Source organism: Stegostoma tigrinum, chromosome 4 (genome assembly GCF_030684315.1).
Source record: "Stegostoma tigrinum isolate sSteTig4 chromosome 4, sSteTig4.hap1, whole genome shotgun sequence".
Taxonomy (NCBI): domain Eukaryota; kingdom Metazoa; phylum Chordata; class Chondrichthyes; order Orectolobiformes; family Stegostomatidae; genus Stegostoma; species Stegostoma tigrinum.
In genome coordinates, this window is record NC_081357.1 from 83,999,365 (window position 1) to 84,114,364 (window position 115,000).

At 42.8% G+C, this 115,000-nt stretch overlaps 2 protein-coding genes across 2 annotated transcripts; both read left to right on the forward strand.

Moving 5' to 3' along the window:
* The first annotated feature begins 11,412 nt into the window (after nt 1-11,412).
* LOC132206018 (protein FAM135A-like) lies at nt 11,413-68,968 on the forward strand. The gene is made up of 8 exons (XM_059645704.1): nt 11,413-11,463; nt 32,866-32,938; nt 40,143-40,234; nt 48,884-48,981; nt 52,314-52,465; nt 63,306-63,416; nt 66,741-66,854; nt 67,177-68,968. The coding sequence occupies exons 1-8, from the start codon at nt 11,413-11,415 to the stop codon at nt 67,380-67,382; spliced, it is 897 nt and encodes a 298-aa protein (XP_059501687.1). The 3' UTR covers nt 67,383-68,968.
* Nucleotides 68,969-84,660: 15,692 nt separating this feature from the next.
* Nucleotides 84,661-101,592, forward strand: sdhaf4 (succinate dehydrogenase complex assembly factor 4). Its single transcript, XM_048530421.1, has 3 exons — nt 84,661-84,712; nt 92,195-92,344; nt 101,235-101,592. Exons 1-3 carry the CDS (start codon nt 84,691-84,693, stop codon nt 101,342-101,344), a joined length of 282 nt encoding a protein of 93 aa, XP_048386378.1. The 5' UTR covers nt 84,661-84,690; the 3' UTR covers nt 101,345-101,592.
* Nucleotides 101,593-115,000: the final 13,408 nt, after the last annotated feature.

Below are 115,000 nucleotides of genomic sequence, written 5' to 3' on the forward strand. Positions count from 1 at the left end.
CAACGAGAGAGAGAGAGAGAAAGCCAACGAGAGAGAGAGAGAGAAAGCCAACGAGAGAGAGAGAGAGAGAGAGACAGCCAACGAGAGAGAGAGAGAGAGAGACAGCCAACGAGAGAGAGAGAGACAGCCAACGAGAGAGAGAGAGAGAGACAGCCAACGAGAGAGAGAGACAGCCGAGAGAGAGAGAGAGAGAGAGAGACAGCCAACGAGAGAGACAGCCGAGAGAGAGAGAGAGAGAGAGAGAGACAGCCAACGAGAGATAGAGAGAGAGAGACAGCAAACGAGAGAGAGAGAGAGAGAGAGACAGCCAACGAGAGAGAGAGAGAGAGACAGCCAACGAGAGAGAGAGAGAGAGAGACAGCCAACGAGAGAGAGAGAGAGAGAGAGAGACAGCCAACGAGAGAGACAGCCAACGAGAGAGACAGCCAACGAGAGAGAGAGAGAGACAGCCAACGAGAGAGAGAGAGAGGGAGAGGGACAGCCAGCCAGAGAGAGAGAGATGGACAGCCACCCAGAGAGAGAGAGAGGGACAGCCAGCCAGAGAGAGAGTGAAAGACAGCCAGCCAGAGAGAGAGTGAGAGAGTCTCTCACAGCCAGCAAGAGAGAGAGAGACAGCCAGCCAGAGAGAGAGAGAGACAGCCAGCCAGCTGTGTCTGTCTCTCCCTCTCCCTCTCGCGCGCGCGCTCTCTCTCTCTCTCTCTCTTTCTCTCTTGCGCTCTCTCTCTTTCTCTCTTGCGCTCTCTCGCTCTCTCTCTTGCGCTCTCTCGCTCTCTCTCTTGCGCTCTCTCGCTCTCTCTCTCTTTCTCTCTCTCTGGAATCTAAGAGCTGATTGTGTAGAGACATGCAAGATGATCAGGAGAATAGATGGCGTGGACCAAGTGAATCTTTTTCCTCGGATGATGACGTCAGCTTGTATGAGGGCAAATAGCTGCAAATTGAGGCGTGATAGATTTTAGACAGATGTCAGAGGCAGGTTCTTTACTCTGAGAGTGGTAAGGGCGTGGAATGCCTTCCCTGCCAATGTAGCTAACTCAGCCAAATTGGGGGCATTTAAACAGTCCTTGGATAAGCATATGGATGATGATGGGATCGTGCAGAGGGAGGGTCTTAGATTAGTTCACAGGTTGGCTCAACATGGAGGGCAGAAGGGCTTGTTCTGCGCTATATTGTTCTATGTTCTATCTGTGTCTAGGAACAGTGCTGGGCACTCGTGGTTTCCCTTGGCATGACATTCAACACTGACAGCAATGCAAAAGATTTCCAGTGCTACAAATCTGAAGAGCAGAAAATGCTGAAAATAACCAGTTGGCCTGGCAGCATCTCTGTGTCTCTGGTCAATGTTCCTTCTTCTGAAATGGGGTTAACGTCCATTCCTAGGAATTTGTTTGTTTGTTCCTCATCATTGAGTCTTTCTTGGGCATCTGTTGTTTATTGAATTTGGTAAACCTTATTGAATCCTGTAAATCTTGCTTGTTAATGCTGTCAGTGAAGACGTAACAGACACACTAACCTAACATAAATCACCTGTTCAATAATTTCTCTTCCATTTTTGTCTAATACCTTCTTGTATCATGAAATACACTTTCTATTCCCTTGACTCCATTCTGGAGACATGTCAGCAGGATTGTCAGGTCTGAGAACTAACATACCAATTTATAAGCTGTGCTGGTGGAATAACATCACTGATTTGAAACAGAATCACCTCTATGGTGAGGGAAAATGTAATGAGAGGGAAGCACCCTATAAAGGCCTTATGGGTGGAACTGACGGACTGTAAAGGAACTGAAACCATTTATAGACCATCTGGGATGAGCTCAGAAGTGCTAGATTGTATAAATGCTGAAATTAGGCAATAACGTAGCAAAAGCAGGTGGTATTATTGGGGAATTTTATTCCTAATGTAAATTGGGAGAGACAGAAAAGGACCTGCCAGAAAGGTTGTGAATTTCTAGTGTCCAGGATAGTCTACTATGGCAATATGTTTTGGATGTAACAAGAAGACAAACAATATTGGATTTAATAATGAATAATGAGCCTGATTTAATTAGTGACCTAGTTTATGAACAATTGTGAAATAGTGATCTCAACATGAACAAGTGTTATATAGATTATTAGGAACTGCCGATGCTGGAGAATCTGAGATAACACACTGTGAAGCTGGATGAACACAGCCGGCCAAGCAGCATCAGAGGAGCAGGAAAGTTGACGTTTCGGTTTGAGACCCTTCTTCAGAAATGGGGGAGGGGAAGGGGATTCTGAAATAAATAGGGAGAGAGGGGGAGGCGGATAGAAGATGGATAAAGGAGAAGATAGGGTGAGAGGAGACAGATAGATCAAAGAGGTGAGGTTATAGCCAGTGAAGGTGAATGTAGGTGGGGAGTTAGGGAGGGGAAAGGTCGGTGGAGGGAGGACAGACAGGTCAAAGAAGCGGGATGAGGTTAGTGGGTAGGAGATTGGGATGGTGCTTGAGGTGGGAGGAATGGTTAGGGAGGCGGGGACTAGCTGGACTGGTTTTGAGATGTGGTCAGGGGAGGGGAGATTTTGAAGCTTGTGAAGTCCATATTGAAACCCTTGGGCTGCTGGGTTCCCAAGTGAAGTATGAGATGCTGTTCCTGCATCTTTCGGGTGGCATCATTGTGGCAATGCACGAGGCCCAGGAAGGACATGTTGTCCAAGGAGTTGTCGGGGGGATGGTGGCAGGGAGGGAGGGGGGGGGAGTTGAAATGGATTGCAACTGAGAGGTGTAGTTGTTTGTTGCGAACTGAGCATAGGTGTTCCACAAAGTGGTCCCCAAGCCTCCGCTTGATTTCCCCGATGTAGAGGAGGCCACAACAGGAACAGCGGATATACATCACATTAACAGATGTACAGGTGAACATCTGTTTGATGTGGAAGGTCTTAGGGCCTGGGATGGGGGTGAGGGGGGAGGTATAGGGGCAGGTGTAGCACTTGCTTCGGTTGCAGGGAAAAGTGCCCGGGGTGGTGGGGTTGGAGGGGAGTGTGGAGTGGACAAGGGAGTCATGGAGAGAGTGGTCCCTCCGGAAAGTGCACAAGGGTGGCGAGGGAAAAATGTCTTTGGTAGTGGGGTCAGATTGCAGATGGCAGAAATGTAGGAGTATCATGTGTTGGATTTGGAGGTTGGTGGGGTGGTACGTGAGGATGAGGGGGATTCTGTTTTGGCTATTATTGCAGGTAGGGGGTGTGAGGGATGAGTTGTGGGAGACATGGTCGAGGGCAATTTCGATCACTATGGAGGGGAAGTTGCGGCCCTTGAATAAAGAGGACATCTGGGATGTTCAGGAGTGGATATAGAGTTTGTAAAAGATAAGCACAAATCGTATACCAGAATTTTGGATTTAAGGAAGGCAGACTTTAATGGAATGAGGCAAAGACTATCCACAGTAAACTCTGAACCTCTGCTAATAAGTCTAATGTGGAACATTTAATGCGATTCAGATGCACTTTCTACCCATGAGAAAGAAGAGGCCCACCTCACAAAAAAACAACAGCCATGGACATCTAACAAGGTAACAGGCAGGAAAAAATTTTTAAAAAAAGCTTACAAAAATGTAAAGAACAGTACAGGTCCCTCAGAATGGACGAACACAAAGACCTTCCACAAAGCAACTTATAAGAATAGCTAAAAAGGAAAGGAAACTTGTAAGGAATGTAGAAAAGAATAAAAAGAATTATATCGTTATGTAAAGGTTAAGAATAGCTGGTTAAGAGTATTGTTGGCCCAATGCAAGTTGAGAATGGGGATATTGTTAATGACCATGGGGAAATGGTAGACCTGCTGAATGATTAATTTGCATTAATAATCACAGCAGAAAAAGAGGATATCTTGGTGGAATTCCCAAAGAAATCAACAGATGATTGGGGCAGGTCTAAATAAAATTAGCGAAGTAAATCATCAAAAATGAAATTAACGGAACTGATGAGTGACAAATACAGGATCTGATGGTGCCCATTCATGGGTATTAAAAGAGGTAGGAGAGCACATTGCCAATGCCCTAATCATCATTTTTCAGCGATGTCTGGTTTGGAAGTTAGCTCATGTCGTTTGGCTTTTAAGAAGGGTCGCTGAGGAAGGCAGGAGTTGCAGAACAGTTGGCCTAACATCTGTGACAAGGAAATTGTTGGAGTCTATAATCAAACATAGAGTAACTGATCAGCTCAAAACATTTCAGTTCTTCAGAGAGTGACAGATTAATTTGTGAAGGGTGGGTCATTGCCTGAAAAACATCATCGAGCTTTTTGAAGAGTTGACAAAGATGGTGGACAGAGGCAAGTCGATGGGTGGTGTTTATCTGGACTTCTAGAAGTCTTTTGATAAAATCACCTAAAAGAGACTGTTAGCTAAGTTAGTAGAAGCAAACCGAATTGAGGAAAATCATTGACATGACTCAAATTGGCAGGATGGGACGAGAGGTGTCTGACAGGAATCTGAGTCAGAGGCCAAAATTACTCACTGTTGACACTAATGATTTGGATATTGGCATAAAATATGAAATATTCATATTTGCTGACGATACAAATTTGGGCAGCATGGTAGACAATGTTGATGACAGCATGAAATTACAGCAGCATTTTGTTTAGGTGAATGGGCAAACTTGTAGCAATAAATTACAACATTAACAAGGGTGAGGTTGTGCATTTCGGACTGAAAAAGAATGAATCAGGGTATTCTTTTGAGAAAGCACAAATGTTAAACACAATAGATGTTCAATGAGATTTGGAGGGTTTAGGTACGTAGCTTTTTAAAATGCCGTGAACAGATGCAGAAAATAGTGAAGACACCTAATGGAATGCTGGCCTTCACACCTAAAGGATGCAGATAGTATGGAGCATTTGTGTAAAACCTTGGTTAGATGCTCTCCATGAGCAGATCTGGGCATCACATCTTTGGAAGCATGTTTTGGCCCTAGAGGGAGTTCAGTGCATGTTAATAAGGATGAAACCTAGACCTCAGACTTATGTAAAAAGGAAAAATTAGACAAATTAGGTCTTTTATTCTTTCAAATTTAGAAGGTTGAGGGAATGATCTAATTAATGTTTTCAGGATATTAACAAGGAAAGACAGAGTAGAAAAACTCTTTCTACATCGTATAAAAATCAGGACCAGACCATTCAGGAGAGATGCTCTACAAGCAAAGTGGAGGTTTGGAAGTTTCTTCTTCAAATAGTAGTTGATGTTAAATTTAAATCTGAGACAAATTTTTAGTAAGCATTCGCTCCAAGGTGAATTTGAGTCACATGTAAGTAGTTTGGTTTACTGTTTATCTTCATTTCATTGACCACAGATCAGCCATCTTATTGAATGGCACAGCAACTGTGAGGGACTGATGGCCTACTGCTGTTTCTGTGTTTCTAATCTACTGGTCAGTAACTTCCAAACTTAGTCCTATGTTATCTGAAATTATCTTTCTTTGTCTTTCCTCCATTGCTTATCTCTCAAATACTTGAACATTTCCCCATCCAGATTCATATATAGTACTCCACAACTGAATTGAATCCCTTCAGACAATCTTATGCCTGGGTATATTCTGATGCTTATTAGTAGTATACAGACATGGTGTGGTATGTTATTCTCCTACTCCTTCCTGTATCCTGCCCTACTTCACTTCCGACTCTCTACTGTCACCGCAGAACAGCCTACTTCCTTTCTCTTTCTACCCACTGCCCTTTTTCAGCATCATCACCTGAAGAAATGAGTTAAATTTGCATAAATCCATGCACAACGCACAGTCCCTTTTCTGCCTCTGGTGTGCTAAAGTAGTGAATATAATTACAGGAAAGAAATGTAATTGCACAGGAATTTAGTGTCCTCCACTGTACAGGAGTGCATTAAATCAAAGGCTACCAATCCCTGAATAATTACTGAGACTAGATAGAGAATTATGAATACAGATGCATATTTTCTGAGAGTGCATACATCCTGCTATGATATAAGTGGGTGTAATTTATATATATTTTAATATAATTTGTTTCTATATTTTAAATTTTGAACTTGTGGTTTGTGGTTTTGGTCTATGAAGGGCCTCAATTATTAACCTATAAGTATTTGTGTTGGTCTGGCAACTCTTTTGAAACACAGTAATGAAGAGACTTCCTGTAAAGTAATGGGCTTTTGTTTTCATTAGGAGTTTTGATGAAGAACAGAGTAAACAGTTGTCTAACTGGGATTTTAAACTTGACTGAAGCTAGATGAATAAAATAGTTGCTCTTGACAAAAGGAGATATTTTAGAACTATTTAAGAAAAAGTTACTCAATGTATGCAGTTCATGTTTGAAAGTTCAAACTAGAAATGTTTGGCTACAATCCTGAATGAGTTATTTAAAGCTGTGAAAATCTAAGGTAAGTCATATGATGAGGATATAATATTCTCAAAGTGGGGGGTATTAAAGCAATAGATAAATGAAGTCCTAGAGCTGTGAAAGCGAAGAGAATTCTCTGGTGCATACTAAAAAGGAGTGCTTCAGGGATTAATGGAATTGTATTTTACTCTATTGCTAAATTTATAAATTTGAGTCACATGTGAGTAGTTTGGTTTACTGCTTATCTTCATTTCTTCGGTGTGGTAACTTCTGTTCTATTGCTAAAATCAGTCTGCAGCATTGCGTATTTGTGTTTCAATGAAAAAACTTCTTTTTAAAGCCCAAAAAAAACTCCAAGCAGACTTTAGCCTAGTGTCTGGCCTGTCCAGTAATAACATCATCAGGGGACCGTAACATATGGGGCTTTCAATAGAATATGGAATTCACTGGATTTAAGAGGGGGTCTGTATCTTTTAAAAATAACAAGTGCATCGTAGTACTGGACATACAACAACTGTGCTGTGCAAGTTTTTGCATGGAATTTGCTAATGCCTTTGAACGTTGCTAAGAGTTTCCTGATAGTGGAAGATACAATGTGAATGATTTGAATCTTTGACTAAAGCAGAACTGAGGGAATTAGCAGATGAATTGAAGGTAGATGTAAAAGCAAGGATGGAAAAAGGATGAGATGTTTCAAGTGATTATCTAAAATTTAGAATTGGAAAGACAGAAACCTGAAATAGGAATGTATTAGCGCTAGAAATGAAAATAAAACTTGAGTTAGAGAAGAGACACAAATAGTGAGACATGGAATGAAAAAAAATCTTGAGCTCCAAGAAGTAATAGGGAAAATAGACAACTTGATTTATTAAAGAAAGCCGAGAAAAAGAAGGAAGAGAAATGTAGTAGCTTGGAGGATGATTCCAGTAAGGGATGTGATATAACTAATTCTACCGTTAATGTCTAAACTTATTGAGGAAAAAGTTAGAAGGTTTTTATCTAATTCGAGGTGGTGCTGGCCAGAGGAAGTGGCCAGAAGAAGCAACTTACCATTATAGAATGTTTTGACAGTTATAGCTATGAGCGTGCATCAGAGGAGCAGGAAAGCTGATGTTTCGGGCCTGGACCCATCTTCAGATAAGGAAAAGAAGGGTCTGGGCATGAAAGATCAGTTTTCCTGCTCCTCTGATGCTGCTTGACCTGCTGTGTTCATCCAGCTCTACACCTTGTTATCTTAGATTCTTTCCTAACTGTGTTGTAACTAGATCACAGGATCATAGAATTAGATAGGAAGAAAAGGAGTCTGTGAAACATTGTCTCAATGTGGAAATTCAATTATTGGATACAGTTTTTGAAAATTTGACTAAAAAGGCTGAAGGTAAAGAGGATGAAGCTGAGATACCTAGCCCATCTTCTTGAACAGAAATGCAACTGATTGGGAATTGAAAAAAAGATTTGCCAGAGGACTACTCGGAGAATGAATCAGAAACAATAGCTGAGTGTTATTATTTCTGAGGCAATGTATTAATAAGAAAATGGAGGCCACCTCAAATGCCAACCAATGAGGAATGGGCAGTGGCCCATCCAGTGGTAAACCTTGCCTGGAAAACACAGATATAGTCAAATTTTGCAAGATATGCCATAAATGTCAGGTAGTGTGGAAGCCCCATACCAACTGTTAAAATCTGTACCTTTGATGCAATTTCATTCTTTGGGGAAAGTTGTGATGTGATGTATGTGTACTTGATTTTATATGTACTGTATTTTGAGCTAGTGATATGCAGGTTTAGCCTGTCAGTGAAGGGGATTAATGATTAACTTGTAAGTATTTCTGCAGCCATGGTGAGTTTTCTTACAACATATGAGAGAGGGAGACTTCCCTCAGAGTAATAGGGTTTTATTTTACAGTAAACTCTGAAAAGTGAAGAGAAGTGTATAGGCTTTTAGTTTAGAATGTCAGAGATTGATTTGTTTATTCTATTGATCTTCATTTCTTTTATTCAATTTTGAAGTTTCTGTTTTATTGTTAAAATCAAATCTGCAGCACTCTGTTTAAATTTCAGTAAAATATCAATTTGCTAGGCAAAGTAAAATCTGCCAAGCAGTATTTCAGTCTGGGATCTTGACTGTCCAATGATAACATCAGCTGGTATCATAATGTTGCAAAAACATGAATTCTGGTGTGGCATTAGTTGTCTTCTCAAAGTGATTATTAACTGGAAATATAGCTCTGTAAAGAAATACATAAAAGGCCAACACTTCATGCTGGTATTTGCTTTCAGAATGTACACATGTTCTTACAGTAATTATGTTTTCTCAGCATGTTGTCAAACCTCTTAACACCCCTTTCCTTCGACCATCTCACAAATCTGACCTTGACAATTGATACCTTATCTGTCACGGCTGCTTATCCTGGAAGTGAATTCCAGGAGCCTCCCACGGTTTATCTTGCTATCTATTTTGAAAGTCTTGCACATGACCTTGTATCTTTGACTTCTTATTCTAGACTCCATAACACTGAGCAAGTCATTTAGTCTGGTCTGTTTTGGTATGATATATAATTTTAAATGCATGTATCATATTTCCCTGCAAACTATGCTCTACTAATGAGGAAAATCTCAATTTTACAAGTTCTTTTTCTATTATACGAGGCATTAACATTGCAAATCTGTATTGCACTTTCTGTAAAGTCTTCTTATACTCAAATATGCAATATAATCTGTGAATGTTGGGTACAGTAAATAATTGCAATTTTAAAATTTTGTGTAGGTCCACTCATTTTTTAATGTTTTTATTCTATGCTTCTGTTGGTAAAACCTCAGATTCCAGTTGTTCTTCTAGTGTCCAAATATAATGGGTTCTGAAGTTGGGATGTTACTTTTAAAATTCCTCTCAACTTAATAGTTTGTTTATAGATTTTTATATTCAGTATTCCTTTGTAAAGAATTCTAGTGGAAAGATAATATAGGGCGGTGTGGTTAGCACTGCTGCCTCACAGCGTCATGGACCCGGGTTCAGTTCCACCCTCGGGCGATTGTCCATGGCGACGCTAAATTGTCTGTCACGTTCACGGGGCTGTAGATTAGGTGGGTTATAGGGGATGGGTCTGGGTGGGATGCTGCAAGGATCGGTGTAGATTTGTTGGGCCAAAGGGCCTGTTTCCACACTGCAGGGATTCTGTGTTTAACGCAAATTAGTGCCCAGTGTGTTACATGTCACATTGACGTATGTAATCTTTCTGATGTCCTATTGTATTTCTGTACAGTTCTGTCAGTGTTGTGGTTGTTCATTCTCTTGTTTTTAGGAAACACGTTCTTTTAGTAAAACCATAAATAACTCATGTTTCTGCTAACAGTTCTCCATAGACTTTCCCTTAAAAATATTTATTTATTGGCCGTTTATTATCATCATCATCATCATCACAGAAGGAGGCATTTATCTGCGGAGGGGGACCTATCTTGTGCAGAGGTATTTTGCATTGATTATTCAATCTTCTGATCAGTTGTGCAGGCGTAAATCAAAACCCACAGTGCGCCTGTGTAGAAGACCCTCCAGCAAAACAGGAGTTACTGTGGTAATAAAATGTGAGGCTGGATGAACACAGCAGGCCAAGCAGCATCTCAGGAGCACAAAAGCTGACGTTTCGGGCCTAAACCCTTCATCAGAGAGGGGGATGGGGGGAGGGAACTGGAATAAATAGGGAGGGAGAGGCGGACCGAAGATGGAGAGAAAAGAAGATAGGTGGAGAGAGTATAGGTGGGGAGGTAGGGAGGGGATAGGTCAGTCCAGGGAAGACGGACAGGTCAAGGAGGTGGGATGAGGTTAGTAGGTAGCGGGGGGTGCGGCTTGGGGTGGGAGGAAGGGATGGGTGAGAGGAAGAACCGGTTAGGGAGGCAGAGACAGGTTGGACTGGTTTTGGGATGCAGTGGGTGGGGGGGGAAGAGCTGGGCTGGTTGTGTGGTGCAGTGGGGGGAGGGGACGAACTGGGCTGGTTGAGGGATGCAGTTGGGGAAGGGGAGATTTTGAAACTGGTGAAGTCCACATTGATACCATATGGCTTCAGGGTTCCCAGGCGGAATATGAGTTGCTGTTCCTGCAACCTTCGGGTGGCATCATTGTGGCAGTGCAGGAGGCCCATGACGGACATGTCATCAAGAGAATGGGAGGGGGAGTGGAAATGGTTTGCGACTGGGAGGTGCAGTTGTTTTTTGCGAACTGAGCGGAGGTGTTCTGCAAAGCGGTCCAGTTCCCTCCCCCCATCCCCCTCTCTGATGAAGGGTCTAGGCCCGAAACGTCAGCTTTTGTGCTCCTGAGATGCTGCTTGGCCTGCTGTGTTCATCCAGCCTCACATTTTATTATCTTGGAATCTCCAGCATCTGCAGTTCCCATTATCTCAGTTACTGTGGTAAGTAATGTTTCCTTCATAGGTGATTGCATGGCAGGATAGATATAATCTCAAATGGCACTGCTGCTGAGAAGGTAAAGGAGAAGAGGAGCAGAGCAGTAGTCATTGGGGTCTCCATAGTTAGGGGACAGATAGGAGGTTCTGTGGGGACAAGAGAGACTCACGGTTGGTGTATTGCCTCCCAGGTGCCAGGGTGCGTGATGTCTCTGCTCGTGTTTTTAGGATCCTTAAGGGGGAGGGGGAAGCAACCCCAAGTCGTGGTCCACATAGGCACCAATGACATAGGTAGGAAGAGAAATAGGGATTTAAGGCAGAAATTCAGGAAGCTGGGATGGAAGCTTAGAGCTAGGACGAACAGAGTCTTTGTCTCTGGTTTGCCCGTGCCACATGCTAGTGAGGCGAGGAATAGGGAGAGAGAGGAGTTGAACGCGTGGCGACAGGGATGGTGCAGGAGGGAGGGTTTTGGATTCTTGGATAATTGGGGTTCTTTCTGGGGTAGGTGGGACCTCAACAAGCAGGATGGTCTTCACCTGAACGAGTGGGGTACTGATATCCTGGGGGGGAGATTCGCTAAGGCTATTCGGGTGGGTTTAAACTAATTCAGCAGGGGGATGGGAGCCAAAATTGTAGTTCGAGTATAGAAAAGGTTGAGAGTAGGGAGGTCTGACATAAAGTTTCAGGGACGCAAGATGGCACCGGCAAGCAAGAAGTTGGTGACGCCCCTAGCAAGGAACGATGTGGTGAGTTTTGAGAAAATTTGTAGCTCAGGTTGTAGCTCAACTTCCGGGATGCCAACAAGAAAGATTTCTTAGCAGCATTAGAAACAACACTGAAAGACAACAAACTCACAAAAGAAACCCAGCAAACCATCAGACAGACAGTCGCACCAAAATTAAGCAGGAAAAGGGAAGAAAACACACTCAATACACGAGAAAGGAAAGCCCTAAAAGGACTCAAAAAAGATAAAAACATCGTTATCCTACCCGCAGACAAAGGACGCTTGACAGTCATTTTAAACCGAACAGACTACATTGAGAAAGCGAATGCACTGCTTGCACATACTGACACTTACCAACAGGTGGCGATAGACCCGACCCACAACGAGAGAACCGAATCACAGCCTTACTCAAAAAACTTCAAAAATCTGGAGAATCAAACAAGAGAGACTTCCAAAAATGAAGCCAGATGGATCCAACACACCACGCTTCTACGGACTACCAAAAATTCACAAATCAGGAGCCCCCGCTCAAACCCACAGTCTGGCTATCTGGAACACCAACCTACAGATTAGCCAAGGAACTACACCAAAGACTAAAACACCTAATAGAAGACTCATGCCACTCCATTCGCTCCACCCAAGAATTCCTGAACACCATCAAAGACACCAAGATAGAAGAGGATGAAATAATGATCTCCTTTGACGTAACAGCCCTGTCCACATCCATCAACATCAACCTGGCCAAAGAAACACTGACTACACTATTAGAAGAACCAAAGACACATACACCAGACACCACCAACCTCATCAGTTAGGACAACATCATCAAGCTAGTGGACCTATGCCTTACCACCCACTTCACTTTCAATAACAAAACCTACAGACAAACCAATGGTACACCCATAGGATCGCCGATATCAGGGTTCTTAGCAGAGGCAGTAATGCAGAGACTCGAACAAACAGCTCTGCCAATCATCCAACCCAAACTTTGGGTCCGCTATGTGGATGACACCTTTTGTCATCACTAAACAAAACAAATTAGAGGAAACCTTCAAGACCATCAATAATACCCTTACTGGCATAACATTCACAAAAGAGCAGGAAAACAACAACAAACTGCCATTCCTAGATGTCACAGTAGAGTGAACAGTCATTTGGGAAATTCAAACCAGCGTCTACAGGAAAACAACACATACAGACCAAATACTGAACTACAGGAGCAAGCATCCCAACACCCACAAACGAAGCTGCATTAGAACATTATTCCAACGAGCCACCACACACTGCATCACAGAGGAACTACGCAGAGCAGAAGACAATCACCTATACAGCATATTCAAAAAGAACGGGTACACAATAAACACAGTCCGCCGATTTCTCAGCAACAAACCCAAACAAACAGCCAAAACGGGCCCAGAAACCATAACCACTCACCTCTACATCAAAGACATTTCCGAAATGACTGCCAGACTACTTGTACCTCTTGGTATCATGGTAGCCCACAAACCCACCAACACACTAAACCAGCAGCTAATGAACTTAAATGACCCTATACAGACAACAAGCAAAACGAACGTCATCTACAAAATACCTTGCAAGAACTGTGACAAACACTACATTGGACAAACAGGCAGAAAGCTAGCCACTAGGATACATGAACATCAACTAGCCACAAAACGACATGACCCACTATCACTCGTATCCTTACATACAGATGAGGAAGGACACCACTTTAATTGGGACAACACATCCATCCTAGGACAAGCTAAACAGAGACACGCACAAGAATTCCTAGAAGCATGGCATTCCAACCGGAACTCCATCAACAAACACATTGATTTGGAGCCAATCTACCATCCTCTGAGAAAAAGAACAGGAAATGACATCACCAACCCAAGGAAACCTAAACAGTTAAATAGAAAGTGGGACATAACACCAGCGCTTCATCGGAGGCTTACTGATTATATTACCGAGAATGGTGACGAAAGGTCTGAAAACTAAGCTTCCAGCTCAGCGAGCAAACTCACATCCAGAAGGAGCTATGTACCTGTAACCCTAGATCTCTCTGTTTGGTAACACTCCCCATGGCCCTAAAATTAACTTTGTAACTCCTGTCCTGGTTTGTCTTAGGTGCAACACCTCACGTTTATCTGCACTAAACTCATTGGGCCATTCCTCAGGGCCAGTATGCTGTAGACCAAGATTCCATTGTATTCCTAGATAACCTTCTTCACTTGTCCACTATACCACCAATATTGGCATCATCAGCAAACGCAGTAACCATGGTTCCCATATTCTCATTCAAATTGTTCACCGAAATGACAAACAATAGTGGGCCAACACCTATCCTTGCAGCACACTTGGTCAGAGGCCTCCACTCTGAACAACAACCCTGTACCATCACCCTCAGTTTCTTACCATCAAGCCAGTTTTTTATCCAATTTACCAGCTGTCTGTAGATTCCATATGATGTAATCCTACTAACCAGTCTACCGAGCTAAAGTCCATGTCGATAGTGTGTACCATTGTGGTCTTCATCTATCTTCTTGGTCACCTCTTCAAAAAAATTCAGTCAAATTTGTGGGAAGATTTTCCACATTCAAAGCCATGCTGACTATCCCTTACCAGTCCTTGCCTTTCAAATGCATATAGGCCCCGTCTGTCAGAATCTCTTCCAGCAACTTACCCACCACTGACTTTAGACACACAAGTGTGAATTCCTTGACTTTTCCGTGTGGTCTTTCTTAAATAATGGCACAACAGTAGCCATGTTCCAGTCTTCTGATACCTCACCCATGTCTGTCAGTGATACAAATATCTCCGCGAGGGGCTCCATAATTTCTTCCATAGCTTCCCACAATGTCCTAGGATACACATGACCAGGTACACAGAATATCGAACAATACAGCGCAGAACAGGCCCTTCGGCCGTCTATGTTGTGCCGACCTGTGAACTAATCTAAGCCCCTCCCCTTACACCATCCCATCATTATCCATACGCTTATCCAAGGAATGTCTAAATGCCCTACATGTGGCTGAGTTAACTACTTTGGCAGGCAGGGCGTTCGACGCCCTTACCACTCTGAGTAAAGAACCTGCCTCTGACATCTGTCTTAAATCTATCACCCCTCAATTTGTAGCTATGCCCCCTCATACAAGGTGAAGTCATCATCCTCGGAAAAAGACTCTCACTGCCCACCCTATCTAATCCGCTGATCATCTTGTATGTGTCTGTTAAATCTCCCCACCCCCCTTGCCTCCTCCTCTCCAATGAGAACAGACACAAATCCCTCAGCCTTTCTTCATAGGGCCTTCACTCCAGACCAGGCAACATCCTGGTAAATCTCCTCTGCACCTTTTCCAATGCTTCCACATCCTTCCTTTAATGGGGCGACCAGAACTGCACACAATATTCCAAGTGAGGCTGCGCTAGCGTTTAGTACAATTCCTGCGTGACATCACGGCTCCGGAACTCAATCCCTCTACCAATAAAACCTAACACACCGTAAGCCTTCTTAACAGCACTATCAACCTGGGTGGCAACTTTCAGGAATCTATGAAAATGGACTCCAAGATCCCTCTGCACATCCACACTACCAAGAATCTTTCCATTGAACCGGTATTCTGCCTTCCTATTATTCTTCCCAAAGTGAATCACCTCACGTTTATCTGCATTGAACACCATTTGCCACCTTTCAGCCCAATTCTGCAGTTTATCTAAATCTCCCTACAACCGGCAACATTCTTCCACACTGTCCAAGACTCCACCGACTTTAGTGTCATCTGCAAACTTACTAACCCATCCACCTATGCCTGCGTCCAAGTCATTTATAAAAATGAAAAACAGCAGTGGTCCCAAAACAGATCCTTGAGGTACACCACTAATGACCTAACTCCAGGCTGAATATTTTCCATCAACCACCACTCGTTGCCTTCTTACAGAAAGCCAGTTTCTAACCCAAACTGCTAAATGTCCCTCATTCCCATGCCTCTGTATTTTCTCCAATAGCCTATCATGTGGAACTTTATCAAAGGCTTTACTGAAGCCCGTGTACACCACGTCAACTGCCCTTCCCTCATCCACATGCTTGGTCACCTTCTGAAAAAAACTCAGAGGTTTGTGAGACACGACCTGCCCTTGACAAATCCATGCTGACTATCTCCAATCAAATTGTTGCTTGCTAGATGATTATAAATCCTATCTCTTGTAATCCTTTCCAAAACATTTCCTACGAGAGACGTAAGGCTCACAGGTCTATAATTACCTGGGTCATCTCTACTACCCTTCTTGAACAAAGGCACAACATTTGCAATCCTCCAGTCCTCTGGTACTAAACCTGTAGACAATGAGGACTCAAAGATCAAAGCCAAAGGCTCCGCCACCTCCTCCCTAGCTTCCCAGATAATCCTCGGAAAAATCCCATCCAGCTCAGGGGATTTATCTACCTTCACACCTTCTAGAATTGATAACACCTCCTCCTTACTAACCTTAATCCTTTCAATTCTAGTAGCCCGTAACTCAGTCATCTCGTCTACAATATTCCCCTGTTCCTCAGTGAAAACAGATGAGAAATAATCATTTAGCACCTCTCCAATCTCCACAGGATACACACACAATTTCCCACTTCTGTCTTTGACTGGCCCTATTCCTACCCTAGTCATCCTCTTATTCCTCACATACCTATAGAAAGCTTTAGGGTTCTCCTTTATTCTACCAGCTAATGTCTGCTCATGTCCTCTTCTTAATTCTCTGTTTAAATCCTTCCTAGATAACCTGTAACACTCCATCGCCTCATCTCATCACCACAAAAGCCTCCCTCTTTTGCTTAACAAAAGATACAATTTCTTTAGTAAACACGGTTCCCTTACTTTATCGCTTCCTCCCTGCCTGACAGGGACATACCTATCAAAGACACGCAATATCTGTTCCTTAAACCAGCTCCACATTTTGATCGTCCCCATTCCTTGCATTTTGCTAACCCATTCTGTGCCTCCTAAGTCTTGCCTAATCACATTATAATTGCCCTTCCCCCATCTATAACTGTTGCCCTGTGGCATGTTCCTATCCCTTTCAATCGCTAAAGTAAACATAACCGAATTATGGTCACTCTCTCCAAAGTGCTCACCTACCACTAAATCAAACACCTGACCCGGTTCATTACCAAGTACCAGATCCAGTGTGGCCTCCCTGCTTGTCAGCCATCGACGTACTGAGTCAGGAAACCCTCTTGCACACATTTGACAAAAACTGAGCAATCCGACGTTATAGCAATTCCAGTCAATGTTAGGAAAGTTAAAGTCTCCCATAATGACCACCCTGTTCCTTTCACTCCTGTCCAGAATAATTTTGCCGATCCTCTCCTCCACATCCTTGAAACTTTGCGGAGGACTATAAAAAATTCCCAGCAGTGTTACCTCTCCTGTCCTGTTTCTGACCTCAGCCCATACCACTTTAGTAGAGGAATTCTCATCAAAAGTTCTTTCAGCCACCGTTGTACTGTCCTTGACTAACAGAGCCACACCTCCCCCTCTTTTACCACCTTCCCTGACCTTAATGAAAGATCTAAACCCTTGAACCTGCAACATCCATTCCTGACCCTACTCTATCCATGTCTCCGAAATGGCCACAACATCGAACTCCCAGATACCTATCCATGCTGCCAGCTCACCTACCTTATTCCGGATACTCCTGGCATTAAAGTAGACACACTTCAATCCAGCTTGCTGTCTGCCAGCACACTCCTGTGACAGTGAGATCCTGTAAATGTCCTTCCTATGCTCATCCTCCTGTGTACTAAAACTAAACCTCAGTTCCCCATCCCCCTTTTAAGCTAGTTTAAATCCACCTGAATAGCACTAGCAAATTTCCCACCCAGGATATTTGTGCCCCCCCTGGTTCAAGTGGAAACCGTCCTGTTTGTAGAGGTCCCACCTTCCCCAGAATGAGCCCCAATTGTCCAAGTACCTGAAGCCCTTCCTCCTGCACCATCCCTGCAGCCACGTGTTCAGCTGAAATCTCTCCCTGTTCTTTGCCTCGCCATCACGTGGCACGGGTAACAAACCAGAGATAATCACTCCAAGATAACAAAGTGTGGAGCTGGATGAAAACAGCAGGCCAAGTAGCATCTCAGGAGCACAAAAGCTCACTTTTCGGGCCTAGACCCTTCATCACAGAGAGGTCTAGGTCCGAAACGTCAGCTTTTGTGCTCCTGAGATGCTGCTTGGCCTGCTGTGTTCATCCAGCTCCACACTTTGTTATCTTGGATTCTCTAGCATCTGCAGTTCCCATTATCAGAGATAACCACTCTGTTTGTTCTAGCTCTCAGCTTCCACCCTAGCTCCCTGAAATCGTGTCTGACGCCCCTGTCCCTCTTTCTATCCATGTCGTTGGTGCCATGACTTGGGGCTGGTCACCCTCTCCCTTCAGGACCCCAAAGACACGATCCGAGACACGGACCCTGGCACCTGGGAGGCAACACACCAACCGTAAGTCTCTTTTGTTCCCAGCAAACCTTCTATCAGTCCCTCTAACTATTGAGTCCCCAATTATTAACACTCTCTTCCTATCCCACCTTCCCTTCTGTGCAAGAGGGACAGACTCTGTACCAGTTAAGGTACCAGGGATTTTTCTACCTTTATGGATTTTAAGACCTCCAGCACCACTATTTCAGTAATGTGGACTCCTTTCAAAGCTGTTTGTTACCTTCCATGTCTTTCTCCAAGGTAAATATTGATGAGAAATATTCATTTAGGATTTCACCCATCTCCTGTGGTTCCACACATAGATGATCTCATTGATCTTTAAGGGGCACTGTTCTCTCCCTGGTTATTCTATTGCTCTTAAAATACTTGTAGAATCTTTTTAGATTCTCCTTTACCCTGTCTGCCAAAGCTAGTTCATGTCCCCTTTATGCCCTCCCGATTTCCCTCTTAAGTATACTCCTACTGTCTTTATACTTGGGGGATTCACTTGATCCCAGTTGCCTATACTATTCATATGCCTCCATTTTTTTGACCAGAGCCTCAATATCTGTAGTCATCTTGAGTTCCTTCCTCCTTCAGCCTTGCCCTTCACACTATCAGGAACATACTATCCCTTTCTTACTTTTTGAAATCCTCCCATTTGCCAGACATCCCTTTACCTGTGAACATCTCCCCCCAACTTTGAAAGGTCTTGCCAAATACCAACAAAATTGGCCTTGTCTCAGTTTAGAACTGTAACTTGTGGACCAGACCTTTCCTTTTCTATAACTATTTCAAAACAAACAGAATTATAGTCACTGGTCCCAATGTGCTCCCCTACCATTAGCTCAGTCACCTGCTCTGCCTCATTTCCTAAGAGTTTTCCCCATTCTCTATCTGGCCATCTACATACTCATTGAGAGCTTTCTTGAATACACATAGCAAATTTCTCCCCCTCCGAGCCATTAATACTATGGTCAGTCCCAGCCGATGTTTGTAAAGTTAAAATCCTCTCCAGTTTCAACCCTATTATTCCTACAGCTATCAGTGATCCCCCTATATATTTGTTCTTCAACTTCTTGCTGACTACTGGGGGTGTTGTAGTACAATCCCATCAAGTGATCTCACCCTTCTTATTTCTCAGTTCTACCATACAACGTCAGTGGATGATCCCTCAGGAATATCTAAGTAATGCTGTGATGTTTTCTCTTAACAAAAATGCCATTTCCCCTCGTCTCTTTCCTTACCCTTCTATCCTTCATATAACATCTGTATTCTAGAACATTGAGCCGCTAGTCCTGTCCTCCCCTCTACCATGTTTCTGTAATAGCTATGATATCCTAATCCAATGTTCCCTTCCATGTCTGAGTTCATCTTCCTTCCCTGTCAGGCCTCTTGCAATGTTGTTTAATTCATCAGTCTTCCCTTGTTCTCTGGCGTTACCTTGCTTGCCTTGTCTATTTAACTTGCTCTCTTCAACTTCTGTACCAGCCTCAACCTTCTCGCTTGTCTGATAACTGCTTAGGATTTCACCTCCCTGCCACACTAAACCCTTCCAAGTAGCTCTAGCAAATCTCCACGGCAGGATCTTGGTACCCTTCCAGTTAAGGTGCAACCTGTCCCTTTTGTTCAGGTCACTTCTGCCCCAGAAGGGATCCTAATGATCCAAAAATCTAAACCCCTACCCTCTGCATTGGCTCCTCAGCCACGCATTCATCTGCCCCACCTTCCTATTCCAACTCTCACCAGCACATGGCACTGGGAGTAGTCCAGCAAATACTACCCTTGAGGTCCTGAAATTTGACCTCCTATCAACTTCCTATATTTACTCTGCAGAATCTCATCAGTATTTCTATGTATGGTGTTGGTACAAATGTGTACAGTAACCACTGGCTACTCACTCTCCCCTTTTGAGAATTTGCTGCAGCTGTTCTGAGATACATTGGACCCTGTCACCAGGGTGGCAACACACCGTCCTGGAGACTCACTCGTGGTTACAGAAATGCCTGTCCGTGCCCCTGACTAGAGTGTCCTGTCACAATTTCTCACTTGGATCTTGCTGTACCCTGCTTTACAGCAGAGCCAGTCATGGTCATAGTGATGGAAAGAAAAAGACTTTTCAGTCCAACTCAACCATGCCAATCCAGATATCCCAAATTAATCTAGTCCCATTTGCCAGCATTTGGGCCATATCCCTCTAAACCACTCCTATTCATATATCCATCCAGATATATTTTAAATGTTGTTATTGTACCAGCCTCCACCACTTCCTCTGGCAGCTCACTTGATACATACACCACCCTCTGCTTGGAAAACATTGCCTCTTAGCTCCCTTTTGAGTCTTTCCTCTCTCACCTTAAACCTATGCCCTCTAGTTTTGGATTCACCTACCCTAGGGAAAAGACCTTGACTATTCACCCTGTCCATACCATTCATGATTTTATTAACTTCAGCCTCCAGCACTCCAGGGAAGATAGATCATAGACGATCATAGAATCCCTACAGTGTGGCAATGGCCCTTCAGCCCAACAACACCGACCCTCAGAGCATACCACCTAGACCCATCCCCCTATTACCGAACGAATCTACACATTCCTGAACACTACGGGCAATTTAGCATGGCCACTGCACCTAGCCTGCACAGCTTTGGACTGAGAGAGGAAACCGGAGCACCCAGAGGAAACCCATGCAGACGCGGGGAGAATGTGCAAACTGCATACAGATAGTTGCCTGAGGGCGGAATCGAACCTGGGTCCTTGGCGCTTTGAGGCAGCAGTGCTAACTAGTGAGCCACCGTGCCACTCCACAATAATCCCAGCCTATTCAGCCTGTCTCTATAGCTCAAACCTGGCAACGTCCTTGTAAATATTTTCTGACCCTTTTTAAGTTTCACAAATCTTGCCTATAGCCAAGAGACCAGAATTGAATGCAGTATTCCAAAAGTGGCATAACCAATGCCCTTTATAGCCTCAACATGACCTCCCAACTTGTATACTCAATGCACTGACCAGTGTGGAAACAGGCTATTCAGCCCAATAAGTCCACACAGACACCCCCTCCTTATCCCTGCAGTTCCTGCTAATCCACCTACCCTACACATCCCTGGATAATTTTAGCATCGCCAATCCACGTAATCTGCACATCTTCGGCATGTGGGAGGAAACTGGAGCATCTAGAGGAAACCCATGTGGACACGGGGAATATGTAAACTCCACACAGATAGTCGCCCGAAGCTGGATTCAAACCTGGGTCTCTGGCATTGTGAGGCAGCAGTGCTAACCACTGAGCCACTGTGCTATCCTAACTGCCCTCTATACCTGCAACTCAGCTTAAAAAGCAACTGTGAACCTACACCCCAAAGTTTTTTTCTTTAGCAAACACTCCAGGACCTTCGCATTAAATGTATAAATCCTACACTGATTTGCTGTACCAAAATGCAGCACTGCACATTTATCTAAATTGAACTTCATCTGCCGCTCCTCAGCCCATTTGCCCAACTGAACCAGGTCGTGTTGTACTCCGAGGTAACCATCTTTATTGTCCACTACACCTTCAATTTTAGTGTCGCTTGCAAACTTACTAACCCCCTATATTCACAGCTGAATTGTTTATATAAATAACAAAAAGCAGCAGACCCAGCATCACTCCATGCAGCACACTGCTGACCATGGGCCTCTGGTCCAAAAAAAAGCCTTCCCCACCACCCTCAGTCTCCTACCTTTGAGCCAATTCTGTATCAAAATGGCGAGTTCTCCCTGTATTCCATGTGATCTGAAGTTCATAACGAATCTACCATGTGAAAACTTGTTAAATGCCTTACTGAAGTCGATGTAGACAGCCCCCATTGCTGTGCCTTTATCGATCTTCTTCGTTACTTCTTCAAAACACACAATCATGTTAGTGGGACCCAATATCCCACGTACAAAGCCATTTTGACTATTTGTAATCAGTTCTTGTCTTTCCAAATACATGTAAATCCTGTCCCTCAGAATCCCCTTCAACAACATACCCACAGTTGACAACAGGCTCACCAGGCTGTAGTTTCCTGGCTTTTCCTTACCATCTTTCTTAAATGATGGCACAACGTTAGCCAATCTCCAGTCGTCCAGCTCACCCCTGGCTGTCAGTGATAGAAATATCTGAGCAAGGAGCCCAGCAATCACTCACCTCCCTTCCAGCAAAGTTCTCGGGTACACCTGATCAGCTCCCAGGGATATAGCCACCTTTATGTATTTTAAAACATCTGGCACCACCTCCTCTGTAATATGGACACATTTCAAGATATCAGTATTTATTTCCCCAAGTTCTGTAGCATCCATGTCCTTCTCCACAGTAAACACTGATTTAATATCTCACCCATCTCCTGTGATTCCATGCTTGGTGGCCTTGTTGATCTTTAAGGGACCCTGTTTGCCCTTGAAGTATTTATAGAACCTCTTTGGATTCTCCTTAACCCTACTTGCTGAAGGTATTTCATGTCCCCTTCCTGCCCTCACGATTTCCCGCTTGAGTATACTCCTACTGCCCTTATGTTCTTCTTGGGATTCACTCAATCCCAGCTGTTTTATACCTGCCAAATGCTTCCTTTTTCTTGACCAGAACCTCAATTTCTCTAATCATTCAGCATTCCCTACACCTACCAACCTTGCCCTTCATACTAACAGGAACGTACTATCTCTGGACTTACATTACTTCATTTTTGAAGGCTTCCCACATCCCAGCATCCATTTCCCTGCAAATGTCTGTCCCCAATCAACTTTTGAAAGTAATTATCTAATACCGTCAAAATCAGCCTTCTTCCAATTTAGAGCTTTAACTTCTAGATCAGGTCTGTCCTTTCCCATAGCTATTTTAAAATGGATATAATTATGATCACTGACCTCAAAATACTCACCCACTGACACCTCTGTTACTTGCCCTGTCTTGTTTCCCACAGGGAGGTCAGGTTTTGCCCCTTCTCTACTCGGGCCATTTACATATTGATTGAGAAAGTTTTCTCGAACGCACTTAGCAAATTTCTCCCCTTCCAAGCCCTTAATACTATAGGCAGTCCCCTGTCTATGTTTGGAAAGTTAAAATCCCTATTATTATCACCCTAGCATTCTTACGGATAACTCAGATCTCCTTACAAATTTGCTTCTCAATTTCCGGCTGACTCCTGGTGGGGGCATCTATAATACAAACACAATAAGGTGATCATCCCTTTCTTATTCAGTTCCACGTAAATAATTTAATTAGATGTACTCTACAGAATCTCCTATCTACAGCCAACCAAAATGCCACTCCCCTCTTCTTGTGCCCCCTTTCTATCCATCCTATAGCATCTATGTCTTGGAACATTAAGCTGCTGGTCCTATCCATCCCTGACCCATGTTTCTGTAATAGCTGTGATATCCCAGTCTCAGGTTCCACCCATGTCCTGAGTTCATTTGCCTTACCTGTCAGATCTCTTGTATTGAAATGAATACAGTTTAATTTATCAGTCCTTCCTCATTCTTTGCTTTGCTCTTACCTGCCTTGACTGTTTGGCTTGCTGCTTTTCTCAACTGCATCAACCTTGGTGCCAAAGACGTGGCTCTTGCTGCTGTTTTCCTCCGAGCAGGTATCCCCCCAGTTTCTGCCAAAATGGTGTGGCACAACCTGTCTTAATGCAACCAAAACAAAATGTTTGCTGGCTATAAACTTTGATCAATTACTGTCTCTGAAAGCAAAGTCCAGGCTGTAGTTCTCATAGAGCTTAGAATTTTCACAACGTGCCCTTGGAACAAAGTGTGGTCCAACCGTCCATTAATTGAATTTTGAATGTCTTTCATTATGATTGATGCTGAAATAATACATCAGTCTGTCAGCTTTTTTTAACTATTGTAAATCCGCATGAGCCGTAATTTGAATTCTGGGAAGCATCCTGTAATATTCTGTGTCCATGTTAGAGATAGATTAGTCATCTTTACAAAATGTACATACTATAATTACACATTTGCAACACTGCGAACAGACTGTTGGAAAGACTTTTGTTTTCATTTGTTATTCCAACTTTAAGATGCCCCATCATGCACAAGTATATTTTTATTTGCCAGTAAAAACAAGTTCAGTTTAAAATGGCATGATTCCAGGAATTAATGACCTAGGATGTTCCACTTGGACCAGAGCACCCGTTGCCCAAAATTCTGTATGTTATTTCAACATAGCCTTCCCAAATTATCTGATTTTATTTAGCTTGTGCATTTCAGATCAACGTCAGTGTCGAGCTAAAGCACTGATTTTGGGGTTAACCACGCTTGATTGCACATATAGTCATGAACTGGAACAGTGCTGTCAACAGAAAAGGACATTCCAAATGATATTTAGTGATAAATCTATCTCCTTCAAAGTGGAATATATTAAATTTTCAATTGTAAAAGCAAAGGCCAGATGTCATATTTGGCACACATTACCCACAAATAAGAGAGTTGCTCAGATTTTGTGTAGTTGTGAGAGGTAACAAGTTACTGTTTAAATATTTGACACAAGTAAAATTTGTTTTCAGGATAAAGTGTATAATTGTTTGAGCTTTAGAGAAGTTGATATATTAGTGTCAACCTTTGATAGTCAGTGTTATTATGGAGTAAGACTTTCTTCCCTTCTTCCCCCGATGGTTCCATCTTTATTTGGAATTCAGTTTTTAAAGTTTGTGTTTTTAGTAAATATTTTCCAACTTGGAACTAACAAGAGTGTTTTTATCAACACACAGATTATTCACTTCCTGTTTCACAGTTTCATTTGCAGTTGGGTCTTACTGATGCATCAGTGTAGTCTTGGAGTTTACTGCACATAGCACTTTCAGTTAATCTAGCACTAACCAGTTGGGCTATTCTAAGTAAAAGCTTGGGCAAGTGCTCCTCCTCAAAGATGCACTGTCTGTTCAAACAAAAACAGATTGTCTGCAGCCTGCATTTAAATTTTCTCCTGTAGTGTTGATGCAAATATGTATTTACAATATTGCAAGGTCATTTTTTTTTATGAATGGCATGTTATGTATACCAAATGACCTTTACTGTCTAAACAAAAATAATTTGTTTAATGTATTGTTCATAATCCATTGGAAAGAAAATAATGATTGCCTAAACACTTGTAAACAGCTGAGGTACCACTCAAGTATTATGATAATCACACAAGTATTGTGATACCCTCTCACTCTGATCTTAGTAAGTAGGCACAATAAGCCATTCAGCCCTTCAGGCCTCTTCCGTCATTCAATAAGATGATGTCTGATCTGATTTTAACCTTAACTCAACGTTGCTGCATCCCCCCGATAATCCTCAATCCCCTCAATAACTAAGAATCTGTCCAACTCTGCCTTAAAAAATTTGAAAATTCAGCATCCATTTCCTTTGAGAAAGAGAATTCCAAAGATTCAACCCTTTGAGAGACTTTCTTTTCCTCATCTCTGCCTTAAATGGACAACCTCATATTTGTAAAATATGACCCTTAGCCCACCTGTATTTGTGAAGTCACCTCAGTATCGTGTATATTTCAATTTGGAAATAGAATTGTATAGATAAATTCCTTAAGATGACATCTTGTAATCCCATGATGAGCATATAGTTATTTTAATTAACCTGTTCAAACATCATGTATGCCTCACAGTCAAGTGAGACTTGAACCAGATCTTCTGGCCTGGTGGTCACTGGACCACAAGTCTCTATACTGAGCAAATGTACTGTTGAACATAGAACATTTCAGCACAGTACAGGTCCTTCGGCCCTTGATGATGTGCCGACCTGTCATACCGATCTGAAGCCCATCTAACCTACACTATTCCATATACGTCCATATGCTTGTCCAATGACGACTTAAATGTACTTAAAGTTGGCGAATCTACTACCGTTGCAGGCAAAGCGTTCCATTCCCTTACTACTCTCTGAGTAAAGAAACTACCTCTGACATCTGTCTTATATCTTTCACCCCTTAATTTAAAGCTATGCCCCCTCGTGCTCACCGTCACCATCCCAGGAAAAGGGCTCTCCCTATCTAACCCTCTGATTATTTTATATGTCTCAATTAAGTCACCTCTCAACCTTCTCTCTAACGAAAACAGCCTCAAGTCCCTCAGCCTTTCCTCGTAAGACCTTCCCTCCATGCTAGGCAACATCCTAGTAAAACTCCTCTGCACCCTTTCCAAAGCTTCCACATCCTTCTTATAATGCAGTGACCAGAACTGTACGCAATACTCCAAGTGCGGCCGCACCAGAGTTTTGTACAGCTGCAGCATAACCTCATGGTTCTGGAATTCGATCCCTCTATTAATAAAAGCTAAAACACTGTATGCCTTCTTAACAGCCCTGTCAACCTGCATGGCAATTTTCAAGGATCTGTGTACATGGACACCGAGGATCTCTCTGCTCATCTACACTACCAAGAATCTTACCATTAGCCCAGTACTTTGCCTTCTGGTTACTCCTACCAAAGTGCATCACCTCACACTTGTCTGCATTAAACTCCATTTGCCACCTCTCAGCCCAGCTCTGCAGCTTATCTATGTCTGTCTGTAACCTACAACGTCCTTCGTCACTATCCACAACTCCACCAACCTTAGTGTCGTCTGCAAACTTACTAACCCATTAGTATCGTCTGCAAATTTACTAACCCATTAGTGTTCTACTTTCTATGCAACATGATCTACTTCAGATTACACCAGAAATTGTGCTTAGTATAGAAGTACTTTTCCTCAATTTCCCCTTAATTGCATATTACGAAAATGAACCTGCACGAACAATTTTTTTTCCAAGTTTTTAAAAATTTACTTTTAAAAATATCACTTGAATTGGTTAGAAGTTGTGTATTGGTACAGTGCATTAACACAGGTGAAATAGATTTACCACAAATAAAACAAGCAATTTTACCAGTAACATTGTAGATTCTTTTGAGACCTATTTGGGTATGCCAGAAGGATGTGTTTTAGGTGAAAGTAAGCCCCTCAAAAATATTACCTGCTTAAAAAATCGATCATGTAAAAATACTAGCTATGTAGCATTATATTCAGTATATTAGGGTACAGTTGTCAGTTTCTTGGTAAATTGAGAGCAAATTATATTAAGAAGCTTTTGAAAGGCTGGATTTGGTGCCTTGCAGCAAAAAGACTTAATTTTAAGGCTCCCTCTGAAATAACACCGGAGAGGCCAGTATCCTGTCACCAAGTAACATCTTTTGATTTATTAACATGTGAAAGAGTCGGTGACACTGATCAAGCTCTCTGAGAACCAGCTCTGAGTGAACAGAACCTCCGATGCTCCTGTTTATATCTGTCAGCCAGGACTGCCTAATTGGACAAGATGAAGAGTGCCAATCAGGGAACTCATTCCATGAGGCCCACCTGGCTGACCTCAGCACAATAACTACTCCAAAGGATGCAAACAGGCTTATTTAATAAAACTGGAAACAGGTTTTTCCAAAAAATTCTAACAGGTCTGGCAGCATCTGTGGAGCAAAATCAGAGTTATCGTTTTGGGTCCAGCGACTCTTCGTCAGAACTCGTTTACCAAGCACATTGTATTATTTTGTCACCATTTTTGTGACTGAACCAGCTTTTGACGTGATTATTTTAAAATTAGTGCAGAATATTGTGGAAACTCAATTTGAATCATAAAATAGAATCACAAAGTCCCTCCAGTATGGAAACAGACCATTCGCTCATTTGAGTCCACATCAACCCTCCAAAGAGCATTCCACCCAGATCCACCCTCCCTATCCTGTAACCCTGCATTTCTCATGTCTGACCCACCTGACCTGCACATCCCTGGACACTGTGGACAATTTACTATGGCCAGTCCCATCTAACCTACACATCTTTGGACTTGGGAGGAAACCAGAGCACCCAGAGGAAACCCATGCAGACACGGGTGGAATGTGCAAATTCCACACAGATGGTTGTCCAAGGGTGGAATCAAACCCCGGTGCCTGGTGCTGTGATGTAGCAGTGCTAACCAGTAAGCCACCGTGCCGCCCCCTGAATGGCAGCGGGTGACACAATGGCTCTGAGCGTATTGAATGTAACTTATGCTTGAAATTCCACATCATGTCTGTTGGATCAGGTGAATAGTGTTGGAAACACAAATTAGTAGAAACTCAAAGATACTATGTATCAAAGAAACTAATGCTATTTCTGTAATAAATGGTATGCTTATTAGAAGATATATACAACTTCTTCAGTGCACTGTTCTACACAGCAGATGTTCAAAAAAAACTTGTATTTGTATTGCATAGAATATATAGCACAGAAACAAGTCTGTCAGCTCAGCCCACTTTCTCTCATTCCAAGAAAAGAGATACTCAATGCGTTCATTTTTTCTTGGCAGGTATTGAAGCTCAGCTATAATCCATCAGGCACTTGTTTGTACCCTCTGTGATACACCTTTGGTTTATGTTAAAGCAACCGACACTGCACAAAGTTTCTGCAAGTTCTGTTATTGCTAGAATTAAAACTTAGTGCTTGGTTTGCTTTCCCTGTGGTCTTACGAAAAGTTCTAAGGCAAAGTGTTGTACAGCAAAAGTTGTTCTGATCAACACCTTATGAACTAGCACCCTCAATAAACCAGCAAAAAATCCCTCAAGCGTCAGAGGTTTTACTGTATTATCATGATTTCCATTATGCCTGAGTAATCAGTTGACAATTAGAATTATCTTTATTGTCATGTACTAACATGAGTTGTGAAAAGTTTACAAGTTGCCACTTACAGCACCATCTTAAGTACAAAAGTACCTAGGTACAAATTCTTAAGGGGGATAAAAAAAGAAAAATAAAGAAATAATAAGTCCGGAATTTCAGATCTTCACAAGTACTAAATAATAGTAACAAATTAGAAAAATAAAGAAATGAAAAGTTCAATAAAAACAAAAAAGAGGGTGCAAGTGAGAAGGCCCTTTGCTGGTAAGTTTTATTTAAGGCAAAGTAGCATTGTTAAATGATTTATGTTGTAAATAAATTTGTATACACCCTGCAATTACTTTTCTGTTATTTTGTGTGTTTTTACATTGATTATTGATCAACTGGAATGTTTGATCATGCAGAACACTCCTTGTCCTATAGGTACTAGTTAATAAAAAAAATTGCTGTAATTGTATCCCACATTTCTTATTCTTCTACCATGAGATCATCTTACTTTTCTTAGCCAAAATGTTAAATATTAATTAATATTCTAAATGTTTGTCCATTCTTTGAGTGCATTAATCCCAGCTTGCATTTTGTTGCACTCATACAGTCTTGGTTTGCAAATTTAAATATTGTAATTTTTATTTAAAAGTCTTTCATTGAAGTCATTCGTAACACTGGTATTGGCACTGTATATCCCTAAGCCAGTGAAGGGCAAGGTTGGCAGGAGTAGGGAATCCTGGATGACAAGAAATATTGAAGGTTTGTCCAAAAAATGGAGAAGGCAATGATTCAGGAGCACGCAGCTGGGATCAGGGGAATCCCCGGAGGTATGTAGGGCATACAGGATTTTATGAAGAAGTAAATCAGGAAAAGGGGGCACAAGATAGCTTTGGCTGGGAAGATTAAGGTGAATTCAAAGAGATTCTTTAAGTACATTAAAGGAAAACGAATAACTAGAGAGAGAATGGGACCACTCGAGGACCAAATTAGACATGGATGTGTGGAACTGCAGGAGATGGGTGAGGTCCCCAATGAATATTTGGCACGGTGGCTCAGTGGTTAGCACTGCAGCCTCACAGCACCAGGGACCCAGGTTCAATTCCAGCCTCTGTGTGGAGTTTGCACATTCTCCCTGTGTCTGCATTGCTTTCCTCTGGGTGCTCAGGTTTCCTCCCACAGTCTTAAGACATGCAGGCTAGGTGGATTGGCCATGCTAAATTGCCCGTAGTGTTCGGGGATGTGTGGGTTATAGGAAGATGGGTCTGGGTGGGATGCTTCAAGGACTTGTTGGGCTGAAGGCCTGTTTCCACACTGTAGGAAATCTAATCTAATATTTCTCTTCTGTGTGTACCTTGGAGAAAGACATGAGAACTTGGGGAAATTGGTGGCAATACCTTGGGGACAGTCCGTATCACAGTGGAGGAGATGTTGGAAGTATTCAAATGTATGAAGGTGTATAAATCTGGTCCTGATCAAAAATATCCAAGAATCCTGCAAGAGGTTAGAGAAGAAATTTAAGGTAGGGTGCCTGGCTGATATATTTACTGCATCGTTAGATATGGATGAAGTCCCGGAAGATTGGAGAGTAGTGATTGTTGTGCTCTTATTCAAGAAGAATTGCAAAGAAAATCCTGGGAATTACAGACCAGTAAGCTTCACAGCTGTAGTAGGTAAATAATTTGACAAGATTCTGAGGGGTAAAATATACATGGTTCATGTGTGGGAGATCATACCTCTCAAATTTGTGGAAGTTCTTTGATGAAGTGATCAGGAGTGTTGATGAGTGCAGGGCAGTAGTTGTAGTCTGCATGGATTTTAGTAAGGCCTTTGATAAGATTCCACATGGTGGGCTGTTCTGAAAGGTTAGATCGCATGGAATCCAGGCAGTGCTTGCAAATTAGATTCAGAATTGGCTTGATGGTAGGAAGCAGAGAGTAATAGTAGAGGGATACTTATCGGATTGGCGGTCTGTGACTAGTGGCGTGCTTCAGGTCAGTGCTGGGCCCATTGCTGTTTGTTGTCTATATCAGTGATTTGGATGAGAATGTACGAAGCATGATTAGTAGGTTTGTAGCAGTGGTATCGTGGACAGTGAGGAATGTTATCTGAAATTGCAGCAGGATCGTGATCAGCTGGAGAAGTCAGCCGAGAAGTGGCAAATGGAGTTTAATATAGATAAGTGTGACGTGTTGCATTTTGTAAAGTCAAATCAAGAGAGGAGTTTCATGGTGATTGGTAGGGCCTTGAGTATAGTGGAACAGAGGGACCTTAGAGTACATGTTCTCTGAAAGCGGAGTCACAGGTAGACAGGACAGTGAAGGCTTTGGGCACTCTGGCCTTCATCAGTGAGGGCATTAAGTGCAGATGTTGGGAAGTTATGTTGCAGTTGCACAGGACATTGGTGAGGCCACACTTGGAGTATTGTCGTCAGTTTTGCTCACCTTGCTATAGGAAGGATGTTACTGAACTGGAAAGAATGCAGAAGGAATTTACAAGGTTGTTGCTAGGACTCAAGGTACTGAGTTATAGGGAGAGGTTGGACAAGCTAGGACTCTTTTTTTTAGAGCGTAAGAGACTGAGGGGGCGATCTTATAAAAGTGTATAAGATTATGAGAGGCATGGATAGGGTTATTGCAATCAGTCTTTTCTCCAGGGTTGGGGAGTCAAGGACTAAAGGGCATCAGTTTAAGGTAAGAGGGGAAATAATGTATGGAAACCTGAGAGGCAACTTTTTTTACACAGAGGGTGGTATACATGTAGAATGAGTTGCCGGGAGAACTGATTGGGATGGGATGGGTACATGAACAACACTTAAAAGGTGTTTGATGAATACATGGATAGGAAGGGTTTAGAAGGATATGGGCCAAGTGTGGGAAAATGGAGTTAGCATGGATGGACAGTTTGGTCGACAGGGACCCATTTGGGCCAAAAGGCCTGTCTCCATGCTGTAGCACTCATTGAGTAGATGCTGCAAAGCTGTTCCTGATGTTGGGGAAGTCCAGAACTGGGGATCACAACCTAAGAATAAGGGGTAAGCCATTCAAGGCTGAAATAAAGAAGATTTTCTTCACTCTGAGTTGTGAACCTGTAGAATTCTCTACCTCAGAAAGCTTTTGAGGGCAATTCGTTAAAAATTAAGGAGGAATCTGGACGTATCCCTTGCGGTTAAAGGGATCAAGTGGTATGGACAGGAAGCATGTGTAGTAATTGCATGATTAACCATGATCATAATCATAATCATATTGAATGGTGGTGCAGGCTGAAAGGGTCAAATGGCCTACTCCTGCACCTATTTTCTGTGTTTCTCTAGCAACTTTTGAAATGTGTACAATGATATCTTTGCTATCTGTCTCCACGCCAGTTATTTTCTTAATGAATTTATTTTGAACTGTTGTCTTTCATTGCCTCAGGCTATGTGCCCATTAAGTACATTTGAGTGTCATCATTACCATAATGTGTAAAACGCAGCAACTAATTTGTCCACAGCAAAGTCCCATGAACAGCAACGTGATAACCAGTAGTCCAAGATAACAAAGTGTAAAGCTGGATGAACACAGCAGGCCAAGCAGCACCTCAGGAGCACAAAAGCTGACGTTTCGGGCCTGGACCCCTTCTTCAGAGAGGGGGATGGGGAGAGTGTTCTGGAATAAATAGGGAGAGAGGGGGAGGCGGACCAAAGATGGAGAGAAAAGAAGATAGGAGGAGAGGAGAGTATAGGTGGGGAGGTAAGGGTTCACAGTCTGCTCTGGGTGGGAATTTCAATGTTCCTCACTAAGAATGACTGAAATGGGCAAGTCATATGGCACATAACTGCTAGACTATATCTCTAGTAGGTGGTGAAGGAAGCAAGAGGGAAAATTCTACTTAAACTCACTCCACAAATCTACCTACCAGAAATGCACAACAGTATTGCTATGAGTTATCACGGTGCAGTCCATACATTAACAAAGTTCTACCTTTACACTGGGTCCATCCTCTATCTTAGGTGTGGCACAATTATGGTATTAATAAAGGATGGATTTTGAACAGACCTAGCAATTCATAGCTTGGCATACATGAAGTGCTTTGGTTCATCAGGTTTAATGAAGAATGCAGGAAAGCAAGCAAACGTAAAAACCAGGAATACCTACAAAACAAATGAGGTATCAATCTGATGATGCTACTGCAAGGAATTCTTTTTCTCTCTCTCATGCATGGATTATGGGCCTGCTGAGTAGGTCAGAATTTATTGCCCATAGCTGAATGCAACGGAAGTGGTGATTGTGAGCTCCCTGGTTGAACCACTGCATTCCTTGGGCTGTCAGGACACTCACAGTTTTGAATCGTTGAAAAGCTTACCTCGAGTGCCGGTGCCTTCCATTTCTGGTTGCAGCGGCAGCTTGGAGCAGGGGCCTGTCGGGAAGCCGGTAAGTCACTGTTTTTGAATCGTTAAAAAGCTTACCTCGAGTGCCGGTGCCTTCCATTTCTGGCTGCAGCAGCAGCAGCGCGAGCGGGAGCTTGAAGCAGGGGCCTGTCGGGAAGCCGGTGAGTCACTGTTTTTGAATCGTTAAAAAGCTTACCTCGTGAATAGGCGGAGGGAGCAGGAGCCGACACGGGACTGGTGAGTGAGTGAGGTAATATATTTGTGTGGTTGCATTACCCGAAACACTACCCGGGTAGTGTCTCCCACCCATCCTCCTCCTCGAACCAAAGAAAAAGGTTCTGTGTGCCTGATTGGTAAGGTAACAAGTTTATTTTTTATTCTTTATTTTTAAAGTCTTGGGAATTTAGAATAATGGGAACGGAGGTCAGGGCAGTTGAATGTTCCTCCTGCAGAATGTGGGAGGTAAGGGTCACCACTAGTGTCCCTGCTGACTACCTCTGCGGGAAGTGCACCCAACTCCAGCTCCTTGAAAACCGCGTTAGGGAACTGGAGCTGGAGCTGGATGAACTTCGGATCATTCGGGAGGCAGAGGGGGTTATTGAGAGGAGTTACAGGGAGGTAGTCACTCCTCAAGTACAGGAAAGAGGCAGATGGGTTACGGTCGGGGACGGAAAGGGAACTGGCAGGCAGTGCAGGGATCCCCTGTGGCTATTCCCCTCAACAATAAGTATACCGTTTTGGATACTGTTGGGGCGGGGGGGACTTACCAGGGGAAAGCATTGGGGCACAGGTCTCTGGCACAGAGTCTGTCCCTGCTGCTCAGAAGGGAAGGGTGAAGAGGAGCAGAGCATTAGTCATTGGGGACTCCATGGTTAGGGGGACAGATAGGAGGTTCTGTGGGGACGAGAGAGACTCACGGTTGGTGTGTTGCCTCCCAGGTGCCAGGGTGCGTGATTTCTCTGATCGTGTTTTTGGGATCCTTAAGGGGGAGGGGGAGCAGCCTCAAGTCGTGGTCCACATTGGCACCAACGACATAGGTAGGAAGAGAGATGGGGATTTAAGGCAGAAATTCAGGGAGCTAGGATGGAAGCTGAGAGCTCAGACGAACAGAGTTGAAGTCTCTGGTTTGTTGCCCATGCCATGTGCTAGTGAAGCGAGGAATAGGGAGAGAGAGGAGTGGAACACGTGGCTACAGGGATGGTGCAGGAGGGAGGGTTTTGGATTCTTGGATAATTGGGGCTGTTTCTGGGGTAGGTGGGACCTCTACAAGCAAGATGGTCTTCACCTGAACCAGAGGGGTACCGATATCCTGGGGGGAACATTTACTAAGGCTGCTCGGGTGGGTTTAAACTAATTCAGCAGGGGGATGGGCACCAAAATTGTAGTTCGAGTATAGAAAAGGTCGAGAGTAGGGACGTCCGAAATAAAGTTTCAGGGACGCAAGATGGCACCGGCAAGCAAGAAGTTGGTTTGAAGTGTGTCTACTTCAATGCCAGGAGCGTCCGGAATAAAGCGGGTGAACTTTCAGCATGGGTTAGTACCTGGGACTTCGATGTTGTGGCCATTTCGGAGACATGGATAGAGCAGGGACAGGAATGGTTGTTGCGGGATTTAGATGTTTCAGGAAGAACAGAGAAGATGGTAAAAGGGGCAGAGGTGTGGCATTGTTGGTCAAGGACAGTATTACAGATGCAGAAAGGATGTTTGGGGACTCATCAACTGAGGTAGTATGGGCTGAGGTTAGAAACAGGAAAGGAGAGGTCACCCTGTTAGGAGTTTTCCACAGGCCTCTGAATAGTTGCAGAGATGTAGAGGAAAGGATAGCAAAGATGATTCTCGATAGGAGTGAGAGAGACAGGGTAGTTGTCATGGGGGACTTCAACTTTCCAGATATTGACTGGGAACACTGTAGTTCGAGTACCATAGATGGGTCAGTTTTTGTCCAGAGTGTGCAGGAGGGCTTCCTGACACAGTATGTAGATAGGCCAACAAGGGGCGAAGCCACATTAAATTTGGTACTGGGTAATGAGCCCGGCCAGGTGTTAGATTTGGAAGTAGGTGAGCACTTTGGTGATAGCGATCACAATTCTGTTATGTTTACTTTAGTGATGGAAAGGGATAGGTGTATACCACTGGGCAAGAGTTATAGCTGGGGGAAAGGCAATTACAATGAGATTAGGCAAGATTTAGGGAGCATAGAATGGGGAAGAAAACTGCAGGGGATGGGCACTTTAGAAATGTGGAGCTTATTCAAGGAAAAGCTCCTGTGTGTCCTAGATAAGTATGTACCTGTCAGGCAGGGAGGAAGCTGTAGAGTGAGGGAGCCGTGGTTTACGAAGGAGGTGGAATCTCTGGTCAAGAGGAAGAAGAAGGCTTATGTTAGGATGAGATGTCATGGCTCAGTTAAGGTACTTGAGGGGCTACAAGGTAGCCAGGAAAGACCTAAAGAGAGAGCTCAGAAGAGCCAGGAGGAGACATGAGAAGTTGTTGGCGGATAAGATCAGGGTAAACCCTAAGGCTTTCTATAGGTATTTAAGGAATAAAAGAATGACGAAAGTAAGATTAGTCCCAATCAAGGATAGTAGTGGTAAGTTGTGTTTGGAGTCAGATGAGATAGGGGAAGCGCTAAATGAATATTTTTCAACAGTATTCACTGTAGAAAACGACAATGTTGTCAAGGAGAATACTGAGATACAGGCTACTAGACTATGTGGGATTGAGGTTCACACGGAAGAGGTATTAGAAATCCTTCAGAGGGTGAGTTAGATAAGTCCCCTGGGGCGGATGGGATTTATCCTCGGATCCTCAGGGAAGCCAGGGAGGAGATTGCCGAGCCTTTGGCATTGATCTTTAACTTGTCATTGTCTATAGGAATAGTGCCAGATGACTGGAGGATAGCAAATATGGTTCCCCTGTTCAAGAAGGGGAGTAGAGACAAACCTGGTAATTATAGACCAGTGAGCCTTACCTCAGTTGTCAGTAAAGTGTTGGAAAAGGTTATAAGGGATAGGATTTATAATCATCTAGAAAAGATTAAATTGATTAGGGATAGTCAGCACGGTTTTGTGAAGGGAAGGTCGTGCCTCACAAACCTTATTGAGTTCTTTGAGAAGGTGACCAAACAGGTAGATGAGAGTAAACCGGTTGATGTGGTGTATATGGATTTCAGCAAGCCGTTCGATAAGGTTCCCCACAATAGGCTATTGTACAAAATGAGGAGGAATGGAATTGTGGGAGACATAGCAGTTTGGATCAGAAATTGGCTTGCTGAAAGAAGACAGAGGGTGGTAGTTGATGGGAAATGTTCATCCTGGAGACCAGTTACTAGTGGTATACCGCAAGGGTTGGTGTTGGGTCCACTGCTGTTTGTCATTTTTATAAATGGCCTGGATGAGGGCGTAGAAGGATAGGTTAGTAAATTTGCAGACGACACTAAGGTCGGTGGAGTTGTGGATGGTGACGATGGATGCTGTAGGTTGCAGAGAGACATAGATAAGCTGCAAAGCTGGGCTGAGAGGTGGCAAATGGAGTTTAATGCAGACAAGTGTGAAGTGATGCGCTTTGGTAGGAGTAACCGGAAGGCAAAGTACAGGGCTAATGGTAAGATTCTTGGTAGTGTAGATGAGCAGAGAGATCTTGGTGTCCATGTACACAGATCCTTGAAAGTTTCCACCCAGGTTGACAGGGCTGTTAAGAAGGCATACAGTGTTTTAGCTTTTATTAATAGAGGGATCGAGTTCCGGAACCATGAGGTTATGGTGAAGCTGTACAAAACTCTGGTGCGGCCACACTTGGAGTATTGTGTACAGTTCTGTTCACCGCATTATAAGAAGGATATGGAAGCTTTGGAAAGGGTGCGGAGGAGATTTACTAGGATGTTGCCTGGTATGGAGGGAAGGTCTTACGAGGAAAGGCTGAGAGACTTGAGGCTGTTTTCATTAGAGAGAAGAAAGTTGAGAGGTGACTTAATTGAAACATATAAAATAATCAGAGGGTTAGATAGGGTGGATAGGGAGAGCCTTTTTCCTAGGATGGTGACGGCGAGCACGACGGGGCACAGCTTTAAATTGAGGGGTGAAAGATATCGGACAGATGTCAGAGGTAGTTTCTTTACTCAGAGTAGTAAGGGAATGGAACGCTTTGCCTGCAACAGTAGTAGATTCGCCAACTTTAAGTACATTTAAGTCGTCATTGGACAAGCATATGGACGTACATGGAATAGTGTAGGTTAGATGGGCTTCAGATCGGTATGACAGGTCGGCACAACATCGAGGGCCGAAGGGCCTGTACTGTGCTGTAATGTTCTATGTTCTGTGTAAGGTCTGTTCAAAATCCATCCTTTATTAATACTATAATTGTGCCACACCTAAGATAGAGGATGGGCCCAATGTAAAGGTGGAACTTTGTTAATGTATGGACTGCACCGTGGTAACTCATAGCAATACTGTTATGCATTTCTGGTAGGTAGATTTGTGGAGTGAGTTTAAGAAGAATTTTCCCTCTTATTTCCTTCACCACCTGCTAGAGATGTAGTCTAGCAGTTATGTGCCATATGACTTGCCCATTTCAGTCATTCTTAGTGAGGAATATTGAAATTCCCACCCAGTTGAGACTGTGAACCCTTACCACCATCTTCCAAGTTGTATGTAATGTGGAACTGTTTCACCAGCTGGTGTGATTTTGGCGCAAATCCTCGGATTTTGGTAATAACGACTTGGCAGGGTCGATGTTTGTTTCCATTGTTTCTGTGCCTCGGTCGATGCTTGGTTTCATTTCTTTCCTTAGACTTTGGTACAGTTAAAATAGCTGAATGGCTTGCAAGGCCATTTCACAGCATACTTTTGAATCAACCAGATTGCTTTGGAAATGGAGTCACATATAGGCCAGATCAGGTTAGTGCAGCAGTTTTCTTGGCCTGCTGTGTTCATCCAGCTGTACACCTTGTTATCTCAGATTCTCCAGCATCGGCAGTTCCTACTATCCCTTAGTAAACCAGATTGTCTTTAATGTCAAAGGGTTCATTCTGAACTTGAATGAGAACAGATATATTGGGCCAATTGAATAGAACAACGTACAGTGAAGAAAATGTAAATTTTTATTAATTTGAAAACCAAAAGAACTGTGGACGCTGTAAATCAGGAACAAAAACAAAGTTGCTGGAAAAGCTCAGCAGATCTGGCAGCATCTTTGGAAGAGAAAACAGAGTTAACATTTTGGGTCTGGTGACCATTCCTCAGCACAGTTCAGAAAATTTCACAGAACAGTTAAGGAAAATCCCAAAGGCTTTTATTCATGTATAAAGAGCAAGAGAGTAACTCGAGAAAGGATTGGCCCACTTAAGGACAAAGAAGGAAAGTTATGCGCTGAGTCAGAGAAAATGGGTGACATTCTTAACGAGTATGTTGCATCAGTATTCACCAAGGATAGGGACATGACAGATATTGAGTTTAGGGATAGATCTTTGATTACTCCAAGTCAAGTCGGCATAAGGAGGGAGGAAGTATCGGGTATCGTAAAAGGTGGACAAGTCCCCAGGACCGGATGGCATCTATTCCTAGTTTTGAGGAAAGCTAGAGATGAAATAGCCAGGGCCTTAACAGATATCTTTGCAGAATCATTAAGCACAGGTGAGGTCCCGGAAGACTGGAGAATTGCTAATGTTGTCCCCTTGTTTAAGAAGGGTAGCAAGGACAGTCGAGGTAATTATCGACCGATGAGCCTGATGTCAGTGGTCGGGAAGCTGCTGGAAAAAGTACTGAGGGATAGGATCTATTCCCATTTGGAAGAAAATGGGCTTATCAGTGATAGACAACGTGGTTTTGTGACGGGAATGTCATGTCTTACCAACTTGATAGAATTCTTTGAGGAAGTGACAAAGTTGATCCATGAGGGAAAGGCTGTAGATGTCATATACATGGACTTCAGTAAGGCGTTTGATAAGATTCCCCATGGCAGGCTGATGGAGAAAGTGAAGTCCCATGGAATCTAGGGTGTGCTAGCCAGATGGATAAAAAAACTGGCTAGGCAACAGGACACAGAGAGTCGTAGTGGAAGGGGGTTTCTCAAATTGGAGACCTGTGACCAATGGTGTTCCACAGGGATCTGTGTTGGGACCACTGTCGTTTGTGATATACATGAATGATTTGGAGGAAGGTATAGCTGGTCTGATTAGCAAGTTTGCAGATGACACAAAGTTTGGAGTAGCATATAGTGAAGGGGACTGTCAGAGACTACAGTAGAATATAGATAGATTGGAGAGTTGAGCAGATAAATGGCAGATGGAGTTCAATCCGGGCAAATACGAGGTGATGCATTTTGGAAGATCTAATTCACGAGCAAACTATGCAGTAAATGGAAAAGGCCCAGGGAAAATTGATGAACAGAGAGATCTGGGTGTTCAGGTCCATTGTTCCCTGAAGGTGACAATGCAGTCAGCAGAGTGATCAAGAAGGCATACGGCATGCTTTCCTTCATCGGACGGGGTATTGAGTACAAGAGTTGGCAGGCCATGTTACAGTTGTATAAGTCTTTGGTTCGGCCACATTTGGAGTATTGTGTACAGTTCTGGTCGCCACATTATCAAAAGGATGTGGATGCCTTGGAGAGGGTGCAGAGGACGTTCACCAGGATGTTGCCTGGTATGCAGGGCTCTGGCTATAAAGAAAGGTTGAGTAGATTAGGATTATTTTCATTAGAAAGACAGAGATTGAGGGGGTCCTGATTGAGGTCTACAAAATCATGAGAGGTTTTGACAAGGTGGATAAGCAAGAAGCTTTTTCCCAGAGGTGGGGACTCGATTACTAAGGGTTATGAGTTCAAAGTGAGAGGTGGAAATTTTATGGGAAATATGCGTGGAAAGTTCTTTACGCAGAGGGTGGTGGGTGCCTAGAACACGTTGCCAGCGGAGGTGGTAGACACAGATGTCTTTTAAGATGTATCTGGACAGGTACATGGCTGGGCAGGGAGCAAAGGGATACAGACCCTTAGAAAATAGATGACAGGTTTAGACAGAGGATCTCGATCAGCACAGGCTTTGAGGTCCGAAGGGCCTGTTACTGTGCTGTAATTTTCTTTGTTCATTACTCAAGAAAAATGTCCACGTAGTACTTAGTCCAGTAAATCTTCAGCATTCCTAAACCATGGCAGTAATGTCCATATGTAGCAAACCTAATGTAAAGCAAACTTTTCTTTTTAAAAAAAAAACCATCAATTTAAGCAAAAATGTTCATGTTTTTGCTTGCTTGCAGGAAACAGTGCAGATCTTCGTTTGGTCAAAACCTATATCGAACTTGGTTTACCAGGAACCCAAATTGAGTTCCTTATGTCAGAGAGGAATCAGGTAAACTCATTTTGTTTTCAAATCGATCATTAGTTGATCAGCCAGTGCAATGCATTTTATTAGAGTTGAAATTTAATAGACCAGGATAGTGAACTTGATTTGTTCAAGTGAGTCCCACGTTTCTCTGGCCACCGGGCTTTGACTTAAAATGTTAAATATCTAACTCATTCAGCTCAATGTTCAGTTATAACTTTCAAATAACGAAGAGTTGTTTTAATTTATGCAAGTACTCAGTTTGATGTGGAAAAGGAGTCTTGGACCTGATTGGTAACAAGTCTATAGACAATCAAAATTCTTTTAGATTAACCAGAAATCTCTAAGGATGGACATGTTTTGTGTAATTCAACTCTGAAGCTTTTAGTGTAATTCACTGAGAATAAGTGAGTGGTAATGAAGTTAGATTGTTGAAGTGGTAGAGGGATTTTTAAATTATAGAGTCAAAGAGTTATGCAACATGGAGACAGACCCTTCCATCTAACTAGTCCATGGTGACCATGTTCCCAAACCAAACTAGTCCCACTTGTCTGTCTTTGGCCCATATCCCTCAAGCCTTTCTTATGCATGTGCTGATTCAAATGTCTTTTAAATCCTGTAACTGTACCTGCACCCACCACTCCTCTTAACAGTTCATTCCACATAACAAAATACTTGCTGTGTGAAAGCAAAATTTCCCCTCATGTCCTTTAAATCTTTCTCCTCTCACCTTAAAAATATGCCCCCATAGAACTTAGAACATAGAGCAGTACAGCACAGTACAGACCCTTCGGCCCACAATGTTGTGCTGAACTTATATCCTTAATCTAAGGTCTATCTAACCTCCAACCCTACCTTATACTATCGTCCATATGCCTATCTAATAGCTGCTTAAATGCTCCTAATGAGACCGACACCACTACCCTCTCAGGCAATGCCTTCCACGCCCCTCTGAGTAAAGAACCTACCTCTGATGTCTCCCCTATGTCTACCTCCACTCACTTTAAAACTATGTCCCCTCGTAATATCTACCTCCACCCTTGGAAAATGTCTCTGGCTGCCCCCTGTATCTATACCTCTGATCATTTTGTACACCTCTATCAAGTCACCTCTCATCCTTTGTTCTAAAGAGAAAAGCTATAGTGCTCTCAACCTTGCCTTGTCAGACCTTCCCTCCATTCCAGGCAACATCCTGGTAAATCTTTTCTGCATCTTTTTCAACGCTTCCATATCTTTCTTGTAATGAGGCGACCAAAACAATACTCAGATGTGGCCGAACCAGGGTTTTGCATGTCTGAAGCATAACTTCACGACTCTTGAACTCAATCCCTCTATTAACAAAAGCTAACACACCAGAAGCTTTTTTAACAACTCTATCCACCTGGGGTGGCAGCTTTCAGGGAACTGTGGACATGAATCTCAAGATCCCTCAGCTCCTCCACATTGCCAAGAATCTTTCTGTTAACCCTGTACTCTGCTTTCAAGTTTGTCCTTCCAAAATGAATCACCTCACACTTTTCAGGATTAAACTCCATCTGTCACTTCTCAGCTCAGCTCTGCATCCAATCAGTGTCCCGTTGTAACCTAGAACACCCCTCCATAATATCCACAACTCAACCCACCTTCGTATCACTTGCATACTTACTAATCCACCCTTCCACTCCTACATCCAAATCATGTTTTGAATTCCCCTATCTTAGGGAAAAGACCCATGCTATTCACCTTATCTATGCCCCTCATGATTTTATAGACCTCTGTGAGGTCACCCCTTGACCTCATACGGTCCAGTGAAAAATGTCCAGGCTATCCAGTGTATCTTTATACTTCAAATCATCCATTCCTGGCAACATACTGGTAAATCTTTCCTGAACCCTCTCCAAATTAATAATATCTTCCTATAGCAGGGCAATCAGAACTGTACACAATACACCAGAATAGGCCTCACCAATGTTCTGTACAACCTCAACATGATGCCCTAACTCCCATAGTCAAAGGTGTGAGCCAATAAGGCAAGAGTGCCAAATGCTTTCTTAACAACCCTGTCTATATCTGACACAAATTTCAAAGAATTATGTATTTGATCCCTTAGGTATGTGCTCTCCAACACTACCCAGGGCCCTGCCATTAATTGTATAAGTTCTGCCCTTGTTTATTTTTACCAAAGTGCAATGCACTTTATCCAAATTAAGCTCAAGCTGCTACTCCTCAACCCAAGGACCCAGTTGATCATGATCTGTTTGTCATCTTAGATAACCTTCAGTATTCACTACATCCCAAATTTTGGTGTCATCCACAAACTTACCAACCATGACTCCTGAAATTTCATCCAAATGATAAACCAAAGTATCAACCCAGTAGAACACTGCTGGTCACAGACCTCCAGCCTGAGAAATAACCCTCCACCACCACCTTTTGCTCCTACTGTCAAACCAGTTTTGTACCTATTTGGTAAGGTCTCCCTGAATCCCGTGTGAGCTAACTTTGCTAATTAGTCAACCATGTGTAACCTTGTCAAAGGCTTTATTGAAGTCCACGTAACCAACATCTAACGCTCTGCTGTCATCAATCTTTTCGGTTACTTCCTCAAAAAAACTTAAGATTAATTTGACTGTGCAATTGTAGCACAGAATTTCATAGCCAGCCTAGTGTTTAGTCACTACACCATTCGAAACAAAATAGTTTATTTCTGCCATCCTGTGCAGCTATCAAGCAGTTAAGCCTGCATGGGTTCTAAGAACCTAATACAGGTTTGATCCTCTTGAATATTCATCAACAGCTGAAAAAGCCAATTACACAACTCAGTGACATACCCAAACCGCTTCTCTCCCATTTAAAAACTAACTGAAGACTGAACATTCTGAAGACCGAACGCTCTTTTTCAGGCTTACAACACGCATCTAATACTTTTCTCTCCTTCCGGGCTTTTCCCAATGATTTTGAATCCATGACGTCCACTTGCACACTTGCTCAGCAAGGGGAATCATGCCACTAAGATCCTATTAGCTCACAAACCGTCACCTGTTAACCTTTGCTGTTTCAAAAACAAGTGCTAATGTACCCAATAAAGCTCATTGCAATCGACCATAGAGCATAGAACAATACAGCGCAGAACAGCCCCTTCGGCCCTCCATGTTGCGCCAAACTGTGAACTAATCTAAGCCCCTCCCCCTACACTATCCCATCATCATCCATATGCTTACCCAATACTACCATCCTTGGTAGTATTCAATGAAATGCCCTCTGCACTCTAAGGACATCATTACTTGCTTAAAATGTGGCACTCAGCTACTGATAATACTCTAGCTATGCAAAATAACTGATTTACAAAGATTTTTCATGATCTCCCACCTTGAAATACCCCAGAATAAGAACCAAAAGAACTGCGAATGCTGTAAATCAGGAACAAAAAAAAAATTGCTGGAAAAACTCAGCAGGTCTGGCAGCATCTGTGGAGGAGGAAAAAGACCGTTTTGGGTCCAGTGACCCTTCATCAGAATTGATGGTGGCTGGGAAAATGTCAGTTTATATACAGAAAATAGGGAGGTGGATAGGGTAGGGAATAAATGACAGGATAGAACCCAAAGAGAGAAAGACAGTTGGACAGACAGTTGTTGTTAACGATCAGGCTGGGAGGGTGAATAGTTGTTAATAGTGTAAATAGTGACTAACAGTGGGTATGTATTGGCAGACTGTGTGGTAACGAGGCCTGGTGTATGGGGTGGGGGGCTGGGACATGGGGGAGTTTAGGCCCTAAAATTATTGGTCTCAGTATTGAGGCCAGAGGGCTGTAGGATCCCCAAGCGGAAAATGAGGTGTTGCGCTGGGCTTCACTGGAACCCTGGAATTCTTTTCCTCCTCCACAGATGCTGCCAGACCTGCTGAGTTTTTCCAGCAACTTTGTTTTTGTTCCTGATTTACAGCATCCACAGTTCTTTTCGTTCTTATTCTGGGGTATTTAAAGGTGGGAGATCATGAAAAATCTTTATAGATCAGTTATTTTGCATAGCTAGAGTATTATCAGGAACTGAGTGCCACATTTTAAGCAAGTAATGATGCCTTTACAGTGCAGACAGCATTTCATTGAATACTACCAAGGATGGTAGATTGCAATGAGTTAATTCCTTTACTGGTCAAAAATGCGTCTTTTCCTTAAAAAAAAATTCAACAAGGTAACTTCAACCGCTTCACTTGACAGGCAGTTCCACAGATTCACAATTCTTAAGGAGACGAAGTTCCTCCTCAACTCAGTCCTAAGTCTGGTCCCTGTTATTCGGAGACTGTACCCCCTAGTTCTAGCTTCACCTGCCAGTGGAAACAACCTCTTGCTCCCGTCTTATCTATTCCCTTCATAATTTTATGTTTCTATAAGATACCCCACATGCTTCTAAATTCCAATAAGTATAGGCCCAGTCTACACAATCTCTCCTGATAAACCAACCCTCTCAACTCCAGAATCTTTCTATTGAACTTCCTCTGCACCCTCTCCAGTGCCAGTACATCCTTGCTCAAGTGAGTAGACCAAAATGGTACTCAGTACTCCACTGTGGCCTCACCAGTACCCCAAACAGCTACAGCATAACTCCCTGTTTTTTAAACTCCATCCCTCTAGCAATAAAATGACTATTCCATTTGCCTTCTTAATTACATGCTGCAGTTGCAAACCAACTTTTATGATTCATACACAAGAACACCCAGGTCACTCTGTATGCATGCTGCAATTTTCCACCATTTAATTAATAGTCCATTTTGCTGCTTATCTTACCAAATTGGATGATGTCACATTTACAAACATTATACTCCATTTGCCAGACCTTTTCCCACTCTTTTAACCTGTCTATATCCCTCTGCAGACTTTGTGTCCTCTGCACATCTTAGTGTCATCTACGAGCTTCATGCGCTACACTTGGTCTCTAACTCCAAATCATCTATGTAAATTGTAAACTATTGCAGTCCCAATACTGATCTCTGAGGGGCACCATCAGTCACTGATATCAGACAAGAAAAACACCCATTTATCCCCATCCTTTGCTTCCCGTTAGTTAACCAATCCTCTATCCATGCTAATAAATTACCGGTAATGAAGTGCACCTTTATCTTATGCAACAGACTTTTATGCGGCACTTTTTTGAATGCTTTTTGCAAATCCAAATACACCATATCCACTGGCTCCCCGTTGTCTCCTATGCTCGTAATGCCCTCAAAGAATTCCAGTAAATTAGTTAAACATAAGCTGTCTTTCATAAACCCACGCTGCACCTGCCCAGTGGGACAATTTCTATCCAGATGTTTTGTTATTTCTTCCTTAAAGATAAAATTCAAGCATTCTCCCCATGACAGAAGTTAAGCTAACAGGCCTAAAGTTACCCGCATTTTGTCCACTTTTTTTAACAGTGGCACCACATTTTTTTTCCAAACTGTTAGAACCACCCCAGATTCCAGTGAATTTTAGTAGATAACCACAAGCACTTTTGCTGTTCCCCACACCACCTCTTTTAGTACCCGGTATTGCATTCCGTCAGGGCAATGAAACTTGTCTACCTTTATCCCTAATAACTTACCCAACATTATCTCTTTAGTGATAATGATTGTTTCTCAGTTCTCACCTGCCATAGCAACCTTGTCATCAATTAATTGTCTTCCACTGTGAAGACCAACAAAGAATTCCTCTTCAGTGCTTTGGCCATTTCCTCATTTTCCATTATTAAGTTCCCCTTCTCATCCTCTAAAGGACCAGTATTTACCTTAGCCACTTTTTTGATTATAAGCAGGTGGCACTATGCTGAAGGACTGCACTTTCTTCAAATTTATAGGGAAATTCTGCAAAATTTTTGATTCTTATGAATACTGATTAAAAAAAAGTTTTGATATCATTTCCAAATATCAAAGTACTGATATTAAAATCAAATACTTTCAACAATCAGTTATAAAGATACAAGTTAGCATCTGCATTAGAATAATTTTCTTTCTCTCAGGATTTTTCTTTACCCATTTTCTAGATTTTTTTGTGTCAGGACTTATTTAATATGGTTTCATAAGCGTATATTATCCATCTACTGTTACACCTTTCGCAGGTATCTATCTGCGTTGGCTAGGATCTCTTTACAAACATTTAACATTCGTTGTCCTACTGCATCAACATAACTGCTTGTTATGTTCTAGAGCAGTATGTATGTAATCCAACTCAGGAAGGGATCATACTGGACCAGATGCTGGGAAATGCCAGGTGGTTGATATTACAGTAGGGGACTACTTTGGAAATAGCGACCACAATTCCGTAAGTTTTACAATACTCATGGACAAGGATGGGAGTGGTCCGAAAGGAAGAGTACTAAACTGGGGGAAGGTCAACTGTACCAGGATTTGGCAGGATCTGAGGAATGTAGATTGGGAGAAACTGTTTGAAGGTAAATCCACATTTGATATGTGGGAGGCTTTTAAGGAGAGGTTGATTAGCGTGCAGGAGAGACATGTTCCTATGAAAATGAGGAATAGAAATGGCAAGATTAAGGAACCATGGATGACAGGTGAAATTGTGAGACTAGCCTAGAGGAAAAAGGAAGCATACATGAGGTCAAGGCGACTGAATACAGACGCAGCTTTGCAAGAATATCGGGAATGTAGAGCGAATCTGAAACAAGGAATTATGAGGGCTAAGAGAGGACATGAGATATTGCTGGCAAACATGGTTAGGGAGAATCCCAAAGCCTTTTATTCATATATAAAGAGCAAGAGGGTAACTAGAGAAAGGATTAGCCCACTTAAGGACAAAGAAGGAAAGTTATGCGCTGAGTCAGAGAAAATGGGTGACATTCTTAACGAGTACTTTGCATCGGTATTCGCTAAGGAGAGGGACATGACAGATGTTGAGGTTAGGGATCGATGTTTGCTTAGTCTAGGTCAAGTTGACATAAGGAAGGAGGAAGTGTTGGGTATCCTAAAAGACATTAAGGTGGACAAGTCCCCAGGTCCGGATGGGATCTATCCCAGGTTACTGAGTGAAGCGAGAGAGGAAATAGCCAGGGCCTTAACAGATATCTTTGCAGCATCCTTAGACATGGGTGAGGTCCTGGAGGACTGGAGACTAGCTAATGTTGTCCACTTGTTTAAAAAGGGCAGCAAGGATAATCCAGGTAACTATCGACCGGTGAGCCTGACGTCAGTGGTAGGGAAGCTACTGGAGAAGATACTGAGGAATAGGATCTATTCCCATTTGGAAGAAAATGGGCTTATCAGTGATAGGCAACATGGTTTAGTGCAGGGAAGGTCATGTCTTACCAACTTAATAGAATTCTTTGAGGACGTGACAAAGTTGATTGATGAGGGAAAGGCTGTAGATGTCATAAACATGGACTTCAGTAAGGCGTTTGATAAGGTTCCCCATGGCAGGCTGATGGAGAAAGTGAAGTCACATGGGGTCCAGGGTGTGCTAGCTAGTTGAATAAAAAAACTGGCTAGGCAACACGAGACAGAGAGTAGTAGATTAAGGGAGTTTCACAAATTGGAGAACTGTGACCCGTGGTGTTCCAAAGGGATCTGTGCTGGGATCACTGTTGTTTGTGATATAAGTAAATGATTTGGAGGAAGGTGTAGGTGGTCTGATCAGCAAGTTTGCTGATGACACTAAGATTGGTGGAGTAGCAGATAGTGAAGGGACTGTCAGAGATTACGGCAGAATATAGATAGACTGGAGAGTTGGACAGATAAATGGCAGATGGAGTTCAATCCGGGCAAATGCGAGGTGATGCATTTTGGAAGATCAAATTCAAGGGCGAACTATACAGTAAATGGAAAAGTCCTAGGGAAAATTGATGAACAGAGAGATCTGGGTATTGAGGTCCATTGTTCCCTGAAGGTGACAATGCAGGTCAATAGAGTGGTTCAGAAGGCATATGGCATGCTTTCCTTCATTGGACGGGTATTGAGTACAAGAGTTGGCAGGTCATGTTACAGTTGTATAAGTCTTTGGTTCGGCCACTTTTGGAGTACTGTGTACAGTTCTGGTCGCCACATTACCAAAAGGATGTGGATGCTTTGGAAAGGGTGCAGAGGAGGTTCACCAGGATGTTGCCTGGTATGGAGGGTGCTAGCTATGAAGAGAGGTTGAGTAGATTAGGATTATTTTTATTAGAAAGACAGAGATTGAGGGGGGACCTGATTGAGGTCTACACAATCATGAGGAGTATAGACAGGGTGGATAGCAAAAAGCTTTTTCCCAGAGTGGGCGACTCAATTACTAGGGGTCATGAGTTCAAAGTGAGAGGAAGAAAGTTTAAGGGAGATATGTGTGGAAAGTTCTTTACACAGCGGGTGGTGTGTGCCTGGAACGCATTGCCAGCGGAGGTTGTAGATGCAGACACGTTAGCGTCTTTTAAGATATATTTGGACAGGTACATGGATGGGCAGGGAGCAAATGGACACAGACCGTTAGAAAATAGATGACAGGTTAGACAGAGGATCTTGATCGGCGCAGGCTTGGAGGGCCGAAGGGCCTGTTCCTGTGCTGTAATTTTCTTTGTTCTTTGTTCTTTTGTTCTTGTCTCTACACCTGTGATGTTGTGATTTCCGCCACAACTGTCTTTTTTCAGTGAACACTGTTACAAGGGAGTTTCGCTAAACATCTTGGTCAAATCTGAAAATAAAGTTTATATATTGAATGTTTATCATCTTTTTCCATAGAATGACACATTTGCAGACTTTGAATACATGACAGATCGACTTCTGGATGAGATAATACAGTACATTCAAATTTACAACCTTACAGTTTCCAAAATCAGGTAAGCTGGCAAGAAATACAGGACTTCTGAAGAAGAGTCATGTTGGACTTGAAATATTGTCTGTGTTTCTCTCTCCACAGATGTTGTCAACCCTGTTGAGTTTCTCCAGCATTTTCTGATATTATTTAATGTTTACAATGTTTGCAGTATCTTGTTTCACAAGAAATACAGGTGGATATGTTTATCATTATTTTCAAGAGAGATGCTCTTAAAATATCATTTTTTTTCTTGGTATGTAAGATTTCCAAATGATCTTAAAGTTATTGTTGTTTCCAAGGTCTCTGTGCATATTCAGTCGATAAGAAAGAATCATTGAATTGATATCTTACTGCAGCTGCTATCTTCCTGCAGTCTGAAACTCTTAAGTCCTCCTGCTTTGCACCTCCTTCCCATTTCTTAAAATTTGCTTTGACATCCAGTTCTCTTTTTTTCTGCTATTTCATGTAGCTGTTTTCTTCTGCATTGTACCCATCTTTGGCTTGCTCTTTCTCAATCTAGGTACTGAAGGCTGATGAAGTGCATTAGTTGGCAAGCACATAACAGCTACTTTGTAAGGAATTTCTTCCAGTCACTTGCAATGTCAGCTATTCTACTTTGATATAAACAAGATTAACTGGCCAAAACATAAATCTTGAACCAGGGATACCCAGGCTGGATTTGGCTATGCCGAAATCCAGGAGTTGGCAAATAGAAAACAACAGAGGAAGTTAATTATTTAGTGGGATACCCGTTAAAAAGTATAGTTCATTCAATTATTAAATTTATTGTATTTTGGTAAAAATACATGCATTATTTTCTAAGTTGACTTAATTAGAAACATTGACAACATTTAACTTCTTAAAACTGTTTCCTATTTAATTTTTTTAAATACTATCTTTTATACATCGTTTCCATCACAAAAAGGAGCTAAAACAGGCCCCTTGAGGCTGCCCTGAAATTCAGTAGGATCCTTGCTAATCTGTCTCTTTCCCTGGAACCCTGATTTCCCCTACTTATCAAGAATCTGCTTATCTCATGCTCAAAGATACACAAGGACTGTGACCCCAGTTCTCTATGACAAGGCATTCCAAAGATTCTCAACCCCCTGAGAGGAGAAATTTCTTATCATCTCCGTCTTAAATTTGTGCCTGTTTATTCTGAAACTAAGCCTTCTGGACCTGGACTGTCCCACAAGGGGAAACATTCTCTCAGTACATGCCCTGTCAGCTCTTTAAAAATCCGATATGTTTCAATGAGGTTACCTTTAATTCTTCTAAACTCCACTGAGTAGAGTCACAACCTGTTTACCTTTTGCTAGTGAAACAAATCTTCTAAACTGGAGATCATTCTAGTAAACCTTCTCTGACCCGCATTGTTAAAATTACATCCTTCCTCAAATAAAGTGACCAAAGTATTGCTTACAGTACTCTCAATGTGGTCTCACCAGCATCTTATATAGTTGTAATAAGATGTCCCTACTCTTCTACTTATACTCCCTTGTTGTCAGGGCCAACATTTTATTAGGCTTCCTGACTACCTGCTACATCCATGTGCTAGCTTTCTGTGTTTTGGAGATGAGTACCCTCATGTTACTTTCTGTTGCAGCTTTCTGTAGTTTTTCTCCATTTAAATAATACTCTATTCTTTAGTTCTTCCTTCCAAAATAAACCACTTGGTATTTTCCCACTCCATTTTCTAAAGTTTTGCCCCACGACTTAACCTATTAGTATCTGTCTGCAAACTTTGCAGTCCCTGCCAATTTAATCTTGTCATGTGTGGATTTGGCTACAGTCCATGAATTTCCTTTCTTCAAGTCACTGAACTTCACCTGACAAAAGGATAACACTCGAAGAGCTTGTGATTTTAAATAAACCTGTTGGACCATAACCTGTTGTCTTGTGTCTTCTGACCTTCCTCCAAGTCATTATATTTTGCAAACAGTTGAGGTCCTAACGTTGGTACCTGCAGAACCCCGCTCAAGAAGAATCCCTTATCCCCACTTGCTGTTTTTTGCCCATTAACCAATTCTGTACCCATCCCAACGTACTACCTCAAACACCATAGGTTCGTAGGACTATGTCAATTGTTTTCTTTTCTTCCTCGAGTCCAGGGGTATAGTGGTGAATGTAAACTTTAATTCTCCCCTTTTTGTTTACAGACCGAAGGTAGCTTGGATGCTCTTTTCCACGTGGCTGGAAGTATTTGGTGATGACAAACTGCACTGGCTGAAAATTATTTCAATTTTATACCCTGATATTTTGAATTGATTGTTTAGAAAAATCTGAAATGCCGTTGCACATTAAGAAAGGTGTATGTGCTTATTTATTTCCAGTATCTGTATCCTGACATTATTGTTAATATCATATTAAAGCATAAATCAGCAGTACAAATAACATGCATTTCAAAGTTTTTTTTTCAGCCTGATGCACTCTACTGATGGGAAAGCAACTACAAAAGTCTTGCTTATCAAGGGTAGATTTTTTATTTTTGGCCCGGAACTCTGAACTAAAAAGAGAAATACTGGAAATACTCAGCAGGTCAAACAGTGAAAGTATTGCACGCCGAAGGGGGAAAGTGAGAGGAAAGCATTAACCCCTCTATTCTATGAGAGTTGGCATGCACACAGTTGATATGGCATTCTCTGCTGTACCTTCTGGTAGTTCCATGAATAGACTTTTTAAAAAATATTGTAGGCTTTGCCATGCATGCCATCTCTGCCGTGATACTTTTTTATAGGGCATTTCACTTTCAAAATCCTGTCAGACCTTTTGATAAGAACTTCTAAATCACTGGTGCCGGTCTCTGTATAAGCATGGAAGTTAAGTAAAGTTTCACTTATCAGTATGGTTAGCACCTTAAGGCTACTGCTCAATCTCAGGTGTCACTTTTGAATCAAATGCAGCTTTGAGCATGAAGAAATCATCAAATCTTTATCGCATTCCTTTCAGGCAAAACTGGACTTCACTTTTGTGTTGCAGACTTTGCATTAATGTAAAGCCAAATTGATTTAATCCATACAAAAGATATTCAACTTCATATCAACTCATTCAGATGAAATTCCCTTAGTGATCCACTTCCCAACTCACTGCAACTTTTTTGTATGACTTCCTAAGTAACAATTAGGCTGTGTACCCAATGTGAATTAAACCATTCCAGGTAGGCCCAGATACTAGAGTTTACACTAAGCTGAAAGCCAGGACCATTTAACAAAAACTGGCATTTGGCAACTTTGAAGCAGAAATTAATTTTCATTGAAAGAAAGATGTTGATAACCTATTGATATAATGAAAGAAGATGTATACAGAATTGTGTTTCTAATTGTACCTAACCCCCCGCCTCTCTTTCTCTAACAGTTTCATAGGGCACTCTTTAGGTAACTTGATTATTCGATCTGTTCTTACAAGACAAAGGTTTAAATTTTATTTGAACAAACTGCACACTTTCCTTTCTCTGTCTGGGCCTCACCTGGGGACATTATACAACAGTAGCACACTCGTTAATACAGGTAAGCAAAAATATGTTGTTGTGTAGTAGCTATAGAACAGCCAAAAGGTCTAAACCTCATAATATCTAAATAATTCCAGACAGATGTGTGCACCATCAAGAGATTGACAGCACCTTACTGTTCAGTCAAAATTTCTCCCAAGGGTTTGAACAAGAATTAATAAATATTTCGAACAGCACACAATCAGGACATCAAATTGGAGTCTGTGGCATATGTAAAGAGACGTGACACAGTAATGTTGTAAATGTGGATTTTTCACCATAATAATATGGAAACTCACTATAGCAAAACAAAGAATAGAAGAACAACAGTAAAAGTTAACTGTCATGGATACTAATTTGCCCAATAGAAAATAATTATCTTCCTGAGAAGTTGGGTGAGTGTCAAAATAGTTTAATTACATAGTAAGGGAGCCAACTGAAGTATCTTGAAAACACACAAAAAGATAAGTAATATATGGCAAAGATAGGAGAAAGATGAACAAAATTTGAAATTACTTAATGAGATGTGAAATAAAATTTAAAAAAATGTCAGACATCAGGTCAGAGTACAAATCAGCGGACTGTAGAATATATTATCTAGGGTAGGGATAGGGGAAGGTTTTTAAAGTTCATACTGTCCTTTGTTGTAACTGTGTCCAAAATCATAAAGTCATAGAGTAAATATAGCAAGGAAACAGGCCCTTTGGCCCAAACTAGACCATGGTGCCCACTCAGCTAGTTCCAATTGCCCACAATTGGTCCATACCTATCCAAATTTTTAAAAATTTTAACTACTTTCTCTGGCAGCCCATTTCATATACGCACCACTCTCTGCATGAAGAAGTTGCCACTCAGGTCCTTCTTAAATCTATCCCCTCTCACCCTAAACCGATGCCCTCTAGTTTTCAGCTCCGTAAGCCTGGGAAAAGGACTACATGCATTCATCCTATCTATGCCTGTCATGATTTTATACACCTTCATAAGGTCACTCTTCATTCTCCTATGTTCTAAGGGATAGCCCTATCCTGTTGAACCTCTCCCTATAACTCAATCCCACTAGTCGTGGCAACGCCCTGGTAAATCATCTTCCAGTTTAATTGTGTCTTTCTTACAACAGGATGACTAAAACTATACACAGTATTCCAAGTGCAGCCTCATCCACCACTTACCTAAATGTAACATAACGCTACAATTCCTATACTTAATGCCTCAACCAATGAAGACCAGCTTGTTAAGTGCCTTCTTCACCACCCTGTCCACCTGTGACGCTGTTTTCAATGAACTATATAGTTGTACTCCTGGGCCCCTCTGTTCCACAACATTCCTCAGGACCTTACCATTTACTGCATAAGTTCCACCTTGGTTTGAGTTTCCAAAGTGCAACACCTCACACTTAACTGTATTGAATTGCAATCCTCAGCCCACTTCCCCATCTGATCAAGATCCCTCTGTAATTTTTGATAAACTTCTTTGCTACCTCCTACTTTTGTGTCATCTGCAGAATTACTAATCAAGTCTTGTACATTTTCATCCAGATCATTTCATATAAATAACTAACAATAAAGGTCCCAGTAGCACAGCACTGGTCACAGACCTCCAGTCGAGAAACAACCTTCAACCATCACCCTCTGCTTCCTACCATCAAGCCAATTTTGAATCCAATTAGCTAGCTCTCCTGGATCCCATTTGACCTAACTCTTATGACTAGCCTGCCATGCAACGCACCATCCTGGTATCTCTTCTGCAGCCACATAATTTCGAGTCTGTCCCCCTCACAATTGAGTCACCTATCAGTATTGTTCTGTCTGACTGCACCCTTTACCTCTGAGTCTCAGAGGTGGTCACAGCACCACTGACCTGACTGCTGCTGCTAGCCCATGAAAGGTCAACTCCCCATTAAGTGATGTACTTGTTATTTGAGGGTAATGGCCACAGGGGAATCCTGCATTATCTATCTTGCCCCTTTACCTGTTCTGATAGTCACCAGGTATCTACAGCCTGCATCTTAGGAATGACCACTTCGCTATAGGTCTTACCAATGATGTTCTGTGCACTCTAGATTATCCTGAGTGTATCCAGCTCCAGCTGCAGTTCCCTAACATGGTCTGTCAGGAACTGCAGCTGGGTTCGCTTCTTACGGGCATAGTTACCATGGATACTGGAAGTCTCCCTGATGTCCCACATCCGGCAAGAGGAGCATGTCACTGCCAAAACATAGTGGCTGAGAAAGCAGCAAGCCAGTGTAAAGTACCAAAATCAGACTTGCAGACAAATGACAATATTCAAGAAAACATTCACACCTTTGGAGTATCCCATGGAGAGGAAATTTTTTGTGCAGTAATATGGTCACTCTTATCTAATAAATTATTTGTATGTCTTTTAACACTTAATAGAGGCTTTTGTATTAAGCTTACAAACTGTCCAAAATAGCCTTGAATTGGATTCGATCATTTCATCCAGAACTGTCACACTATTAACTGGAGTTGGTGCGTGGTGCAACATGTATGATTTCTCATTGTGTTCTCAACTTTAATTTTGATCAAGAACGCATATTAAATATTTACATAACCATGCACACCATCAGAAGAATAATGGATTTCAGTGTGAGTTATTATATAACACTGGAATTCATCTCATCTACCAACTATATTTAATTTTGTTCTTCGTTCTTGGGACACAGGCATTGCTAGCAACTACTAATTTCAGCAAGGCAACCACCTGACTCTACCCAAGGGCAACTGGGATGGGCTGTAAGGGACAACTGGTGTGCTTTCGTTTAATGTTGCTGAGGGACAGATTCTAGATGTGAAATAACAGACCAAGGATTGATCCATGGGGACCTCCAAGGTTATGTTGTAAGAGTTGGATAAGGTATGATAGTGGTTCTGGCCAGCACGTTCTGTGGTAGAAAATCACTCGGAGACGCGTAGAGTTCCTCAAGAAGATCTTTTATTTGCAAATAAAAACCATGACAATCCAGGAGTATTTTCCTAGAGTGCCCCCGAGACTCTTTGGCTTACACTTCTTTCGTTATCAGTCTCTCGCTCAGCTTATCAGCATGCCCATATCTCAGCCTGTCTTATCTTTCCACTCCCGCCACTATGGTTTTTTCCTCTACTACTTAATTCATGATATAATGACTATTCATTTCTTATCTTGCCACAATGGTTTCTTCTACTTCTGATTTATCTCTAATATATTCAATTATAAATAAGTTTCTACTGCTAGTTCTGCCACAATGGTTTTCCAACCTTAAAGTGACCCCTACCTTAAAGTGACCCCTACCTTAAAGTAACCTCACTCCCTTATGTTAGTATTTATCTTATCTTGTCACACATCACATCTACCGTACACGTACCAGCACGTATGCTCACACAATTACTCTACTTTATCTATTCTTGTCACTTAGTTGTTATTCCATGTGTATCCATGCTTATCCATATTATCAGATATCTGTGCTGTGGGCTAAATTGATTTATTAGCTTTGTCCCTTGATCAGTTTCCCTTTCTTGTCACGTCTTGCTTGATGTGTGATTACTTGTTTAAAACAGTCTTTGCCAGACTCCCATTATCCTGACAGTTTTCAAATGTTATTTTCCATACACACAATGAATTAGGTGTACAACATGATGAGGTGTAGTTAGAGTAGACAGCCAGAGACTTTTTCCTAAGATGGAGGTAGCTTTTACGAGAGGACATAGTTCTAAAGTGAAAAGAGGTAGATATCAGGGAGATGTCAGAGGTAGGTTCTTTACTCAGAGAGTGGTACGGGCATGGAATGCATTGCTGGAATGGGTAGTGGAGTCGGCCTCATTAGGGGCATTTAAGCGGCTATTAGATAGGCATATAGGTGATAGTATAAGGTAGCAGTGGAGGTTAGATAAACCTTAGGTTTCGGGTAAAAGTTCGGCACAACATTGTGGGCTGAAGGGCTTGTACTGTTCCATGTTCTGTGTTCTATGAATAAAAAGAACTAGGAAGTGTCAACTTCATCTCAGTGGGCAAGAAAGGAAAGGCTTCAGGAAGGCAGATCAACCTTAGCAAAGGCTTGCGGAAGATCAGGAGAAATAGTTCACCACAGGGATGATTCATAGTATGTCATTTGTGACTATAATCGGGTCTGTATCAATGTTGTGATAGGGTGAAATCCTGGTTGGAGAGATGCCAACATGAAGTTGTGGGAAAAATAGGCATATGTTTTGGAGGCAACATATTGATGGGCGTGAGAAGAATGGGAGTTTGCAGGGAAGGTTGTAATGCTCAAGGGCAAAGAAATTGAGAGAAACTTTGATGAGGAATCACGGCAGGTTAGGAAGGAGAGTGTTAAGTTAGCGTAAGTGAGAAGTAATAAATTGCAGTACCTAATCACCAGATTTCAAGGAATAATTTCATTATTCTGCTTGGGTAAAAGACCAGGCATTTTGATAACATCTACAGTCATATATTTGTAAAACTATCTGATTTTCTTCTTGCGCTTTCTAAATTAAGAATGACCAGACTCCCAAGAACAGACCAAAACTCTTGAAATTAAGAGTCAGTCTAATCAAATATGTACTCAATAATAAATTATAGATAGAACATAGAACAGTACAGCACAGAACAGGCCCTTCAGCCCACAATGTTGTGCCGACCATTGATCCTCATGTATGCACCCTCAAATTTCTGTGACCATATACATGTCCAGCAGTCTCTTAAATGACCCCAATGACCTTGCTTCCACAACTGCTGCTGGCAACGCATTCCATGCTCCCACAACTCTCTGCGTAAAGAACCTGCCTCTGACATCCCCTCTATACTTTCCTCCAAACAGCTTAAAACTATGACCCCTCGTGCTAGCCATTCCTGCCCTGGATATGATCAAATATCTAATCAAACCTTGTACAGCCTATAACTCATTTGATTTTTAGCCTTAGCACAAACCTTTTCCATTTTTGTTTTCACTGTTGATGACATAGCTCACGTACCTTGAAGATTTCAGGACTTCAGACTAAAACAACTCAAGCTCAACATGCATTTTTCATATTTTAACAGAGGAACAACAAAATAAAATTAAGAAAACTACCAACTAATAGGCTTAATATTAAACTGCATGGCCAAACATTAAATTGCACTCATGAAAAGGGTTTTTTGGTTCTATTTCAAAAAATTTCCAAAATCTCAGAATTCCCACAAATGGCAGAAAACGGAGAAATTTTATGTGGTTATAGACGACTTTGTATTAACCTGTTTTTTTCTTCTCTTCCAAGAGCAGTAATTAATTTTTGCAATAGTGTGAACACTTGTGACAGTACACAGTACAAGTTATGAGTTTTTTAAATTTCTGTTGTAACTAATCTTTCTAAATTCATTTCAAGCTTACAATTTTACAAGGGTAAGCTTGAAGCATGTTTAGGGAAACATTGGAGAAGAGCTAGGGAAAGTTGCAAATTCTTCCCTCGCTTCCCATTTCAACCTTGGGTAAATCCTGTCTAGCCCAGGGGACTTATCTATCCTCATGTTTTTCAAACTATCTAGCACATCCTCCTTCCTAACATCAACCTGTACGAGCATTTCTGCCTGTTTCATGCTGTCCTCACAAACGTCAAGATCCCATTCACTGGTGAATACTGAAGCTCCTTTCACCTCTGACGGCACTCACAAGTTCCCTCCACTATTCCTGATTGGCCATCCTCTTGTTCCTCACATAAATATAGAAAGCGTTGGGGTTTTTCCTTGATCCTACTTGCCAAGGTTTCTTCGTACCCCCTTCTAGCTCTCCTAAGTCCATTCTCTTCAGTTCCTTCGTGGCTACCTTGTAGACATCTAGAGCCCTGTCCGATCCCTGCGTCCTCAACCTTAAGTAAGCTTCCTTCCTCTTGACTCAGTGTTCCACATGCCTTGTCATCCCTTCACCTTACCACCCTTTCCTTGCCTCGGTGGGGCAAACCTATCCAGTACCCTTATCAACTGCTCCCTAAACAACCTCCACATTTCTGTTGTGCAAAGGTGCAAGGTGCAAAGTTTAAAGGTGATGTACGAGGCAAGTTTTTTTACACAGATCATGGTGGGTCACTGCTGGGGGAGGTAGTAGAAGCAGATACGATAGTGACTTTTAAAGGGCGTCTTGACAAATACATGAATAGGATGGAAATGGAGGGATATGGTCCCCGGAAGTGGAACATAGAACATAGAAAAGTACAGCACAGTACAGGCCCTTCGGCCCACGATGTTGTGCCATGGAATAATCCTAATGCAAAAATAAAATAACCTAACCTGCATTCCCCTCAATTCACTGCTGTCCATGTGCATGTCCAGCAGTCGCTTAAATGTCACTAATGACTCCGCTTCCACGACTACCACTGGTAAACTATTCCATGCGCTCACAACTCTCTGGGTGAAGAACCTCCCTCTGATGTCTCCTCTATACCTTCCTCCTAACACCTTAAAACTGTGACCCCTTGTGGCAGTCAATCCTGCCCTGTGGAAAAGTCTCTGGCTATTGACTCTATCCATGCCCCTCATTACCTTGTACACCTCGATCAGGTCACCTCTCTTCCTCCTTCTCTCCAGAGAGAAAAGTCCGAGCTCAGTCAACCTTTCCTCGTAAGACAAGCCCTCCAGTCCAGGCAGCATCCTGGTAAACCTCCTTTGCACCCTCTCCAAAGCCTCCACATCTTTCCTATAATAGGGCGACCAGAACAGGACACAATATTCCAAGTGTGGTCTCACTAGGGTTTTGTAGAGCTGCAGCATAACCTCGTGGCTCTTAAACTCGATCCCCCTGCTAATGAAAGCCAAGACACCATATGCTTTCTTAACAACCTTATCCACCTGGGTGGCAACTTTGAGGGAGCTATGCACTTGAACACCAAGATCCCGCTGTTCCTCCACACTGCCGGGAATCCTGCCTTTAATCCTATATTCAGCATTTAAGTTCGACCTTCCAAAATGCATCACTTCGCATTTATCCAGGTTGAACTCCGTCTGCCATTTCTCAGCCCAGCTCTGCATTTTGTCAATGTCTCGCTGAAGCCTGCAATAGCCCTCGATACTATCAACGGCACCTCCAACCTTTGTGTCATCAGCAAACATGCTAACCCACCCCTCAACCTCCTCATCCAAGTCATTTCTAAAAACTACAAAGAGCAGAGGCCCAAGAACAGAGCCCTGTGGGACACCACTCAGCACTGACCTCCAGGCAGAATACTTACCATCTACAACCACTCTCTGCCTCCTGTCAGCCAACCAATTCTGAATCCAGACAGCCAAATCACCCTGCATCCCATACCTCCTGACTTTTGAATCAGCCTGCCGTGGGGAACCTTATCAAATGCCTTGCTGAAGCGTAGAGGGTTTTAGTTGTGACGGGCAGCATGTCGGTGCAGGCTTGGAGGGCCAAAGGGCCTGTTCCTGTGCTGTAATTTTCTTTATTTCTGTTGAATCAAGAACAAAGTAATTATTTCCCTGTAAGAGGGTAACAAGAATAAAAATCATAACTTTGTTTCCAACTGACCTTGTTATATTTTAAGGTTATAAAATACTGCTTTCACAAAGGATAGTGCAGAAGTGAAGAGCTGTATTCCAAAAGGTTGTAGATACTACAGGTTGTAGGTTCAGTACCCTTTGATGGCAGAAATCTTTCTTCATGTCAGTTCTAAATAGCCTACCTAGTATACTGAAATTGTAACCCCTGGTTCCAGGCTTCTCAGCCAGGGAAAACATCCTCCCCACATCTAGTCTATGTCTAATTCTGTTAGAATTTTATACATTTCAGCAGATCCCCTTCCATCCTGAAGAGTATAGGCCCAGCCAAACCAATCCAACCTTATTTGACAGTCTTGCCATTTGTAAACCTAATGAAACTCCACTGCACTCCTATGGCAAGTGTATCCTTCCTTAGACAGGGAGACTAAAACTGCATGTAGTACTCCAGGTGTGGCCTCGTCAAGGCCATATATAACTGCAGTAAAACATCATTCAGATCCTCATAACATAAAATAATGTCAAATCAGCACTTTTGCCTTACTATTTTGCCATTTTTTGCAATAGATGCTAAACTGCTTTTTGCATGACTGGAACTAGTTAAGCATAGCTTCAAAAAATGGGCCACAAAGATGTACGTCTGTTCTGCATATAGATCTGCGTAGAAATTGCACTCAATTATCAAAAGAAATGAAAAGAAAGGATCATTTCACAATTTTAAATATTATATGTAGAATGAAGTTTGATTTAAATGTTAATAATCAAAGAATCTGACAAATCATTTCAATATGTTTTTTAAAGGAGTAAATGTGATGCTGAAATTCTGAAACAAGCAATGCAGGACACCGTGCTGGGCAGCAAGTCAGGAAGCATCTGAATTGAACAGGAGTTTATAATATATGCGTAAACTCTCGTCAAAGTTAGCATCCAAAATGTTAACTTCTTTTGTAGATACATCTACAAAAGAAGAAAGGCATTTTGTCCATGTTGTCTGTACCAGCTCTTTGGTAAAGCTACATAGCTTGACTCACTGCCGGTTTGTTGTGTACAGTTTTGAATTTCTGTTATTGTTCAAGTATTTATTTTTTTTATTCATTTGTGGGATGTGGGTGTTGCTGGCTGGTCAGCATTTCTTGACCATCCCTAGTTGCCCTTGAGAAGGTGGTGGTGAGCTGCCTTTTTGAACTTCTGTGGATTGACCCACAATGCTACTAGGGAGGGATTTCCAGGTTTTTGACCCAGCGACAGTGACTCCCTTTTAAAAGTTATTGTTGAATCTGCTTTCATTGTCCCTTCATTGAGTAAATTGTAGATAATTATAAATCAGTGTTCAATCTAATCAGTTTTTAAACACTGGAGGTTCAGGGGCGTATCAAGAAAATTCCCTAATCTTGTGAATCATAGCAGAGGAAACATGTCCTAGTGACTAGTGATGTTCCTCAGGGATCAGTGACAGGTAATAAAAGCTCACAATTCATCATGTTGCATCACTAGCCTGGACCATATTGGGGTTATTATAATTGCAGAGTTACTGAGACAGAAATTTTACATATTCAATAAATAAAATTGAGGTGAATTAAGGTGGAGTGGTGGGATAGGCAGGGACAGAAGGTTTACAAGCGAGCTGAGAACCAACTTCCTCATACAGAGGATGGTACATATATGGAACAAGCTGTCAGAGAAAACAGTTAAGGTGAGTACAGTTTCAATATTTAAAAGACATTTGGATGGGTACATGGACAGGAAAGATTGAGTGGGATGGGGACCAAATGCAGGTAAATGAGACTAGATCAGCTCAGGAAACCCAGTCAGCATGGACAAGTTGGGCCGAAGGGTCAGTTTCTGTGCTACGTGAGTATGACCCCATGTCTCTGAAGATCTCTGGAGATAGCCTCTATTGCTGAGCATTTAGAAGAACACAAATTATCCTAGTATTTATAAATACTGACATTCTCTTGCTTGAGTGTAAAAATGCAATGCAGTTGAAGAAGTCTTTGAACAACCAATTAAGAATGTATCAGAGATAATGGGAACTGCAGATGCTGGAGAATTCCAAGACAACAAAATGTGAGGCTGGATGAACGCAGCAGGCCAAGCAGCATCCCAGGAGCACAAAAGCCGACGCTTCGGGCCTAGACCCCTCATCAGAGGCTCTCTGATGAAGGGTCTAGGCCCGAAGCGTCGGCTTTTGTGCTCCTGGGATGCTGCTTGGCCTGCTGTGTTCATCCAGCCTCACAATTAAGAATGTATCTTGTGTGGCATTTATACTCCTGATAACACAGGTGATTGAACCAAACCTGCTTTGATGTACTAGTAACTGTTTGGCCCTTAAGGTTAAAGATTTGCCTGTCTCACAGCATTACGTGGCTGATATAGAACAAAAAGAAAAACAGGTGAAAATTATTCATTGGAAGAAAAACAGGTCTCTTATTTCAAGAGTGAGGGGGGAAAATGCAAATCCACTTTGACTATTAAGGACTATTATTTGATTATTATGGAGATCATTTTTTATTTACACTGCTCCTGGAAAATGCCTGGGATTTGATTTTGCCCATTCAGTTTGTAAAAATAGAACTGATTGGCTAACCATTTTATTTTACCATTTTAGTTTAAGTATGTGGCTGAACTAATATCAATATTTTTGAATTTGAGCAATTTTATCAGTTCTTGTACTAAAGTATTCATCTTGGAGAACACAGAATCACTTCCACATCTTGGAAATGTATTTTAAAAACAAAGTGCTGGAGAAATATAACGGATCTGCAGCAGTTGTTGAGAGAAAAACAGTTAATGTTTTGAGTTCAGTACGCCCTTTCCCAGCTATTTTCAGTTCTTACAAAGGATCACTGAACTTAACATTGAATCGGATTTTCTCTCTACAGATACTGCCAGACCTGTTGTGTTTCTCCAGCACTATCTTTTTGTTTTGGATTTCCAGCATCTGGAATCCTTCATTTTTCTTTAAGAAAATGCATTTATCCATTCGTCATGGAAGAGATTATCTGTTACCTGCAGAGAAGGACCAATCTGCTGTTTAATTGATGAATTAGATGGATAATTGCTCTGTATTTTCATGCACCTTGAAAAGCATTCAGAGGAACATAAGAATTGCTGAATGAATAGAGACCATGGTTCACCTCGTTCTCCATCTGTGGAGTTGCATAATGCTTTAATGAAACTTTCAACATTGTACTAACCAATTTCTATCGATTAGCATAGAGTAAATTGAGAAGTTGCACAAAATGAGAAAAGTGAAGAGCAACATGGGTAGCCCCAAATGCAACATAATCTTTTTCTCTAAAACTGAAGTTAAGTTTGTATATATCTCACATTGTATAATTTCTTTGATTTCTCATGCTGATTGACTTTTATGTCTTATTGCACTGCTTCATGACCAGGACTCTGGTTTATGCAGAAGTGGAAGAAGTCTGGATCACTGCTTCAACTGACGTGTCGAGATCATTCTGATCCTCGCCAAACTTTTCTGTATAAGCTGAGCAAAAAAGCAGGTAGGTGTCATACAAATTTTATGCGTGGTAAAAAGGTCACATTTGTTTTGTCACTGAAAGCTTGCATTTCTTTTTGATAGAATGCAATAATCTCTCAAGAATCAAGTAATTGTCTTTGCACTTTGCGAATTGTCTGGAGTTTTTAGTTTAGTATTTAATCCGTTTGTCTTTTTGATCTACATTAAGGGAAACATTGTTATTCAATACCAGTAGTAGACTGGAGCCTCCACCAGTGATTAACAATGAATCTGCAGAGAAAAGGGAATATGGGCAGTGTGAGGTCCACCAGGAGAGAAGAGAATTAATAGAATATGTAAGGGGTAGCTTCCAACAGACCATCCCCTTCCAAATCCCAATGTCGGTAATTATTGAGTGCCTGAATAAGAGGCACCTTCCATTCCTTCCCCAATCAGACACAGGCAGGCCCCACTAATTTGACTGCACATTGTGGTTGGAGGGCAGTTCACTGAGAATTCCATTTGCAACAAGATGACTTTGTGGGCCTTGATTGGCTTCTGGGAATGTTACTCTTCCTCTAAAGTCAGAGATTTGAGAGACTAACAGGGTCCCCATCGTGCAGTCCCTGTGCAAAAACAATACCTTACCCCGACTTGTGTCTTCCAATCTGTTCGCTGGGATGGCTAGCCTATATCTAAATCTTTGGGGTAAAGGCCTCTGGTGGCCTCTTCTGAGTGTATGGTTCTAACACAATGAGTCTGCGATGTACTTTTTAAAGATGTGAGGTATCCCATCTCAACTAACACACACACCCCCCCCTCCAACCCCGGCAGTGCATTCCCAATTATCACTACCTCCAGGTGAAAAAGGTATTTCCTCTCATCCAGTTTGAACTTCCTGTCTTTCATTTTGGAATGAAGCCCTCTCATTGGCCCTTCAACTAAGAGGAACACCTGCTGTCTACCCATTCTCTCATCGGCCTCATTCAGGTCCCCTCTCTGTTTTTTCTGATCTAAAGAAGGCAACCCAAGCTTATCCAGCCTCTCCTCATAGCTGAAGTACTCCATCTCAAGCAACATCCCAGTGAATCTCCTCTGCACCCTCTCCAGTGGAGTCTCATCCTTCCTATTGGTGTGGTGACAGAACTCCCCACTCTGGCTGTGGCCTTAGCCAAAGTGTCGTACAACTCCAATATAACCTCCATGCTTTTGCAATTTATGGCATGACATTAAAAGCAAATGCCCCATATGCTGTCTTACCTACCTAATTAACCTATCCTGCCACTTACAAGGATCTGGGGTCAAACACCCTGAGATCACTGTGTTCCTCTGAGTTTCCTAGTGTCCTGCCATTCACTGGAGGAAGTAACAAGAAAAATCAGATTTCAAAGTGCATCACCTCTCACTTTTCAAGATTAAATTTCATCTGCCACTGATCTAACAATCTGACCGACTCTTTCATATCTTCCTGTAAACTATGTCTTCATTATCAGCCACCCAGCCAATCTTTGCATCATCTGCCCTCCCACATACAGAGAGACAGGCACGCACGTGTGCACACACACACACAGCAAGACACAGACAGTCAGAGAGACATGCCCACAGACACACATGTGCACACACACAGAGACAGACACACACACGCACACGTCTGACTGTCTGTGTGTCTGCACACAAAAGTGCGTGCGCGCACACAGGGACACATATTTGCATCTATATTGCTTTATTGATCATGAACAATAAGGGACTCAGCACTGACCCCTGTGGTGGGCTGCTGGACACTGGCCACTAATCTGTCAAGCTCTCTTGTAGCATCATCCTTTGTCTCCTACCATTAAGCTGATTTTTGATTCAATTTGCCAAATTACCCTGGATCCTATGTTCTTTATACCTTCTTTACCAGTCTCCCACATGGGACCTTGTCAAAGCTTTGCTAAAATCCATTTAGACTATGTCAACTGCGCTATTCTCATTTACACACTTGGTCACCTCAAAAAATTCAAATAAATTTTTAAATCATGACCTCCCTCTGACAAAGTCAGGCTAACTATTCCTGATCAAACCTCGCACACTAAATGGAGATTGGAGAAAATAGTAAAGAATAAAATCAATCGTTGGCCTGCCACTGATGTACGACTTAACTGGTTCCCTGGCCTATCTCTACCACATGTCTTGTAAAGTGGAACTGCATTAGCTCTCCTCCAGTCCTCTGGCACTTCACATCACACCAGCAAAGAATTACAATAATTGGGACAGAGTCTCTTTAATTTCCCCTCTTGCATCCCAGAGTAGCCCTGGGATACAATTCATCCAGACAGACAGACAGACAGACACACACACACACACACACACACATGCAGAGACACACACACAGCAGCACGGTTGGCTCAGTGGTTAGGGACCCAGGTTCGATTCCAGCCTCGTTCTCCCCGTGTCTTCATGGGTTTCCTCTGGGTGCTCCGGTTTCCTCCCACAGTCCAAAGATGTGCACGCTAGGTGGATCGGCCATGCTAAATTGCCGATAGTGTTCAGGGATGTGTGGGTTATAGGGGGATGGGTCTGGGTGGGATGCTTCAAGGGTCGATGTGGACTTGTTGGGCCGAAGGGCCTGTTTCCACACTGTAGGGAATCTAATCTAATCAAACTTGAGGATGTGTCCATTTTTAAACATGCTAACACATCTTCACTTATCATATCAAACTGCTCAGGAGCCCCTCAGCCCATCTTCCTAAATTCTGTACCTACATCCTCCTTCACAGATGTGAAGTACTTGTTAAATGTTATTATCCTTTCTGCTAAAGAATGAAATGTGCATGGATCTAATACTGTTCAGACCCGCCATTCTGCTTTATTTGCTGTCAATAAGGTAATTTATAATTTCCTGATAATGAACCTGCCATGCCTTTCTTAATCTATGGTCTTCTAATAGTGTGCGTTCCTTTTAATTTTGGACTTGAAAAGAGGTGGAGGGATTGACTTTGCCTCATCATAAATGTACCTAAATATCAAGTGAAGCATGAAACAATAAACAGAATTTGCTCAAGAAACTCAGCAGATCTGGCAGTAAGGGTGAAGAGAAGCAGAGTTAATGTGTTGAGGCCTGTGACCCTTCTTCAGCGCTCCAAATCAAGTGCAGCATGACATTTATAATGGGCGTATCAATAAAAATGTATTTATCATACTTTTATTTCCACATGTAGGATGTAATGCCTTATTGTGCTTGATTTGGACCAACGTTTAAGACAAAAGTATTCCAACCACTCTGCTATCCAACATACTTACTTTATTGCTACCATTCTCAGAGAAGTATAAATACATGAATAATGCGAAAGCAATTGTTCCATTGACATCTCAACTTTTATTCAAGGTCTCCATTACTTCAAAAATGTGATATTAATTGGCTCACTACAAGATCGTTACGTTCCCTACCATTCTGCTCGAATTGAAATATGTAAAACTGCTTTAAAGGATAAACAATCAGGTAAGATGATATACGTGCAGCTCCAATTGCTTAAAGGATTCGACCAATGACTCTTCAACTCAGGATGAGGCTTCCTAATGCCTGCACTGTGTATTTTTAATACATCAGTAAAACAAATAAAAACAGAAACATTTCACAATGTCTATGCAAAATTCACATTGCTTTCATAAAAGTTTGCTACACCTGATAATGTTGAAATTTATAGAAAGCAATCTGCCCTGAAATTTACATTCAGACCTAATTAAACTTCTCTGTAATGTTTCTCTTTTTTAATTACTTATTTATGAAGCAAATAAATTCTCTCGTCTGATTTATTTTACAGGACCAATATATGCCGAGATGGTCCAAAATCTTCTAACACCGGTGCTTGAAAATAAAGAATGTAATTTGGTTCGATATGATGTCATCCATGCATTGCCCAGCACCGCTAATTCATTAATAGGACGAGCAGCTCATATTGCAGTTCTCGATTCTGAAATATTTTTGGAGAAGTTTTTTCTGGTTGCAGGCCTTAAGTACTTTCAGTGAGAATGGGTGCCATAGACTCTTACCTGTTTATTTAAGGAAACATACTTGTATAACGTTGTCTCTCCCTAAAAAAATTTAACTGTTTACTTGTTTCCAATACGAAAACGTATAAACGTTGGGTTCTCAGAGATAGTTAAAAGATCTCAATACGTTTATGCCTGTTGTTCTGTGCTGTGCGATACCAGTTTTATATTTTTATCTACCTTATGTACTTTTTTTTTCCAGTTCAGTTGTTCTGTGTTTTTGAGAAGTTTTATTCTGCATTTTTAAGTATCAGTTAACAATTGAAATGATCAGGGTGCACTGACATAACTTTACTTTATAAATTTATAGAGTAAACATCCATTAGTAAATTAGAGATAATGTTAGTTTAATTCTTGACTTCCAAAGAATTCGTTTTCATAATTTAATTAGGACCCTGTTGTATGTAACACTTTTAGCATGGACTTTGGCAACTGGAAACCCTTTTAAGACGCTGCTATATATTTATACATTTTTAACATTGCTCAGCCTGTAGGAAATCTACAGATCTGATCTTCATTTCATGCAATCTTTATGAGAAGACCAAATACTGTTGTATACATGCATACGTTGTCTCACTATCAAATTTTAAACTAGTTCATAAATGTCTTCTATACATTTTTATACAGAAAATATCTTGTTGCAGCTCTTAACAATACCTGTGGAACATGCTATTTTTTCTACTGCTGAAGTGGAAAGACCTTTTGCTACGGAACTTTTAGAACTGAAGAAACTATTTTCACATCTTCACACACTTTATATGTAATATAAAACTTCTGACCGTCTTACTACTAGTCTGATGACCTTGATTTACAATGATTGTATAGGAGTTTATACCATGGTGCAGTACAGTGACCCCAGCATACACAAGACATTTAAAATCAACCCATTTACATTCTGAGAGAGTTGTGGTGAAGAGCCAATATTCTCAAACTCCTGTTTAATGAACAGTCAATTGATCTCTCTGTTTAAGTAAATGTCATATAAAAATATGTTGACATATAAGGATCTCAACATAGTTAACCCTTGTTATTATTTTTGAAAACCACATGAAAAATGTGCTACAGGAGAGGCCATTTTATGTGGCTGCTCTGAATGGTGAGCTAGAAGCACTCCATGTGATAGCACAGGCTATGATGCATCAGTGTTGTACTGATTTTTACAAGACTGACATAGAAAATTATACAGAAAATTACTGCATTCATTTTTGAAATGTTTGAGATAATTAGGCATTTTACTCTAATTTGTAAGCTCTTAAATAGAGGAAACATTTCCAATTTTAATTTATTTATTCTTGGTGGTTTGATTAACAGTGAGCATATTATGTGTTGTTTATGGGTTACTAGTGCATATCTAACTTCTAACAAACAGAGAAGGAAAGAACACATATTGTTGTCATATGCTTTTAATAAATTCATAATTTATGTTGTAAAATTCAAACTACGTGGTGCATGTATCATCTGTTTGTAGCCTTGTTTTTCAACCTGCAACCTCATACTGTGGCCAGGAAACATCACTATATAAATGACAGTTCTAATAAACCTATTGTATATGTTATACCATAATATATTGTGCAAGTATATATTTCTTTTACCTTCTTTGAGGTTGGTTAGCTTGCCTCAACACTTACAACCCGAGCTACAAACCTACTCAAAGTTTTTACCTTTTACGTTTAGTTAACAAGCTAACATAGTATGTGTGCACAGCTAGAGTTGCTGCACGTATTGTCTATTTACATGTACTTGTTTGTTTAACTGGTTATATTTAAGCACATTACATAAAAAATAGAAGTAGGAGTAGGATATTCATTCCCTTGAGCCTGCTTTACCATTCTGTAAGGTCATAGTTGGTCTGTCCCAGACATCAGCATCTCTTTAGTGCCAGCTTCTCAGCCCTCAACTTCTCAGCCCTCAACTTCTCAATATTTCAAATATCTGTCAATTTCCTCTTTATTTTCAGTGATCTAACCTCCGCAGATATCTGGGGTAGATAATTCCAGGTATTTTCTACTTAGAGAAGAAACTCCTTCACATCAGTTTTAAACGAGTGACCCTTTATTCTGTAACTGTATTCCCTAGTTTGAGATTCCTCTGCTAGTGGGTACATCTGAAAAGCTACCCTATCAAACTCCCTCAAAGTCTTATGTTTTGATAAGATCATCCTCATTCTTATAAACTGTAATGAATAAAGGTCTAACCTGTTTAGCCATTCTTGATAAATCAGTCCCTTCATCCCAGGCATCAGCCTTGTGAATGCTTTTTGAATTGCTTCCAATGGTAGCATATTACATGTTTAAAAACAGTGATCAAATCAGTACTCCAGATGTGGCCTCACCAAAACCCTGTACGGTTGTAACAAGACTTCCCTGTTTAATTTCCAAACCCCTCATAATAATGGCAAAAATTCATCTGTCTTAATTACTTGCTCCACCTGCATGCTAACTTTAATGATTCATGCATAAGAACTCCCAGAACTCACTATGCTGCAATTGTTTGGAGATTGCTTTTAAATAATAGTCTGCTTTTTGATTCTTCTAACAAGGTGCATAACCTAGGACATTACCACATTAAAGTCCATCTGCAGTGCTTTTGCCCACTCTCTCAATCTATCTACATCCCCTTGCAGATTCCTTATCTTGGCATCATAGCATGCCTTTCCACCTATTTTTGTATTTTTGCCAAATTTAGTAGCAGTACACCTTGCCCACTCTTCCAAGACATTAACATAGCTCACCCTCAATTTACCGTCAACAGCCTTTGGCGTCCAGCACTCCACACCTACCCCATTGCATAAATGCTGCCCCCCTGTACACTTCCTATCAGGTCTGAGGAGTCAACTAGACTTAAAAGCTTGCTGTCTCCACAGATGCTGCCTGACCCGCTGTGATTTCCAGCACTTTTTGTTTTCAGTATAGATACCAGCATCTGGAGTAACTTGCTCCTAAATTAAGGCCTAGGGTTGATCTTGTGGCAGTCCATTAGTTACATCTTTCCACCCTGAAAAAGACCTGTTAACCCTGACTCTGTAACTTGTGCATTAACCAATCCTCAATCCATGCTGATACATTAGCCCCAATACTGTGAGCAGTAATCTTTTATGTTGTACTTTATCAAATGTCTTCTGGAAATTCAAATGCATTACATGTACCCACTCCCCTTAAACAACTCTGCTTATTAAGATCTAAAAGAACTCTACCAAATTTATAAAATATGATTTTGCCTTTCTCAAAACTATACTGTGGAGGTGCTGGCATTGGACCGCAGTTGACAAAATCAAGTCACACAACACTAGGTTATAGTCCAACAGATTTACACAAACATGTCAGCAGATTATGGAAAGATTTAGGAGCAACAGGGTGGTGGGTGATGGGAGATCTTAAATTTCCCAACATTGACTGGGATTCACTTCGTGTTAGGGGTTTAGATGGAGCAGAATTTGTAAGGAGCATCCAGGAGGGTTTTCTAGAGCAGTATGTAAATCGTCCAACTCAGGAAGGGGCCAAACTGGGCCTTGGTGTTGGGGAATAGCCTGGCCAGGTGGTTGAACTTTCAGTAGGGGACTACTTTGGGAATAGTGATCACATTTCGTAAGTTTTAGAGTACTGATGGGGAAAGACAAGAGTGGTCCTAAAAGAAGAGTGCTGAACTGGGGGAAGGCCAATGATAGCAAACTTCGGCAGGAGCTGGGGAATGTGGATTGGGAGCAATTATCAAATCCACATTTAATATGTGGGAGGTGTTTAAAGAGAGGTTAGTTAGGGTGCAGGACAGACATGTCCCTGTGAAAATGAGGAATAGAAAGGGCAAAATTAGGGAACCATGGATGACAGGTGAAAATATGAGACTAGCAAAGAGGAAAAAGGAAGCATACATAAGGTCTAGGAGACTGAAAACAGATGAAGTTTTAGAAGAATATCAGGAAAGTAGGACCAATCTGAAATGAGAAATTAAGAGGGCTAAAAGACGTCATGAAATATCTTTAGCAAACAGGGTTAAGGAAAATCCCAAAGCCTTCTATTCATACATAAGGACCAACAGGGTAACTAGAGAAAGGGTTGACTCAATTAAGGACAAAGGAGGGAAGTTATGCGTTGAGTCAGAAAAAATGGGTGACATTCGTAATGAGTACTTTGCGTCAGTATTCACTGAGGAGAGGGACATGACGGATGTTGAGGTTAGGGATAGATGTTTGATTACTCTAGGTCAAGTCGGCATCAGGAGGGAGAATTTTTTGGGTATTCTAAAAGGCATTGGGGTGGACAAGTCCCCAGGTCTGGATGGGATCCAGCCCAGGTTACTGAGGGAAGCAAAGGAGGAAATAACTGGAGCTTTCACAGATATCTTTGCAGCATCCTTGAGCACAGGTGAGGTCCCAGAGGACTGGAGACTTGCTAATGTTGTCCCCTTGTTTAAAAAGGGCAGCAAGGATAATCCAGGTAATTATCGACCGGTGAGCCTGACGTCAGTGGTAGGGAAGCTACTGGAGAAGATACTGAGGGATAGGATCTATTCCCATTTGGAAGAAAATGGGCTTATCAGTGATAGGCAACATGGTTTTGTGCAGGGAAGGTCATGTCTTACCAACTCAATAGAATTCTTTGAGGACGTGACAAAGTTGATTGATGAGGGAAGAGCTGTAGATGTCATACACATGGACCTCAGTAAGGAATTTGATAAGGTTCCCCATGGTAGGCTGATGGAGAAAGTGAAGTCGCATGGGGTCCAGGGTGTACTAGCTAGATGGATAGTCTGGGCAACAGGAGACAGAGAGTTGTAGTGGAAGGGAGTTTCTCAAAATGGACATCTGTGACCAGTGGTGTTCCACAGGGATCTGTGTTGGGACCACTGTTTGTGATATACGTAAATGATCTGGTGGAAGGATTATTCCATGGCACATTGTGTGCCGAAGGTCCTGTACTTTTCTATGTTCTATGAAGGTATAGATTGTCTGATTAGCAGGTTTGCAGTTAACACTAAGATTGGAATAGCAGATAATGAAGGAGACTGTCGGAGAATGCAGCAGCATATAGATAGATTGGAGAGTTGGGCGGAGAAATGGCAGATGGAGTTCTATCCGGGCAAATGCGGGGTGATGTATTTTGGAAGATCCAATTCAAGAGTGAATTATATGGTAAATGGAAAAGCCCTGGGGAAAATTGATGCATCAAGTGATCTGGGTGTTCAGGTCCATTGTCCCCTGAAGGTGGCACCGCAGCTTGATAGAGTGGTCACAAAAAGGCATATGGCATGCTTTCATTCAACGGACGGGGTATTGAGTACAAGAGTTGGCAGGTCGTGTTCCAGTTGCATAGGACTTTGGTTCAACCACATTTGGAATACTGTGCACAGTTCTGGCAGCCACATTACCAAAAGGATGTGGATGCCTTGGAGAGGGTGCAGAGGAGGTTCACTAAGATTTTGCCTGGTGTGAGGACACTAGCTATGAAGAGAGGTTGAGTAGATTAGGATTATTTACATTGGAAAGACAGGTTGAGGGAGGGGCCTGACTGATGCTACAAAATCATGAGGTATAGACAAGGTGGACAGCAAGAAGCCTTTTCCCAGAGTTTGGGACTCAATTAATAAGGGGCACAATTTCAAGGCGAGGGGGGAAAAGTTTATAGAAGATATGCGTAGAAAGCTGTTCACACAAAGGGCGGTGGGCGCCTGGAACGCGTTGCCACTGGAGGTGGTAGAGGCAGGCTCAATAGTGTCATTTAAGATGTATTTAGACAGATACATGAATGGGCAGGGAACAGAGGGATACAGATCAATTGGGACCCTTCAGAAGCGTTTCTCCCTACGACTCCTGAAACACGCACTCGCAGCTATGCGCTGGCATCTCCAGGCTCTGCAATCCAGCCTCCCCCAGCTCAGAGCCTCCCTCTCCCAGACCTGCAAAGGACCTCTCCTGTTTTTTATTCTTTGTAGGATCCACAACCTGAACTCACAATTCTACTCAGCTTTATTGGACACTAAAAACCGTAAGTACAGTAAACTCACTGGTTCCTGCCACCTAAAACAGGATTCCTCCACCTCCCAAATCCCCAGCCATTACCAGGACTTTCTCCACAATGTACCCACTGCCATTGGCCATGAGGCCACTGTCAGAGAACCCACAGATGAAGTCACATGCGCCACCATCGATTACACCACTTCCAGGACAGCAAACATCATTGCTGCTGTAGCCACATCCTCCACTTCCGAAACCAATGCCACAGACATTACTGTCACCGCTACTGCCGCTGCCTACCTCACTTCGTCCACTGCTGATGTCGCTTCACCCACTGCTGATACAACTCCGTCCACTGCCGATGCAACACTGCCCACAGCCGACGCCGACATCGCTCCCGCCCACACCCTCCACAGACAGCAGCTGCACAGGAGATAGCCACACTGAGCCCTGCCAAATCTTCACCATCCCCCCAGACCTCCCCGTGACTGAGGACAAATGGTCAGTCCTCATAAGGGGCTCACTTTTGTCCCCCTCTACCCACACATCAATGAATACCAGTCACGTTTGGACATTGAACAGTTTTTCCGCCACCTCCGCCTCCACACTTACTTCTTTAACCCAACCCTCCCTCTACTGACCCCCTCTCCCACCTCCAACACAAGGGCACCACCCCAAGGCCTCCTACCCTCCCTTGACCTCTTCATCTGCAACTGCCGTCGAGATATCAATTGTCTCAACCTCTCCACCTCTCTCACCCACTCCAACCTCTTACCTGCAGAACGTGCAGCCCTCTGCTCCAATCCCAACCTCACCATAAAACTCGCAGAGTGGGGAAGTGCAGTGTGGTATGGTGCACTGACTTTTACATTGCTGAGGCCAGACGCCAACTCTCCGACACCTCCTCCTATCACCCCCTGGATCATGACTCCAGCCCAAAGCACCAAACCATCATCTCCCAAACCATCCACAACCTCATCACCTCAGGTGACCTCCCACCCACAGCCTCCAACCTCATTATTCCCCAACGCCACACCGCCTACTTCTATCTCCTTCCTAAAATCCACAAACATGGTGTTATGTCCTGCTTTCTATTTATCTGTTTAGGTTTCCTTGGCGTGGTGATGTCATTTCCTGTTTTTTTTATTACAAAGCTGGCCACCAGAATACATAAACATCAACTAGCCACAAAAAGACATGACTCACTATCACTAGTATCCTTACATACAGATGAGGAAGGACACCACTTTGATTGGGACAACACATCCATCCTAGGACAAGCCAAGCAGAGACACGCACGGGAATTCCTAGAAGCATGGCATTCCAACCGGAACTCCATCAACAAACACATTGATTTGGAGCCAATCTACCATCCTCTGAGGAAAAAGAACAGGAAATGATATCACCAATGCAGGAAATGACATGACCAACCCAAGGAAACCTAAACAGATAAATAGAAAGCAGGACAGAACACTAGCGCTTCATTGGAGGCTCACTGATGATGTTACTTAGAATGGTGACGAAACGTCTGGGAACGAACCTTCCCGCTCAGTGAACCAGCTTACATCCGGAACAAAATAAAGACTCATTCTTTTGTGGACAAAGAAGAGGAGAGCAAGGCTGTGTTGGAGGTGGAAGGAAGACGTTGGGTTGGCTGTGCACCCTTGCAACCGGTGGATCTTAATGCTGGCTTCGGCCTAACGCTGGTTCAGGGGAGCAGCCAACCTGCAACGATGGCTGTGGCGAGTGCTCGTGCCCCGGGGCAGAGGGTCCGGAACACCATCCGCGTTTCCGTGAAGAAGGTGGATGAAGGTGCACTTGTGGACCGCACCTTCTTCGTGAAGAGGGTCCTGTTGGACTGTTGTGGGTTCGCTACTGCAGACATTTACTGCCTGCAGGATTTCCCCGGAGGAGGTTTCTACGATGTAACCTTCAGGAGTGCCAAGCTTTGCGAGTGCTTCCTGGAGGCTTTCAAGGAGAAAGGAGGTGAGGGACCCCTCTCTGTATTGACCACTGTCCTGCTGTTCGTGATGCCGGTGCAGAGGAGCTGTATGGTGACTGTACACATGTACAATCCGGATGTGCCAGCAGTTGATGTCCTGACCTTCCTCGGAAGGTACGTGAAGGTGGAAGGGGACCTAGCCAACATCATGGACCCCTTCGGGATCTGGACCAGTAAGAGGCAGGTCAAGGTGACGCTGAGGACGGGCGCGGATGGGAACATCGTACACCCACCGTCCAGCTTCGCGATCAGCTGGAGCAAGGGCTACCTGACCTACGCAGGGCAACCTAAAGTCTGCCATGCCTGTGGTAGGTCAGGTCACGTGGCGGCCGACTGCAAAGCCACCATCTGCAGGGAGGAGGGACACCTTGCAAAGGATTGCCCACAAGAAAAAAGCTGCATCCTATGCGGGGATGCGGGCCACCTCTATAGGGCATGCCCGCGGTGGGGGACCACCTATGCCCAGGTCGCCAGCAGGGGCAATGTGGGGCAAGCCCCCCCGGAGGCGAGGAAGGCACCAGGGTCCTGCAATGGCCCCCCTAATGCGCAGGAGGGCCAGGTCGTGCAGGAGGGCCCAGCCCCGCAGGACGGACCCGAAGCCAGCAAAATGCCCCTGCAGGCTCCGCTCTCCCCGGGACAACCCGGAGCTGATGGAGGAGGTGACAGGTGACCCAGGGGAGTGGACGACGGTCCGGAAAGCGAGGAGGAAGGCGCGCCGGCGGGCCCAGGCACTGCAACCATCAGGTGGGAAGAGGCAGCTACATGGAGGCGATAAGAGCGCCTCTAATGTGGGAGATTCGGAGGAGGCCCACCCAAAGCAGAAGCAAAAGATCACAAGGGAGAAGGAAAGCAGCACCCCGCTTCCAGGTGACGGGAGGTGTCCTGAGACTCCCTCCGACACCCAGCCATGCACCGCTGAGGCCCTGGAGGGCCCCCCGGAACTTTCAGGCGGGAAGGAGGAAACAGCGTGTCCCCAGCCTGACCCAGAGCCGGACTCTCCTGCCTCCGTACCCCCGACGAGGGGATGCCACCTGGAAGGCAGCATGGACGGTTTCCTGAGCCAGAGAGCATCCAGCAGTTAGCCCGGGCAATGGGCATGAAGGGATAGATGGAGGGGCTGGACCTTGGACTCGGGGAGGGTACTGCGGTCACTGCCCACAATGGGGGTACGGTTTGCAAGCATTAATGTGCGCAGCGTCAAGTCCACCACAAGATGTGTGTCCATGTTGGCCTACCTGACCACTGTCAAGGCAGACCTCCTGTTTCTGCAGGAGTGCGAGATACCCACACCTCAGCAGGTACAGGAAATGGTCCGGCGCCTGGACCTGTGGGCCTTCGATCTGGTCGGGGGGATAACAACTGTCGCTCCTTGGGCCTGGCTATTCTGCTGCGGGGGTGCAACTTCACCATCTCTCAAGTTCAGGAAGTGGTGGTGGGGCGCCTCCTAGTGGCTGATGTCACCTACATGAACGCTCCCTTGAGGCTGATCAACGTGTACGCCCCAGTGGTACGGAGTGAGCAGTTGGCTGTCCTGCAGCAGCTTCCACCCCTGCTGGCTACATCCAGGCCGGTCATCCTAGGCGGAGACTTCAACTGCATCATCGATGCAGATGGAAGATCCAACGTGGGGACAGCGGGTGGGGTGAGTCAACTGGACGTCATGTCCAGATTCCTGATGGGCACGGTGAAGGGCGCCAAGCTGCTCGACGTCTTCAACACCCCTGCAGACGGAGCGCAGCGGTGATATACCTGGTAGCGGCCAGACGGGTCTATCCGCTCAAGGATAGACTTCCTGTTTGTGTCACGGGCATTCTCGGTCAGGTTTACCAGCGTCGAGCCAGTGTTCTTCTCTGACCACTGCCTCCTGCTGGCCGACTGTCACTTACAGGACGACCAGCAGGCCGGCAAGGGGAAGTGGAGCTCAACACGACTCTGTTGGCCCCAGAGAACGTCGAGGAGCTTAAGAGGGTGTACGCCGGTTGGAGAACCGTGAAACCCCTCTTTGAGTCTCCGGGCGACTGGTGGGAGATGGTGGAGGAGAACATCAAAAGGACCTTTGTCCTCAAGGGTGTTCGGAAGGCGAGAGAGAGGTGAGAAAAGTTGTCGCGACTCCAGAAAAGGATGCAGAACCTGCTCCTTCTGCAGTCGATGGGGGTCGATGTCACGGAGGACCACCGTGAGGTGAGGGGCCAGCAAGTCTCGCTCTTCGCCATGGAGGCCTCCAGGATAATCTTCCAGTCCAGGGTGCGCTCCGTGGAGCAGGACGAGACGTGCTCGCGTTTCTTCTTTCAGAAGGTGCACAAAGACCTCTGTGCTTAGCTGGCTGAAGGAGGATGACGGCTCAGTGACGTCATCTTGGCCTGACGTTTTGAGGATCAGCAGATCCTTCTGTGCCGGACTGTACAACGCGAAGCCCATGGACAGCATGGCCTCCGAGTCGTTCCTGTTGTTTATCACGGAGGTCTTAGACGACAGCCGATATCCCTGGACGAGCTGACCAGAGCCCTCAAGTCCTTTGAGAGGAATAAGGCTCCCGGGAGTGACGGCTTACCGGTCGAGCTGTATTCCGCTCTGCGGGACCTGATCGGCCAGGACCTGCTGGAGGTGTACGATAGTGCGCTTCGTGCAGGGGAAATGTGCAAGTCCATGAGGAAGGGCATCATCACCCTCATTTACAAAAGGAAGGGGGAGAGGGAAGAAATTAAGAATTGGCGTCCCATTTCATAATTGAACGTGGACTACAAAATCCTGGCCAAGGTCATAGCCAACCGGGTCAGCTCTGTCCTGGAGTCGGTGATTCACCCTGACCAAACCTGTGCTGTGCTGGGCAGGAAGATCGCTGAGAGCCTCGTGCTCATCAGGAATACAATTGATTACGTGCAGGACAGGAGGGTTCACGCCTGCCTCGTCAGCCTGGACAGGAGAAGGCCTTCGACAGGGTCTCTCATGCTTACATGAAGGACGTCCTCTCCAAATTGGGGCTCGGGGAGGGCATCCACAATTTGATCCGGCTGCTCTACACCAACATCGTCAGCGCAGTCTCGATCAACGAGTGGGAATCGGACAGTTTTCCCGTCAGATCTGGAGTCGGGCAGGGCTGCCCGCTCTCTCCTGCCTTCTTTGTGAGGTGTATGGAGCCCTTCGCCGCATCCATCAGGAAGGATGTGAGCCTGAAGGGCGTGACTATCCCAGGCAGTGGAGGCCTGCAGGTCAAGACCTCCCTGTACATGGACGACGTCGCTGTCTTCTGCACTGATCGTCAGTCGATGAGTAGGCTGTCGGACATCTGCGGCCAGTTGAAACCGGCCTCGGGTGCCAAAGTCAATAGGGGTAAGAGCGTTGCCATGTTCTTCAGGAATTGGGACAACTGCTCCTTCATCCCCTTCACTGTCAGGACAGACTACCTGAAGGTGCTGGGTGTTTGGTTTGGTGGAGCTGGGGCATGCACTAAGACTTGGGAGGAGCATATCACCAAACTGAAGCAGAAGCTGGGCAGGTGGACACTCCAGTCCCTCTCCATAGCGGGTAAAAACCTGGTTGTCAGGTGCGAGGGGCTTTCGGTACTGTTGTATGTGGTGCAGGCCTGGCCTATTCCCCAGACCTGTGCCGCTGCAGTCACCCAGGCCATATTCCACTTCGAGGATGGACCGGGTTTGCAGAGACACCATGTACAAAAACTTGAGGAACGGGGGAAAGGACGTACCGAACGCCACCCTCGCCCTGATGGCTACCTTTGAGTGCGGCTGCATCAAGCTGTGCGCAGACCCACAGTACGCAAACACCAAGAGTCACTACTTACTGAGGCTCTACCTGTCTCTGGTGTTGCGAAGGATGGACCTGGCCTCGTTGCTGCGGAACGCTCCAAGTAGTTGGACCGTCCCGTACCACCTGTCCTTCGTGGAGAAATTTTTGAAAGGAAACACCTTTGACCACAGGGCCGTCAGCACGTAGTATCCTCGAGACCCTTCGGGAAAAGGAGAGGGTGGATCCCGTCGTGTGGTTCCCCATGCAGACTGCCAAAGTCGTTTGGCAGAATGCCTCATTGCCAGAACTTTCAAACAAGCACAAGGACATTGCTTGGCTGGCGGTGAGAGGGGCTCTGCCAGTGAGATCCTTTATGCATGCCCGGAATCTCTGCGTCACCGCACACTGCCCTCGAGGCGGCTGCGGTGGGGACAAGACTGTCGATCACCTCCTTCTGGAGTGTGCCTATGCGCAGATGGTCTGGAGGCGGATTCAGTGCTATTTGTCGAGGTTCGCCCCGAGCAGCTCCGTGACACAGGACTCCGTGCTCTACGGGCTGTTTCCCGGGACGCACACCGAGACCAACATCAACTGCGCCTGGAGGACCATCAATGTGGTGAAAGACACTCTTTGGTCTGCCTGCAACTTGCTGGTTTTCCAGCTTTAAGAACTGACCCCGACTGAGTGTTGCAGACTGGCGCACTCCAAGGTCCAGGACTACGTGCTGAGGGATGTACTTAAGCTTGGGGCAGCTGCCGCCAAGGTGCGGTGGTGAACCCCTCGTCCAGAATAGAAAAAAAGGGCCCTATCTGGTAACCCGGCCCAGCTGGCGCCTTCCCCAACTGGTCAGGGGGCTAACGGGGACTGTGCGGGGAGACAACTGCCGGGAAATTTTTTTCTTTGTTTTTGTGTTTTATTTGTTTTGTTTTTTCCTTTAGTTGGTGTACGTACCCCCTGAGTAACCGGGAGCAGCTTGCATGACTGAGTAGGTGTATAAATGTTTTATTATTTTGTACATTCTATGAATCGAGTATATTTTTTCAAATTAAAACAAAGTGACGAAACGTCTGAAAACAAACCTTCCAGCTCAGCGAGCAAACTCCCATCCAGAAAGGTGAAATTGTAATGGAGCTAGTCAAACATTTAGGTACATCAGAGAAACAGTCAAATGTGGTAGAGTTAGAAAAAAATACATTGCAAATTAGACTACTGGAGTTCGAGGACAAAGAAAGGGAAGGGAGGTTCCGAGCAGAAGAAAGAAAGGATAGCCATGGTGAAGGACAGAGAAAGGAAAAAATAGTTGGAAATGATGAAGTTGGAACTTGAAGCGAAAGGACTTCAATTGGGAAAAGGAAAAATGCAAAATAGAAGTTACGTATCCCTACGAACAGACTGATAGGGGTATTTATAGAATCCCTGCAGTGTGGAAACAGGACCTTTGGACCAACAAGTCCACACTGACCCCAGTGCATCCCACCCAGACCCATTTCCTCTATAACCCACCTAAGCCACACATCCTGAACACTACGGGTAATTTAGCATGGCCACTCCACCTAACCTGCACATCTTTGGACTGGATATGTGCAAACATGTCCAAATATTACAAAAATTCAATGAAAAAGATGTATAAGCCTTTTATGTTTCCTTTGAAAAATTGGCTAAATGGATGAACTGGCCAGAGACTGTGTGGGTAATATTAACTCAGACCCTGTTGGTCGACAGGGCTAGTGAGGTGTTTGCAGCCCTGTTAGACAAGGTGCCAGGAGAATATGAAGAAGTAAAACAGGCTATGTTGAGTGCCTACAAGTTGCTACCAGAAGTATATAGACAACAGTTCAGAAATGTAAGAAAGAAACTGGGTCAAACTTATGTCAAGTTTGAGAGAATTAAACAGAGCAACTTCAATAGATGGATGAGAGCATTAAAGATAGAAAAAATGAATCAGGCTCTTAGAGATATTATTCAGCTGGAGCAGGTTAAAAACTCATGCCCAAAAATGAACTGATTTGAGAAACAGAAATCTAAAACAGTGAGAAGAGCTGCAGACATGGCAAATGAATACGCATTAGTGTAAAAATCGAAATCGAGCTCCTGACAGCAATTTCATTCTGTGAGGGATAGAAATTAGTAAAAAGATGGAGGTCCTTCAATGAACATCAAAAAGTAGATCACACTGGGAACAGTTTAGCACATGTGAAAAAAAAACCCAAGAGGGTATTGTTATAGCAGCAGTTGAGTATGAGAGACCCAATGGGCAGAGTCTATGAATAAATAACAAATTTGGCAGTGACTGGTAAAACTGTCATTTGCCACTTCTTGTCAGTGGAATGATGTTTGCACATGTCCTAGTAGTGAGTTTTGCGAATAGTTTATGTTGTCCCTGCAACTTTTGGCATAAAATCTGGATGGTGGCAAAGGATGGTTGTTAGCACAGTACCAATACATTCTTCAATGTTCACTGTAAAGAATTTATGTTCACTTTTTGTGCGTTAATAAAGCCATATGATAGGAGCAGAAGCATGCCATGTAGCTCATCATGCCTGCTGTCCAATTCAGTGAGCTCATGGTCAGAGCATGCAGCTTGACTAGAAATTGTATAGATTGTGTTTGAGGATGATTGGTACGATCATAGAATCCCTACAGTGTGGATAAAAGACCTGTGGCCCAACAAGCCACACCAAATCTCAGTGCATCCCACCCAGACCCGACCCCTATAGCCCAGCTAATCTACATATCACTCAACGCTATGGGCAATTTAGCATGGTCAATCCACCTGGCCTGCAGGAGGAAACTGGAGCACCTGGAGGAAACCCACACAGGCACAGGGAGAAGGTGCAAACCATACAGACAGTCGCCTGAGGGTGGAATTGAACCTTGGTCCCTGGCGCTGTGAGGCAGTAGTGCTAATCACTGAGTCACTATGCCACCGAAAGTGAACGAACACTTTGCGTGTTGAGTGGTCTTGAACCACCAACCTTCCAGTTAAACAGTCAAACACATTAACCTATTGCACCACAGAAAAGGACACTGATTCTTGTTCTGTGGAATACTGTACCATTCTGGCCTCTGAGGTGGGTTCCCAGGAAGTTAAATCACCTTTGGAAGTATTTGTTTCCTACATTGACATCTCCGCACTTAATTTATGCCGAAGTTCGGCATGCATTATTAAAAGCCAGACCATATCTGTACGTCTCACAAAATTAATAAATTTTTTTGAGGAATTGACAATGATGATTGATGAGGGCCGAGTGGCAGATATTATCTACGTGGAGTTTAGTAATGCCTTTGACAAGGTCACTCGTGGCAGGGTGGTTCAGATTTCTAAATCAGAAAAACACCTACAGTTACTCTGTCTTTTTATGATCAAGCAAGTTCTGTATCTATCTCACCAGCTCACCACAAATCCCATGGAATATTTCCAATATGTGTAAATAGTTTTGTGGAGAATGTGGGTCACCCGATCAGTAGGTTTGTGGATGATATAAAGGTTAGGGGAGCTATGAATAGTGTGGCTTGCCAAAGGATATAGATAGGCTTTGGGTGAAGAAATGGGAGATGGAATTTAATCTGGACAAATGCAAGGCAATGCATTTTGGAAGGCCTAATGTAGTTGGGAGTAGGCACTAAATGGCAGAACCCATGGAAGTAGTACCGTACGGAGGAGCTAGGAATACAGGTCCACAGTTCCTTGAAATTGGCAATTCAAGTGGATAAGGTGGTCAAACAGACATATGGCAGGCTTGCCTTCATGATTTGGTGCAATGAGTATCAACATTGACAAGTCACATTGCAGCTGGATAGAGCTTTGGTAAGGCAACATTGTATTGTGTACAATTCTGGTTAGCAGAGGATGTAGAGGCTTTGGAGAGGGTAAAACAAAAACATTTGCCAAAATGTTGTCTAGATTGGCAGGTATTAGTTATGACAAGAGGTGGAACAAACTTAATTTGTTGTCACTTCAATGTTGAAGGCTTACATAATTATGAGAGGTATGGATAGTCAGAGTCCTTTCCCAGAATAGAAATTTCATGGATGTTGTGGTTGATTGGCTTGTCGAGCTGGTTTGTTGTTCCGCAGACGTTTCATTACCCTGCTGGGTAACACCATCAGTGCAGCTTCCGATAAAGCGCTGTTGTGTTTTCCTACCCGTTATTTAAACTCTGTGTCTGTTGAGCTGGGTTACCTCGCTCCCAGTTTTCCAAGAATCCTACAACCACTGGGCATCAGAATAGCACACGAACCCACATCAAACACATGCCAACTGCTAACCCGAACCAAAGACCTGCTACCCAGTATGGGCAGGACCAACGTCATATACAAGATCGCCTGCAAAGACTGCAACAAACATTACATTGGACAGACTGGAAGAAAATTAGCCACAAGAGTACACAAACATCAACTAGCAACAAAAAGTCATGCCCAATACTCACTCATTTCCATTCGCATGGATAAAGAAAACCAAACAGGGACCACACCAGGATCCTGGGAAAGGCTGAGCAGATACAAGCACAGAAACTCCTCGAGGCCTGGTTCTCCACTAAGAAGCCTATCAACAAACATATAGAGCTAGAGCCTATATATACTCCACTGCAAAGGAAAGCCAGGAGTGAGGTAACCCAGCTCAACGGACACCAGAGTTTAAATAATAGGCGGGAAAACACAACAGCGCTTCATCGGAGTCTGCACTGATGCTGTAATGAAATATCTGCGCAACAGTGAACCAGCTCAATGAGCCAAACAACTACAACATTCATGACCCGAGCTACAAATCTACTCAAAAATGGAAATGTCAGTTGCCAGAGGACATAGGTGCCAGGTAAAAAGGAGAAAGTTTAAAGTTGGCAAAGGCCAACATTTTTATACAAAGGGTGCTACGTGTGCTCCCTGGCAAGTTGGTTGAAACAGATAGATAGAGTTTAGTATCATTTGTATACATTTAAAAGTCATCTTGGCAGATCCCTAAATAGGCAGGGAATCAAGGGATTTGGACCACATGGAGGCAAAAGGTTTTTAGTTTGAGGAAAGGTGTCATTTGGGCACGGGCTTGGTGGGTCAGAGGAACTGCACCCCTGCTGTACTGTTCTTTCTTCTTTGCTCTTTGATCTCCCACTGACAACGGTGACAGTGTTAATGCATATGTATGAATTAAACTTTATTACGCTATTTCATAGAGTCAGAGTCATACAGCATTGAAACAGACTCTTCCATTCAAGCTGTCCACGCCAATCACAATTCCAAATTAGTAGCTTCGTGCTGGGTCCATATCCCTCCAAACATTTCAGTTGCAAGTGAAATCTTAAAATTGATTTTAAGCGGACTCAAATTAATTTTAATTATTAGTTCTGGGATAGGGCGTCAGTTTTTATGTGGTCGAGCAGCAGACACGTCCAACTCCAGAAAAAACACTAAACAGCAGAAAAAGTAGCAGAGGATGGTTTCGATCCATCGACCTCTGGGTTATGGGCCCAGCACGCTTCCGCTGCGCCACTCTGCTTACGTAGAAACAGTGAAAGGACACTTATTTCAATGTTACTGGCGCCAGGGGCGTGGTGTCAGGGATGGTGTTGTGGCCACGTGAGTAGTGGAAAGATGGCGGCGAAGAGATACACCAGTGAGTGATAGAGATAAGGGGATGGAGGCGTTGTTGTGAGAGGAGGAATGCAGCGGGGAAGAGAGAGGATGAAGTAGAGGAGGACAGAAAAGATAGAGAGTGAGATTGATATTGACAAAGAAGTGATTTAGAGAGAGAAAGGCAATACGGGAGATGGAGACAGGGATTGAGAGACGGAGGAAAATGTGATGGAAAGAGTGAGACAAAGTGATATAGAGCGTCATCGTGAGATACGGGGGAAAGGAGAATTAGGGTGTGTTTGTGTGTAAGAGAGAACGTGGGAATACCTGGGGGGATAGATGGTATGATAGATGGTATGATGATCAATATAGTATATCCACTGTTTCACTGTCACCTCCTGCACCCTCGGATTGAGTGAGAGCTAAGGGCTCATGCCTCACCCCAGGTTCGTCTTCATTTAACCCTGTTTATCTCTTGGAAGATACTCCCTGTACACCCCCTCAGCACAGTCCGTCCTCCTTCATGTTTTCACCTAGCTTCTCTTTCAGTGCCTGTATGCAGTCCAACTTCACAGTTCACATGTTTACTCTTTAATCTCTTTACTCAGAGACTAGTAAGGCCCTGCCTGCAACAAAAGTAGACTCGCCAACTTTAAGGGCATTTAAATGTTCATTGGATAAACGTATGGATGATAATGGAATAGTGTAGGTTAGATGGGCATCAGATTGGTTTCACAGGTCGGTGCAACATCGAGGGCTGAAAGGCCTGTACTGTGCTGTAATGTTATATGTTCTCTGTTCTATGTTCTACCTTCTGACAATCCCCTGGCTATCAAAATTTCTCCTGAATTTCTTATGACAATTAATTGTGACTGATGTACTTTCACAGCCCATAGCCCTGGGCTCCTTTGTAAGTGGCAACATCTCTATACCGATCCTGTCCAACCCTTTGATAAAACTTGAAGATTCCTTACCACTCCTCCACCCCTGTGCAGATCCATCTACTTGTATTCTGAGTACCTGCTTTACTGACTTGTCACTTTATTTAAGGGTCATTAAAATATATAATCATTATTGTGTATCATTTTCTCATTTACAATGTGCAGTGTACATACTCCTTCCTCCAGCACCTTTCCACTGTTCAGCAGTCTACCAGACTTCTTTTATTGTGATTGATCCCTTCTCTTTCATTTTAATGCATATAGATTTTGTTTCTCATGAGCTGTTACACTTTTTTTTCTGCTTCCATTATGTTATCTGCAAAAAACATGAGTTACTCAACCCTATTTCCTTCCTCCTCAGTTTTGATTATGTTCTAATCTATGATGTTTAGTTACTAGACCCTGTTCTTCATCTAGCTGTGCATCAATTATTCCATAGTGTGTTTTTAATTATTGCCTCAAATTTCCTTATTTTGGATGCTGTCCTATTTTCACTTCATTTTTTAAAAAATCTGTCAATTCAACATTACCTATTACTTTTAAGGCATTTGGGAAAGTGTTCTGAGTCTTGACAAGTTGGGCCAGTGTCATCAGAGAATGAGTGGTCTTCTAGAAATATGTAAAGTTCTAGGGGATTTAGCGTGGATGCTGAGAGAATGTTTCTCATTGTTGGGGGAGAGACTAGGATGAGGGGATTCAGTTTAAGAATCAATGATTATTTAACACTGAGAGGTGGAGGAATTTCTTCACTTGGAGGGTGGTTAGTTGTTTGGATTTTTCTACTCAAGAAAACAGGGAAGACTGAGCAATTGAACGTATTCCATGTTGAATTAGACAGAGATTTCATTGACAGGCCATTGAGGGGTATTGGGGAAACAGATGGGAAATTGGAGCTAAGGCCACACAGATCAGCCATGATCTTGCTAATTGGTGAAACATTCAAGGGACCAGACAGTCTATTCCTACTTCTTAAATTCATCATGTAAGGCCTGTGTGTATGTCTTTCCAATAAATCTGTAACCTTTCTGAGGTTGATGAACTGAAATTACGCATCATGCGCAGAACTGAGCTTGTTGATCTGTATAGTGTTGTTTGTTCATTTTCAGCTTCACCTAAATGGTAACTCTGCTGACCAGATATCATTTTACAGTAAACAGTCACTCCCAGTGTTGGGGAATCAGTGGCAATATTGCATTTTTTTCAGGGAGGCTTTGAAAGTGTCTTTGAGGCATTTCCTCTGCCTTCCTGGAAGATACTTCTGACAAAGTTCGGAGTAAAAATCTTGTGTCAGGCATCCAGATGATGTGATCTTCCTAATGCAGTTGATGGACTGTAACCAGTGTTGTGATACTGGAGAAGCTGCTCTGAGAGAGATACTGATAATGGAGAGTCTGCTTGTTAGTTGATTTGTAGAATTTTGTCATGGCATTAATAGTGGTATTTCTTTGGGAACCTGAGATGTTTGGTGTACCTTGTCCATGTTTCAAACAGTGGAAAAAGTATGTGGAAACCCAAACATCAACCTCCTCAAACACCTCCTGTGGCAGTTTGCGGGGGGTTGTCTATTTAGCTCAGGAACCATAACACTAAAAGTGGAAGAAAGCCATCTCTGCCTTGAGGGACTACTTCAGAGCGGTTGATCTAAAATCTTGGAAGGGTTGATAGGGGACAGAATTAAAACAATTTGCAAAATAAGCAAATGTGATATGAGAAAAGGTTTTTTAAGCAGCGACTATTTGCATTGTTGAATGCACTGTTCAAGTGTGTAAGGCAGGTTCAATAAAGGCTTTCAAGACAAGTTAGAATATTACTTGACAAGGAACAATGCATGGGATTAAAGGAAGAAAGTAGGAGAATGGGATAAGATCATGCATTTGCTCGGACAGCTGGCACAGGTACAATAGGCTGAACAATCTCCTATATACTGTTGTGATTTTTTAATTTCTACCCCCTTTGTATTTCTTCTGATGTAATGTTAATCTGAAGATGTCAGCCAGAGGATATAAAATGACCCATGGTGTTTTCTTTGTGTCTCTGCCAGAAAAAGCTTTAAAATAGGCCATTGGACAGAATGGGATATGGTGGATTAAGTGTTCAGAATCTAGACGCAGAGATTAAGAGTTAAAATCCTACTGTGCTCAGTTGCGAATTGAATTCAGTTAACACTGCAAACTGCCTGACATGTACTAAAACCAACTAATTCACGAGTGCCCTTCCAGATGTCATCCCAACCCACCAGTGTGGTCAGTATATACTAGCCTAGTCCTACAGTGCATTCCAGGTTCATAGAATTGTTATGGTGCAGAATGAGGTCATTTAGGAATTGGTATGCTTGCCTTCATTGCCCGGGACATGGAATACAAGAGTTGGCAAAACATGTCACAGCTATATAAAACTCTTGGTAGCTGCATTTGCAGTATTGCGTACAGTGTTGGTCACCACACTACTAGAAGGATGTAGAAGCTTTGGAGAGAGTACAGAGAAGGTTCATTGGGATGTTGCCTGCTCTCTAGGGCACTGACTATGAGTAAAGGTTAAAAAAAGTCTACAGAATTTGCTCGGAGAGCTGGCACAGGTACAATAGGCTGAACAATCTCCTTCTATATCCTGTTGTGTTTTTTAAATTTTGGTCTACAGAATTATGAGAGGCATAGATAGGGTGGTCAGTCAGAGGCTTTTTCCCAGGGTTGAAGTTTCAATTACAAGGGGGCACAAGTTTAAGGTCAGAGGGGGAAAGTTTAAGGGAGATGTGTGAGAGAAATTTTTCACGTAGAGAGTGGTAGTAGCCTGGAATGCAATACCAGAAGAGGTGGTGGAAGCAGGCACATTGCAAATATTTAAGAGGCACCTGGATGGGTACATGAATAGGGAGGAATAGAGGGAATCAGATCAAAAAATGGCAGGTTTGTTTTTAGATTAATTAGGGCATGATGGTCGGCACAGGCTTGGAGGGCTGAAGGGTCTGTTCCTGTACTGTACTTGCTCATTTGTCCATTTGCTGGCAACGTTCCCTGAGCCTCCACCTCCACTGGTTTCACGTAGTTTTGTTGATTTCTCCACAGTGCCAATGATTGTCTGCATTAATGCTCAAAAAATAGATTGTTGGGGTTTCAGCATACAATGTCAGTATGATATACAAGAGCAAATATTCAAAATGCATGATGGTTCCAGCAGTCCTTACGCTTGCTGAATGAGACTACAGTTTGATGTCTAACTTACCACCTGCATCAATTCAAGCAATAAGGAAGTTGTGCAAAAACTGGAAGGAATAGAAACAGATAAGACTCCATTCTGTTCTCCCAGGTCCTCCATCTTCATCACATATTTCATTGAGGTCAGCTTCGACAAGGGAGTCTCTGAAATGACCACGTTCTTCCTCAATCAAGGATTCTCCAGCACCATTGTTGACAGGGCCCTCAGGTGGTTCCGACACATCTCCCACATTTCTGCCCTCACCCCTGTCTTCCCTCTTGCAACAGCAAAAGGATTCCCCTTGTCCTTACCTAACATCCCACCAGCATCCACATCCAGACGATCAGCAGATGTCATTTCCACGACCTCCAGTGCGATGCCACCACCAGACATGTGTTCCCCTCCCCTCCCTTGCCTGCCTTCCGCGGGGACCATTCTGTCCGGGACATCCTTGTCCGTTTTCCTTCACTCCCAACATCCTCCCCCTCCCCCACCCTACCAGCCCCACAGCACCTTGCCCTGCAAATGCCGGTCGTGTGTTATCTGCTCATTTACCTTCTCTCTGTCCAGTATCCAAGGGCCCAAACATACCTTCCAGGTGAAGCAACACTTTACCTGCAGTAAGATAACAAAGATAACACTAAGATAGCATCTAGAAGTACTGCATCCGCTGTACCCGTTGCGGCTACCTCTACATTGGGGAAACCAAGCAGAGGCTTGGGGACCACTTTGCAGAACACCTACGCTCCGTTCACAATAAACAACTGCACCTCCCAGTCGCGAACCATTTTAACTCCCCCTCCCAATCCTTAGACGACATGTCCATCCTGGGCCTCCTGCAGTGCCATAATGATGGCACCTGAAGGTTGCAGAACAGCAACTCATATTCCGCTCGGGAACCCTGCAGCCCAATGGTATCAATGTGGATTTCACAAGCTTCAAAATCTCCCCTCCATCCCAAAACCAGCCCAGCTCGCCCCCACGACCCTAACCTGTTCTTCCTCTCACCTCAAGCCGCACCTCCTTTTCTTACCTACTAACATCATCCCTCACCCTTGACCTGTCCATCCTCCCCAAACTGACCCATCCCCTCCCTACCTCCCCACCTATACTCTCCCCTCCACCTATCTTCTCCTCTATCCATCTTCGGTCCGCCTCCCCCTCTCTCCCTATTTATCTCAGAGCCCTCTCCCCATCCCCTTTTTCTGATGAAGGGTCTTGGTCTGAAACATCAGCTTTTGTGCTCCTAAGATGCTGCTTGGCCTGCTGTGTTCATCCAGCTCCGTTCTTTGTTATCTCGGATTCTCCAGCATCTGCAGTTCCTGTTGTCTCTGATTACAACTTTACCTGCACTTCCCACAATTTAGTCTACTGCACTTGCTGCTCACAATGTGTTCTCCTCTACGTTGGGGAAATGAAGCGTAAACTGGGTGACCACTTCACAGAACATCTAGATTCTGTCCTCAAAAAAGTACTCTGAGCTTCTCGTTGCTTGCCACTTCTAACACACCACCCTGTTCCCTGGCCAACATCTCTGTTTCAGGCTTGCTGCAGTGTTCTGCATAAAAACCGACATTTTCCTAGCTACCATCAGTTCTAAGGAAGGGTCACCAGACCCGAAACGTTAATTCTGATTTTTCTTCACAAAATGCTGCCAGACCTCTCAGTTTTCCAGCAACTTCTGTTTTTGTTCCTGATTTACAGCATCTGCAGTTCTTTTGGTTTTTGTTTGTGCACAAACTGAGTGTTTAACAAGATTTCCATTGTCTTAATATATCGAGAATTTGAGTTATAATCAAGCAATTCAGCCAACATTAAAACAACACACTGGTGTTGAGAAATTAAAACTTAAAAAAGATATGAGAGGCAAATTTTTTACGTAGTGCATGATTCACGTGTAGAATGAACTTCCTGAGGAAGTGGTGGATGCAGGGACAATTACGACATTTGAAAGACATTTGGATAGATGCATGAATTGGAATGGTTTGGTGGAGAATGGGCCAGGAGCAGGCAGGTAGGATTAGTTTACTTTGGAATGATATTTGGTATGGTCTGGTTGGACTGAAGGGTGTGTTTCTGTACTGTTATTCTGAAAATATTAACAGGATCTCATTCCAGTATACATGTTAGGAACAGGAGTAGGCAATTTAGGCTCAAGTCTGCTCTGCTGCTCAATAAGAGGCTGATCTATTGAAATCTCAATTCCACATTTCCATCTACACTTGATAACTTTTCACCTTTTGGTTGCCAATAATCTATCCAGCTGTGCCTTAAAAGTATTGAAAGACTGTGCTTCTACAACTTTTTCAGGAAGAAAGTTCCAAAGACACTGAATTCTCCAAGAGAAAATGTTTCCCTGTCTTGTTCATAAACAGTGACCCCCTTTTCTAGATTCTCCCACAGAGGAAATATGCTTTCCATATTCACGCTGTTTGTCCCAAAAAGCAACGGGAGTGTAATTTGCAAAGGAGATCATAAATCTTTGTAAATATTGACAGTCAATGTTCATATTCTTTGGGATGTATGACAATTTCAGTAATTAGGATAGTAATGAGAAAAACAATCTATTGGCGACAGTTTTTCCATTGAGCAACAAGTTCCATTCTGTGTGAACATGTTTATTTAATAGAATATATTGTTGTCATTAATGGAGGCACTGCTTTTGATGTTGTTTATGTTCAGAAGACATTTCATCAATGAAAGTGACAGGTACATGGAAACGAAACTGCAGAGAGACAGCAAGAACTAGTGGGAAACATTTGTCTTTCAGATTGCAGGGAGATACAAAGCGGAGATTCCCAGTTGTTCTCTGTTAAGGCCAGTACCCTTTTTGGTTTATACAAATGACCCAGACTTGATTATTTGCAAACTTTGAAATTATGCTCAATATACCGAGAGTTGGCAGGTGATAAACTTAGAGCAAGACAGCAACTGGCTGATGAAAACAGATGAAATTTAATGCAGACAGGATCAGAAGGAGACTCTTTGACCCATTTAATCTGCTCACCACTCAATGAGATCATGGCTGGACTGATTGCTTGGAGGTTGTTTTACGCAGTCAACATTGAATATATTCTAATATTAGAGATAGTAGGAACTGCCGATGCTGGAGAATCTGAGATAATAAGGTGTAGAGCTGGATGAACACAGCAGGCCAAGTAGCATCGGAGGAGAAGGAAGGCTGACATTTCGGGTCTAGACCCTTCTGGTCTAGGCCCAAATTGTCAGCCTTCCTGCTCCTCCGATGCTGCTTGGCCTGCTGTGTTCATCCAGCTCTACACCTTGTTATCTCATATTCTAATATTAGTTTGTTAATAACTTTGCAGCAATGTCTGCCTAGTTTCTTTTCATGCTATTTAAATTCTGTTTTCCACGTTGATTGCGCATAGGTTTTGTTCTACTGAACACCTGGAGACTGGTTAGCTCCAAAACAGAGAGCAAGCTGGAGCTCAGAAAGGAACTGCTGAGAAAACCTATAACCCCTGTTGGCCACTTGGATCATCCGCAGCGGAAGCCAGCCGGGAAAGATCCTCTGGAGAGTGAGTGCTCTGTGTTTTGGAATGGGACTGCTGTATTTCAAGCAGTCATGTATTTGAAAGCTTACAATGAGGCAACTAGCTCACCAGTGACTGCATCAGATTTTTTTATTTGAGAGTAAATTCCATTTAGTATTGCTGACTGGTAGTAAGGACAGATAAGTGACCAGGAATACTACTACATTTAGTATTGCTGACTGGTGGTAAGGACAGATAAGTGACCAGGAATACTACTCTGAACTGGGCACTGCAAAGTGGCTGAAAGCATTTGGCACAACATAGAACCATAGAAATGATACAACTCAAAAGGGGGCCATTTAGCCCAACTTGTCCACACTGACCCAAGATACTCAGATGTCCTTTCTAATCCCATCTTCCTGCACACAGCCCATAGCCCTGCAGCTTACAGCACCAAAGGTACAGATCCAAGTACCCTTTGAAAGGGCTTTGGATCTGTGCCTCCACCCAGGTGGATAAGGTTGTTAAGAAAGCATATGGTGTCTTGGCTTTCATTAACAGGGGGATCGAGTTTAAGAGCTGCGAGGTTATGCTGCAGCTCTGCAGGTGTACAAGGTAATGAGAGGCATGGATAGAGTCGATAGCCAGAGACTTTTCCCCAGGGCAGGATTGACTGCCACGAGGGGTCATAGTTTTAAAGTGTTAGGAGGTAGAGGAGAGTCAGAGGGAGGTTCTTCACCCAGAGAGTTCTGAGCGCATGGAATAGTTTGCCAGTGGTAGTCGTGGAAGCGGAGTCATTAGTGACATTTAAGCGACTGCTGGACATGCACATGGACAGCGGTTAATTGAGGGGAATGTAGGTTAGGTTATTTTATTTCTGGATTGGGATTATTCCACAGCACAACATCGTACTGTGTTGTACTTTTCTATGTTCTATGTTCTAACTCAGGCAGCGAATTCCAGATATTCATCACTCTTTGTGTAAAAACATCTTTCCTGATGTCTCCTCTAGTTCTTCTGCCACTCAGCTTGAATCTATGACCCCTGGTTTTTAAATTTTTCTGCCGAGGCAAACAGGTTCCTCCCATCTGCTCTATCTCTGCTCCTCACGAAGTTGTCTACCTCAGTCACATTGCCCCCAACCTTCTCCGTTCCAAGGAAAAAGCCCCAACATCACCAGTCTCTCCTTGTAGCTACAGTTCTCTAGACCTAGAAATGTGTTAGTAAATCTTCTCTGCATTCTTTCCAGAGCAATCACATCCTTCCTGTAATGTGGTGACCAGAACCGCATGCAGTACTCAAGTTGTAGCCTCATCAGTGCCTTATACAGTTTTATCATTTCTATCCCTACTTTTTGTATTTTATGCCTCTGCCAATGATGAAGAGCATTCAAAATGCCTTCTTTACAGCCTTACTTGTACTGCCACTTTTAGGGACCCGTGCACGCCAAGATCTCTGACTTCATCTATCCCTCTCATTGTAGTCTACTTTATTGTATGACCTCCGTAAATGCATTATCCCACACTTACTGGTGTAGAACTCCATATGCTACTTTCCTGCCCGTTACACCTATACTCATCTATATCATTTTGGATCTTAGCTATCCTCTACCCTGTCCACTACACAGCCAAATTATGATAAAGGGTCTAAGCCCGAAACGTCAGCTTTCCTCCTCCTAAGATGCAGCTTGGCCTGCTGTGTTCATCCAGCTCTATACCTTGTTATCTCGGATTCTCTAGCATCTGCAGTTCCTATTATCTCTGATACAATTTATGTGTGTCCAAATTCCTCAATTTTGACCCCAGTCCCTGTCAAGTTCAAGGCTGGGGTTGTAGAGGTATAAAACAAACAGCAGGCGTCTCAACACACAATCCTGCAGAACGCAACTTGAAAGAGCTTTCCATTTGCATGGGCTGCCATCATTCAATATCCTTTGTTTCCAGCTACAAAGCCAACTTTGGATCCAGCCCGATATAATACTGCTCTGTATCTCATGGGCTTTTACTTTTCTGACCAGATTGCCATGGGAGACCTTGTCTCATGTCTTACTAAAGTCCATGTAGACACCACCAACTGCACTACCATCATCAACCCCTTCTTTTTTGTCACTTAGAGTTAAAGAGACTGAGAGAAATATAGCACGAAACAGACCCTTCGGTCAAACTCAACAATGCTGACCAGATATCCTAAATTAATCTAGCCCCATTTGCCAGCTTTTGGCCCATATCTTTCTCAACCCTTCCTATTCATAAACTCATCCAAATGCCTTTTTAAATGTCGTAATTGTACCAGCCTCCACCACTACTTCTGGCAGTTCACTCCATGTATGCACCATCCTTTGTGAAAAAGTTGACCTTTCGGTTCCTTTTAAGTCTTTCACCTCTCACCTTAAACTATGCCCTCTTGTTTTGGACTTCCTGACCCTGGGGAAAAGACCTTGACTATTCACCCTGTCTGTGCCCTCGTGAGTTTATAAGGTCAACTGTCAGCCTCCAGCGCTCCAGAGAAAATGGCTCTAGCCTATTCAGCCTTTTCCAATAGCTCAAACTCTCCAACCATGGCAAAATTCTTGTAAATCTTCTCCGAATGCTTTCAAGTTTCAAAACATTTCCCTTAGCAGACAAGCCAGAATTTTATGCAGTATTCCAAAAATGGCCTAACTCATGTCCCGTACAACCACAACATCACCTCCCAACTTCTGTATTCAGGGCACTGACCAATAAAGGCAAAACTACCAAATGCTTTCTTCACTACTCTGTCTACCTGCGAGTCCACTTTCAAGGAACTATAAACCTGCACTCCAAGGCCTCTTTTTCTCAGCAGCGCTTCACAAGACTTTCTCATTAAATGTTTGAGTCCTGCCCTGATTTGCTCTACCAAAATGTAGCACCTCACATTTTTCTAAATTAAACTCCATGTGCCACTTTTTGGCCCATTTGCCCATCTAATCAAGATCCTGTTGTTATCTGAGGTAACCTTCTTCACTGTCCACTACACCTCCAATTTTGGTGTCATCTGCAATCTTACTAACCATACCTTCTATGTTCACAACTAAACTATTTATATAAATGACAAAAAGCAGTGGACCCAGCACTGATCCTTGTGGCCCACTGCTGGTCACAGGGATCCAGTCCAAAAAGCAACCCTCCACCACCATCCTTTGTCTTCTACCTCTGAATCAAATTTATATCTACATCGGCTAATTCTCCCTGTATTGCATGTGTTCTGACCTTGCTAACCAGTCTATCATGAGGAACCTTGTCAAATGACTTACTGAAATCCATTTGACAACACCTACTGCTCTGCCTTCATCAGTTCTCTTTGTCACGTCTTCAAAATCTTGATCTAGTTATTGAAACACAATTTCTGACAGAAAAAGCCATTTTTACTATCTCTAATCGGTCTTTGCCTTTCCAAATAAATGTAAATCCTGTCCCTCAGAGTCCCCTCCAACAACTTAACCACAATTGATGTCAGGTTCACTGGTTTATAGTTCCCTGGTATTTCCTCCTCAAGAATTCATTCAGATTTATAAGGCATGACCTTCCCGTAATAAAGCCATGTTGATTATCCATGACTAATCCAGGCCTTTCTCTGTGACGGTCTAATCTCTCAGGATTGATTATAACAACTTACCCACCACTGAACTAAGACTGACTGGTGTATAATTGTTTGGCATTCCCTTTGTACCCTTTTTAAACAACAGAACCACCTTTGCATTCCTCCAGTTCTCTGGCAGTTCACCTGTGTCTAGTGAAGATTGGAAAATAATCCTCAGACGATCAGCTATTTTCTGATCTCTTTCAGTATCCCAGAGAATAATTCTCCAGCCCTGGTAATTTATTCACTTTTAAGGATTCCAACTCCTCGAACACGACCTCAGTCATAATTATTTTGTCAAATATTTTGCAGTGCTGTTTTCAAATTACGACATGTCCTTTGATTTTCCTTCTTCTCTGAGCCAAAGCATCCCCACCACCTGGTAACACCATTGTGAACAGAGACTTGTTAGAGCGCAACATTGAATTGGTAAACTGCTACTGCTCCAGTGCATTTCTGTGTTTTATTGTGCTGCTCACCTGCACTGGATTGTAAATCAGATTGGAAACTCTGTAAATTATTCTTCATGACTATTTCCTGAAGTACGACACCTAAGTAAACTACTTAAAAAATAAGCTGACAGTTGAAAACTAACAAAACCCTAGAGATGGCCATTCTTTTTGGGACTTGTCCACATGCCATCATTGAATTTTCTTCAGCTAATATATAGTAAAGGAATTACTTGATTGCCACTGGATAATTTGACAAAAGAAAATGTCAATATAGATCAAAACAGATTTATTTATTAACTTTTTTGTGTTTAGTAAATGGAGTTAACGAATAATCAGCAGGCTTTGTCAAAGGATCAGAGCTAGTCAGCTTACAAAAACAGAAATCACTGGAGAACCTCAGCAGGTCTGGCAGCATCTGTGGAGAGTAAACAGAGTCAGTGTTTCAAGTCTTTCTTTAGAACTGATCAGCATATGTGGTATCCTGTGAGCTCTAGGCCACATCTTACAGACATGTGGCAACTCAACAAGTTTGACAGTTAATGTTCATTTTCTCTAGGATGAGGGATTTCAAAATTAGGGGGCGTATTTTTGAGAGGAGAAGAGAAGTGAGATTTTAAAAAGACATGGGGACAAATTTTTACACAATGGTGGGTGCAGTTGAAAGACACTTGGAAGAGTACATGAACAGGAAAGGTTTGGACAGATATGAGCCAGGAGCAGGCAGGTAGGAACAGTTTAGTTTGGGATTATGTTTGATATGGACGAGTTAGGTTCTGTCCTGTATGATTCTGTGCCTATAGATTTTATTGCCAGTGATTCTGCTGCATATGTTGTATGTCTGCAGCTTGAGATCACTTGTGCATTTAGAAGTACAGCAACAATTTGTATTGATTTGCACTTTTCACTTAATGAAACGTGCGAAGATAATTCACAGAACTTTTGGACTGGAGAAGATTACGGAGAGAGGGATTTGTAGACAAGAATAAGAATTCTTTAGCAGGAGGTTTCTATGAGTCAGAGGGCATGGGGTGATTGGTGAATGGGATTTGGCGTGAAATAGGACATGGAGAGCAGAGTTTTGGTTGACCTCAAATTTATGGAGGATAGAATCAGTCAGGAATGTGTTACAATCGTAAAGTCTACAGATAACAGAAGTATGGATGAGGGTTTCAGTATCAGAAGAGTGAAGACAGGGCCAGAACTAGGTGATGTTAGGAGGTATAAATGAATGGTTGTAATGATGTGACAAATATGGCGTCAGAATTGAACAGTCTGCTTCTGCCTCAGGCAATGCAAGGGAGTGCAATGAGATCAGTATCATTATGTCTACAAGACATTGACAGAGACCATGAATTGTTTTTGGTGATGTTGTAAAAAGCTATACTTGAACAGTTCCATGTATTTTAACCTTAAAGAGTTTTTTGGGGTTATTTTAAAACCTAACAAACAAAGGATATAGGGTAAATGCACCACAGCCTGTTTTTAAAAGGAGAAAGAAATAAATGAAATGAAAACAGAAACCCCTGCTTATGGGCAAAAGAGGAGAAAAATACCTATCTCCTTTTGTCTGTAACATGTGGGAGTGGCATTTGTGATAGGAACCAAAACCAGTGGCTTTAGTCTTCCCCATATTTAATTGAAGGAAATTATTACTGTTTGGTTCTGGATGTTGGTTCATCAATCTGAAAATTTGGAGAAAGCGGATGGGTTAAGAGGTAGCAGTGAAGTAGAGCTGGGTGTCATCAACATATGTGTAAAAGCTAATGTGTTTTCATTTAGCCCACTGAGGGGCAACATGTAGCATCGTCACAAAGCACGGAAACAGACCCTTGGGCCCAACTTGCCCATGTCAACCAGGCTCCCTAAACTGAACTGGTCTTATTTGCTTGTATTTAGCCCGTGTCCCTCTAAACCATTCCTCTACATGTGCCAGTCCAGATGTTTTTGAACTGTTTTAATTGTGCTAATCTCTACGACTTCCTGTGGCAGCTTGGTCCATCAACATGCCACCCGCTGTGTGATAAAGTTGCCCCTCAACTCATGAGAAATAGGAGAGGCCATGGGTAGATCTTCAGGGGTGACTGGATGCAATGGTGTAAGGATGAGCAGAATTAGTATTTTGTTAAGTCAAGAAAATCAAATTGGCTGAAGACTGGCATCTGTGATGTTGGGAGCTAATGTTCCCTCTAAGCTGTTCAGCCATGCATCTGTACATTTGGTTCACGCTCACCATTTGGCATGCCAAGTCTGTTCCCACCGTGGATTTACTGTTTTGGAAGTTGCTGCTGCGAATGGATCTCAGAGATCCGCACAGAAGGTTTAAAAAAAAAGGAGGAACATAGTCGGGAACCTCAGGAAAAGCACTTTTGTTTTTTGGATTATTTTGGCAAGTTCCCTGTTGTTAAGGATTGGAATATTATGGAACTTCCTCTTGCTAGTTGTTTAACCATTGGCAGCAATTAATGAATGGATATGGCAAGATTGCTGAGCTTCAAGCTGATCTGTTGGTTGTGGTAAGCTCAATTCTGCCTTTTGCTTAATGTTTCTGCTATTAGTATATATTTTAGCCCCATGTCGTAGATTTAGTTGAATGGGATTTCCAATCATGTTTGCTTGTTGCTGTATATGTTGACCAGCACTCTTCAGTTATGTTGGAAGTAAGTGTGAAGGAGAAAAGATTGAGTTTTTACAAGATTGTTTACCATCGAATTAAGAAGCTAAAGATATCAAAGGATAACAGTGTGTTATAAGTTAATTTTAAATAAAGACTTTATTGTAAATATATGTTTGGAATTGGACTTGTTGTAGGGAGAAATATCAAAGAGGAGTTTTAAGTCCAGTGCTCCTGAGCACAAGTGATCTATATACATACATCTGGAAGAGGCCAAGGACTACTCCAAATCTTACTTTCATGTGGAGACCTGTTGCCCTCCTAAAGACAGCTCAGATTGGAACTCTTGAGTTCTACAGCAAAATACAATATCTTTATACCTTTCTCGTTACAATAATTATGTGCAACATTGATGTAATTGTTGGCCATATGCTCCTAGCATATATATCCAATCCAGTAAACATATAATCAATGATGAATAACTCAGTGGATAGTTCTAGGTCCTGCCATAATTTCATGATGTCTACCAGATGCCTCCAGACATCTGTCTTTGGGATTGTACCAGTGCTTCTGACAGTTTTATTCCTTCCCAGACATTTACCAGCTGCACTGCATTATTTACTAATAGCCTAAATAGTTACTTTTCATTAAGAACTCTTCCAAATTCTGTACTAACTTTAGTGTGGCAGATTAGGAAAGGTATTAATTTCTACCAATTATTATAAAGTATTTAAAATAATTAAAATATAAAGTTACTGTGACACAGCTGACAAATTGAGAACGACCTCTGTCATTTCAGCCTGAGAGATCAAACAAACAGTCCTTCTGTCTTGCAACCCAATTTCACAACCCCATTTCATTTTTAAATAAATCTTTACTATTTCCACTCTAAACACTAACTGTTACTAATTATCTTTTCTTAATAAAAGCATCTGTTTGAATTCCATTGATGAGGATGAAATTTAACCACTTTACAATTTTACCAAGCCATTAAATAAAACTTGTTTAGATTCCAAAGACAATTAGGGGAGCATAAATGTATCTTCACTCAGTATTTTGTAATCTGTCTTTGCCACTGTTCCATTGACCTTTGGATATAAGAATTTGTTTGAATTATCTACATCTGCACTTAAGTTTCACTCGTTTATCTTTCCCAAGTCATGACCTTTCTTTTTACAATCTCTCCCTGCTATGCCAATGTTTTTTGTTTGGAGGTTGTGTTTACACCATTTATCTTCCCAAATAATGCATTGGGCCTCTTTATTGCCCATAAATATTTGCTCAAGGAATGCAACTAACCTTCTCACACTAATTTGTTGTTTGTCTTTCTAATTCTACAATTACCTCAACATGCAGAATGCTGTAGGATCAGACTTTTCCTTCTGCTTCTTACTAAATAGCAAATTTAGGACTGTGGCTAAACTAGGCCTTTCAAAAATGCCCCTTCTTAAAAGGCTTATATGTTTAGAACTGCCTGCTTACACAAACTCAATTAACTTCCTTAATGTTTCTTCCTGTGGAAAATCACATCTTGCCCAGTAAATCTATATGGAGACTACAAGTCCAGCTGTGAACATTGCATGAAACTCTTCTGGCCATTTTTGTTAACTAGAAAGCCCCAAACTGCCATCTTGTTGACTTAGTCATGGGCTGTTACTACAGACTGTACTTACTATAATTTTTCCCACAAGCTTGTTTAAAAATATATGCATAGAGGAGACTTTGGGGTGAATGATATGGAATGAAACTGATATTTTTCTTCAAACTTGCTGAAGGTTACTTCTCTTCCCCACTCCTCAACCTCCAGCATGGTTCCTTTCTTTGTTCCTTGGGATGTGGTCAGTATTTCCTACGATGCTGCTTGGCCTGCTGTGTTCATCCAGCTCCACACTTTGTTATCTCGGATTCTACACCATCTGCAGTTCCCATTATCTCTGATCACAGTATTTATTTTCTAATTGAATAAGGGTATTAGTGAATCACTTGGATTTTAAATAATCTGGGAGCTTTTGTTGGGTTTGTGGTTACTACTAAATGTATCAGATCCAGTTTCACAAATTGCTGTGAATGGATTTAAGCTCTCAAACTCTAAGCGAGTAGCATGTGTAGCCTATAACATTTTGTTTGATAAAAGCAGGTTTGGGTTGTTTGAAACACCATACTGATTACTCTCAAACCACCTGTTTGTTCCTCCAGACTCAAGTGTGCGGTTTGTAATCTAACACAATGTACACATTTGACAAATGATATAATTGATGTTCTGTTGTCTAAGGGTTTCCTGATGACATCAATCCTGTCACAAAGGAAAAGAATGGACCGAGAGGCCCTGAGCCAACCCGCTACGGAGACTGGGAGAGAAGGGGACGCTGTATTGATTTTTAGCGTTTTCTGCTTATATAAATTTAGTGATGCATATTTTGTGAATAATTTGAGATTGATTTGTAAAGTTGAACCATGACATCATTATGCAGCTAAGTTCAGATGAGCATTTTTAGTTCTGTTAAATTTGGAGCAAATGATAACACATATTGAAGTGGTTTGTTAATGCTGTTTTAGCCTCTCTAAAACATATATATTTTTGGTCTCAACTTGGAAAATTATTCATCAATAAATTTTAATTAAATACGTTATTATGTTACAATTGTCTCAGAATTCTCTGCAAGAATTAGCTTGTAACAAATGACCAATACGGAAATACTTGAGTGTAATCGTCAAAACGCAGGAAGGATTTTCCTGATGACAAGGTGTTACGGTCTAAGGATAGAGAGAGGGTAGGCCATTTAGGACTACGATAAGGAGAAATTTCTTTACACAGACTGTTTGAGGCCAAAACATTGATTCTTTTCAAGAAAGAGTTAAACATAGATCCTAGGTCAGAAAAGATCAAAGGTATATGGGAGAAAATGGAAGCTGGAAACTGAATTGAATCAAAAACAGAAATTGCTAGAGAAACTCTGCAGGTCTGGCACCATCTGTGGAAGAGAAAGTAGAGTTAATGTTTCAGGTCCAGTGACCTTCTGACCTGGTATCCAGCATTTCTGTTTTGTTTCAGATTTCCAGCATCTGCAGTTTTGTTTTATTGTACTGACGTGGATGATCAGTCATGATCATGTTGAATGGTGGGGCAGGCAAAAGGCCCAGATGGGTTATTCCTGCTCCCATTTTCAACGTGTCTATGATTCATGCCAGTAATGTGATCCCTCCTGAAGGATGACCAGCTTATTACAAATCTGGGTGTAATTATTTATGTGTGTGTTAACACAGCATGTTAGGTGAAGAAAACAACTTCATATCCTGAAGAACCACTGTTTAGACTGCCTTGTCTACCCAATTCTTCCATGATAGATCAACCAGGACTAGCTATGCCCCATCTAATGTTGATGTTCATTGTCTAAGTCTGTACAGACAGTGACTAAGGTTGCACGAATTTGAAAATCTGTTCCTATCCTATGTTCATTGTATTATTTGATGATGCATTATACTCTTAGCAGATGTTTTTGTTTGTGAGCAGAAAAGTCCAAGACAGGTGGTGACACAGACAATGAGTCAGGCGATTGCGACAAAAGCTGAAAGACTGAGACCATCCCATTCAGTAGAGCAGCTTAGTTTAGTGAAATACTTGGATAAATAATATTTTATCTTCATAGTTACATATTCACCTTAGTATGAAGTAAAACACTTTATTGATTCATCACAGACCAGCTCACCAAATTTTCTTTAATTGATCTTTATACAGATTGAAGAAGCAAGCACAAGTGCAGAAGACACAAAAATCCAGTTCAAACCACAAACGGATGCCATTGTACTCTTGGGTTACTCAATTGTTCATTCAAATATGCACTGATAACCTCTGATTTCTTAAAGAACAGCTAATTGTAGCTGAGATAACAAGGTGTAGAGCTGGATGAACACAGCAGGCCAAGCAGCATCAGAGGAGCAGGAAGGCCAACACTTCAGAAGCGTTGGCCTTCCTGCTCCTCTGATGTTGCTTGGTCTGCTGTGTTCATCTAGCTGTACACCTTGTTATCTCAGATTCTCCAGCATCTGCAGTTCCTACTATCTCTGAGCCAATTGTAGCTGACAGCTCTAAGAAAATACTTGATTAACAGTTATACTTTGCCATGTAAGTGTTTTAAATAATAGTTAAATATTAGAATTGCATTGTTAATCAAGATAAGAACATAAGAACTAGGAGCAGGAGGAGACCATCTGGCCCCTTGAGCCTGCCCCGCCATTTGAAAAGATCATGGCTGATCTTTGAGACTTGGCTCCACTTACCTGCCCACTCACCATAACCTTTACCTGATTAGATTCTCTACAGTGTGGAAATAGGTCCCTTTGGCCCAACAAGCCCACACTGCCCTTTGGAGCATCCCACCCAGACCTATTGCTCTATAACCCACACACCCCTGAACACTACGGGCAATTTAGCATGGCCAACTCACCTAGCCTGCACATCTTTGGACTGTGGGAGGAAACCGGAGCACCCGGAGGAAACCCACGCAGACACGGGGAGAATATGCAAACTCCACTCAGTCGCCCGAGGCTGGAATTGAACCTGAGTCCCTAGTGCTGTGAGGCTGCAGTGCTAACCACTGAGCCACTGTGCTGCCCCTTAATTCCTTTACTGTTCAAAAATATATCTAGCGTTGCCTTAAAAACATGCAGTGAGGTCGGTTCAACCACTTCACTGGGCAGGGAATTCCACAGATTCACAACCCTGTGGGTGAAGAAGTTCCTTCTGACCTCAGTCCTACATCTGCTTTCCTTTATTTTGAGGCGATGCCCTCTAGCCCTGGTTTCACCTGCCAGCAGAAACAACCTTCCTGTCTCCACTTTATCTATTCTCTTCATAAGATTGATTTTCATTTTTCCTATTTAGTCTTCCTGTCGGAGGTTCCATCATGGATTCATGTCGAAAGGTTTCCAGTGCCCAACAGCCCCTTCAAACCAATTGGTTTCATCTCGTTCTTTTACTTGTTTTATAAATATTCTTAACTCCAGCTATTAGATTAGATTCCCTACAGTGTGGAAACAGGCTCTTCAGCCCAACAAGTCCACACTGCCCCTTGAAGCATCCCACCCAGACCCATCCCCCTATAACTGACACACCCCTGAACACTACGGGCAATTTAGCACAGCCAGTCCACCTAGCCTGCACATCTTTGGACTGTGGGAGGAAACCGAAGCAAACCCACACAGACACGGGGAGAATGTGCAAACTCTGCACAGACAGGCACCCAAGGCTGGAATTGAACCTGGGTCCCTGGTGCTGTGAGGCTGCATTACTAACCACTGAGCCCCCATGCCAGATAAGCCAGACCGTAAACTTACAGATTATGTTTGAGTGTACTTTTGCTGATGATGACACTGTGGAGCCGGAAGGAGTACAGCAGGCCAGGCAGAATCAGAGGAGCGGGAAAGTTTCTGCCCCTCTGATGCTGCCTGGCCTGCTGTGCTCCTCTAGCTCCACACTGCGTTATGTCTGAATCCAGCATCAGCAGTTCTTACTATCTCTGATTTTGCTGACGATGATGGCTCAAAATGCCTCATGGATTTCCAGTCTTGTTTTGCTGTCCTATCGAACACAATTATGGTGTCTCACAACTCGACGTAAAGTATTATCAGCATCAAGGCATGACTTTGTTTACCATTGTGTAGCTACCTCTGTTGGATCTGCCCTGCCACTGGGATGGTGATGGTGGTGCCTAGGACATTGTAAGATATGATTCTGCGAGTATAACAGGGCTATGTTTGTTTGTTGTGTTGCCTAGGATGATGCAAGATGGTCTGTACTGTTTCATTACATCATTTTGACATATCAATTCAATACAACTTAAATGGCTTGCTAGGCCTTCTCAGAAGATTCAACAATAGTTTTGTGCGTCTGGACTTATATGCAAGCCAGACCAGGTAAGTATGGCAGATTGTATTCCCTTATAGGCACTACTGAACCAAATGGGTTTTTATGGCAATCAGCAGTAGTTTTGGAGTTATCCGTAGGTTAGCTTTTAATTCCAGATGTTTATTGAATTCGAATTTTACTATTTGTCATGCACTGGGGTTCTGGATTTCTAATCCAGCAAAGTCACCAATTCATCGTTTATGGGCAGTTTTCCAATTGCATTCTGACCAGAGGGTTATACAGTTTCTGTATTAACTGTAGGGCTTTGAATTTATTTGCTTTGGGAATATTTTTGAGCATTGTATTTGAATTACTACTCCCATCTTGCACCATTACATGTACAATATTCATTGAATTTACTTAAAGGGGTTTTAATAGAACCACAGAGGTGAGCTGTTGGACCTTTTTCATACTGTTACCAGGCTCAGTGTTGGGAGAAGCAAAGACTGCCTCCACTGCTCCAAAACTAGCACTCTGTGAGTTGGAGATTGGAGTTTAATAGGTCCCAACCCATTGCCAGCCTCCTTGCTTTGAATTGTCTCTACTGTGTAAGCAATCTTGGTTGATTGGACACCATTGATACAATATAGTAGTTGGATTAAAGCAAGCGTCATTCTGAATTGGACTAAGTAATTATTGCTAGTAGTGTTAACAATGATTTGAAATTAGAATGGAGTGCCCACCACTTCTGTAGATGTCTAGACAGGCACTAAGGAGCACAGTCAGTTTGAAGGAGACTTCAGTAGAGCAAGATAAAGGCTAGATGAGTTAACTAGAAATTTGTTTCAAGTGAAAATTCATTGTAAAGGGAGAATTTAACTAAGGTAAACTGCAAGAAGGAAATACTCCATAGAAAGATCTGAGTGGGAGAGAGTAAAAGGCATAGTTTGAGAGTCCGACCTGCAGGTAGACCAATGACAGAGTAACGTTCTGGACCACAGTGTGATACTAGTGCCCAGAGAAAGAAGCTGATAGGTGAGTAAGACTGGTATATATTTCTAGTCTTTAAATTAAATGTAAGGTTGTATTCGGGTTTTTCTTCTCTTTAATAGAATAACTAGTCAGATATAAGGTTAATACTGGTGCTTTTCTTGAAAAATATGAGTAAAATGTAAGGAACACAAAATCTAGAGTAATTACTTAATTAAATATAGTGACAGGATGAGTAATGATTACTGCTGCAGAACGTGGAATCTGCTGGATACCAACGCGATCCAGAGCACAACTCAAGGAACGGAGTTGAAGAACTAGAGTCTGAGTGCAAGCATTGCACCACTTAAAGGAAGAAGAAAGTTACCTCGACACTTTACTCCAAAGAGGGGTCACACCTCTCAGACTAAATAATTCAATGTATGTCTATGATTAGGGACAGGAAAATGAGAGTGCAAGTGAGGCAGGTTTAGGGACCCAAAGGGCTACAGTGAAGGAGTCACAGCCCCTGAAATTGTCCAGCAGTTGTGAGGTTCTTGCAAACTTTGTGGATGAGAGTTGGGACTGCAGAGAGGTAAATGATCTGATTGCTGCCGATCTGTACAGTGAGACCACTGTTTTAGAAGGAGGAAATAAGTGTGGTAGGGAACAGTATAATGATGGAGATAGATACTGCTGCCTGCAACCATGAGGGTGAGTCCCCAAGGATATGTTGCCTGACATATGCCAGGGTTAAGGACATCTCCATAGAATTGGAGAGGAAATTGGAGTAGGAGTGGAGGGATCCAGTTGTCGTTCACATTGATCCCAACGACATTGATAAAACTGGAAGGGAAGTTCTGCTGAAATAATTGAACAATTAGGAGTCAAATTAACAAGCAGAAGCTCAATTCAATTAGTACCTGAGTCACAGGTATACTGACGTAGAGTAAGTAAAGTCAAGGAGTTAAATTGTGGTTCAGTGTTTGTTGTGGGCAGAATGGTTTCAATTTATGGAGTGCTGACATCAGTACTGGGGTAGCCTTAAATAAGGACAGTTACATAGGGAGTTGTTCTGGTGGACGTCATTTAAAACTGAGACCAATATGCAGGTGAATCAAATGACTAGGGCTAGAGAGGGTTTTACACGAGTTGGGGTTCAGGGTTTGGGAGAAGGAAAATGTAAGCTTACAAAGCAATAGGATATGGTGGCATTACAGAGCAGATATTCAGATAACGTTACCTAGAGTGTGACAGGAAGGATAGAGAAAAATAGAAAATGCAAACATTGAAGAACAGCATCAAAGGGGGGAAACATAGGCAAAATGAATCGCTGTTGAATTCAGGTAGTATTCTGAGCACAATAAATAACTAATAGCAAAAGTAAAAATTACTGGGAATGATCTTATAGCTATCATTGAGGCATGATTACGAGGAGATCAAAGTTGGGACCTAAATATTCATGGTAAGTGGAGTTTTGAAAGGACAGACAGGAAACAAAGAGCGATGGGGTAGCTTTGATGATGAAATGTGATGAAATGAATACAGGAGCAAGAAGTAGTAAGATTGGAGTGATGAGGTTTTCATAAAAAAGCAGTATATTAATCCTTGGAGACTTTAAATTTTTATGTAAAGTGGGAAGGTCAGATTGGCATAGGTGCCATGATAAAGAATCCATAGAGTGTACTCCGGATTGTTTCCTGGAACCAGACGCTGCGGATGCAACAAGAGATCAGATTATTTCAAATTTGTGATGAGTAATGAGGCAGGTTTAATAAATGATTTGAGAATAAAACGTCCCATAACATTCAGTTTAAGAGAGAGAAAATTGGCTTGGAAATAGCTGTGTGAAACTTTAGTAAAGGCAATTACAAAGGAATGAGAGATAATGGGAACTGCAGATGCTGGAGATTCCAAGATAATAAAATGTGAGGCTGGATGGCCTGCTGTGTTCATCCAGCCTCACATTTTATTACAAAGGAATGAGGATGGAGCTGGCTGAACTAGACTGAAGAGTTTAGCAGCAGACATGGCTGAGGAATAATAGCAGATATTTGAGATGGATTGCAACAAATGTATGTCCCAGTTAGAAAAAGGATTCCAGGAAGGGGATAAGGTAACCATGGTTAACCATAGAAATAAAGGATAGCATCAAATTGAAAGAAAAAATGTTCAAGTGACAAAGGTAACCAGAGGATTGATAAAGTTTTAGAACTTAGAATATGGAACATAGAAATGTACAGCGCAGGAATGGGTCCTTTGGTTCACAATGTTGTGCCAAACATGATGCCAAGTAAAACTAAACCCTTCTGCCTGCCATTGGTCCATATCTGTCTATTCCTTATGTATTCATGTGCTTGTATAAAAGACCCTTAAATGCCCTTATCATATTGGCCTGTATGTACTTCCACCACCACCTCTTGCAGTGCATTCCAAACTCCTACCACACTCTGTGTAGGAAACTTGCCACTTATGTCTCCTTAGAACTTCCCCCCCAACCTTAAATGCATCCCTCCATACATGAAAAAAAACAAAAGATGACCCAAAAAACATGGAGAACATAAACTTTTACAGTAAATGTTCATGTCATATCTAGATAGACAGGAAGAGCTTTTTAAAATATATTAAAATGGGAGAGAGGCCAAAGTGAATATAAGCTTCTTTGCAAGTTAGTCTGGGGAAATAATAATGGGGAATCAGGAAATGGCGAGGAGTTGAATTAATACTTTGTTGCAGCCTTTAAAATAGAAGACATTAATACCATTAGAACCACAAAATAATCAAGGGCAAAAAGGGGAAAGGAAATAAATAACAGCCACGAGAGAAGTAGTAGAGAAACTAATAGGGATAAACCCCCTGGACCTGATGCATCTGTGGAAATGAAGAGAAATACTGGAAACATGCTGGTGGATTAGAAAGCTGCTAATGTAACATGTTTAGATGAAAAGAGAAGGATCCAAAAACAAAATAGTAAGTCTCTGCCCATTAACTTAATATCTACTTTTGGGGAAAAAGTAAAAATCTACCATATCACATATAATAGCAAGAGCATTTGGAAATTTATAATATGATCAATCATAATTATCAGAGTTTTACAAAGGGAAAATTACCCTTGACAGCAGCCTTAGATATAGGGGAAGCAGTGGATGTAAATTATTTGGATTTCCAGAGGCATTTGATAAGAACCACATGCATTTGATAAGATGAGCCCATGGTGTTGGTGGCGTAATATATTAGCACGGATAATGGATTGGTTAACTATCAGAAGACAGTATTAAGATAAGGAGGACATTTTAAGATAGCAACCTGCAATTAATGGAATGGATGAGGAAAGTAATTGTATTATCCAAGTTTGTGGGTGACAGCAAGTAGGTGGAAAGGCAAGTAGTGAGGATGATCCTGAATCTGCAGAGGCATATAGACAGGATAAGTGAGTGGACAAATCTTGACAGATGGGATATAATATGGAAAAATGTGAGGCTGTGCTCTTTGGCAGAATAAATGAGGTAAATGTTATTTAAAGGGAACAAGATTTCAGAAAGCTGCAGTAAAGAGAGATTTTGCATAATGATCACAAGAAGGCTAGTATCTAGGTTCAGCAAGTAATAGGAAGGGCAAATAGCCCACATGAGTGTATAGTTCAGTGATTTTGGAGGCATAGTGGGAAGTCTGTGTTGAAAGGAAAAGGCGCTTTTTGCTTGTTATTTTTGGTTCATATTTTGTAAGGTGTTTTTAACAGGATAAATTGAAGCCAAGGTTTGGGGCCCAGCACAAAATAGTGACATTGCAGGTAAACCGTAAGGTCGCTGGTTGGTGATAGCTACTAATTTGACTATCTATTATAGGTTACTTTAAGATTAAAGATAAATAGGCGAAATATTGGGACCTCTGTGAACTAAATATCCAAGCATACATGACTATGGGAAGGCAGAGGGGCTAGGTTGCCTTGTTAGTAAGAAACAAAATTAAATCAAGGTCAAGAAATGATATAGAGTCAGAAGGTGTAGGATTTGTGTGGGGAGAGTTGAGAGATCACCAAGGGAAAAAAAAAAGACCCTGATGAGAGTTGTGTACTGACCTCCCAGTAGTTGCTAGGATTGGAGAAGCAAATAAATCAGGAGATAGAAAAGGCACATAAGAAGGGCACTATACTGTAATAGTGGACGGACTGTACTGCAGATGGCCTGGAAAAGCCACGTTGGCAGTGAAAGGGAATTTGTGGAATGCCTGTGGAATTTTTTTGGAGCAGCTTGTAGTAGAGCCTGCTAGGAAACAGGGAATTCTGGATTTGGTGATGTGTAGTGAGGCAGATTTGATTGGTGAGTTTAAGATACAGGAATGCCTGGGGTTGGGGGATGGGGTAATGACTATAATATGATAGAATTTACCCTGCAGTTTGAGAGGAAGAAGCTTGAATCAAAAGTAACAATGTTACAATTGAGTAAAGAGACAGGAGGGAGAAGCTGGCCAGAGTTGATTAGAAGGACAGCCTTGCAGGGAAGATAGTGGAACAGCAATGGCAGGAGTATCTGGGCTAATTTGGGAGGCACAGCACAAATTCATTAAGGAAAAAGAAACCTGCTAAGAGGAAGATGAGGCAATTGTGGCTGACAAGGGAAATCAGGAACAACATAACAGAGAAAGCATACAATGTGGTGAAGATTAGTAGGAAGTTAGAAGATTGGGAAGCCTTTGAAAACCAGCAGAGCTTAATTAAATAAGCAATAAGGGGGTCGGGGGAAGATGAAATTTGAGAGTAAGCTAGCTAGTAAAAGAAAAGATTTCAAGAATTTTTTTAGATTTTTTATGGTAAGAGAGAGGCAAAAATGGACATTGGACTACTGGGAAATGAGTCTGCAGAAGTAATATTGGGTAACAATGAAATGGTGGAGGAACTGAATAGACACTTTGCATCAATTTTAGTAGTAGAAGACACCAGCAGCATACCAGACTTCCAGAGAGTCAGGGGGCAGAGGTAAGCATAGTGGTCATCACTAAGGAGAAGATGACAGGTAAACTGAAAAGTCTAAAACTGGATAAATCACTTGGACCAGGTAGACTAACCCCAGAGTTCTGAAAGCAATGGCTAAGGAGACTGTAGAGGTATTAGTGGTGATCTTTCTGGATTCACTGGAGTCAGGGAGGGTCGCAGAGTAGTGGAAAATGGTTACCATAACACCTCTGTTTAAGAAGGGAGAGAGGCTGAAGACAGGAGTCTGTAGGCCAGTCAGCCTGATCTGGGTCATTGGTAAAATGTTAGAGTCTGTTATTAAGCGTGAGATTGTGGAGTACTTAGAGGTACATGGTGATATAGGGTGGAGTCAACATAGCTTCATCAAGGGGAGGTCATGTCTGATAAATCTGTAAAAATATTTGAGCAGGTACTGAGGAAGTTAGACAAAGGAGAGCTGGTGGACATGATTTATTTGGATTTCCAGAAGGCCTTTGACACACTGAAAACTGCTAAATAAATTAAGAGCTGATGGTGTTAGAAGCAAGGTACTGGCATGGATAGAGGATTGGGTGGCTGGCAGAAGGTAGAGATTAAGGATAAAAGGGTCTTTTTCAGGATGGCAGCAGGTGCCTAGTGGGGTCCAAAGGGGTCCATGTTGAGACCACAACTATTTGTGATATACGTCAACAATCTGGATGAAAGAACTGAGGGCATTGTTGCTAAGTTCGCAGTGGCATTGCCCAGTACATTGAGTTTGATGCTCAAACCTTTAAATGGCATAGCTCAGTGCACTGGATTTACTCTCCCAGTGCCAGTGGCATTGCACAAAATCTAACTTGCATTCCTCATTGCACTCGGTTGTTATTCACAGCCTCAGTGACATTACACAAGCATTGGGTTTGCTGTTCCCAGCCCCAGTGTTGTTGCCTGGTGTACTGCTTCCATCACCAGGGCAAATCTAAGCACACTTCATTTGCTGCTCGAGTTTGCAATGGCACAGCCCAGTGCTCCGTGTTTATTCCCCCAGTCCCAATAGTAATATCAAAATCTAACTTGTATTGCGCGTTGTACTGGGTTTGTTGCTTCTAATCTCAGTGACATTGCCCATGCACTGTGTTTGTTGTTCCCAGCCTCAGTGACATTGGTTTTGTTGCTCCCTGTCTAAGTGACATTATCTATTAAGGTGGCACGGTGGCTCAGTGGTTAGCACTATTGCCTCATAGCGCCAGGGGCCTGGGTTCGATTTCACCTTTGGGCGATTGTCTGTGTGGAGCTTGCACGTTCTCCCTGTGTCTGTGTGGGTTTCCTCCCACAGACCAAAGATGTGCAGGCTAGGTGGATTGGCCACACTAAATTGTCCGTAATATTCAGGGATGTGTAGATTAGGTGGGTTATGGGGGATGGGTCTGGTTCAGATGCTCTGAGGATCAGTGTGGACTTGTTGGGCAGAAGGGCCTATTTTCACACTGTAGTGATTCTATGATCTATGATCTAGTATGCTGGGTTTGCTGCTCTTAGCCCTAGTGACATTGCCTAATGCATTAGGTTTGCCGCACCTAGTCCCTGTGGTAATTCCTAGTACACAGTATATTTACGATTGCCCAGTACCATAGGTTTGGAACTCATCCACAGTGAAATTGTCTGGTGCACGATGTTTGTTGCTGCCACCCCAGTGACGTTACCCATGCTGCTGCCAACCTGAATTGCATGCTCCAGTAGACTGACTTTATTGCTCTGAGTCACATCGACATTTCCAGTGCACTGAGTGTGTTGCTAAATGTCACTGTTACATAGACTAGCACGGTGAGTTGCTGATCTGATCCCCAGTAACATTGTCTGTCCAGTGCACTAGGTGTGCTCCTGCCAGACTCAGTAACATTGCCTGGTGCCATGTGATTTGCTGCGTCTACCCCACACACACACAGATGCATTACACTGGGTTTTCTTTCCTCAGCCTCGCTTGCATTTTCTACTGCACAGTGTTCGCTGCTGCCAACACCACTGACACTGGTTTTGGTTATGCCTGACCCCAGTGACAAGTCCCGGTACAGTGAGCTCAGAGCTCCCATATGTAATGTGATTGCCTAGTGCAGTGTATTTGGACCCTCACCCCCAGTGACATTTCCAGTGCACAGGGTTTACTGCCCTAGGCTTGTAGTGGCATTGCCCAATATGCTGTTCCCATTCCCAGTGAAAAGTGTCTGTACACTGTATTGACTGCTCTGGTTTGCAGTGACATTGCACAGTGCACTAAGTGTGCTGCTGCCATCCTTAGTGACATTACTCAATCACTGGGTTTGCTGTTCCCAGCCTCAGTGGCATTATTTGTGCACTGGGTTTGCTGCACCCTGATCCAATGACAAGCCCCATTACACTGGGTTTGCAGCTTCCAGCTTGTGCCCTGTGCAGTGTTTTTGGATCATCATCTCCAGAGACTTTGCCAATTCTATAGGATTTATTGCTCTTAGCCCTGGTGACATTGCTGCTCCAATTCCCAGTGACAAGTCTCAATGCACTTGGTTTGATACTCTGGCTTGTAGCAGCATTGCCCAGTGCACTGGATTGGTTGCTGCAAGAGCCCAGTGCACTGTGCAATGCCAAATGTACCAGGTGAGCTGCTGCCTTACCTAGCGACATTGCTCATTGCATTGGGTATGCTTCACACAGTCACAGGGACAAACCTCAGCACACTGGGTTTGCTTCACTAGTTTGCATTGGCATTGCTCATTGCACTGGATTTGATGCATAAGCCCTAGTGAATTGCACAGTACATTGGGTTCACTGCATTAAGCTTGAATGGCAAAATCCGGTGCACTGTGTTTATTTTCCTTGTTACAGTGGCCTTGCACCAGGTGCGCTAGACAATATCTAACTTGCATTGTTCATCGGCCGGGGTTTGTTGTTACCATTTCAGTAACACTACCCAGTGCTCCGGGTTTGCAGTTCCCAACCCCAGTGACATTTCCCAGTGCTTTGGGTTTGTTGCTACCTGTCCCAGTGACATCACCCAGCACATTGCATTTGATGCTCCCAGCTCCAGTTACGTTGGGCATTGTCCTGGGTGACTGCTCTCAATCTCAACGATGTTGCCCAGTGTACTGTGTTTGCTGCCACCAGTCCCAGTGACATTGTCCAATGTGCTATGTTTGCTGCATCCCAACCCAATGACATGGCAAAGGGTGTGCACTGGGGTTGATGTTGTCATTCCCTGTGCACTGTGTGCGCTGCGCTCAGCCCCTATTACATTACTAAGTGCACTGGATATCTGCCCCCAGCTTCAGTGACATTGTCCAGGTATTGGTGATCCCAGTGATAAGTCCCAGTACAGCTGGCAGCTCCAATATGATTGCCTAGTGCAGTGTGTTGGACAATCATCACCAGTGACATTGGCTAGTGTACGGTGTTTACTGCTCCAAACTTCAGTGACATTGCCCAGTGTGCTATTTGTGCTACTCTAACCACCAGTGATAAGTCTCAGGACACTGGGTTTGTAGCTCTGTCTTGCAGTGGCATTGCCCAGTTCACTGGATTAAATGTCAATGGTTCAGTAATAATACCTAGCGCATCAGGTTTGCCGCTCCTACCCAGTTGCAGTGCACGGTGCAATGGATTTCCTGGGTAACTTGCTTTCCCACTGCATTGGGTTTGCTGTTCCCAGCTGCAATGACAAGGCTGAACACACTTGGGTTACACCTGCCAGTGGCAATGCCATTGCGTAATGTTCTGTATTTGGTATCTCATCCACGGTGACATTGCCCACTGCACTATGTTTGTTACTGCAAGCTTGTGACTTTGCCCAATGCAAAAAAAATGGTTTAATTGTGATTGACCAATACAGTGGAGTTACTTCCTTGCCCCTAGTGCACTGGGATGTTAGTACAAGCCACAGTGACATTGCGCACTGCACTGGGTTTGATTTATACACTCAAGGCACAGTGCACTGGTTCTGATGCTCTCAGTACCAGCGGCCTCTGCACTACATTGCCCAGTCTACTGGGTATTTGCCCTCAGCATCAGTGACTAGGCTTTACTAGTTAGCCCCAGTGGCATTTCCCGCTGCACTTGGATCTACTTAAAAGCCCCAGTATGCTGAATTTGTAACTGTCAGCTGCAGGGCCAATGTCTAGTGGCGTGGGTTTGGAGGTTATCCCCAGTGATGTTGCCCAGTGAACAGGGAGTAGGGGGGGAAGAGGAGGAGGAGGAGGGGGGGGAGAGAGAGGAGGGAGAGTGAGAAGGAGGGGGGGAGAGAGAGGAGGAGGAGGGGGGGAGA

Coding starts and splice junctions, on each gene's coding strand:
- LOC132206018 (XM_059645704.1), top strand. CDS start 11,413: ATGGCACCGGCAAGCAAGAAGTTGGTGACGCCCCTAGCAAGGAACGAT. Junction 11,464..32,865: donor CCCTAGCAAGGAACGATGTG/GTGAGTTTTGAG, acceptor ATCGTTGAAAAG/CTTACCTCGAGTGCCGGTGC. Junction 48,982..52,313: donor CTTACAGTTTCCAAAATCAG/GTAAGCTGGCAA, acceptor TTTCTCTAACAG/TTTCATAGGGCACTCTTTAG.
- sdhaf4 (XM_048530421.1), top strand. CDS start 84,691: ATGGCGGCGAAGAGATACACCA. Junction 84,713..92,194: donor GGCGGCGAAGAGATACACCA/GTGAGTGATAGA, acceptor GATTGCGCATAG/GTTTTGTTCTACTGAACACC. Junction 92,345..101,234: donor CGGGAAAGATCCTCTGGAGA/GTGAGTGCTCTG, acceptor CTGTTGTCTAAG/GGTTTCCTGATGACATCAAT.